The sequence below is a fragment of the Neophocaena asiaeorientalis genome, unplaced genomic scaffold, assembly GCF_003031525.2.
Source record: "Neophocaena asiaeorientalis asiaeorientalis breed wild unplaced genomic scaffold, Neophocaena_asiaeorientalis_V1.1 scaffold87, whole genome shotgun sequence".
Lineage (NCBI taxonomy): Eukaryota > Metazoa > Chordata > Mammalia > Artiodactyla > Phocoenidae > Neophocaena > Neophocaena asiaeorientalis.
This window is the reverse complement of record NW_020175432.1, coordinates 1,541,791-1,652,518: the sequence shown is the minus strand read 5'-3', so window position 1 is coordinate 1,652,518 and position 110,728 is coordinate 1,541,791. Positions and strand designations below refer to the sequence as shown.

Sequence of the window (110,728 nt, the reverse complement as noted above, 5' to 3'; positions counted from 1 at the left end):
ACCCCCCCCCGCCCCCCCCCAACTCAGCTCACAAGGAAAACCCGCAAGCCAACAGAAATGCAGGGAAGGAAGACATCAACAACATGGGTGTAGAGGATGCCTGAGGTTACAACAGGATAAACCACTCTGAAGGGGAGGCTTACCCCACTCCAGCCCCAACTCCAGCCATGCTGTCACCAGGTGGCAGCTCTCTGGGCCACTGCACTCAGCTGCCCGTGGGTGTACAAACCCAGAAAGAAGCTTGCCCATGCAAACAGAGGCCTCATGGTGGGGAGGGGGGTGGGCGTGAACCCAGCGCAAGATGAGGGAGCAGAAGCCGCTTCATTTCTCCGCTTTGCTGCACACCCCCGTGGCCCTCCCCCCGCCTGGAGTCTCTAACTGCTGCTCACATGTCGAAACGGGAATAGCTGACCCTGACCGAGCTCAGAGCACTGGATTCTGAGCTGCGCAGATGTACTTCGATGTGAGCGTGTCCAAATCCACGTAAAAAACCAGCCACGCTTTAGCCGAGACTGTGTGACGCCTGCCACCCTGCTCTGGGTGGTTTTTCAGAGCGTTAACAGATCTTTAGCAGCCCCAGAAAGTTAATCCAAGTGAAAGGGTCACCCTGATGTGTGTACACTCTTGGGACCACCAAGGAAGCACCTCCTGATGCCCTTAACTCAACCTTTGAGTATCCCAGCCCAAGAGCATAATCTCAGCACGGATGACAGGGGGAAACTGGAGATAAACGTCCATTGCTGCAGACCCTGCTGAGAAAACCATGGTACATACACCGTGCAGTCGCTAAAAACAATCGGTTGGGTCTAAGAATTGCTGAGTTTAAAAAAGAAAAAAAGAGAAGACCACAGCCCAGCCTGACAGCGTGATGCCATTCATGTGAAACTCAACAGCCACAATCAGATCCCGAGAGCAGACGATGAGCGAAGGGTGGGCTTCCAGGCCTCATCCCCCTGAACTCGCCCATCACCATGCAAAGCTCTCTTTTGAGAGCTTATCCTGGAGAGAGTGAGAGGTATCCGTTCTGGGCCTCAGTTTCCTCAGCTTAAAATGTACTGAGACACATCGAATGTGTTTAAATTCATGAGTTCATGTAACGCCAAAGAAACTGGTCCGTTTTTCAGGTCCTAATTGGCCTGATGAGACAGGAAAGCGACTCATCACCCTGACACTGTAATAAAGGGAGAAATCAAGCATCTATCTTGGGTCACCAAAAGGTGATAAATACTGTTGAGATGCTCTTCTGCAACCCGCAGTGAATGAATAAACAAAGGAATAAACCACAGAAAGAACTCAGAGGATACCACTGCCTCCTGACAGACAGAGGGATGTGGGGGAATGTGAAGGTGCATTTGGGAAAATGCACCCACGCCATGGGGATGCCAATACAGACACGGTAAGGAATAAACTTGCAGAGGGAACCTAGAGGTGAAGAGGGACGTACAAGACGTATTAGAAAACAAAACCCAGACCACGAGGTGAGACTGAGCCGTGTGTTTGGCGGTGTCCGCCTGGGTTGGCTGCACCGTAGTGTAGGGAGGTGGTCACTCCCAAGCCAAGGGAGGGAGCATGACTGAAATGGCAGGTGGAGGGGCTCCTGGAGGTTGGCAAAGGTCCATCTGTGACCCTGGGTGGTGGGCACAAGGGTGTCTGCCTAATAATGATTCACCAAGCCGTTCTTCTGTTAGGTGGTTTCCTGGATCTGTGTTTTATTTTACATTAAAAAAGAAAGTTTAAAAAACTTTTTTAATTCATAGAAAGGGAATCAGGTAGCTGCCCCCAGGGGCCGGCAGCCTCTGGGGTTGTCTTGGGGGCTAAACAGGACGCCGCACACGTCACGTATAATGCAAACTCACCATGTTCGAGATTTTTTTTTTTTTTTTTTTTTGCGGTACACGGGCCTCTCACTGTTGTGGCCTCTCCCGTTGCAGAGCACAGGCTCTGAATGCGCAGGCTCAGCGGCCATGGCTCACGGGCCCAGCCGCTCCGGGGCATGTGGGATCTTCCCGGACCGGGGCACAAACCCGCGTCCCCTGCATCGGCAGGCGGACTCTCAACCGCTGCGCCACCAGGGAAGCCCCCTCGAGATGCTATTTTAAGGGTCTTCAGGCAGAGCCCATTTGAAACTTTCTGAAACCCTGCGCAGGTGTATTTATGATCCCCCCTTTGACAGAATGGAAACTGAGGCTCAGACGGGCTAGGAAACTCGCTGGGCATGACAGGGCTGGTGAGTGGGAAGCACACTGGGAGCCAGCAGACTCCCCTTCCCACAGCACAGGTGCATGACCTGTGGATGCACAGTCACCTCCCAGGACAGCTCCGCCCCCTCAGAGGCTGCCGGGCCCTCGGGGGGCAGCTCACACAGGGCAGCAGGACGTGCTGGAAGCGGGTAATGGATCTGCTAACAGAGTTTCTCTCTGGGCAGCAGGGATGCTGTGTGGTCATTTCATTCTTCCCAGTAATTTCTGATTCTTAGAATTTTAAAAAGCATAATGAATCTCCAGGGAATTATGCTGGGTGAAAAAAGCTGATCCTCAATGGTTACACAGTGTGATTCCATTTACATAATACTTTTGCTATATAAGCTTTAGAGAAGGAACACAGGTATTAGGGGTTGTCAGGGGCTTGGGCTGTGGAAGGGACCTGGGTGTGGGTATCAAAGGCCAACGCAAGGATCTTTGTGGTTCTGAAGCTGCTCGGTACCTGGACAGTGGTGGTGGACACACCAACCTTCACAGGTGATACAGCTGTACACACACACACACACACACACACACAGACACACACACACACACACACACACACACACAGACACACACACACACACACACACACACACACAGACACACACACACACACACACACACACACACAGACACACACACACACACACACACACACACACAGACACACACACACACACACACACACACACACAGACACACACACACACTCACACACACACACACACACACAGGTAAAATGGGAAACCTGAAAAGATGGGTGGCTTGTGTGAATATCAACATACTGGCTATGACACTGACTAGAGATGTTACCACGAGGGAACGCTGCCCAGGACCTCTCTGTGTTCTTTCTTACAACTGCTGGTGAATCTATAATGATCTCTGTAACAACTTCAACTTAAAGACAAGATCGAAAAAAACACGTATACCGTTTTCCAAAAACAATAGCCAAAAGAAGGGTGAAAGGAGTTTACGGAAACAAAACCCAAGTGGGGAGCCCCGAGAAGTGTCGCTCACCCTAGAAATGGGCTGACCAGCTGGAGGAGCTCAGAGCCGGACACAAGCTCCTGGTTGAAGAGCGCGATGCAGCGGAGGAAGTTCTCGTAGACCTCCTGGCTCTTCAGCACCCTGCGCACCTGTGGGGAGAGCGAGTCAGGGGGCCCCTACCGGGCCCAACTCCCGCTCCTGAGCACACCTGGCTCTGCTACCACCAGGTGCACACAGAGTCACCAACACAGGCGTGTTCTAAAGGGGCCGGCTGTGGTCTGCAGCGGACTGCTCTCCGTGCAGTGATCTTTGGCTCAGACAGCAAGTGCCTAGAGCCATCTCACTGGCTCTGCCCACTGACTCTGGACAGAAGCCCCAGGACCATCCCAGCTTTAGAGATGCCACACAGCTTCTGAGTGGCAGACATGTGCCCCCAAACTTGGTGTGGGCTCTGAGCTCTGCCTTTCCCACCTGTTTCGCTACCTCCTGCGCGCTGCCCACCACTGGCCGCCTGTCGCCTGCTCCCAACCCTGCCTGCTCAGATCTGAGCTGGGCGAGGCCAGCCTGGACGGGGCATGGCCCAGAAGTCGTGGGTCCCACTGCTCACCTTGTCAAAGAAGGAGAACTCCTGCAGAGTCCCGTACTTCCCCACGGTGGCGATGGACAGGTCTTTGGTACCACGGAGTTTCATTTTCTTCTGTAGAGAGAAATTCCATGCCACGGATGCTGTGTGCCTCCCACAGGCAGCCCGTGTCCATCTTTATTAGAATCATAACATCACCAACACTGAGCTCTCCTGATGGGAACCGCCATCAGGTGCTGGATGAGGTCTGCCCAAGACCCCCGGTGGATGAACCTCTCAGGACCACCCACCTCAGCCTCCATGACCTAGTGAAGGGTTAAAGGTCACACAACCACTCTGCCCACAATCTGGGATCTAACTTTCAGCAGTTAGCTCTTTTGATGTCAGGAGGGATTGTCATAGAGTAAGAACAGCCAGGGAAACATGCCCCTAGATACCGTATCAGAAACCTCTTCCCCTCCCTGTTTCGTCCTGTGGGCCGTGATGGTGATGGGAAGGGGACCTGAACTTGGCCACTCTGCTGAGACATCGAGGACTCTACAGAACCATCTCCCACATGCCTGAAAAATGATGGGGATGTGTCAAGAGGACACAAGAGCCAGCCCAAAGGGCCCCACTGGCCAGATCTGGGACGGTTTAGGCATCAAGATAAACAGTGATAGTCACGGATTATAACCTGAGTCTATGAAGATACACATAATTAAGTAAATGGAGATAAAAAAAAGCTCTTCCTTACAGTAGAAAGCCAACTAGTAAATGCATAAAGAATGATGGAATTAGAAAATCACCATCACAGTTGATGAGAACAACAGGAGCTGGACCTCAGTGCCTCTCACCCCCTAGCAGGGCACCTTGTGCAGTAACCGACCTGCACAACTGTACACAAGGGCCCTGCCTGTGAAAGAGCTGCGATGGTGAAAAGGAGCAGACCGAGCGGTACATCCGGTTTCTGCGAGGAGGCGACACTCCTCACACAATCTTGTGAGCCGGGGGCACAGGTGACCGGCCACCTCACAGGTGAGTCAACTTCTCAAGGTCCAACAGCCAGTGAATTTCAAGCTGGACTAGAGCCTGGACTCAGCCTCATGCCCCAGGTCTCTGCCTATTGCTCCGCAAGTCATCTACAGAGAAGGCCAGGCTGCTGGGTGTCCACGCATGCACACACCTATGTGCACAGCTGACAGTTACCTTGGCTGGTGCAGACACGGGACGGAGGAGTGAGGGCCGAGAGCGCTTTTTGCTGTGTTCCAGATTCTTCTCGTGCTCGCTCTTTTGGACACTGTTCATTTCGCATGGCCCATTTCCTGTGAACTAAGGACACAAACACAGGAGGTGGTCAGTGCTGGAGAGGCACAGCCAGGCCCATCAGTGCTGGTTCTCAATGTAACCTAGTGCGTGGAACCACTGGCAGCTCAGCTCGTGGCCCCAGCAAGCACCGTCTGCCACGGGCCAGGGGCTCTGTCCCAGTGCGAGGTGACCCTGGCTCTCAAGATGCTCACGTTTACTGGAGGAAAGACCCGTGTACCCAGCTCACCACGGTCGCGCACTGTGAGGCTGGGAGAAGGCTCATGGAAGGCCTCGATGGGCGAGGGTCCTGACAGGTGAGGGAGGGCTCAGTGGGGAGACACTGAAGCTGGGCCTTGGCGTGTGGGGCTCACCCAGCAGACCACTGACAGGGTGTCTGCCTGTATGTTCGAGCGCACCACAGAAAGGAAAAGAATTTCAGGCTAGAGGACCAGCAACGTGCAAGGCCCTGGCAGCAAGAGGAAGAAGCTGACGGTGCCAGGTCACTGGGGCGGGGGAGGAGGGGTTCCAGTCAAGTTTGCAATCTTTCCTACGAATAAGAAAACGCATCTTGGGGATAATGTCATCACCCGGTGGGGTGCTCACTGCTAGTCCTCCCAGGCTCTACACCAAGCACTGATTAACAGGTCAGGGTACTGGCAATATTTATGAAGAATGGTTCTGGAAGGATCTATTCGGCATTCGCATCTGTATGAAAGTCAGAGCAGGCAGCGGGGAAGGTGAACAGACCATGGCTTTTCTTCAGGGCTGGGCTGGAGAGGCACACAGCAATCAGCCCCACTACGTTCACGTTGCCTGCACCCGCTCCCACCACAGGGCCTATATGCGGAGACACTACGTGAAGGGTGTGCTGTCAGCCCAAAGCGTGGGCTGGGTGAACAAGTCGTGGTGCATCCAAACCAAACAGAGGCAACTGTCGGCTATGAGTTAGCTCTGTGTCTCTGTGTCCACTGGTCACTGCTAGGGACAGGCATACGTGATACACTGTTATGACAAACAGAAAAAAACCCTAGGGGCAGAACAAATGGGACGCCACCTTTTTTAAAAAGGATAAACATTTGCACATTCACAGGAGATTTCTGGAAAGATACATACTATAAGACACTTGTAAGTACTTAACTCTGAGGAAACTGAGAACAGGAAAAAGGGAAGCTAACTTTTCATACTTGATGCTCTCGCGAATGCCTGACTTTTCTCATGGGCATGCACTATTTTTATATTCATAATTATAATAATAAAGACCTATTGTTTAACTACAGGCAAAACCTGTCCCTTAGAGGATTAAGCTTCTTTGGAGGGATTAGTTATCCGAAGACCCAAGGCTACTCCAAGAACCTAATGTGGAATAATTCTCAACTGGTATTTGCTGTAGATCCCAGAACAGGTGCAAACACCAATTCCTAAAGGAGGGGGACAGATGACGATATGACGCGCTAAGTATGACTTGGGCGGGGTTGGGAGGAAAGTGGGTAACCCACTGCTTGCCCGGCTAAGCTCACCCAGCTGGAAGGCAAGCTCAGTACCACCGATCTTCCCCTAACAGTTCAGGCAGTTCTTTGGTTTCAGTTAAATGTCCCAATGTGCAAATGCCTGAGGCAGAAGACCCCCAAAGACCATTCACATAGGGACTGGCTCGGCTTGCGTTTGTAAATAAAATTGGACTGGCACACAGCCATGCCCATTCGTCGACGTACGGGCCTGTGGCTGCTTTCCCGCTACCACGGCAGAGCTGAGTCTTTGCCACCCAGACTGTCTGGTCTGCAAAGCCTAAGATACTTACTGTCTGGCCCTCTATAGAAAAACTTTGCTAAGCCCTGATCTAGGCAAAGCAGTCGAGTTTAATTAGGACAATATCAAATTTCACCTTTGGTTTCTTTTTCCTGCAGTTTTAATAGAAATCTAAAAGTTAATGAAAAGATCATTCTATATGACAAATTATTTATGAGCGCTTTAGTAATTTTTAAAAGTTGATTAAATCTTTTAAAATGTACAAGACAGTTCTAATTACACAATATACACTTAAAAAAACACTGCTGAATTGATAACAAATGCCATTTAAAGAAACTCTGTGGGCAGGCGCTTTTCTGAGAGAAATGCTTATTTTTCTAGGGTGGGCTTTGTCAGTGTCCAACTTGGTAAATGCCAAGTTGTGTCCACCAGGGGGCACTGCAACCACAGCCCTCAGAGGACAAGAGGCTCTACTCGCCCCCAACCCTGACCCATCAAGATGATAACTCAGGAACCAAGGCCTGCAAAAAGTTCATGTGAGCTGTGCAGCAGCAAAAGCTGGCCAGGGACAGAGCCAGGCCTTTCTTCCCTGAGGCCATGAGGGTGGACTGCCCCTAGACCCTGAAGCATTGACAGCAATGACCCTGGGAAGGCCACCCAGGGATGCCACTGTGCACACATCTCTGCGGGGATGGGGTTCAGGGAAAAGCTGCCGACGCCAGGGTCAGAGCTGAGATTTGAGGCCAAGACCCAAGAGGATGAGACCCAAAAACTATCCACCAACTGTACAAGGGAGCAACACAGGGCTTTACAGCGGGTGACAGCATGTAGCTTGGGCTCCCAGGGACACAGAGGCCCAAGCACCCACAACCTTGGGCTAAGCCAACACAAGAAGGGTATGAAGCGGGAAGGAGGTGGTGAGAGCCCTCTGCTCCTCAGCCACGTGGCCCCCGGAGCCAGTGAGGAGGGTCTTTGACGAGCAGGAGCATACAGAGAAGGAAGATGGGAATGGTGCTAGGACTGCCAAGGACAGCTACTTGGGAACAGGGAGAAGAAAACCAAGTAGGGATTCTGAAGTTCAGAGAGATCCGCGGGGCAGATAATGGACTCAGAGGAGAAAGCTGGACTCGGGGATGGGGCCGTGAGGAGGCAGCTGGGCTGAGAGGCCCAGTGTGGAGGTGAGCTCCCTGCCCCCGGGGAGTCCAGACAAGGGCTTCCTTCAACCGCCCCCCGCCCCCCCGGTATCCCCCAAGAGCCTCCAGCAGGCCAGACAGCCGGCTGGTCCTGGAGATGCAGAGGGAGACCCTGGGAGGAGGGGATGAGACGACCAGACGGGATTCTAGGCCTACTGTCCCAGCACAACCGCAGCTGCTCTTTCTGGAACACTGAGCCCCAGCCAGGCCCCGTGAGAAGCACTTAAAGGACAACAAGCTCAGTCCCCACCCGAGCAGGAGGGCCGGTCAGTCCCGTGTGAGAGAGAAGGCAATGAGGCCTGGGAGGTGACACGGCCGGCTCAAGCCTGCCTGTAGCACCCAGAGCCCGAGGAGGCCCAGGCTGTGTGCTCACGGGGCTCTGTCCAGGCCCCCAGGACAGCCAAGGCTCCGGGCGGGTGGGCAGGACTGGTTACAGCTCCTGGACTTGTTTTCAGCCCAAAGGATGGGCACAGAGCTTCTCTGACTCTGAGTCAGGAAGTGCTTCTGGGTGGAACCTCCTCTTAGGGATGGTGCTCTGTGTCCCAGAGACAGTAACATGGGGACAAGCCCCGACACGCACACCGGAAGTCTGCCCAATCGACTAAGAGTCTTGAACAGCATTCAAACTCAGACCGCTATCACCCCCGAGCCCCTTCCTTCAAGACCCACTGCCCCCCAGCCCTGTGCCCCCACTGCATCTTCATTCAAGAAGCAGAAAGGCAGTGGTGACACAGGAAGGTGGGAAGGATGGACTCTTGTGTGCTCACACGCCAAGTTGTCGTCGAGGGCAAAGAGGAAGAATAAAAAGAGGAGAGAGAACACTCAACAACCTAGGAAGAGAAGGAGCTTCCTCAAGTCGAGGGTGCTTACGGAAAACCCACAGCTCACATCACACTCAATGGTGCAAGATGGAAAGCTTTTCCTCTAAGATCAGGAGCAAGGTGTGGATATTGACCCTCACCACTTCTACTCAGCACAGTACTAGAAGTTCCATCAGAGCAATTAGGCCAAAACAGGAAATAAAAGGCATCCAAAATGGAAAGGAAGAAAGAAAACTAGCTCTATTAGCAAACGCGAAGGAATTCACAAAAACTATCAAAGCTAATAAACTGGATACGGCAAAGCGGCAGGATACAAAATCAACACAAAAAAGCAGTGGTGTTTCTATACATGAGCAATGAATAATCCAAAAATGAAATTAAGGAAACAATTCCATTTACAACAACAAAAAGAACAAAATATTTGGAAATACATTTAACCAAGGGGGTGCAAGACTTACACAATGAAAAAAAACTTTGAAACACTGTTGAAGGAAACTAAAGACTTCAATAAATGGAAAAATGCTGTGTATTTGTGGATTAATCTTGTTAGGATGGCAATACTCCCCCAAACAGTTGAAAGATTCAATGCAATCATTTTCAAAATCCCAATGGCCTTTTTTGCTGGAGTGGAAAAGCCAATCTTTAAATTCATATGGAATTGCAAGGGGCCCTGACTAGCCAAAACAATCTTGAAAAAAAAAAAAAACAAAGTTGGGGGACTCACACTTCCTGATTTCAAACTTACTACAAAGCTACAGTAATCATGACAGTGTGGTGCTGGCCTAAGGGCAGACATGGAGATCAACGGATTAGAACTGAGTCCAGAAATAAACCCATAAAACTCTGGTCAATTGATTTTTGACAAGAGTGCCAAGACCATGCAACGATGGAAAGAGAACAGTTTCCTCAACAAACTGGATTGCCACGTGTAGAGTGGACCCCTACCTCACCATATACAAACATTAACTCAAAATGGATCACCAACCTGAATAGAAGAGCTAACACTGTACAAGGATTAAAAGAAAACTTTAGGTAAACCTTCATGACCTCAGAACTAGCAATGGATTCTGAGATTTGACACTGAAAACATGAGCAACAACAGAAAAAACAGGCAATTGGACTTGACCAAAATTTAAAACTGATGTGCACCAACACTAACAAGAACGCGAAAAGACAACCTACAGAATAGAGGAAAATATTTGATAAAGGACTAATGTCAAGAACATATAAAGAACTCTTACAACCCAGCAACGGAGACAAAGCAAAAAAGGTGCAAAGTACTTAAGTAGACATTTCTCCAAAGAAGATAAACAGATGGCCAATGAGCACATGAAATGCCCAATATCATTCGTCAGCAGGGAAATGCAAATCAAAACCACAATAAGATACCATTTCACACCAACTACAAAGGCTATACATTTTTTTTAAAAAGGAAAACCTCAAGCATTGGTGATGATGCGGAAAACTGAAACCCTGGTATATTGCTAGTGAGAACGTAAAATGGTCCAGCCACCGTGGAAAACAGTGTGGCAGTTCCTCAAAAGTTTAACACAGTTACCACATGAGTCAGCACCTCCACTCCTAGGCATAGACAGAAAATGACTGAAAGCAGGTGTTCAAACAAAAAATTGTACATGCATGTTCATAGCACGATTCACAATGACTGAAAGGTGGCAACAACCCAAGTGTCCACTGATGGATGAATGGATGAACAAAATGTGGTCCATCCACACAATGGAATTACTATTTAGCCATAGAAGGGATGAAGTTCTGATACATGCTACATCATGGATGAACCTTAAAATCATGATGCTGAGTGAAAGAAGCCAGACACCAACCCAAGGGCCACATGTTGCATGATTCCATCTATGTGAAATGTCCGAACAGGTAAATCCATAGAGACAGAAAGCAGATTGGTGGTTGCCAGAATCTAAGGAGTGGGGGATGGGGAGTGACTGCTAATGGGGACAGGTCTCCTTTTGGGGTGATGGGAATGTTCTGAAACTAGAGAGGGGTGATGGCTGCACAACATTTTAAATATTCTAAATACTACTGAAATGTACATTTTTAAATGGTGAGTTTTATGTTACGTGAATTTTCCTTCAATTTTTTTTTTTTTTAAAGCCATAAGTTCATAGGAAAAAAAAAAAAGAGGAAATGGAAAGGGCAGGTCAGCAGGCCTCACTCCACAGCAAAGGCAGAAAGGCTGACAGTGCAGTCTGCACCCCCAACCTCCCCATCGCAGGCCCCTCCTCCGCTATCAGCTCTCTGCACTCCCACCCCGAGTCACTGCCAAGCCTCCACCCAGTCCCTCCAGGGGGGTAGGCAGTGAGCCTGACCCCTCCCGCACCTTCCCACAAGGACCTGGTTACAGGCAGGTCTCCATGGGAAGACACTCTGCCTCCCAACGAGCCCTCATCACCTGGCTGCTGTCTGTCCAGAGAAGCCCTTTTGAGGATTTGCGCCAGCTCCCCGTGGAGGTGGAGCCTGCACTGGGGGCCTGTGCGCGTCTGCACTGGCTGTGGCTTCTGAGGGAACCCAGTGTGTCTGGGGAGTGGATAAACCTGGCCTGGCCTGGGGGCTGCACTGGCAGGGGGTTCTGGCTGATGAGAACGTGGCCCCAGACTGGCGTCGGTGGTCTGTACTCACCAGGGACCGCTTGGCTTCGGGCAGGAACTGTCCAAACTCGGAGAGCAGGTCCTCCTGGCCGCGGAAGAGGTTGGCCACCTCGGTGAACACCTCCTCTTCAGACATGCCTCGGAACGGACGGCCCTTCGTGCTCAGCTGCTCCTTCTGCCGATTTTCAGGGGAGGGAAAACGAGTCGTTAGCCAAGGAACCAGGAGGCACCCTAGGCTGTGACATTCAGGCATCCATCCCACAGTGGAGGAGACAGAGGGATGACTCACGAAAGAAAACTGGCTGGCAGAGCCTGTGACTGCTGCCACCAGGAGAAGGGGTCCAGCCCGCTGCCCTGCTGACACCTCCGGGTGTCCCCCAACCACTCCCCCGCTCCCCCACCCCCTGCTCTGGAGAACAGCCTGTGCGCGTGAGTCTTGACCCTGCCGCACGACGCGGCCTGAGCCCTGGCCATGGATGCGGCCTGTGCTGGGAGTGTGGAGGGGATGTGGGAGGGGACGGTCAGGGAAGGACCTGACCCCAGCCCTCAAGCACCCTTGAGCAGAGGCTGGGGAAGTGCAAGGTCAGTGGCGAACCCACGGTCCTCCCAAGGTCAAGGGGACTCATTCTGCTGGGCAGGGGACTGAGGAGCTAGCTCTGGGTCTGGAAGGGGCAGAGGGTGAAGAAGGAAGGGAAGGGACTTAGAGGTCAAAGGACCTGTTCCCCCAGAGTCACTAAGACTCTGGAAGGAAGACGGCTTGACCTGGAGCTTAAAGCAACAAGATGAGGACCAGACGGGACCCAGGTCAGCAGGGCAGAAAGCAGCGAACACAACTCAAGTCGGCCATTAGAAGTTAGTCCCTGTCAACTTTACACCCAGGAACGTGACAGAGCATGAGGCGCTGGTGTCGGGCCCTCCCAGAGCGCCCAGCAGCAGGGCTTCGACATCCCCCCTCCACAGCTGCGAAGGGGGAAGAGACAAGGAATGGGGAGCCCTTTGCACGCCCTCCCCTCTCGGCCCTATGTACCCTGAGCAAAGTTACTTCCCAATCCTGGCACACGGAGCACCCGTTTGCGGGGAGAAAAAACTGCCTCCACCCTCTCCTGACCAAAGTTACCGGGACACTTGAAGGCCAAAGAAAAAAACAGGCAAAGACCATTCAGCTCAGAGGATAAATACAAATCATCCCTATACAGATGAAACAGTGATCAGACTGAGTGATGTTTGAAGAAATACAATTTAAAACAGCGTCGCAGCATTTTTGCTCATCAGATTGCATAAGGACTGGTGATTTCTGATGAGGGTGTGGGGAACTGGGCGCTCTCATTACAAGGCGGAAAGGAAGACTGGTGCCACCGGCAGAGGGAAGCCTGGCGCCATCTATGATCACGTGCTGAGCGCACGCCCTATGACCTAGGGACGCACCTCCTGGGAATTTTCCTGCAGAGAGAGTCAGTTCTGCTCTAACACCTGTTTTGAACACAGATCTGTTTGGGACACGGACTAGGAAGTGATTTGAGCGTGGTATGGATTCTGCATTTGCTGAGGCAGGATTTTGTCCAGGAGCAACACGGGGTGAATGTGGAAAAGTGCACCCAGCTGAGCCAAGCCACCTGGTTAATACACGACCCCCGACATACACACGCCCCCAACATCGCTCCCTCAGCTGCTAGAGCCACTCTGCCTGACCCCCCTCTGGGGTGACAACCCATCCCATTTTAGGAAACCTGCCCCTGGTACCTCACAGTGACCCGCAGGCTGCAACCTTTCCACACCCATGTCTACACATGACACTCAGGTCTTTTCCAAGGTCAAGCGCCGGATGTGCCGCAATATTCACACATGCTTAGCCATTTAATGCGCGCACAATGGCGCTACCAGTTTCAAGCAGGTGCCTATCTTTTTTTAATGTGTTGCTGACACAGTTTTTGAGTCTCACGCTCTGATCCCGTTTTTCCATAAGACCTGTGGTTGGTGAGCATTTATTTGCAAAGCACGGTCATTTTGGGGGACATCAGGGCAGAACTGGCTGTGCTCATCCAGGCACACGACATATGTTCGAAGTTGTATAAAGGGAACAGCTGCCCATGGCTGCCCTGAGGCAAGCACCATGCTTGCATCAGTGACCTCGGTTAACCATATTTACCTGGGATCAGCACCCACAGCGCTGTAGCCATTTTATGGATTAGAACCCCGAGGTTCAGGGAGGTGAGGCAAAGGGCTCTGAGAGGGCAGGGGGCACAGCTAAGGTCTTACTTGAGGCCCATCAGAGATAAGAAACAGTAATGTATGGCCCTAGAGCTGCTGCTTTGGCCTCACAGTGTCTTTTAAAAATCCGCATCAATGTTCGAAAATCAGGAAGAACTCACACAGAAATTCAGATTTCCAGCTCCTTTTGAAGAAACAGGCAACCTGAGAGTCGCCAGGGGGCTTGTTCAAAAAGCAGATGCTGGGCAGGACCTGGGGTAGCAACTCTGAGGGGAGGCCCAGGCAGCTTGCATTTCCAACCAACTCCCTGTGGCTCTGACTGGAGAACACTGAGCCGTACTTCCTTCCTCACGCTTTCTCCAAATCAACCCGTGGCCCTTTGCTAGGACCTTGGATAAGTCACTTTCACTTCTCTACACGCCAACAAACGGCTCCCCCTCCCCCCCAATTCCCATGAACACAACAGATACCTGCCGGCCTTCCCTCTAACGATCCTTCCAGCCCCTGAGGTGTGGTGACACCACGGAATCTGTGAAGAGCCCATAAACCCCCATGATCACAACACCACCCCTCCACACAGACTGATGTTCACAGCTGTCACTTGCAACCACTCATCTGTGAGAAGCAGGAAGTTCTCGATGCCGTACAAGGACCGTGCAGACACTGGACGTGAGGCTGACAGGACCAAGCATGTCACTGGCACCACTGCCCACAAATGTTTAGAGTATTGAAACAGTTCCAGTGCGTTTACAGGGAGCAAATGCTATCAATCTGATCCTAAACATTTATGCTAAAAAGAATCCCACGTTTTAATTTCACTTATCAAGGTTGTGCAGAAGATTTCATTTTTAAAAGTGGGTTCTGCTGCTTAGAAAAATAAAAGGCATCGGAAACTCCATGTCTGGGTGAGGATGACATCCGAACACCTTGCATGACACAGATGTCCCTTGCCACCCGCCTGCCTGCACTTCCTGCTAAGTGCCCTGAAGCCAGCTGCCTGTTCTGGCCCCTGGGCCTTTGCACAGGCCATTCCCAGCACCGAGAGTCCACCTTTTGACTGACGGTTCTGACTGATTTGCCAAGATTCAACCTGAGTATCCTCTCTGTAACCCGCTATGGGGTCAGCAGCCCTCAACCCTGACACACCTGTCCTACACACAGTCCTTCTCGTCCACCCTAATCATTTCCAAGTTTCCTCCACGTCTAAACTGAACTCCTAAGCAACAGCAACCATTCATCCCTGTCGACCCAGCACCCGGCACAAAGCCCGGTTGTGATCAGCATAGATAAAGGGTAGTTTATTGTCTAAACAATAACTAAGCCATCTTATAAAAAGAAAACTATCTTCTTGGGTTCTTCTTTAATCCTCTAATGTGTGTTTCCTACTGAGGGTGCAGAGGTGCCTCAAGGGGCAAATTAAAATCAAACCTAAATAGAACTCCAACAGGTACACCCATGTTCACAGCGGCATTATTCACAATCGCCAGAATGTGGGAGCAACCCAAGTGGCTGCTGATGGATGAATGGATAAAGAAAATAAGGCGTAGCCATACAATGGAATATGACTCAGCCTTAAAAAGAAGGCCATTCTGACACATGCTTCGGTACAGATGGACCTTCAGGGCTTTACGCCAAGTGAAACAAGCCAGGCACAGAGGACAAATACTGTACAATTCCACTCCTAGGAGGTCCCTATCGGAGTCAGATTCATAGAGACAGAAAGTACTGACAGAAGGGTGGGCGCCAGGAGCTGGGGGAAATGAGGAAGGGGCAGTTAGTGTTTCACGGGGACAGAGTTTCAGGTGAGGAAGATGAAAAAGTTCTGGAAATGGACGACGGTGATGGCTGTGCAACAATGTGAATGTACCTAATGCCACTGAATGGGACACTTAAAGTTGGTTAAGTTTTGTATTTATATATATTTTACCACGGTAAAAAAAAAAAAAAAATTAATGCTAAAAAAAAAAAAGAGCTAATCAGAATTTTCCAGGATTTCATGAATTCAGATTAGAAAATCTGAATGTTTCCAATGCACCTGATACTGGATGATGCCACAAACACCCACAAAGAAGTGTGACCTACGGCTTCTTACCTGGTAAGTGTGCAGTATCTCCAGGAATGACCTGTAGATTTCTGGGTGATCTAGAAAGCGGGTCTTAATCTTGTTCACATAGCTGATGGCGTTGTTGAATTCCACGGAATCTGACTCCAAGGGCACCTGCGGTTTGTCCTCCTTATATAGCATCTGCTGCTTGACGTTCTCTGTACAGTCGCTGTGGTTGTGCGAATTCTCCTGACAACAGTACAACAGTGAGTTACCGTTGGGCCCGGCACCGGGAACAGATTGTGAGAAACGCCAGACTGAGCCACTGTGTGCAAGAACAGGCAAAACTTAGCACAGAGCCAAGTTTTTTACGTCGACGCAGAAAAAGGTTACTTCTGGGGGCCTGGAGAGAGAGAAGCAGGGAGGGGGCACCCAGAGACAGCCCCACCTCGGCGTTCTGAGTGCCTGAGCGTTCCTGGGAGAGTCTCACGAACTCACCTCTGCCTGATCCTTCCAACAGATTCAAAGAACATGAACCTGAGAGGCACACTCGATACACTTGGAGAAATTAGCATTCGGGAGAGATTTACAAAGAGTGGATTGTTTAATCCTTTTGGGAGCAGAGTAGAGTCTTCCCACACCTCTGGCCAGCCCGTTTCAGCAAGACTGTTTTCAGGTGTGAAAGCACCAGCTTTCACAGCAGGCATGAGACTGGGACCCTGCAGTGAGGGGGGCCCACTGTCCAGGTTGCCCAGGGCTGCGGGACTTTTGGTGCTAGGCCTGGGGTGAGTCACTTGAGAGAAGAGAGATGGGCCCTGAGCAGTCATCAAGCATGCTCTCCACTGATGTGCTTTTCTGTTAGTACCAATAAAAATAAACAACAGACATACACCTCTCTCCTGGGAAGGCGCAATCTTAATGCACAGTGGGACAGGACCACCCCGCAAAGGAGGTGATGTTTACGCTTCTAAACTGGAATTTTGTGTGTGGTCCTGAGGGCGGCCTCCCTCTGCCACTGACCACGGCTGGGCATCCTGCAGGTCCCCAACTGGGTCTCAGGCAGGCTGGGATCCTTCGGGTTCAGCTTTAGGTCTTTGCTAACACACCACCTTTCAGCGAGTCTTCCAGAACCATCCTGCACCAAAATAAAATGACCCTTATCTCCCAGCACTCTGAGCCCCTTTCTTGCTCTATTTTTCTCCACAGCACCTATCACCTTCCTACAGGAAACATATTTTACTTATTTTATTCTCTCTCCAGCCCTGATCAGAAGGCAAACTCCAGGAGGGCAGGGATTCTATTTTGGTCAATGCTATATCCTCAGTGCCTGGAACAGTGCTTGGAACAGAGTGGGCTTCATCCACTGTTGGGGATGACCAGATGGACCGATGAAGGATAAAATCCCCTGTGGCGCCCGGCACCGCCTCTGGCACCCACAGCTGACCCTAGACTCCAGGGGACGCCGGGCACACTGCTGCCCACTGCTGCAGAACTGCCATCACAACAGACACCTCTGCCAGGCACACCCGCAGGCACCTGAGTGGGTCTACTAGCGCGCTGGGGCTGCCACAACAAATACCACAGACTGGGCAGCGTCAGCAACAGATGTTTATTTCCCTACCTGCAGTGGAATATTACACAGCCTTAAAAAGGAAGGATGCTCTGGTATAACATGGATGAACCTCGAAAACATGCTGAGAGAAGGAAGCCCAGACACAAAAGGACATATAGTATATGATTCCATTTATATTAAGTATCCTGAACAGGAAACTCTAGAGAGACAGAAAGTGGATTAGTGGTTGCCAGGGGCTGGCTGGGTGGGGGCAGAATTGGGAAGTACCGTTTCTCTCTGGGGTCATAGAAATGTTCTGGGATTAGCAGCGGTGGCTGCATGGTATTGTGAATACACTAAAAGCCACTGAATCGGACACTTTAAAATGGTCATAATGATGAATTTTATGTTACATAAATATCACCACAATTTTAAAAAAAATTTTAAGTAATCTGAAAGATGTAAAAATGACCAGCCATACAAAAATAAGCTGGCTTTGTTCCCTGGGCCACAGTTTGCCAACCCTTGGTCTAAACTTTCTAGAACAATCCAGGCTTTTGTCTTCTCTGCCTGCTGTGGGTGGCCTCAACCAGGCACAGTTAGAAATGCCTCCTAGACACTGATAAGCACCCTACATGGCCGACCTGTCCATCTGCATGTCCATATACAGCCCCACCTAGATATCTAAGACGTGCCTCAGATGGACTTTCCAAACACAGAACAGGCCCCCTGGCCCACCCCACCGGTCATCCCAGCAGGCGCTGCCTTCACCCAGAGACTCAGGCATCCCGGAATCACCCCTGGTGATCTCACTGATTTTTCTCGCTTTCACTGACACCCACCCCTGGCCCACATCACCGTCCACTCCAACTGGTTCCCACGCCCCTCCCTAGCCTCCCAGATCCGCTCTTGCCCCCTCAGTCCACTTCTGGCACAGCAGCCAGAGAAGCCTTTCCAGAACTTTCCCCTGGCTTCCCACGCGCCTGGCTCTCTCTCCTACACTCTCTGCTTCGGGCTCTGACCGCATCAGCTTCCTGGCTGTCTCTCAGGCACACCCACTTGTTCCCACCTCAGGCCTCTATGTCCCCACCAGGAAGACTCCCCGGGGGGCCACAGGCATGGCTCCTGCTCCCCTCACTCAGCCTCTGCCCACGGCACCTCCCCAGGCCTGGCCCCTGCTGTCTGTCACCTGCAGCACTGAACTCCCTCCTGTATTTCACATCTGTCCATATGTGTCTCACGTGAGTCCCCACCTCGACCATGCAAGCACCCTGAGAGCCAGGACTCCGAACAAACCTCAGCGCCTGGCACAGAGGAGGTGGCCTACACCTGCTCCATGGGTGACTAAGACAAACACGAGAGGCAACCTCCCAGGAACTGACTGAACTTGCAATGACCCTTCCCAGAGGGAAGACGGCCGGCTTCCCTTTGAACGTAAAGGGGTCACTAAATTACAAGCTGCACCTCAAGGTTTATCTCTTTACTTATCATCCAAGCAGCCGTCGTCCCAGCCAAGCACAAGAAGGCCGGCCCCAAGAGGCAGGGTCCATCCTGCACAAGACCCAGCAGCCAAGATTCATCACTTTCCCACCGACATCCAGTGTCCCGTCCCTCTGACGTCCCGGAACGGGGACAGTCGTGAGCAAGACAGACATAGCCCTCCTGTCTAATCTGCAGGACTCAGTCTGCCAGGGAAGGCAAACCAACAAGAAACAGTGGATCTTTTATTTCTTAGCTTTGCTATGTTATTTTGAAGTATATAAAATGGGGTGCTGGGAAAATGACTTGGGGATGGGAGTGGAGGGCTCTCTGAGGAGGTGACGTTACAACAAAGGTCAATCAGATCCAAAAAGATGTTGATCCAGGAGGCTGCGGCTGCAGCAAGGGGACGTTCTTCCTGCCACGGTCCCCGGCCCCTCTCTGGCCACACTTCCCACATCATGGCACATGTCTATCTTCCCTTTAGTGTTCTCAACTGGGGCGATTCTGCCCCCCAGGGAACACGTGGCAATGTCTAGAGACATTTCAGGTTGTCATCCTGGGGGAGGGGGCGCTACTGGTATCAGGTGGGTGGAGGCCAGGGATGCTGCTCAACACCCTACTGAGCACAAAATGGCCCCCACAAGGAAGAATGATCTGGCCCCAGTGGCAACAGTGCCAAGGCTGAGAAACCCTGCTCAAAAGGCTCCCCACAGGCTAAGACTTATTTATCTTCCTCAGCATCTAAGAACTATCCCCTCCTTGTCTATAGTTGACAGGATACATGACGAGATGAAAAATGGAAACACACACACGGAGCTATACTTCAAAATAGTGAAGCTAGAAAAACCAATAAAAAAAAAAATCATCAGGGCACTGGCGAGTAGGGAGCCCTATAAAGTTCTCAGGCTACTGTGGATTCGAAAGGACTCTAGGAAGGTGAGAGGACATTGCGTTTGCGCCTGGCGTGAAGCAGGGCTGGAAACATGGCAGGTCCGTGGATGTGACTGAAACCACGTGGGCGGCACGTGTCCCGAGGGAACGAAGGGCACATACCTCTCCCCCTGAGGAAGGGGTCCTACATATGGCTGTTTCCAGGCTGCAGTGAGACCATAAAGCCCTGGTAGGCAGCTATCAAGGGAAAGTTCTCATCAAGCCCGTCTTCAAGTTAACAGACCTGCGGTCACAAAATCCCCTAGGGGCGCACAAGACTGGTCCCGTCTCCTTATCTCTCCAATAGTCCTCGAAGCTGTGTGTGGAGCAGCAGGGGCCTTCTGGCTACTTAAGGGAAGGTGAGGCTCATGTGGAGATCCAGCCCCAAGAGCAGTTACTCCAACAGGGCTTGAGAAGGCAAATTCCACACGTGTAGTGCAATCTAGGTCTTGGATTCCAGCTCTTTCTTAACGAGTGATGGTAATGACACCCAGTGTTTACGCAGCGCTTCAGATTCAGCAAAGTGCTCCTGCACACGCTCCTGCAAACGAGCTTGCTTTTCTCCCCTAGCCGTGACTGTTCTGAAGATTAATCTCCGCTAAGGCTTTTATCATCTGGAGGAAGGAGCGCTACCTCTGGCTCCTGGGGCTCCATTTGCAAACATGAAATGGAAGCTTTTGGAATTCAGTAGCCGAAGGCTTCCAAGTTCCTTAAAACTGAGGTGCACTCCTCGGCTTTAATGAGACAATGTTCTGATAGTGGAGGTTGCCTTGTGTAGAGAAAAGGCAGAATTTATGTGCAAGCCCCCCTCGGAGAGGGACCAGCCACTGCCACACTGCCTCTCACTGCTCTCTTTTCAAATCCTGACTCCCTAATTGATAGGAAACTACAATCTCCTTTATCATCAGAGGAGAAACCTACAAAATGCATCCAGAGTAGATTTTTGCCTTCCCTGCAAAAACCCCTGGGGCAAGATGGAGGAGGTTGAAAGAGCTCATTCACTTACACCAGCACTTCTCAATGCTGTGATTTTTGCTCCCAGGAGACACCTGGCTATGTCTAGAGACATTTTTGGCTGTCTTGACTGGGTGAGGGCTTAGCGGGTGGAGGCCAGGGATGAGGCTGAACACCCCACAATGCCCTGGACAGCACCCCCGCAGCAAAGGGTTATGCCCTAAATGGCAACAGAGCCGAGGAGAGAAAAAGACAACCGTTACCTTACAAAAGTAAAGCTCAAACAGGCTTTCTTTTTCTCAGGGGATCTGCTGAGCAAACACAAGAAGGGACTGCATAGATAGAAGAGGCAGCAACCTGTCACTCGAGAAAGAAGGGACCAAAGCCACAAGCCTGAGCTCAGTCAGTGATCCTGCTGGCAGGTGAATGAAGCACAGCAACAATAAACGTGTCTAGTCACACATGCATCTCCACCGCTTTATTTTGTGGGTGGCACCGAGGGTGATCAGAGGGACCACAGGCCCAACTACAAGCGTGGCCTGCCTAGTGCGCTCAGGGGGAGAGCCTCACACCAAGACCTCCGTGACTGTGGACGCAATTATTTTGACTGGACGTACAACTGTGTCAGGAGAATGCCTCCCTGACACACACAGACACATCCGCTCTTGATTTAAATCCGCCAAACGGATCAATTTGGGATGCAGAGGTTGCCTATGTAGGTGTTTCAATCTATTCTGATTTCTGCTAGAAGCATTTTAAGAAAAAGATCGGCTCTTCACCAGCTTTCCAGCTGTGAAATACACAAGCCACGCTGTCCGGCCTGCGTATCCGAGTACCACGGTGGGCTGTGCTAAGGCCAGATCACTCAAACCACTGCAGCGGCATACCTGGCTCGACAGAGGCGACTGTATGTTTAACTTGCCGTTCTTGGGAATGTCTATTCTGTACCCGAGAGGAAGGAAAGCGTTGAATCCAACAATCAGGTCAGGGTGTTCGTGGAAGAGCTGTGACACTCGTCGGATGACTCCAGGAGTATCGATGCTGGAACGAAGAATGAGAGTGGGCAGAAGCGTCTCGGGAAGCAAACTAGAAGCAGAATCGACTCCTCCCTTACCCGTGCCATGGCACGAGCTCCTCAACAGACAATGAAGCACCCTCAAATGTGACTGGCGTGATTCTGCCCACAGCGATCCACTGCCAAGGCAACCGGGCCTGGGCTCCCTGTGCCTTCCTGGCAAAACCCACAGAATACGTACACAGCACGGCTCCCGAAACACTGCAAGCTCATGTGCTAGGTTCTGAAAATGTCAGGACAGCCAGCTGCAAGTCCTGGGCTCCATACAGTGACAGAAGGTTAAAGCCCTCTAAATGGGAGACAGATTCATTTCATATGAATTAGGAGACTATGACACAGGAGTTGTTCCCAGCAAGTGACTATAATGTATAAATGTCAAAGGCCCTGCAAGTATGAAAGCTGCTAAGAATCTGAGGGGAGAGACAGGGTCTCCCTTAGGGCTTCAGTCAGGGCCAAGGTCTTAGCATCATGCTTGTGGAAGGAAACCAGGCGGGCCCTGTCGTATTTCCTCAGAGGGGGAAGCAGCACAGTGGGGATGTGACACTTTAGAATCTAAGTCAGGGGAACCGAGCTCTGGTCCTGTCCCTGCTCCTAAGGTGGATCTGGGCAAACCGCTGGCCCACTCTAAGCCTCAGTGAGCCCCTGTCAAACAAGCTCACTGTCTATCGGGAGGTCCCCGGTCTATCTCTAACCCTCCTGATTCTGTGCCTATGAATACAGCTAATGTGTTTTTTTTTTTTTTTTTTTCAGCTAATGTGTTTTAAAGGCCTTCTAAGTGCCAGGTTCCTTACTAAGCATTTTATGCACATTATTTCCAAGCAGGCCTGGCACTGGGGTGAGGCAAGTGAGGCACTCACCTTGGGGATAAGATTTAAGAGAGTGCGAAAATATTTGACAATCAAGATAAATAACATTTTCATGCAGTGCTTGAAAAAAAAATCTAAAATAATTTTTTAAAATCCCCAACGAACAAAATTCTTTTAAAAAAATCAACATTTTGAGTAAAGACAGGATCCGACTCTGTGCTTGCTCGACTGCCTCACTTGCCGCACCCCATCACTGCCCTCGTTCCAGGAATCCCCGCAACAGCTCCACAAGGGGGTACGTTTCCGTCTCGTTTTTTGGAAGAAGGAACTGAGGCTCCCAGAAGTTCGACAACCTGCATAAGGGGTCACCCTGTTGAGGGGCAGCCGGAGTTGGGGGCTCCCATCCCGCTCAGGGAGACTGAGGCCCAGAGTGGCCCTCCGGGACGGGTAGGGGCCCCGCTGGTACCTCTGGCTTTTGAACTCCTTCATGATCTCCAGGAAACCATTGTAAGTGGCAGGGTCGCTGCCGAAGCGGATCTTCACCTGGTCCAAGTAGGTGAGGGCGTCCTCCACCTGAGGGTCCATGTTGGAAGTCGGAGCCGCGGCCCGCCCCGCCCCCGCCCGAGGCCCGGCCGCGCATGCGCTGGCCCCGCCCTTGAGGGGCGTGACCTGATGACGCCAGGGAAGGCGGGGCTTCTTGAAGGTTCCCTGTAGGAGCTTACCCTTAAAACTGAAATGCTACTAAAACGCTTTACATACCACGTATGGGCAAACTAAGACCTGCTGCCTACTTTTGTCCGGCCCCACAAGCAAGCTCAGAATGGTTTTTACAATTTTAAAAGTTGGAAAATATCGGAGAAGGCTATTCCGTGACACGTGAAAATTCTATGAAATGCAAATTTCGGTGTCTGTAAAATAAAGTTTTGTTGGAACACAGGCACGCCCACTCGTTTACCGGTCATTTCCGGCTGTCTTTGCGCTACAAGAGCAGGGTGAATAGCTGCGACAGATGCTAAGATCTACACGCCTGATATATTTACTAAAAAAGTGTTCTGGACCCCTGCTTTATTGGGTTGATGTAACAACGGGATATGGGCACACAGCACCCTAATACAGGGCCCTGGGGTGAACTTTTGCTAAATTGCTCTTGACTCAGTCCTGATCCTGTTATCTTCACTTCTCTAGTCCTGATCCCATCACTTCCCCACTGGACCAGTTCGGGAGTCTCTTAACCAGTTTTTCCAGTCCCAGTGCTATCAAGAACTGCGATCATTCCACAGCTGCTTCCAAATCTCCAAGACCTTCCTATTTCTTGTGAATGAAATCTAAGCACCTACATGCAGCATTGAAGGTAATAAAAACCTGGCCCTTAGGAACCTGTTCCTGCAGAATTTTCCACCCAAGCAAGCTGCCCGCTCTCTGTGCAGAACCTCCTGTCAATGTCTGCCTAGCTTGGCTGCTTCCTGGCCCCGTACATCAGCACATATTATTTCCCTTGCCGAAAGCCCTGTTCTGTCTCTTCATTACACAGAAAGCACCCTACACATCCTGCAAATTACAACCCAAATGTCCTCTCTTTCAAGAAGCTACCCGACCTCTCCTCTGCCATCCACAGTCTCTTGCACATCATCTTTATTTGGTATCTCTTTTTATAGGTGAAGAGGTGCAGGAAAGCTGAGTTGGCTGCCCATTGGCAATGAGTGCACCATTTGCCAGGGGTCAGGAGTAGTATGGTGAACAAAACTGACAAGGCTTTTACCCTCACAGAGTCATCAGTCTTTCAAGAAGGATAGGAGGGCTTGCCTGGTGGCGCAGCGGTTGAGAGTCTGCCTGCCGATGCAGGGGACACGGGTTCGTGCCCCGGTCTGGGAAGATCCCACTTGCCGTGGAGTGGCTGGGCCCGTGAGCCATGGCCGCTGAGCCTGCGCGTCCGGAGCCTGTGCTCCGCAACGGGAAAGGCCACAACAGTGAGAGGCCCGTGTACCAAAAAAAAAAAAAAAAAAAAAAAAAAGTCCCTCCCAAATTCAAGAGAAGGGCCGACAGACTCCAGAATGTGGTGAGTGACCAGGTCCTGGAATAGCATGGGGGATAGGAAATATTGCCATGACCATTTTTGGAAAATACGTTCTGCCACCAGAGGGACTTAACCCAGACTAGCAGGGGATGAGAACAGCTTCCCAGAGGAAGCTTTCCATTCTAGCTGAGTTCTGAAGGGTATGTAGGTGTTCACCATGAAAGTCTGGGGGAATGGCTGTGCAGAGGCCCTGTGGTGGGGAAGAGTGTGGCACATTTGAAGAACTTAAAAAAAAAGGAAAAAAAAAAAAAAAGACCAGTGTTGTTGGACTGCAGATGAATGGGAGGAAGAAGGAGAGAAAGAGAGAGAGAGAGAGCAGAATAAGAATGGAAAGGACGGAGGAGGCAGGCTACTCATTCTTATGAGATGAGGTAAGGCTTTTGGTCTTGGTATTTAGTGCTGGTAGAAGCTGCGCATGGGTTCTGCACAAGGAACTGTTTGAGCAGCTTTGAAGTTGGAAGCAAGTACTCTGACTATTCTGCAGGGAAGTGATTGGAGGGGAGCCAGGGAGGGTGCAGGGAGGCTGTTTGATCATTTAGGCAGGCAAAGGATCATGGTGGTTTAGACCAGGATGGGAGCAGAGGAGGTAGAGAGAAGGGGGTGGAAGAGAGCGATATTTAGAAGGTAAAGCAGAGAGGAAGTGGCGCTGGGTGGATGTGGGGGTGGGGGGGAAGGAAGCATTGAGGATTCATAGCTCCCAGCCCACAAAGGGATTCTGCTCAGTTTCACTGCATTCCTGTCTGAACAGCAGCTAAGGCGGCCTGAACCGCATTTGGAAGCCACCAGAGTCTGGACAGCCCTTTCCACACCAATACCCCCTGGCAACGGTCCCTATCCTGAGAATCAACGACACATGTTGGCTTCTGATACGCCCTAGGGTCCTCACACAAGGCCCCCCTTCCACGAGGATCACTGAGTTTTCCATTCTTTTACTAGGTCTCACAGGGTCAAAGGAAGCCCTCACTAATTTGGAGAATGGACAGCCACAAGCCAATTCCACCTTGGGCGTGTGTGAGTTCTGAAGGATGCATGAATATGTGTGTGTTTGTGTGTGTGAGTGAGTGTGTTCAACATGTGGGCAATAGTACACATACATCTTTTCATTCTCATGTTTATAAAGCATAAAAAGTTGCTAAGCTAATTTTTTTCTTTACTATTCTCATCTACACAGATTAAATTGAAAACCTTACAGATAAACAACAGGACCTATTGTATAGCACAGGAAACTATAGTCAATATCTTGTAATAACCTATAATGGAAAAGAATCTGAAAAAGAATATATATATATATATATATATATATATATATATATGAATCACTTTGATGTACACCTGAAATTAACACAACATTGTAAATCAACTATACATCAATTTAAAAAGTTAAAATGGTTTGTATAAAAATAAAAAATAATTTAAAAATTTAAAAAATAAAAATTAGAAAAAGATTGAAAACCTTAGAGTTGACAGTTTAGCTAGAGAGTTTAGATAAATTTGGAACACAAATGTCCTTACCATTTGTCTAATTTAATGGCATTAAGGTAAGATTCTTAGGTGGGTCTTTTGTTGGGCAGTATTTTGGCAAAGTTAAGAAGATCAAAAAATCTTATTTTGAACTAACCTAAGTCTTCCCAGGTGACAAACATTAGGATCAAAACCTCTCAAGTCCAGAATCATGTGCTGTAGCAGAATTCGAAGGCTGCTGGAGATTCTCATGCCCTGGTGTGAGTGCCCTGCCCCGTCTCCCATCCTGGAGTGTGGGAGGGCCTGGGAATGTAATGGATGTCACGCTTACATTTAGGTTATGCTGCACAGCAAAGGTGAAGGGAATTTGCAGGTGTATTTAAGGTCCCAAATGAGTTGATTTTTAATTCATCAGAAGACAGATTATGCTAGGTGGGCCTGACATAACCAGGGGCACCCTTTAAAAGAGTCTGGAATTCAGAGCCTTGAAGCAGCAGAGAGGTGTGATCCTGTTGGCCTTGAAGGAGGCACCAGCCATGTCATGATCTGCCTTTGGAAAGAGGCAGCTTCTGGGAGCTGAGAGCCACAGTCCTACAGTTGCAAGGAACTCAGTTATGAAGGAGCATGGACCAGGGCTCTGAGCCTGACTGTGAGATCCTAGCCCCTCTGACACCTTGTGAACCCTGAACAGAGAGCCCAGCCACACTGTTCCCAGACTCCTGATCCACAGACACTGTGAGAATAAATGGCTGCTCTTTTCAGCTGCTAACTTTGAGGTGATTTGTTATGCAGCAATAGCTAACTAATACTCCTATGAAGTAGTCATGTCAAACCGATGAAGTAGTCTTGTCAAAACTGTTTACTATAGAAAAAAAAAAAAAAAAAAAAAATGTTTACCTTGTGATGATGAGGTGTCAATGTATGTTCTTCAAGTGTAACAAATGTATTGCTCTGGTGAGGGCTGTTGATAATGGGGGAAATTACACATGTGTAGGGGCAGGGGGTATATGAGAAATCTCTGTACCTTCCACTCAATTTTGCTGTGAACCTAAAACTGCTCCCCAAAATAGTCTCTTAAAAAACATGTTTACCCTAAATCTAATCAAGCTTTTTAAGACCAGGATTGGTAGATTGTAAATATTTTATATTTTAAAGAAAGAAATAAATAAAGGAATAAAGACACAAACGTAGAGAATGGACTTGAGGACACCGGGAGGAGAAGGGTAAGCTGGGACGAAACGAGAGAGTGGCATGGACATATATACACTACCAAATGTAAAATAGATAGCTAGTGGGAAGCAGCCACATAGCACAGGGAGATCAGCTCGGTGCTTTGTGACCACCTAGAGAGGTGGGATAGGGAGGGTGGGAGGGAGACGCAAGAGGGAGAAGATATGGGGATATATGTATATGTATAGCTGATTCACTGTGTTATAAAGCAGAAATTAACACATCCTTGTAAAGCAATTATACTCCAATAAAGATGTTAAAAAAATAAAAATTAAAAAAATAAAAAAAACAAAACTTTTTATATACACACACACAAAAATATATAATAAAAATAATATTATAAATGCTATATATAATACAAATATGTATGCTTATTATACAATATTTATATATACAATATTAATGTGTATAATATAGATAAATATAAAGGGCCAGATTATAAATATTTTTGGCTTTGAGGCGATACATTCTCTGTCACTGTAGCATGAAAGCAGCTGTAGGCAATATGCGAATGAACGGGCATGGCTGTGTTCCAATAAAACTTTATTTACAAAAATAGGCATGCAGGGACTTCCCTGGTGGTCCAGTGGTTAAGTCTCCATGCTTCCAATGCAGGGGGCCCAGGTTTGATCCCTGGTCGGGGAACTAGATCCCACTCGCATGCCGCAGCTAAGAGTCAGCATGCGGCAACTAAGAAGCCCACGTGCTGCAACTAAAAAAAAGATCCTGCGTGCCACAACTAAGACCCAGCACAGCCTAAATAAATAAATAAATATTTAAAAAAAAACACAAAAAACAGGCATGCAGGCTGTGGTTTGCTGACTCCTGCTCTAGAATATAAGAGGCTAAATAGATAAAACAGCCACATGCAATGTAATGTGTGAAGAAATCTTGATTGGGTCCTAGTTTGAAAGAAACAGCTAATTAGGAATGTTTTCAGGCTAATTAGGAAAAGTAGGAATGCCTATTAAAAGATATTAAATAGTGATTGTTAGTTTCGGTAGGTGAATGCAGCTATGTAGGAGAATGACCTTATTCCTTAAAGATGCCTCCTGACGTATTTAGGGACTGAAGTGACTTGATATCACCAGGGCCGGAATTAGGATGAGGACAGTGAGGAAAGTTTGTGCCAAGTACAGGATCAGATCCTATCTTTATTTAAAATGTTGGTACTTTGTTCATCATGCATTTTTATTCATTTTGATTAAAAAGTTATGGTAATACAATGTTTATTTTGGTTGAATTTCTTTGGTGCCTCTTAAACTTTGTGTCTGAGTGCCCCACTCTCCTCACCCTAGTCCCAGCTGTCACTTTGAACTGGTTTAGCAGGAGATTGGCAGCGATAGGGCAATAGAGGAATCTCGAGAGTAACTAAATGAGTGTTCACTATTCTCAGTATTGCAACTTTGCTGTGGGTTTGAGCATTTTCTTTTTTTTTTAAATAAATTTATTTATTTATGTTTGGCTGTGTTGGGTCTTCATTGCTGTGTGCGGGCTTTCTCTAGTTGGCGGCAAGTGGGGGCTACTCTTCAGTCCACTGAGCAGGCCTCTCATCGTGGTGGCTTGTCTCTGTTGCAGAGCACAGGCTCTAGGTGTGCGGACTTCAGTAGTTGCAGCACGTGGGCTCAGTAATTGTGGCTCAGGGGCTCTAGAGCGCAGGCTCAGTAGTTGTGGCGCACAGGTTTAGTTGCTCTGCAGCCTGTGGGATCTTCCCGGACCAGGGCTCAAACTCGTGTCCCTGCATTGGCAGGCGGATTCTTAACCACTGTCCCACCAGGGAAGTCCCGAGCGTTTTCAAGTTAAGTAAATAAATTTAAAAATCTCTAGACTTTTAAAGTTAAAATTTTTTAATTAACTGAAACCCCCCCAGACTCATAGGTACAGAAAACAGATTGGTGGTTGCCAGAGGTAGGGGGTGGGTGTGGGTGAAATGGGTGAAGTTGGGCGAAAGGTACATCTCCAGGGAGAGGAATTGGGGAATTAAGAGCTGTTTGGGTGACCATGTGTCTTGATTTCCCAGTGACTGAAGGGTTATCAGGACATGGGCCTTTCACTTTTAACTGGGATAGTCCCCTATAAACAGGGTCACCATGATCACCCTACTTCTTATTTTTACCTTATGTCCTTCTTATTCCTCTGATCTATTTGATTTGCTTACCATGAATATGTATTATTATTATTTACATAACTACCTAATAAAGAAACTGATTTCTCATCAAAAAAAAATTTATGATAAATAGTCCTGGAGACGTAATGTACAATATGGTGACTATAGTTAATAATACTGTATTGTATATTTGAAAGTTGCAGGAGAATACGTCTTACAAGTTCTTATCAAAAAAAGAATGAAATAATTCCATTTGCAGCAACATGGTTGGACATAGAGATTATCAAACTAAGTGAAGTAAGCCAGACAGAGAAAGACAAATATTATATGGTATTGCTGATATGTGGAATCTAAAAAAAACGATACAAATGAACTTATATACAAAAACAGAAATAGACCCACAGACATATAAAACAAACTTATGGGGGCTTCCCTGGTGGCGCAGTGGTTAAGAATCCGCCTGCCAATGCAGGGGACATGGGTTCGAGCCCTGGCCTGGGAAAGATCCCACATGCCGTGGACCAACTCAGCCCATGTGCTACAACTACCGAGCCTGCTCTCTGGAGCCCGCAAGCCACAGCTACTGAGCCCACACACCACTGTTGGGAGCCAAGAGGTTTTCGCCATTAGAAGATGGCCGACATCCTGCTTCTCTTCCTGCTTAATGAGATAAAAGCCCGCGCCTAAAACGAAAGCCCGCGCACGCAGCACCAATGATAATTTGCCAAGTACTTCCCTTATTCTGGATCCCGCCCCCCTTTCTCTGTACTGTATAAATACAGCTACTGCAGCAATAAAAGTTTGAGGCTTGATCAGGATTTTGTCTTGCCTCCATTCTTTCGCGTCTCCTGCCCCTTCTTCCCTTTTCAACCCCTACAGGTTCCTCCTCGGACTCACAAGGATTTGTCCTGCTGGTCGGGACTCCCGGGGACGCCCGGGGCCGTGCACACACCACAACTACAGAAGCCTGCATGCCTAGAGCCTGTGCTCTGCAACAAGAGAGGCCACTGCAATGAGAAGCCCACGCACCACAACGAAGAGTAGCCCCTACTCGCTGCATAACAATGAAGACCCAATGCAGCCAAAAAATAAAAATTAATTAATTAATTGAAAAAATAAGTAAATAAAACAAACTTACGGTTACCAAAGGGGAAAGGAGAGGGAGGGATAAATTAGGAGTTTGGGATTAACATGTACACACTACTATGTATAAAATAGATAACCAACAAGGACCTACTGTATAGCACAGGGAACTATACTCAATATTTTGTAATATTCTATAAGGGAAAAGAATCTGAAAAAGTGTGTGTGTGTGTGTGTGTGTGTGTATACATACATATGAATCACTTTGCAGTACACCTGAAATTAACATAGGTAATGTATAAGTATAGTTGCAAATCAACTACACTTCAATTAAAAGCAAAGTTCTTATCAGAAGAAAAAAATTGTAACTATGTGCAGTGATGGACATTAACTAGACTTACTGTGATCATTTCACAATATATACAAATATCAAATCATTATGTTGTACACCTGAGACTAATATAATGTTATATGTTACTTATACCTCACTTTTAAAAGGATTCTCTGGAATTTAATATAAATTAATTCCTGCTGCAACTAGAGGGGCTGTATATTCCAATTGCCTTGGGACAGTCCAGTTTATTGTAGTTGTCCTAGAGTACTTGTTAAGAGCATTCCTTTTCACTCTCTAGAGGTGTCCCAGTTTGGATAGTGTGTTAATATAGTCCTGTTCACACAATAACCACGCTCTCACTCTGGCTCCACCATGGCTGGGGGACTTCAAACAAGTGCTTGTCAAACATTCATAGCAGCCAAACGCCTTCTCAAATGAAAACTCACTACAAAAACCCCAATGTAAGCAACAATTGGGAGTAGCATTTTATTCGTAAAAATTTCTTTCCTATGTTCAAATTAGTGTTTACGTACAAAGCAGTTGATTCTCACTGAGGCTGTTGTGATGGACACACACATTTTAAGCCAGAAGTTGTAGCTGAAATCTTAGTCACATCCACTTTATTTCCACATTGGGTAAACCCCAGATTCACAGAAGACATGGTGGCAAAGAGTAGCTATTTTTTCAAGGGCTCCTTTCACAATCTAAGTTAAATGGATATGGCAGGAGAATCCTACGTTAGTTATGTCCAACACCTTAAAAAACTGCTACCCAACATGTATTTTAAAATTACAGTTATAAAATATTTTTTAATGGAATTTGATGCTAAGTAATGTTCGCAGAACTGTCAAAGCCCTCATTGGAACACTCGTTTGAGAAACAACTGAATGAGAGTCAGGTCACATGCAGCTCAAAAGCTTCTGTTTCTAAGGTTGTTTTTTCTGAAACTCTTATCTGGAATCCAATGGTGGGGGGAAGGAAGGAATAGCACCTTGAAGGTTTGGACTCTACTATCCATATAGCAAAAGGCCCAGAAGCAAGTGGGGCTTTTAGAAGGCTGCAGGCAAAGAAGAAAGAGCCATTTAAGTGGAGCGCAAACAGTTGGACTGTTGAACTTGCACAAGGCAGAAGTGGTCCAAAAGCACAGCAGGGAGATGTCGGTAACTTTTTCCATCTGCTTCCAAGAGCCTCCAGTTTTTAAGATTAAAAGTATCATTATTCTCAAAGTGCGGGAGCCAGGGAGTAGAGGTGGAAGAATGATAACAGGTTTACTGTTTTAATGCCAAGTTGGGTCATGAGTCAGCTCAGGAACTAGAGACATGGGCCAAATGTGCCTATAAGTGTAAATTTGAACCAATTGTCAACTTTAAAAAATGAGAACGTTTCTCACAAAAGTTTGGATTTCTGGCTTTACTTATGACAACAGGAAGCTCTGGCACCAGTAGGCTGCTTTCCCCATGGTGATTCTGGGGTAGAGTCAAGGTACTTGTGTCTACCCAAGACACAGCAGTGCCCTCCATATTCCCATTGTCACTATCACGCTCTGCTGGTCACCCAGGTGCACAGCAATTGTCTAGATTACTCGTTGGCCCCTGTGGGCATTTGAATGTGCCACCCATGGAATTGATATTTGTGCTTCTGAGTCTAAAATTAAAGTGAGGTGGTCCCAATAATAATTGGGACAGGAAGGCTCTGGGCTTTCGTTTCTCAGAGTTCTTGCACCTCGGGCTCATGATTTTGAGCAAATCACAGCTACCTCTGCTAGGCTGTTTTTTCATCTCTGAAATGCATGCAGAAACTCCTGCCCTCCCTAACGTATGGGCTGTGGTAAGGATCAGACTATAGCACCTGGTGCTTTATAATCTATAAAGCTCTGTGGTCCACATTTGTGTTTTAGTTGGTCTCACATCCATCCATCCCCCCTTGACCTGCTACAAGCCCCTAGTTTCCCTGGGGAATAGCCTCTCCCCTTCTCAGTCTACATGGTTAGGTGGTGTTGACTCCATCCTCAGCCTGGATGGGCATGGGGTCAGGCCCACCAATCAGCGTGTTGCATTCTTCCCAGAGATAGCTTTGTGTTCCGGGATGGGTGTATGAGCTAATTGGGGCTAATAGACTTAGAACCAGAACTTTGGTTCAAACTGTTGGAAAAGGGAAACTCTCTTTTCTACTGAACTTTGCTGTCATGTTGCTAACTTGGGGGTGTTGGGTCTGTAAATGAAGTTGACAAGGAGGAGAAAAAAAACTGAAAGGTGGTAGGAAGCAAGGTCTGGGTCACATAATCGGAGGCTTTGGGTCCAGATATACATCAACACATACAGTCTTTTTGCTTCAGGTTGAATGGGGCTAACTCACTGGAGACACAGGGGGTTTACACTAGCAGGCAGACTTGTGAGCATTTGTTTGATTTAGATTCGTTTCCCTGGGCACTCCCTGATCTTGAGTCCTGCTCCTGCAGCAGCAACCGGCTCTTCTCTCTGCCTGGATTTGACCATCTACACTGCTTTTTTGAAGTTCTTGAGAGAGTCCTGTTGTGAGATTCTTGATGAAGGGCACTGGAAACGTTCACAGATGAGATAGCCATGTGTGGTGGGGGCAATGAAGCCATTGGAGGTTGGGATGATTCTGTTCACCACGGCATGGACAAACTGGATGGCCAGCAGTGTGCCTGTCGGGGGAAGTGGAGGGGAGGGTACAACTGATAAAAATGTGGCCACAGAGATCCAATCTCACACATTGAGAGTTGGCTGCACGGGGTCAAATCTCTGCTATGCCCCTTACTAGCTTAGGCATGAAAGCCAGCCTCTCAGAGTCCCTCTTGCTTCATCTGCAATATGCGAACAATAACTGAGCCTACCTGCTGAGGGGAATTCTGAAGATTTGAAGATGTCATGCATGTCAGGTGCTAACTATCAGTTTCAGCCAGAGCGAATTCAGTAAATATTATTATTGGAGGAGGAATGGGAAGACATGTTGTGAACCTGCACAGGATGGGCTTTTAAGGCCACAATCCACAGACCTCACCTTCTGAGCCATCATCTTTTGGCCAGGCATCTTTGTTACTCTGTATTAGACTACAATGTATTAGATTATAATGTATTCAATTATAATGATGCAATCACAATGTTTTCAGTTATACTGTATTCGATTACAGTGTATTCAACTCTACCTGATATTCACTCAGCCACTTACTTGCTTTGTGACCTTGGGAAAGTTCCTTAATCACTCTGAACTTCAGCTCTTCATTTGTCAGATGGAGATAGCAATAGCTCCTAAACCCCTGCCAGTGTCATAAGGGTTCCTTTCTCTACAGCAGAATGTGACAGAAGTGACCATGGGGACCAGGCAGACCAGCTTGAAACCACAGCCCACCCCATCTCTCAGAGCCTCAAATTTTGTAAAGTGGTGATGCCTATTGAGAGAATTAAATGGCATGGTGACAGTACCCAGGACACAAGAAATGTTAACTCCTGTTACTATGTCCTTAGTGTAATATTGAACAGAGTGAGAGATGTGAGGTTTTCAAAGTGGTTGATCTTAAGATGCCCCAAACATTTACAGGGTCTAAGGAAAGAGAATGAATGAAGGTCAACATCCTATAAGATACAACATGTGAACATTGCAAATCTAGCTAATAAACTATTAAATGAAACATGTTCTATCCTTCTATGCTGATGGATGTACCTCCAGAACCACCTGGAAGATCAGGTTTGGGTTGAGGATTCTTGGGCTCCTCAGTTACATACCAGAATGTAATGGTGTGGGAGAGCCCAGCTGTCTGTGGCTTGCCCGCTTCTCTTCCCACATCCAGCTCCATCTTATATCCCTAGAGGTCTCAGACACATACGTGTGAACCCCCCAACCTAGCTCACACATCCAGACTCTATGCACACCACTCCAAGACCACCCTCCAAGTCTGGGGGTGTATACACAAGAGGCACAGCCTACTTTCAGAAAGATAGAGCTGGGGAAGAGGCCTGCACAGGCCCTAAAGAGGGCTCCTGGGCAGGTGGGGAGGGTGTTCTGGAGTTCTAGGTACCCAGAGCATGGGTCTAGAGGAGGAGGTAAGCTCCCATTGGGTCTGTCCCCTGAGCCTGCAGATACTTCTCTAAGCAGAGGGACCCAGCTAGGGGAGGCTGGAGTGGGGCCCTCTAATGGCCAGGATCCAGAACAGAGTCATTTCATTTCCAGATCTAAGCTCAGTCCTACCTGCAAAGCAAAATGACTCACCATCCAGCACACTCCAGACGATTAGGGAGCGATCTTTCAAGCCTGCGTAGACGTACTTGTCATCCTTGGAGAAGCAAGCACATTGGACTCCTCTACAGTAAGAACTCTGCTGAAAAAGTTAATGTGATCTTGATTTCAGACTGAAAGACACCTAGGAGTGCAGCCTCAAGGCACTCGTATGGGAAGCCAGACTTATAGGCACCTTTTGAGAGATGGATCAAGTTAAAACCTGGAAAGATGGGTAGCATCGATATTCCCAGGACCAAAACACGTCTTCAAAGAGATTGGATTGAGAGGATTAGTGACATTTTGCACTGGAGAATGGGAATTATAGGGTTTAATTTCTTAAATGACCTTGGTTATACAAGTATTAGCTCCAATTGTATTTAATTAAAAGCTATATGCTAAATGCAATTTGGGATCCTAGAACAGAAAAAGAGAATTCACTGAAAAACATATGATCCCAATAAAGTTGATAGCTAATGATATTTTTCCCATGTTACTTTCTTAGTTTTGACAAAGGTACCCTAGTTGCATAAGATGTTAATATCAGGGGAAGCTGGGTGAGGGGTAGGTAAATGGGAACATTTGCACTATCTTCACAACTTAATCTGTAAATCTAAAATCATTCCAGGGACTTTCCTGGTGGTCCAGTGGTTGGGATTTCACCTTCCAATGCAGGGGGTGTGGGTTCGATCCCTGCTTGGGGAGCTAAGGTCCTACATGCCTTGCAGCCAAGAAACCAAGACATGTAACAGAAGCAATGTTGTAACAAATTTGATAAAGACTTTAAAAAATGGTCCCCATAAAAAAAAAATCTCAGAAAAAAATCATTCCAAATTAAGTTTTATTTTTTTAAAAAAACCAAAAAGCTAGGTGTATTTAACTGCTGTGGTAACATTTCCCATCTCAACGAGGCAAAAGATTACTTACATCTGAGCCTTATAGTGGCTTCATAAAAATAAATGTCAAGTGGGATGAAGGCTTTTTAAGACAAAACTACACATATTCTGTTCTCTTAGTTACAAGATCGTCTCCCTTAGTTTATTAACAATTTTTATATCTTGCAACCTAAGGTATAATCTTTGTTCTCCATCTGAGAAACTGGAATAATAGCAACAACCTTACAAGATTGTTGTGAGGATTAAATTATAGAATGATATTTTAATATGTATATTTTGCATAATTACATAATGTGAATTTGTAAATATATAATACAGCTCTTAATCATATTGATACAAAAATTATAACCCCTTACGAGATGGACAGTGCAAACTGTCTTAGACATTTTGTACGAAAAGAAGTCACCAGTTTCCCTTTTCAGAGCCTTCACAGTTGCTGTTCCTTCTGCCTAGAATGCTGTTCCACAAGACTTATCTGACCTTCTTAAATAGCAGCCCTTGCCCATCTCTACCTCTCTTTATCTTGCCCTATTTTTCTTCAAAGCTCTTGCTGCACCCCAACCATCATGTATTTCCTGCTTTGTTTTTGTTTTTGTTTTGGCGGTACGCGGGCCTCCCACTGCTGTGGCCTCTCCCACTGCGGAGCACAGGCTCCGGACGCGCAGGCTCAGCGGCCATGGCTCACGGGCCCAGCTGCTCCGCGGCATGTGGGATCCTCCCAGACGGGGGCATGAACCCGTATCCCCTGCATCGGCAGGTGGACTCTCAACCACTGTGCCACCAGGGAAGCCCTGCTGCTTTGTTTTTATTTCACAGACATTTAGTGGTCAAGAGCTCTCTTAGGGACAGGGGCCACCTAAGTGAACAAAACACACAAAAATCCTGCCTTCCCAGAGCTCACAGTGTCTCCCCTACTAGAATGTGCCTCCAAGAGGTGGGACACTGTCTGCCCTGGTCACAGCTACTTCCTCGGCACTAGAAAGAGCCCGGCATAGGTTGTACAATCAAAACATTTGGGTGAAAGAAAGGCCAGTCAGGATTAGGGTGAGAAGAGTGAGGCAGGGCTGTGCCAGTGCAGGATTTGATCCTGTCTTTATTTTAAATATTGATATTTTGTTCTTTGTGGATTTTTGCATTTATTTTGATTTTTTTAAACACTGCACTAAAATATCTCTCTGGATGGCCAAGGATTTTGGCACCCCCTTAAACCATGTTCTAGAGGCGAGGACTTCTCACTTGACTCACCATAGCCCCGACCCTGGTTGGTGGCACCTGGCATGCACTTAATAAATGTGTCATCAGTTTTCTAATGCCAGAACCTAGCGTGTACGTGGTGGGGATGGGCTACTCACCGTGTAGCTCATCTCAAATTTCCACTTGCATGCCTGAAGGTCCCAGAGACACAGCAGGGCTTCCTCGGACCCACTGACTGCCAGCTGCTCTTTGTGGCTGACCTTCACACAGGTGACTTGGCTCCCGTGGGCCTCCAGAAGGAACACCTTGGAATTCTCACATTCATAAAGGAAGAGGTCTCTTTTGGTCATGCCATAGATCACGCGGTAGTCAGAACAGCGACGCTTGCTATGGTGTCAGGCAGCTGGCTATAGAAGCTGTAGGTTGGCCTGTCGATGACTGGTCAAGGGTCCCCGGGGCTGGTGTCCAGCACCAGGACAATGTTGTCATAGGCGATGGCCAGGTGTCCCTCGTCCTTACTAAGGGCCATGCAGTTGACGGCTTTCTGGGCTTCTGGAGGAGGGATGCACATCACATCCTGTCTGGAATTCAGTGGGAACACCAGGACGATCCCCAAAACGAGGCCGGTGAAAAGGAGATTGGCCTGCTCAGCGACCTCCAGACACCTGACCTCATTAGAGGTGTCCAGGTCATCTTGCTTCCCGCCTGCCATGGGAAGAAGACTGGATCAAGACCAGATCACAGGGGTGCTGGTTCCAAATTTTAAGGATTTTAAAAAATGCTTACATTACCCATCCTCTTCAACTTGGCTACTGCCAGTTTCCCTGCTTCCACTCTTGCCTGCCAATCATCCAAGCTTTAAAAAATGAAAATTGCAGCATCTCACTGCCTTGCCTAACACCCTCCGAAGACTTCTCACTCCCCTCAGAACAGGACAAATGTACATGCCTTTCCCTGGTGTTCATGGCCTCACGTGACCTCTCATCCCAAATGTTTCCTTTTACCAACTTCTGTAAGGGACAGGAGAGTAATATTTTTACCTTGTAGGCTGTATACTCTCTGCTGTAACCACTTAACCTTGCTGGTGTAGCCCCCAAAGCAGCCCAAAACACTATGTAAACAAATGGGTGTGTCTAGATTTGGCCCTTGGTCTGTAGTTTGCTGACTCCTGTCTCATCGCCCTCCACCCTGCTCTATTTCTTTGCATCTTGCTCTGCCCCATAACTAGCAGGCAAGCACCTCAAAATTTGTAACCTCATCTGTCTTGTTCACTGCTAACTCCCAGAGCTCAGCCGCGAGGCTAGTGCTAAACAAATGTCTGTCAAATCCAGACATGAACCTGAGAGCAAATTTCTTTTCTCGTATTATTTTATCATTAATGAGGAATTTCTACACCTCCACCCACCCAGTGGGGATTGAGCAGATACTATTGGTGACACGCCCAGACCCCCTTTACTGGTCAGTTCACCCAGATCCGAGGCCTCCTAGAGCCATTGATTGAAGGAAGCACCTCGTTTGGAAATGCCTGGGGGCTATGCCCACCACCCAGGATTGCACCAGGCCAAGGACAGCCTGATATGGGAGTGAAAAGGCTGGTCCCCTTGCTTCAAGATGGGACAACTCTGAAGTACAGTTCACAGTCCAGGGCTCCTCATGGGGTCAGGCTGAGCCCACCTCCATGCTCAGTCCTGCCCCTGCCCAGCTTCCTTTCTCCCTCCTGGGAGCTCCCCTCTATACACTACTTGTGCAAATATCCCCATCAGGAGCCCTACCTCCAGGGAAGCCTCAACTGAAACAGGAATTGACCACCAGATAATCGATTACTATATGCTGGAAATTTATAAAATCAGGTCCTGTTTTCTATTAGCCACTTTTAACCTAACTGGAGTGGGGTGTCGTGGACTGAATGTTTGTGTCCCATCCCAAAATTCATGTTGAAGTCCTAACCCAGAATGTGATGGTATTAGGAGGTGGGGCCTTTGAAAGGTGATTAGATCATGAGGGTGGAGCCCCCGTGAATGGGATTGGTGCTCTTATCAGAGGAGACATGAGAGCTTGCTTCTTTCTCTGCTCTCTGTCACGTGAGGATGCAATGAGAATGTGTCCGTCTGCGAACCAGGAAGTGGGCTCTCAACAGACACCAATCTGCCAGTGCCTTGATCTCAGACTTTCCAGCCTCTAGAACCATGAGAAATAAGTGTCTGCTGTTTAATCTGCCCCCCTCTCCATTGATGGTGTTTTGTTATAAGAGCCCAAACAGACCTAGACAGGGGCTTCAGTTCTTACCCACACAAATGACTGTGTTTATATCTTACAAACCTTCTGCCAGGTCTCAAATGGTGACTTTGGTTTTGTCCCCAATTTTAGGGAAGTAAACATAGCTTCCAATGTGTGACACTGCAGTGAGGCCAGTGCGGTCTAGAAATGAGGTAGACGTCCTTGGCTTCTGAGCATGGGTGAGATCCCAGACTTTAAAGATGAGGACCAACGGGAAGCAGATGCCACCAACGGCCCACCCCGAGTCAGCAGGCTCACGGGGGCCCCAACGCCTTCCAAGACGTCTAGCAGACTCCACTGCTCTGATAGACTCCACACCTGAGGATGGAAGCAGAGGGGCAGAGCTGACTTCTTATGCTGCCGTAGCTCAGAAACAGGCTTAAGTTCATCTGTCCACCTAAAGTAAACGTTTAGGCTCTAGCTCGAGGGCCTTCACATCTCCTCACCCCGTCAAACTTCCTTACATCTCACTAATCAGCTACCATAGCAGTTCTCAAAGTGTGTTCCAGGGAAACCCTGGAAGGTACCCCGCTGGGTGGTTCTGCAAAAGAGGGTTTTCAGGGAGTTCTGCAAAAGCAGAATTATTTTCACAATAATTTAAGAAGTCACTTGCCTTCTTCCACCCTCTTACTCTCATAAGCAAGCAGTGGAGTCTTCCAGAAGCTATGGGACATGTTTATCACAACAGATAGGAGAATGCAGAATCAAATATGACACTTCTTCTAGTAAGCCAGACAAGAAAGAGGCATGCCAAAATGTTGAAACGATGACACCCTTCTCACGACTTTTTTGTTGTTTTCAGAAAACATACGTTTTTTCATAAGAGTATTTATTATGTTGACATGTTATGTTAATGAATTAATGCAGAAGTATTTTTAGATTTTGTCATTTAAAAATTGTAATATGGGACTTCCCTGGTGGCGCAGTGGTTAAGAATCTGCCTGCCAATTCAGGGGACACAGGTTTGATCCTTGGTCCAGAAAGATCCCACATACCGGGAGCAACTAAGTCCATGTGCCACAACTACTGAGCCTGTGTAATGCAACTATTGAAGCCCGCATGCCTAGAGCCCATGTTCTGCAGCAAGAGAAGCCACCACAATGAGAAGCCCACGCACTGCAATGAAGAGTAACCCCCGCTCACCGCAACTAGAGAAAGCCTGCGCACAGCAACGAAGAACCAATGGAGCCAAAAATAAATAAATAAATAAATTTATAAAAATAAAAAAGTAAAATAAAAATTGTAATATGGCAATTATCAATAGATACTAAATGCAAGACAGGATTTGGAAAATGGCATTTGGGGGAAAACTAGTGAAATAGAATCAAAGCCTGTAGATGAGTTAATAATACTGTCCCAACGTGAATTTCTTGGTTTTGGTAATGGGATCAATGTGATATGAGATGTTAACATTGGGGGCAGCTGGATAAAGAGTAGATATCTATATCTATATCTATTCTATATATCTATATCTATATCTATCTATCTATATATATGCCCTCTGTGCTCTGTTTGCAACTCTTCTGTAAATCCTAAAACCATTCCAAAATAGATAATTTGTTAAAAAATATATGAATCATATTGATATAACCCACATAAATGAAAGCTCCTTGAGGATTCTCAATAATTTTTAAAAATCTAAAGAGGTCCTAAGACCAGAATGTTGGAAAATTATCACATGCTTTTCTCCCTAGCTTGGAGAACTTTGAGCTTAACAGGAATTTTCCTCCCCTCTACATATCCCTGCTCCACTCTGAAGGCCAAAATCTTCCCAGTATTTCAAGTGTAGTGGGAATGCTATAACCTTCATTGAATATTTTGGTAATTCCCCTCAGGTCGGTCTCTGGGTCCCAGGAGACACCCCCATATCTGGCCCAATGACCTGCTCTGTTTTGCCCACACTCGTTTTTACAGGTTTCTGTATTTTGAAGCCAAAAGATCCCTAAAGAATCATACTTTCTATTCCGGAGGTGGAGGTGAGGATGATGGGACATGCATCTCCCCCTTACCTGAATGAGTGCATCCTGGGACCCAGTGACAATCAGATTGTTTTCAGGACCAGAAATGGCCATCTCCACCATGTCTTCATGTTCAAGGTCGGTGACCATGAATCGATGAAACCCCTGTGAGTCTGCCGAGAATATCTGGATGGATCTTTCAAAACCTAAAACGGCAAAGACAGGGATTACATGTTTCACTCCTTGAGGAGCTTGAGAGTAATTCAATTCAATCAACAAAGATTGTTCTGGAGCACCTACTACGTGCAGGTGGAAAGAATACAGGGGTGAAAAAGATAGGCAAGGCCCCCATCCTCACAGAGCCTACAGTTGGGAGGATGGGGGCACAACAGTGATCAATAATCTCTCAGAGGGCTTCCCTGGTGGCGCAGTGGTTGAGAGTCCGCCTGCCGATGCAGGAGACACGGGTTCGTGCCCCGGTCCGGGAAGATCCCACATGCCGCAGAGCCTGCGCGTCCAGAGCCTGTGCTCCGCAACGGGAGAGGACTCAACAGTGAGAGGCCCGTAAAAAAAAAAAAAAAAAATAATCTCTCAGAAAACAGTGAAGTTATTTTTTAAAATTTGCTTTATTTATTTTTGGCTCCATTGGGTCTTCGTTGCTGCACAAGGGCCTTCTATAGTTTTAGTGAGCGAGGGCTACTATTCATTGCAGTGTGCGTGCAGGCTTCTCATTGCGGTGGCTTCTCTTGCTGTGGAGCATGGGCTCTAGGCACGTGGGCTTCAGTAGTTACGGCACACGGGCTCAAGTAGTTGTGGCTCACGGGCTCTAGAGAACAGGGTCAGTAGTTGTGGCACATGGGCTTAGTTGCTCCACGTCATGTAGGATCTTACTGGACAAGGGATCAAACCCGTGTCCCCTGCATTGGCAGGTGGATTCTTAATCACTGTGCCACCAGGGAAGCCCAGTAAATTTATTTATTATCACAAGACTATGAGTTTCCAGAGGGCAGGTTCTGCCTGTTTGGGTGGCTTCTGGTCTCCCAGAACCCACCACAAAGCTGGACACAGAGTAATATGTTTTGAAGATGGAAGGAAGCGTGGGAGGGCAGGAGGAAGGAAGGAAAATAAAATGATTACAGTTTGTGAAAAGGGCAATGAAGTCAGGGACTGGATGCCATGAGAAAAAAGGACATAGAAACACATAGAGTGGAGAAGGCAAAGTGAAGACGGAGGCAGAGACTGGAGGACGTGGCCACAAGCCAAAGAATCCTGGCAGAAGCTGGAAGAGGCAGGAAAGAAAAGAAAAAGGTACTTCTGGCACATGACCCGCCACCACCATCTTGAATCCAGGTGTTGGTGCTGATGTTTCACACTAGGAACTCCAGTCTTAAGTGTTGGGTGCAAGGACTCTGCATGCGGCACCCTCTGAGCAAGTAAAACTAGACCAAGCACAAAGAAAAGAAAAAGTGGCAGCACAACAGAGTGGTTCAGAAATGCTGATGGATGCTGGAGCCACATGGCTGGCTTGATATCACAGCTGGACATTACTTACAGGATGTGTGATGTTGGGCAGCTACTTGGCTCATCTAATCTTCAAGCAGCCCTATGTCTTCCTATCTTGCCAACTGAAAGCAGCCAATGAGGATGAAGCTGGGTGTTATCGAGTGCCTCTTCATGCTGGGCTTATACTAGGTGCATTATCTAGTTTAACCTTCTTGGCAACTCTGTAAGAATCCCAAGGTTTTTGCATAAGCAATCTTATTACCCACCAGTAGTGCGCAAAACTGTCAAAGTGAAGCAGAGAGGGACCTTCAAGATGGCAGAGGAGTAAGACGTGGAGATCACCTTCCTCCCCACAAATACATCAGAAATACATCTACAAGGGGAACAACTCCTACAGAACAGCTACTGAATGCTGGCAGAAGACCTCAGACTTCCCAAAAGCCATGTGACTGACAGGGTCTTGCTGCTCCGGCTGGGTGTCAGGCCTGTGCCACTGAGGTGGGAGAGCCGAGTTCAGGACATTGGTCCACCAGAGACCTCCCAGCTCCACGTAATATCAAACGGTGAAAGCTCTCTCAGAGATCTCCATCTCAATGCTAAGACCCAGCTCCACTCAACAACCAGCAAGCTACAGTGCTGGACACCTTATGCCAAACAACTAGCAAGACAGGAACACAACCCCACACGTTAGCAGAGAGGCTGCCTAAAATCATCATAAGGTCACAGACACTGCAAAACACACCACCGGACGCGGTCCCACCCACCAGAAAGACAAGATCCAGCCTCATCCACCAGAACACAGGCACCAGTCCCCTCCACCAGGAAGCCTACACAACCCACTGAACCAACCTTAACCGCTGGGGGCAGACACCAAAAACAACAGGAACTACAAACTTGTAGCCTGCGAAAAGGAGATCCAAACACAGTAAGTAAAGCAAAATGAGAAGTCAGAGAAACACACAGAAGATGAAGGAGCAAGGTAAATACCCACCAGACCAAACACATGAAGAGGAAACAGGCCGTGTACCTGAAAAAGAATTCAGAGTAATGACAGTAAAGATAATCCCAAATCTTGGAACTAGAATGGAGAAAATACAAGAAACGTTTAACAAGGACCTAGAAGAACTAAAGAGCAAACAAACAATGATGAACAACACAATAAATGAAATTTAAAATTCTCTAGAAGGAATCAGTAGCAGAATAACTGAGGCAGAAGAACGGATAAGTGAGCTGGAAGAAAAAATAGTGGAAATAACTACTGCAGAGCAGAATAAAGAATTAAAAGAATTGAGGACAGTCTCAGAGACCTCTGGGACAACATTAAACGCACCAACATTCGAATTATAAGGGTCCCAGAAGAAGAAGAGAAAAAGAAAGGGACTGAGAAAATATTTGAAGACATTATAGTTGAAAATTTCCCTAATATGGGAAAGGAAATAGTCAATCAAGTCCAGGAAGCACAGAGAGTCCCATACAGGATAAATCCAAGGAGAAACACGCCAAGACACATATTAATAAAACTATCAAAAATTGAATACAATGAAAAAATATTAAAAGCAGCAAGGGAAAAACAATAAATAACATACAAGGCAATCACCATAAAGTCAGCAGCTGATCTTTCAGCAGAAACTCTGCAAGCCAAGAGGGAATGCCAGGACATAATTAAAGTGATGAAAGCGAAAAACCTACAACCAAAATTACTCTACCCAGTAAGGATCTCATTCAGATTCAAAGGAGAGATTAAAACATTTACAGACAAGCAAAAGCTAAGAGAATTCAGCACCACAAAAACAGCTTTACAACAAATGCTAAAGGAACTTCTCTAGGCAGGAAACACAAGAGAAGGAAAAGACCTCCAATAACAAACCCCAAACAATTAAGAAAATGGTAATAGGAACATACATATCGATAATTACCTTAAATGTAAATGGATTAAATGCTCCTACCAAAAGACACAGACTGGATGAATGAATACAACAACAAGACCTGTATATATGCTGTCTACGAGAGACCCTCCTCAGACCTAGGGACACATACAGACTGAAAGTGTGGGGATGGAAAAGATATCCCATGCAAATGGAAATCAAAAGAAAGCTGGAGTAGCAATTCTCATATCAGACAAAATAGACTTTAAAATAAATACTATTACAAGAGACAAAGAAGGACACTACATAATGATCAAGGGATCGATCCAAGAAGAAGATATAACAATTTAGCTCAGAGATAAACCCATGCACATATGGTCACCTTATTTTTGATAAAGGAGGCAAGAATATACAATGAAGAAAAGACAGCCTCTTCAGTAAGTGGTGCTGGGAAAACTGGACAGCTACATGTAAAAGAATGAAATTAGAACACTCCCTAACACCATACACAAAAATAAACTCAAAATGGATTAAAGACCTAAATGTAACGCCAGACACTGTAAAACTCTTAGAGGAAGACTTAGGCAGAATGCTCTATGACATAAATCACAGCAAGATCCTTTTTGACCCACCTCCTAGAGAAATGGAAATAAAAACAAAAATAAACAAATGGGACCTAATGAAACTTAAAAGCTTTTGCACAGCAAAGGAAACCATAAACAAGATGAAAAGACAACCCTCAGAATGGGAGAAAATATTTGCAAATGTAGCAACTGGCAAAGGATTAATCTCTAAAATATACAAGCAGCTCGTGCAGCTCAGTATCAAAAGAACAAACAACCCAATCCAAAAACGGGCTGAAGACCTCAATAGACATTTCTCCGAAGAAGATATACAGATCGCTAACAAACACATGAAAGGATGCTCAACATCAGTAATCATTAGAGAAATGCAAATCAAAACTACAATGAGATATCACCTCACACCAGTCAGAATGGCCATCATCAAAAAATCTACAAACAATAAATGCTGGAGAGGGTGTGGAGAAAAGGGAACCCTCTTGCACTGTTGGTGGGAATGTAAATTGATACAGCCACTATGGAGAACAGTATGGAGGTTCCTTAAAAAACTACAAATAGAACTACCATATGACCCAGCAATCCCACTACTGGGCATATACCCTGAGAAAACCATAATTCAAAAAGAGTCATGTACCAAAATGTTCATTGCAGCTCTATTTACAATAGCCAGGACATGGAAGCAACCTAAGTGTCCATCAACAGATGAATGGATAAAGAAGATGTGGCACATATATACAATGGAATATTACTCAGCCATAAAAAGAAACGAAATTGAGCTATTTGTAATGAGGTGGATAGACCTAGAGTCTGTCATACAGAGTGAAGTAAGTCAGAAAGAGAAAAATAAATACTGTATGCTAACACATATATATGGAATCTAAAAAAAAATGGTTCTGAAGAACCTAGAGGCAGGACAGGAATAAAGACGCAGATGTAGAGAATGGGCTTGAGGACACAGGGAGGGGGAAAGTTAAGCTGGGATGAAGTAAGAGAGTGACATGGACATATATACACTACCACATGTAAAATAGATAGCTAGTGGGAAGCAGCCACATAGCACAGGGAGATCAGCTCAGTGCTCTGTGACCACCTAGAGGAGTGGGATGGGGGGGTGAGAGGGAGACTCAAGAGGAAGGAGATATGGAGATATATGTATATGTATAGCTGATTCACGCTTTTTTGTTTTTTTGGGTTTTTTTGCGGTACGCGGGCCTCTCACTGTTGTGGCCTCTCCCGTTGCGGAGCACAGGCTCCGGACGCGCAGGCTCAGCGGCCATGGCTCACGGGCCCAGCCGCTCCGCGGCATGTGGGATCCTCTCGGACTGGGGCACGAACCCGTGTCCCCTGCATCGGCAGGCGGACTGTCAACCACTGCGCCACCAGGGAAGCCCTGATTCACTTTGTTATAAAGCAGAAACTAACACAACATTGTAAAGCAATTATACTCCAATAAAGACGTTAAAAAAAAAAAAAAAAGTACTTCTCTGAAGACTCTGGAGGGAGCCAGTCCTGCCAATGCCTTGCTTTCGGGCTTCTGGCCCCTAGAACAGTGAGTGAAGAAATTCTTGTTGTTTTAAGCCACCAGGTTTGTATGGTAATTTGTGACAGTACATTTATTTTGAGGTTAGAGAGATGAGGAAGTGGCAGGCACTGGAATAATGGGACTAGCATGGGACAGCCAGGAGGTAGGAAAGGCCTGGTGTGTTTGAAGACCAGCATGGAGGCCAGTGCAGCTGTAGCAGAGTGAGAGGAAGGGGTGCCAGATTTAGCAAAACAACAACTGCAACAACAACAGGACACCCAGTTAAATTGGAATTTCAGAGGAACAGTGAAATTTTCATGAGTATATCCCACAATGTTATGTGGGATATACTTATACTAAAAACTTGATTTGTTGTTTACCTGAAATTTAACTGAGTGTTCTGTATTTTATCTGGCAACCCTACCCAAGGGGACTTGTCCTCTTGTGTTCCAAATACTGTGTGAGTGAACGTTTTGTTGAGAGGACCCCTAGCAGCACAGGGAGGTGGGTGAAGGCCAGATGATGCACGGCCTTCCAGGCCCCATACAGGAGAGAGTGCAGGCCCTGCTTCTGCTCAGCCAGTAAATGCACCATGGGACACACCGCAGCAGCTGGCAGAGAAACTCAGCTGTTTGTGTGTTTATTGTTTTTTTTGAGTGGGAAGGAAGCCGCCCCCTTACTTTATAAAAAGATCTCTGTGTTTGGAACACCACAGATGGCCTGCTAAGTCACGCATTTCCATTGGCACCGACAGCTCAGGTCTCGGTGTGGGTGCTGTGTTAGCATGATCTCATTCAAGTGGATACCCTGTGCTTTCCCAGGAGTTATTGCTGACAAGATAGGCAAGCCATCAATTCTTCCAGAGGTTCAGAAATAAAACATTGTCGGTAAATAAACAAACATTCAGCATCTTATTTGAGGCTGCAGAGTCAAGCCTGACTATGAATTCAAATCCCAGCCCCTCCACTTACAGCTGTGTGACCTCAAGCAAGTTACCTAACTTCTCTGTGCCTCAGTTTCCTCATCTATAAATGAGAATAATAAAAGTGCCTACCTCCCAGGGCTATTGGGGTATAAAGGAATTAACACATGTTAACTGTTTAGGATGGGTTCCAACACACTGTAAATACCCAAGTATTAACTACTGTTATTACAAGGTTAACTCTCTCACTGAGGAGTTATGGTATGAGGCTCTCTGCTGTGCACCTCACATGTGACATCTCAGTTTAGCCTCAAGACAATCCCTGGATCAAGTCAGGTCACTGAGGGTTGGGGGCTGAGTATGCCTTATGTCTCTCCATGCTCCCTGTGGAACTACTTTTATTGAATTGTGCTTGAATGATAGCCTCACATGGAAGGATGTTATGGATGAAACATGTGTGTGGGAAACTGAAGAAATGCACCAAAATATCTGCTCTCCAAGGATATTTGCATTATACTCTTATGCAGTAAAGGATGAGCTCAGCAGGCCTGCGTCGTCCACACCCTGCACATGAAAGGTTTGGTCCTAGTCTGGCTCCTGGAAGGTGACCTCTGAGCCCTTGGAATGTCCTGCCTAAAAGGAGTATCTTTGTTACCCTGAGGCCTTGGGCCACACTGCGTGGTCTATGCTCAGAGCGTGACGTATGGTGGGAGCTTTGGGACATGCAGTATCAGCTTGACCTCAGGGGTGGGGCTGGTGATTAAAGTTAGCTGTGCAAGGATCAGCCTTGTCTACATGACCATCTACCAGTAAAAAGCCTGGACGCCAAGGCTGGGGTGAGATTTCCCGGTTGGCAGTATGCCATGGATGGTGTCATACATCATTGCTGGGTAAGTAAGCACTGCTTGCAAGACTCCACTGGAGGAGGACAAGCTCGTGCTTGGTCTCTCCTGGACTCTGCCCCGTGTGCCTCTTCCTTTTGCTGATTTTAATCTGTACCCTTTTGCTGCAATAAACTGTAACTGTGAATGTAACAGCTCTTCTGAGTTCTGTGAGCCCTAAAAAATCATCAGACCTGAAGATGATCTTGGGGACCCCTGATTCTATTTATCAATGAAATCCTTGCCTGATCTTAGCTGACTTAAGATTGAGGTACATCTTGCAAGCAAAGGTTGGTTCCCAAAACTGTGGATGGAAAAACTGCTGAGGCTCCTTCTTCTCACTGGATGCTGGAAAGAGCCGCACTTGAAACTCAACTGTAGCAGGTTTCTAGGTCACTGAGGTCCTCAATGCCTTTGGTCTCAGTCTTGATTCTATTTTGTGCCACCATGCTCATTTTCTTTTGTCTTCTGTTCCTGTTTCCCATGCTTATTTTATACACACTTAAGTCACTTGAAATTCTTTTGGAAACAGGATGGAGGGTATACATCATTCAACCTGCCGTCAGTCAATCTTAGAGGATAAGCATTTATCTACTGGACCTCTGCACTCTCTGATACGGTTGGCACAAGTCACACGTGGCTATTAATGAGGCTGGTCTCAAGAGATGAGCCATAAGTATAAAATACATGCTAGATATCAAAAACTTCACACAAGAATTTTAAAAGTAATGTGAAATATACCATTAAAATCATACTGATTTCATGTTGGTTTTTGGGGTCTATTGTATTAAATAAGATACATCATTAACACAAATGTCACCTGTTTCTTTTTACCTTTTTAACTAAGGTCAGGAGAAAATTCACAGTATAAATGTGGCTCACATTCGTAGTCTGCATTACTGGACAGTGCTGGTCTGAAGTGTCTTTGGCCCCTGGAAATGGCTTTGTAAAAATCAGACTGATTTAAGGGCAGTGAAAGTAATCTGTATGATACTATAACGATGGATATACATCATTATACATTTGTCCAGACCCACAGAATATGCAACACTAAGAGTGAACCATAATGTTAGCTATGGAGTTTGAGTGAGGATGCTGTGTCAGTGTAGGTTCATCAGTTGTAACAAATTCACCACTCTGGTGGGCCATATTGAAAATGGGGGAGGCTGTGTGTGAGTGGGAGCACAGCCCCACACACGGGTATATGGAACTCTCTGTATCTTCTGTTTGGCTGTGAACCTAAAACTGCTCTAAAATTTTTTTCTTTAAAAAAAAATCGGGATGTGGAGCACCTGTTGGTCACCTCTACCAGGTAGCCTTCCCTGATTGCTTCAGACTAAGGAAAGGGAATCCTGTCACATGTTCCTATAGCCCCTGTTTCTTATCTTGACATAGCACCAACCAGTCTTTCTTGTGGCTGGGGTAGTGTGGGCTGAGGGTACCCTAACCTCTCACCCTACCTCCCTCTCTCCCTGTGATTCTCTGGCAGGAATAACCACTCCCATTTCCAAGATAATGGACCGGAAGCCCAGAAAGGTTCAGAGATTTATCCAGAACATGTGTTGGCAAACTACAACCCATGGGTGAAAATTGGCTGGTCCCCGATTTTTATATGTGATCTAATAGTTTTTAAGTTTTTTACATGCTTGAAAAAACTAAAATAAGATTACTATTTCATAACACATGAAAATGGTATGAAATTCAAATTTCGGCATCCATGAAAGTTTTATTGGCACATAGCCATACTCACTTGAAATATCGTCCATGGAGGCTTTCGAATTACAAGGGCAGGGTTGGATAATTGTGACAGAGACAGGCAATGATGCACAGGGACTATGAGGCTCTTTGCAGAAAAAGCAGAAAAAGTTTGCTGAGCCTCTTCCCCCTTTCCCCAAGCCCCTCTCCACTTCCAACCAAATCCGGAGTTGCCGCCTCAGGACTCCAAATGAGAGCTAAATGCTACCTGCAGCGAGAAGGGACTCATCTTCAGAGACCACCAGGAACCCCACGGCTTCTGGAAGCTTCTCCAGCAGGCTGTCTCCTTCGGAGGAAACCCGTGCAGAAGCAAGGATGCCCATCAAGCATTTCCACTGGGTTAAGCGTTCAGGGTCAAGAGCTTGCATTTGACGCAGGGCTCTGCCACTCACCAGCTCTGTGATCCTAAGCAAATTCCTTAGCCCCTGGCTGCCTCAGTTACCTCATCTGTTTAATGGGAGATGGTACCAGGACTGCCTCACAGAGCTATCGTGGTTAAGAAGTGCATAGGATGGTTCCCTCTGGCCCATAATCAGTCCTCCCAAAGTGGCAGCTACTATTATTACTGTTGACATTGTTGTCATAACCAACTCGGGGACCCAGAGAACATCCCAGCACTCTAGTTTTCTACCCCCAGAGGAGCTCTGAAGATCTCAAATAAGGTCGAAAGGTAGGTTGGAGCCAGGGGAGGGCAGCATCATTCTCCCCATTCCCGAGTTGCAGAAATGAACTGGTTTTGTTCAGATCTAAGAGGAAGGTTTGGGGTTTCTTTTTTTCCTTTCTTTCTTTTTTTTTTTTCTGCTTTTGTTTTTGTTTTAAGCAAGGGCTGGAGGAAGTCAATTTCTACATAGCTGTTGATGAAATAAAAATTATATTTTAATTTATAGTTTACAAAACTAATTTATATGTTAAGGCAGGACAAGAAAAAATTAAACATAAAATTCTCTCTCTGTGTTAGTTTGGGTATTCTCCTCCCCTAAGGTGCGGTGTGATTTGCATTACACGTTAACCAGAGCTCATCAAAGATGGGAGTGCCTGCTCAACAGTAAACATCAATTTTTTCCCCCTTTCTTCTGACACTAGCAATGTAACTTCTTAAAAGAATAGTGTTCCTCTATGACATAAATCACAGCAAGATCCTTTTTGACCCACCTCCTAGAGAAATGGAAATAAAAACAAAAATAAACAAATGGGACCTAATGAAACTTAAAAGCTTTTGCACAGCAAAGGAAACCATAAACAAGGTGAAAAGACAACCCTCAGAATGGGAGAAAATATTTGCAAATGAAGCAACTGACAAAGGATTAATCTCCAAAATTTATCGATGGAATATTACTCAGCCATAAAAAGAAACGAAATTGAGTTATTGGTAGTGAGGTGGATGGACCTAGAGTCTGTCATACAGAGTGAAGTATGTCAGAAAGAGAAAAACAAATACCGTATGCTAACACATATATATGGAATCTAAGGGAAAAAAATAAGGTCATGAAGAACCTGGGGCAAGACAGGAATAAAGACACAGACCTACTAGAGAATGAACTTGAGGATATGGGGAGGGGGAAGGGTAAGCTGTGACAAAGTGAGAGAGTGGCATGGACATATATACACTACCAAACGTAAAATAGATAGCTAGTGAGAAGCAGCTGCATAGCACAGGGAAATCAGCTCGGTGGATTGTGACCACCTAGAGGGGTGGGCTAGGGAGGGTAGGAGGGAGGGAGACGCAAGAGGGAAGAGATATGGGAACATACGTATATGTATAACTGATTCGCTTTGTTATACAGCAGAAACTAACACACCATTGTAAAGCAATTATACCCCAATAAAGATGTTAAAAAAAAAAAAAGAATAGTGTTCTTTCCCAGCTCTGTAGGGGGTCATGGTGACTCGCTGCTCGTTTTGTACTTGTTTATGGGGCCTCTATATCCTTGGTGAACTTTATGTAAAATACCAGCATGTCATTTTGATGTATGATCGTTTGTCTCAAAAATGTATATGACTGTGCCTTCGACTTCCAACAGGCAGCACAGTTCTCAGAGCTTTCTGAGAATCTGCTTCCTGGGTTATAATCCTCAGTTTAGCTCGAATAAAATTCCCTTTTTTCTTCTTCACTTGATGGTTAATTGAATTTTCGTCGACAGTGTTATTGCTGATTTTTTCAAAAACGTGATTCTTTTAAAACTTAAAAAAAATTATACTGTATAATTAAAAAAAAAAAAGAAATGGCCAGAGCTCCCCACGAGCATCTTTTCACCTTCCCCACCATTCTGCTTTCTCCCTGGAAGGCATCTTTGTCTATGTTTGCTGAGAATCCGTTTGTGTAGGTAAACATTTACACAAGCCTCCTTTCTCCACCATCCCTCGTAGATATTGTTCTGCAAGTTGCTTTTTTCACTTAATGTGTCTGGGGTAGCGGTTCTCAACTGGAGCAAGGGGTGATTTTGTCCCTCCCCGCTGAGAACACTGGGCAACGCCTTAGAGACATTTTTGGTTGTAAAGATAGGGCAGATGCTCTGCATCGAGTGGGCAATGGCTAGGGATGCTGCTGAATACCCTACAACGCATAGGACGGCCCCCAATGGCAAAGAAGGACCTGGCCCCAGCTGTCAATGGCACCCAGGTGTAGCATAGCGCTTAAGAGCATGGATCCTAGAGCCAGACTGTTTGAGTTCAAATCCTGTCTGTGACACTTCCTAGCTGTGTGACCTTAGGCAAATGACTTCATCTCTCTGTGCTTCAGTTTAACGCATCTGTAACATATAGATAATGGCAGCAGCTACATCTTAGCTGTGTTTTGAGGGTTAAATGAGATAATAGGTACAAAAGTCCCTGCAATAGCCCTTAGTACACAGTGAGCACTGTGTGAGAGTTTATTATTTCCACGAAAGTATCTCTAGGCCAGGGGTCGGCAAATTTTCCTGTAATGGGCCAGATAGTAAACACTTTAGACTTTGTGACCATGTGGTCTCAACTTTGCCACGAGAGCACAAATGCAGCCACAGACCGTTTGTAGACAAACGGTGTGGTTATGTACCAAGACAACATCATTTATGGACATTAAATTTGGCTTCTATGGAATTTTCACATGTCACAAGATATTCTTCTTTTAAAAATCATTTTTCAACCATTAAAATCAGAAAAACCATTCTCAGCTCATGGACTGAATAAAAACAGGCAGTGGGCCAGAGTTAGCTGACCACTGCTCAAGACTATCTAATTTTTTATAGTTATGTAATCTTCCATGGTATAACATTTCCTTAATTCACTTAACTATTTTCCCATAGATGGACATTTCAGATCATGTCAATGTTTTGCTATTACACGGAGGGATACTATCCTCAAGGCTGGTCTCATTTTTTTTTTTTTTTTGCGGTACGCGGGCCTCTCACTGTTGTGGCCTCTCCCGTTGCGGAGCACAGGCTCTGGACGCACAGGCTCAGCGGCCATGGCTCACGGGCCCAGCCGCTCCGGGGCATGTGGGATCTTCCCGGACCGGGGCATGAGACCGCGTCCCCTGTATCGGCAGGCGGACTCTCAACCACTGTGCCACCAGGGAAGCCCAAGGCTGGTCTCATTTTAAGTGAGGGGTATATACCTGAAGATCTCAGATAATACAAAACATGACAGATTTGAGAGGGATTTTCCCCTTCGATGGATGAAGGATGGTAGGTGTTTCTGTCCACCAGCTACAGTGCTGCTGCCACTCACACTAGTGTAAACACAGTCTTCAATTCACCTACCCCCACCCCTCGCTGCGAGATCATAAGATGCTAAATAAATTTTAAATGTGTTTGCATTTTCCCTATTTATGTGCATATTTATGTGCGTATTTCCTAAATGTGCACATAAAATGAGACTGAATACTTTTATAATATTATTTCGTATTTACCTAAGTCAAATTCACATGAAATGAGGCCACACTCTGTTTACATTTGTGTGCACATGGGCAAGTATTTAAGATGGGGATGTGACTTTTTAATCTTAGACTCTGCAAGATTTCTCTCCCAAGGGTTTCACCAATCTATACCCCCATGAAGAAGGCAAAGTGCCCAAGAAATGGATTTCCTTTTCACAAAAATACATACTTTTTATGTTCAAAATAAGAGCTCTATTACATGCACTTTGCTGAACCAGATAAATTTGGGGAGGTGTTTTTAAAACATTAACATTTAGATAGTAAAATAAAGCTCCCATTCCTGACAAAATCATCATTCCATGCATTAGTCAGTTTCAAAGTTTCACTGAATTGTAATCACTAAAGGCAGGTGGTAGTAGGCTCTCTGGTCTCAAGGTTGGAATTGCCCTATGCAGGCAGCACATGCAACATTAAGTTGTGCTCAGAAGAAATGCATGTGTTTATTTCAGAGCAGGATGGGGTCTATTTACATTTTTTTTTTTTTTTTTGTGGTACGCGGGCCTCTCACTGTTGTGGCCTCTCCCGTTGCGGAGCACAGGCTCTGGACGCACAGGCTCAGCGGCCATGGCTCACGGGCCCAGCTGCTCCGCGGTATGTGGGATCTTCCCGGACCGGGGCACGAACCCACGTCCCCTGCATCCGCAGGCGGACTCTCAACCACTGTGCCACCAGGGAAGCCCTATTTACATTTTTACCTTGTAGGTTTCATGTTATTTCAACCCCAGGCTCTTGGCTGACATATACATGATCTTCTTTCATAGCTTGCAGGTCTAGAGGCTCTAGCATCTTGAGTTCCACTTGGACTTGAATATTTCAGAGCCAGCTTGGATGAGGAGTGATGGCTGGGTACCACACAGGAACTTTGGTGCAAGACGACTGCTTTTCCCAAGACCAAATAATTCTAGAGTCTTTGAGTACCTACTTTTTCAAGCTCTGATTTTCCTAGGACACAGACAGCTTTGAGCTGAGCTTTCTCCTCTAGTTACCGTTTCTGGTGCTCTTCCTTTATTCATTGGACTTTCATCTGGTGTTATATCCCCACAGCCTGAAGAACTTATTTCCAGCATTTCTTTTTTTTTTTTTCCCCCAGCATTTCTTATAGTGCAGATTTGTTGGAGACAGGTTCTCTCAGCCTTTATTTGCCTAAAAATGTCTTTTATTTTGCTTTCAGTTTTGAAGGATAATTTCCCTGTAAATAGGAGTCTAGGTTGACAGGTTTTGGCTTTTTCTTTCAAATTACAGATGCCATTCCTTCCATTGTCTCTGTCCCCATTGTTTTCAATGAGAAATCATCTGTAGATCTTATCATGGACAACCATGGTATGTAATGGGTCTTTTTTCCTCTGGATGCTTTTAATATTTCTCTCTTTATCTTTGGTTTTTGGCAGTTTGATTATGATTGCTGAATTATGGCTTTCTTTCTTTTGACTGGTAGAGGGTGGAGAATTGAGACAGGGAAGGGAAGGCAGCCAATAAATGTGGCTCATCAAGCCAGTTACCAATGCAGGCAAACAGCTGAGTCCTGCTGGGGATGCTCTGAGAGAGAGTGTAGAGCATGCATCAGAGATGCCCCCACTGGGGGGCCAAGAGCTGGGTGGGGTTCTATGCACCACCTCTATTTCAGGTTGGCTGAGGACTGCTCCCAGGCGCATTAACACAGAAGCCAAGTGTGCTGGTGTGGGGGGAGAGGAGATAGAAAAAAACCTCAACCAGGTGCAGAGTCACAGGTGTGCAGCTGCAATGTAGGTGCCTGACAACAAGCTTTCTGATTGCTGAGGCAGCCATTTCAAAGGACATCCATCTTGAATAAACATGTTGGCAGCTACTAGCAAAACAACTAGATAAGGAACCAGGATGTCCACCCATGAAGGTTCCTCTTTCAGAAAGCCCTGGAGAACCTAGATAACTGACGACTTGGGTGACGCCCTTCCCCTTCCTGTGTCCTAATTCCTCCCCATATGTTTTAAATTTGCCAATAAAGAGTGAATCCACAAAATGCTAGACACCCCACCCTCAGACCCCAATAAAGGCAGAGCCCCAAGTCCATGTTTGCTCACTCCCTCTCTCAACTCTCTCTCTCCCCTCAACTTCACTGTGTGGCCCTTGGGCATGCTATTTACCTTCCTCAAAGTTCCCTGATGGTTTCTTGCTGAAGTGCATCCTGTGATCATAAGAAGAGCCACAAGAGCCAGTCCAGTCATAAATAGGGGCTCCGTGGGAGAAATGTGTGTAGAGCCCCCTATGAGTGATGTGTGCCCAGACAAGCACCATAGGCATTCCTAACTGAGGGCACTGCCATCAGTAGGCTTGGGACTGACAGAATAGTCTTCAGAACTGAGGGGATCGGGATGGGGCACCAAAGGTGAGTTATATAGGGAGAAATCTGAGTTAACTAGCACCATGTTTCCAATTCACTCCAGTGTTATCTTAGCATACCCACCCCACCCCTGCTGGTTGGAAGCCTGAACAAGTGCCCATCTGTCCATCTCTTGTTGTGGCCCTGGATGTAGGTGCCATGTTCCCTCTCCCCATTTTACAGATGAGAAAACTGAGGCTCAAAGAAGGGTTGAGTAGCCCAAGAATACAACTAGGTAAAGGCAGGAGTGGGATTTTCTTTTCTGTTTTTTTTTGTTTTTTTGTTTATTGAAATATAGTTGATTTACAATGTTATGTTAGTTTCTGGTGTACAGCAAAGTGACTGTTATATATATATTCTTTTCCATTTTTCATATACTTTTCCATTATGGTTTATTACAGGATACTGAATATAGTTCCCTGTGCTATACAGTAGGACCTTGTTGTTTATATATTTTATATGTAGTAGTTTGTATCTGCTAATCCCAAACTCCTAATTTAGCCCTCTCCCCACCTCCTTTCCCCTTTGCTAACTATAAGTTTGTTTTTTACATCTGAGAGTCTGTTTCTGTTTTGTAAATAATTCATTTGTATCATATTTTAGATTCCACATATAAGTGCTATCATATGGTATTTACCTTTCCCTTTCTTGGCTTACTTCACTTAGTATGATAATCTCTAGGTCCATCCATGTTGCTGCAAATGGCATTTTTTCAATTTTTTTTTTTTTTTTTTTTTTGCGGTACGCGGGCCTCTCTCACTGTTGTGGCCTCTCCCGTTGCGGAGCACAGGCTCCGGACGCGCAGCCTCAGCGGCCATGGCTCACGGGCCCAGCCGCTCCGCGGCACGTGGGATCTTCCCGGACCAGGGCACGAACCCGTGTCCCCTGCATCGGCAGGCGGACTCTCAACCGCTGCGCCACCAGGGAAGCCCTATTTCATTCTTTTTATGGCTGAGTAGTATTCCATTGTATATATATATATGCCATATCTTCTTTATCATTCATCTGTTGATGGACACTTAGGTTGCTTCCATGTCTTGGCTATTGTAAAGAGTGCTGTAATGAACCCTGAGGTGCATGTAGTTTTTTGAATTAGAGTTTTCTCTGGATTTATTATGCCCAGGAGTGGGATTGCTGGATCATATGGCAGCTCTAGTTTTAGTTTTTTAAGGAACCTCCGTTAGTGGCTGCACCAATTTTCATTCAGGACTAGGATTTTCAAACTCAAGTGTGTCTGACCCTAAAGTCCAAGTTCCTTGCTAGGCTGAAGGATATTACTGAGGACAATCAGTGAATGAAGGAGTAAAGGGATGCAACCGAGAGGCCTAATGAAAGGGCTGGGGATGTCCTCCACGATCGTGTTTGGTGCCTTGATTGCTCAGGGAGGCTACAAGGTATGAGGTCCAGAAATGTGGAGCTTTGGGATGATTCTTTAGAGGCCATATTCCTCCCGTCCTCAAACTCTCACTTCCTCAACAGGACATACAAGACCATCTGCGATCCATTTCCACGCCACCTCTCTTTTCCCTACAACACCAGGCATGTTCCTACTTTCCCACCATGATATCCCCTATTCTCCTCGTCTTCCCTTATTCATCTTGGAAATCCTTCTTCTTCTGAGGCTCCCCCCGCCCCGGAGGGAAGCCTTCCCAGACTGCCTCTTTCAGAAGTATTTGTTCCTTCCCCCAACCAAGAACACACTATTTCTACCTCTACTGAAAACAGACCCTGTTACTCTGTGTCACTATAAGTCATTGGCAAACCTGGCTCCCTCCCTAGATTGAGTTCCTTGAGGATGTGGCTGGACTCTTATACTTCTACAGCCCCTCCAATGCCTGGAAAGCTGCCCTTGTTCCTCCACCTACGACTTCTGTACAACTCACTCTTGGTGCCCCATCCATATCTCCTCAGCGTACTCCTCTATTCCTGAAGGCTGCTCACCACACACCTGCAACTCTGCACTGGGTTGTTTTTTCTGACCCTATCCTTCCACACACTTGGCCTCTGTGTTAATGTTCCTGGCAGCAGCCCTCACCTAACCACTGATGGAGCTGGTGGATAGAACCCCAGCTCCTGACCCCTCAGCAGGGACAGTTCTGATGCACATTCTATACTTCCTCCCAGATCATCTCCAGCAGGATTGAGCACCAACAATCCCCCACACTGGCCAGCCCCCAGGAGACACCAAGAGATGTTTCCTGGACTGCGCTGAACTGCAGATCCCTAGAATGAAGAAGCCCAGTGTCATTTATTAAAAGATCAAAGGTGAGATGGTTTCTCCCAACTTCTAGGCCATCTGAGCATTTTGGAGCTGAATTAATGTTGGCATCCTATCCGGTCAAGTTGCTTACCAAAGAGATGGAGCCCTTGCTGGACCCGGTCACCATCTTTCTTTGTTTCTGGACTGAGACCCCACAGGTAATTGTTTCTTCTTTGATGCTGGACAAATGTTGCTTCCTTTGCAGTGTTCCTGTGGCTGAACTCCACAGACTGACCACGTCACCCTGCGACACCATCAACAGCGTGGCCCTGGAAGCCAGCACTGCCGTGTACACCCAGGGGTCAGAGGCATCCCCCAGGATATGGAAAATCAGCTCTTCAGTTTCCAGATTCCAAGCATTGGTCTAAAGGAATGATGAAAAGAAAGAGCCATGTCAGAGGGAGACCTAGTCTGCAAGTTTTCCAGAGTCGAATGCAAGACCTCTTCTTTTTTTTTTTTGTCATTGCAATTAAAAATCTTTTTTATCTTTGTACAATTTTGTAAAGTTCCTTTCCTTTACAGTTATTACAAAATATTGGCTATATTAAGACCTATTTTTTTTTATAGTTCATGCATTTTAACGTCGACACTCTGTCAGTTTTTAAAAAAGGAGTGGGGAAGGGGGACGAATCCTGGATTGGATCTTGGAATGGCAAAAGGACATTCATGAAAAAATGGATAAAATCCAAATAAATTCTGGAACTGAGTTGATGGTAACTGTCAATATTAATGTCTTAGTTTTGACAAATGTACACTGGTTATATAAGATGTTGACTTTGGAGAAGGCTGGAACAAGGCCATACGGGAACTCTCTCTACTATCTTTATAGCTTTTCCGTAAATCTAAAATTGTTCTAAAATAAAAAGTTTTAAAAATAGAAGAACAGTCAGCTATGCCATGTGCCTATATGTTCATTCCAAGTAACTGCTGATTAATAATTAAAGAGGTTTCATTTTTAACCTTACCCCCAAAAGTACCTTTTTATCAGCAGTAGTCATTTAAATAGTAAACATTTCCCATTAATTTTATTTGTGGGATTTACACTAAAGAAATAAGGAGAGATACACACAAAGATACACGTACAAGGAAAGTTACCTCAGCTATTTGAAAGTGCAAAGAAATTGAAACAACCTACATGTCCAGTAATGAGGGATTAGCTAAATAAACTACAGCAGAGCCATGCAACGGAATCTTATGAAATCACTAATCATGCTGTTTTTGAAGAATGTTTAAGGTTATGGGCAAAAATAGCTTTATAAAACTGCTTAGGGACTTCCCTGGTGGCACAGTGTTTAAGAATCCACCTGCCAATGCAGGGGACATGGGTGCGATCCCTGGTCTGGGAAGATCCCACATGCCTCAGAGCAACTAAGCCCATGTGCCACAACTACTGAGCCTGCGCTCTAGAGCACACACGCCACAACTACTGAGCCCGCACCTAGAGCCTGTGCTCCACAGTAAGAGAAACCACCGCAGTGAGAAGCCTGCACACTGCAACGAAGAATAGCCCCCACTCTCCACTGCTAGAGAAAGCCCTCGCACAGCAATGAAGACCCAATGCAGCCAAAAATAAATAAATTTATTTATTTTAAAACACTGTGTATATGGTTTTATCCCCATTTTGTTTCATACACACATGCACACGTGCATACACACACGTGCACCACGTAAAGCAAAATCATGTAAATGTTAATAATGGTAATGTTTGTAATTATTTATTATATATTATTTCTTTACTGTATTTTCCAAACTTTTGCTGATAACAAAGCTGATTTCTATAATCAGTCTTGAAATCAACCCACACTTCTGTAATATTTAAGCCTACATTGTCCAATAAAACTATAATGCAAGCCACACATGACTTTATATTTTTTATTAGCCACCTTAAAAAAGGTAAAAAGAAACAAGTGATATCAATTTCAATGATATACTTTATTTAACCCGGTATATCCAAATGTTATCATTTCAACATGTAATCAATATAAAATTATTATTGAAATATTTTACTTTTCTTTATGATACTGAGTCTTTGAAATCCACTGTGTGTTTTATACTTACAGCACATCTCAATTTGGAATAGCCACATTTCAAATGCTCAATAACCACATCTAGCTGGTGGTTCTCCACTTTGGACAGCATAGTTTGTAAGCTACCAATATTACTTACATTAACAACCATCAATTACTAATAAAATAGAATAATTAATAGCTATTAATTGTTTGTTGCTTACAATGTGCCCAACACTATGAAGGGTGTTTTACATTCATTATCTCATGAGGTAGAGGAAGAATTGAGGCAGAGAGATGAGGTGATACAATCAAGATTACTCAGCTTGCAAAGAAGTCAACTGGGACTTAGATACAGATTTGGCCCATGCCTTTAATTGCTAAGCTTTAACCCATTATTCTGTTGTGTGTTTCTATTCATAAAATGATCAGATTATAGAGTTATGATTGACATGATGGAATAACACAGCAGAAAACATATTGTTTTCAGATGCATGTGGAACATTTACCAAGAAAGAGCATTTCAATAAATTTGAAAGGATTCACATAATGCAAATGGAATTATATTAGGAAAAAAATAAGAGAACACTATCTGGGAACCTCTCAAATATTTGGAAATGAATATCACACTGCTAAATAGCCCATAGATCAAAGAAGAAATCAAAAGGGAAATGCTAAAAATATTTTGAACTGAATGTAAATGATAATATAACATATCAAAGTTCATGGGATGTAGGTAAAGCAGTACTCAGAGGGAAATTTATAGCACTAAAAAAATGACTGCATTAAAAATGGTGAAAGGTCTTAACCCTTAGGATCAGAAAGATCTATCAAGATCATCTAATCCAACTATAAGTTTTGAAGCCCTTTATGGCACCCTCTCAAGTAGTTGTGTACCTCTGTTTACAGTCCCCCTGTCCCATATCAGGGAGACCCTCCTTATATAAACACCATATGCCATCTTTGACTGCTCTGGTCTCAGCTTTACTTTGCAAACGGGGCAAGTGTTTGTTACCTTTGAGTTAGATGCTGAATACACAACCTTCTTTGCTTCATCCACATGAAGGCTCAAGATCTGAGGTTCAGTGGGACCTTGTGAGCCTCCATCCCAAATGGTGAATTTCTCCTGGTCAGAGAGTAAGTTTCACAAGCACAGGGTGTGATCCTTCGAGGTAGAGATGACAAGCGATCCTTTGGCAAACACTTTCACACACCTCACCTCTCCTGCAGCAGGCCAGGGTGGAGGATAGTATATTAGCTGGGAACATTTTGACCTTCCAACTACCATAACCTCTGCTGGCTTAGAAATTCCCTGGTTTCCCAAAGGAAAGATGGATAGATTAGAACATATCCAAATTACAAATAATGGAATGTGGCAAAGCTAAACTGAGTGTAACAACTGGTTGGGATTAAATCAATTGCCCAAATGCTGAATCTGTATTAAATAGAGATCACTGAAATGTATAAAAGGTTATCATCATCCAGGGAGTATTTAAAATTAATAAACAAAAAGTAAACCAAAATAAAATTATAAGAGAAGATTTCATACTCCTGGAGAGATAGTTTTCTAAGGAGAACAAAATTTGGAAGACATAAAGGGGAAAAATTGACAAACTGGATTACATAAAAGTGTAAAATTTCAGGAGGATAAATTTGAAAGGCATATGACACATTAGGAGGAAATATTTGCAGTATATAACAGATAAATGGAGACCCTCTTTAATAAACAAAGAGTTCTTACAAATAAGCAACAGAAACGCAAACAACTTACAAATTGGACAAATCATATAACAAGAGATTTACAGAAATAGTACAAGTGGACAATAAACATTTGAAAATGATGTTCAATCTCACTAGTAGTCACAAAATGCAACATGAAATACCAATATCATTATTATCCATAGTATTGGCAAAAACTATGAATTAATTGCTGGAGTGCTGGCAAAGGTACAAGAAATCAGTTAATCTCATACCATGCTGATGGGAGTATAAGTTGATATAAATTTGCAGAAGGGTAATTTGGTGACATTTATTAAAAGTTAAAATGTGCAATATCTCGGTTTTGATAATATACTATAGTTATGTAAGACATTGCTAGCCTGGAAAGGTAGATAAAAGGTACACAGGAATTCTCTGTACTATTTCAGCAAATTTCTCTGAGTCTACAGTTATTTTTAGAATAAAAAGCTAAGAAAACGAGGGGAAAAGGAACAATGTGCATACAATTTGACTCAGAAATCCCACTTCCAGGAATGTGTCTTACAGAAATAATAGCATAAGTGTGTGAAGATGGAGAAGGACTTTAAATGCAACACTGTCTGTGTAAAAAGAAAACTGAGGGCTTCCCTGGTGGCGCAGTGGTTGAGCGTCAGCCTGCCGATGCAGAGGACGCGGGTTCGTGCCCCGGTCTGGGAAGATCCCACATGCCGTGGAGTGGCTAGGCCCGTGAGGCATGGCCGCTAAGCCTGCACGTCCGGAGCCTGTGCTCCGCAATGGGAGAAGCCACAACAGTGAGAGGCCCGCGTACCGCAAAAAAAAAAAAAAAGAAAGAAAGAAAAAGAAAACTGAAAACAACCTGTCTATGAAAAGGGAGTTGGTTAAGTAATATGGTACATCCATGTAAAGAATATTAGGCAGGCATTAAAAATAATAAAATGGATATATACATACACCTAATAATAATTATTATTACAACAGCCAATACTTAGTGTTTTCTGTGTGCCAAACATAGTTGTAAGTGGTTAACATGCATTAAACTCTTTTAATCTCATGACAGCTCGTGAGGTACTCTTGTTATCCCATTGTATAGATGGGGAAACTGAGCCACAGCTGAGTACAGTAACTTATCCAAAGCCACATGGTTAATAAGTAATGGAGGTAGGATCTCAGCTTGGAGTCCAGGCTCTCAATCACCACAAAACATCGTTACAACCTACTGCAACAAAAGCAAGTTGCAACCCAGTATATAAAACAGCATGATGTAATTTTTGACGAAAGCTCAAAGGACAGAGCTATGTCTGCATAAGCCTAGAGAAAAATTGCTAATGGCATATAACAGACTGTCTGCACTGATCACTTCCTGGGGGACACTGAAGGGTGAGGGGAGAGTAAAGGAAGGGAATTTTACTTTAGAATTCATATGCCAGCAGTATTAGGGGTGATTTTTATTTCTTAAAATTGTGGTATTTTTCAACCAAAATTTCTATAAATAGTAATGCTTTATAATATATCCCCATACATAGGATACTATATCACTACTAAAGTGAATTAGAGATGTATACATGATATGGAAAGAGGCAAAATATGTGATGTTAACTAAAAAAAAAAAAGACCATGGTTATATATAGTCATATAAGCTTGTGCAACCTGGTTATTGGAGATATATATATATATATATGCAGTTGTAAAGAGATGGTCAGTAACACACCATTTCCATCACATGGATATAACAGCCAAAAAGAGAGATAAGAGTAGAGTGTGGTAAAATATTTAGAAAGTGATGAGCTTTGAGTATTTATTACCTTGTTTTAATATAATCTATTTAATTGTATGTTTCTATAATTTAATGTTTAAGAATGACTGTGTTTGGACATAGAGAACAGACTTGTGGTTGCCAAGAGGGAGAGAGAAGTCGGGGAGGGATGGACTGGGAGTTTGGGGTTAGTAGATGCAAACTTACATACAGAATGGATAAACAACAAGGTCTTACTGTATAGCACAGGGAACTATATTCAATATACTGGGATAAACCATGATGGAAAAGAATACAAAAAAGAATGTATATAGGGCTTCCCTGGTGGCGCAGTGGATGAGAGTCCGCCTGTCGATGCAGGGGACACGGGTTCGTGCCCTGGTCCAGGAAGATCCCACATGCCGCGGAGCGGCTGGGCCCGTGAGCCATGGCCGCTGGGCCTGCGCGTCCGGAGCCTGTGCTCCACAACAGGAGAGGTCCGCGTACCGAAAAAAAATTTACTGTATAGCACAGGGAACTATATTCAATATACTGGGATAAACCATGATGGAAAAGAATACAAAAAAGAATGTATATAGGGCTTCCCTGGTGGCGCAGTGGATGAGAGTCCGCCTGTCGATGCAGGGGACACGGGTTCGTGCCCTGGTCCGGGAAGATCCCACATGCCGCGGAGCGGCTGGGCCCGTGAGCCATGGCCGCTGGGCCTGTGCGTCCGGAGCCTGTGCTCCACAACAGGAGAGGCCCACATACCGAAAAAAATAAATAAATAAAATAAAAATAAAAGAATGTATATATGTGTATAACTGAGTTACTTTGCTGTACAGCAGAAATTAACACAACATTGTAAATATACTATACAATAAAAAAAAAATTAAAAAAAAAGAATGGTTGTGTTTGACAATCACCTCACCAAATTCTTGAAAATTTCAGACAGCTCTCACAAGCCAGTACCAACCACCTCCAGCATGCTGTCACAGGATCGGAAACTTTCACTTCCCCTATTATGTAGGTCTAAAATATTTTCAGTTTTTTCAGTAAATTGATTATTGAGCTTTTCTGATTACAAATAATAAGAGTTTGAGGACTTTAAAAACTGAATCAAGGTCACCATTGGTAAATAGGCTCAGGTCTTGAAGAGATGGCTCTCACACACAGATACAGAGATTGAATAGACCTCTAGGAAAATAGTTATCCTGATGATGATAAAATAGAGGGAATCTTATTTGACAGATACTCTGTCAGTATCCACCCCACTCCAACCCCTCAGACAAAAAGAGTAAAATGAAAACATGTAATGCTGGGAGCTTTGGGGTTGGAGAGTGTTTTAATCTGTTACAATCTGTTTGGAAAGCAATAAGATAACACTTCTCAAAACCCATAAGAATGTTCATACCTTTCAATTCAAGAATACCACTCACTAGAAATACTCAGCAGAATGGAAAAATATTGGCAAGTGTAAAAACAGATTCATCCCAGTGTTATCCAAAGAGCAGATAGGGCTTCCCTGGTGGCACAGTGGTTGAGAGTCCGCCTGCCGATGCAGGGGACACGGGTTCGTGCCCCGGTCCGGGAAGATCCCACATGCCGCGGAGCGGCTGGGCCCGTGAGCCATGGCTGCTGAGCCTGCGCGTCCGGAGCCTGTGCTCCACAACGGGAGAGGCCACAACAGTGAGAGGCCAGCATACCGCAAAAAAAAAACAAAAACAAATAGCAGATAACTAGAAATAGCCTAAATAGCCCCCAAAAAATTTTAAATAGTTTAATAAATTCTGGAACACGATCTATCGAGAGAGATGAAATATTTTTGGTGCAGTTAAGTATTATAAAGATTCAGTGAATCACAGCAGCATTATTCATAACAGCCCCAAACTGGGAACAGTGTAAATGTCCTTCAAGTGATGAATGGATTAAAACCTCTGTTCGTTCCATGCAATGGAATACGGCTCAGCAATGCAAAGGAAAAACTAACCATACATGTAACAATACAGATGAACTCAAACAACATTACGTGGAGTGAAAGAAGTCCCATGCCAAAGACCACATGCTATACAATTTCATTTATATGAAATGTCCAGAAAATACAAACCTGTAGACTCAGAAAGCATATTGGTGGTTACCATGGGGCTGGGGGTGGGAGGAGGAATGGACTGCAAAGGGGGCAGGAGGGATCTCCTTGGGGTGATGGAAAGTGCTACAGCAGGATTACGGTGATGGTGGCACAATTTGATAAATTTACTACAAAATCATTGACTATATGTTTAAAACACATGTATTGTATGGTATGTAAATTATACCTCAATAAAGTTGTTTTTAAAAAGATTCCATGAAAACAAAAGAATGCTTATGGCGAAATGTTGAGGAAAAAATAATAAAACCATGTACATACTGAGATTGCAATCATGTAATATTTTAACATCTTTATTGAGATATAATTCACAAGCATAAAATTCACCTATTCATGTACAACAGTATAATTCACTGTTCTGAACGTTCCCAGAGTTGTGCAACCATCACCACAGGCTAGGTTTAGAGTATTTTCATAACCTCAAAAACTGTCACTCCCTCCTTTTTCTCTCCTTATCATTTAAACCATCTTAAATTGTATAATCAGTGATACTAGTACATTCACGATGTTGTGCAAACGTCACCTCTATCAGATTCCAGAACATTTTTGTCACCCAAAAAGGAAACCCCGTCCCCATTAGCAGTCTCTCTCCATCCCCCTTCCACCAGCCCCTGACAACCACTAAACTGCTTTCTGTCTCTCCAGATTTACCTGTTGCAGACATTTCATATAAATGAATCAAATACAATGTAGTCTTTTGTGAGTGGCTCCTTTCATTTGATACAATATCCTAAGCTCCAGCCTTACAGCTTCCTTGCTGCTCTATCAATGTTCCAACCTCATCTTCTCAGGGTCTTTGCACTGGTTGTTTCCCATACCTGGGATGCTCTACCCTCCTGCCCTTTGCACACTTATTCATAGCCTTTGTATCTTGGCTGAGTGTCCCTGCTCAGAGAAATCCTTTCCCTAACTGCCCTAAGTCAGTCACTTTGGTTATTGTAGCTCATGACACCCTGTTTTCCTCACTACACTTATTGCAATTTGTAACTACACTTTTGTCCAGCTTGCCTTCTCAAATACATGGATCTGACTCAGGGCCGGGATCAGGGTGAGGCAAGTAAGGCACTTACCTCGGGTGCAAAGTTTAAGGAGGTACCAAACTGCTGAGTTTTCCTTTTGCCTCTCTCTTCAGTATGGATTGACACAGCACTATTACTCATCCTGTCTTTAAGACAGGTTGATGTTTATTCATCGTGGATTGTTTTGCATTAATTTTTTGATTTTTAAAAGCATTTTAAAAAATTACATTTGCAGGACTTTCCGCAGTGGTTAAGAACCCATCCTGCAATGCAGGGGACGCCAGTTTGATCCCTGGTCAGGGAACTAAGGTCCCACATGCGGCGGGGCAACTAAAGCTCGCGCGCCACAACTAATGAGCCCACGTGCTCTGGAGCCTGTGCGCTACAACTAGAGAAAAGCCCATGCACTGCAAGGAAGAGCCCATGCGCCGAAACGAAAGGTCCCGCGTGCTGCAACTAAGACCTAATGCAGCCAATAAATAAATAAGTAAATAAATGCATTCGGGAATTTCCCAGCGGTCCAGTGGTTAAGACTCCATGCTTCCGCTGCAGGGGGCATGGGTTTGATCCCTGGCTGGGGAACTAAGATCCCGCATGCTGTGTGGCACGGCCAAAGCAAAATAAATAAATAAAAAATAAACACATTGCATTGAAATATTATCATGATGACCAAGTTTTTTTTTAACTTTGGGATGCTCCTAAATTTTACACCCAAGGAGTGTGCCTCACTCTCCTTACCCGAGTTTCGGCCCCGATCTGTCTCTCTTCAGCCTCAGATCAGGGCCTGGTACACAGTAAGCACTCACTAATTGTTGGAATGAACCAACCACAGCTGTGATGGTTTTGTAGAAATGAAAACGTTACTTAGGCTCTGAGAGACTGTGGTAGACAAATTGCATAAATGACCACAATCCTTTACCCTCCAAGGTCTATAGCTTGTGCAGTGTGACTTTGCTCCTCCCATCAAGAGATGAAGCCAATTTCCCTACCCATTGATTCTGGATTGTTCTTGGGACTTCCTTTGGCCAATAGAATGTGAAGGAGTGCCGGTTCCAAGGCCAGTTCCAGGCCTTCAGAGACCTTGTACACTTCTGCTTGCCCTCCTGAAACCCTGCCTCTGCCCAGGCTCACCAGCTGGAGGATGAGAGATCATGTGGAACAGAGCTGAGTTGTCTCAGCTAAGAATGTCCTGAACCAGCCAGCTCCCAGACGCCCCATAACTGATTACATATGCATGAGCAAGCCTGGCTGAGACCAGAAGAGCTGCCTGGCTGAGCCCAGCCTGAATTGCCCAGTCACAGAGGTGAGCTAAATAAACAGCTATTGTTTGAAGCTACTCTGTTTGGGGTGGGTTTTTTCTTTTTCATATTCTTTTCCATTATGGTTTATTACAGGATATTGAATATAGTTCCCTGTGCTATACAATAGGACCTTGTTGTTTATCCATCCCATATATAATAGTTTGCATCTACTGGTCCCAAACTCCCCATCCAACCCTCCCCTGCCCCCCTTCCCCTTGGCAACCACAAGTCTGTTCTCTATGTCTGTGAGTCTGTTTCTGTTTCGTAGATAAGTTCATTTGTGTCATATTTTATATTCCACATATAAATGATATCATATGGTATTTGTCTTTCTCTTTCTGCCTTACTTCACTTAGTATGATCATCTCTAGGGCCATCCATGTAGGTGCAAATGGCACCATGTCATTCTTTTTTATGGCTGAGTAATATTCCATTGTGTGTGTATGTGTGTGTGTGTATATATATATATATATATACACACCACATCTTCTTTGTCCATTCATCTGTCAATGAACGTGTAGGTTGTTGCCAAGTCTTGGCTATTTTCAATACTGCTGCTATGAACATAGGGGTGCATGTATCTTTTCAAATTACAGTTTTGTCCAGATATATGCCCAGGAGTAGGACTGCTGGATCACATGGCAACTTTAGTTTTAGTTTTTTGAGGAACCTCCATAGTATTCTCCACAGTGACTGCACCAATTTATATTCCTGTTTGGGGTGTTTTGTTATGTGGCTATAGCTAGCTGATGCAGGAACAAAGGCCAGGGTTTTAATACAGAGAAATGAATTGGTAGTGAAGGGGCCCCAGGGGACTGATTGATTGCTGTGGGACTCTAAGAGGAAGCTGATCATAAACCCCACTTCCTGAGCCTCACCTGTGTGTCCAGGTAGGATGTGGATCACCTGCTGTTCTTCCATATCCCACACAGCTACCATGCTCTCCTGGGTGCCAACCACCAGCAGCTTCTCTTCCAGGCTCTGTGCCATGGCAGTGATGCCTGCAGCCACACAGAAACAAGAGCTCATGTGTCTGAGTGCTCAGCCATGAGGTACTCTAATGGGCCCCTCACTTCACAGATAAGGAAACTGGGGCACAGACAGAGTCACACACCTAGAAGTGGCAGAGCCAGGATTTCAAAGCCAGCGCTGTCAGATGCCAGATGAAGACTCTGGGTTGAAATGTTTATGTTGATCTGAGGTAGGAAAATGTGTCTCTAGTGTCTCTAGTTCAGCGGTTCCTACCCAGGGGCGATTCTGCCCCCCAGGGCACACTGGGAAATGTCTAGAGACATTTTTGGTTGTTACAACTGGGGACCAGGATGCTACTGGCATCTGATGGGTGGAGGCAGGGACGCTGCTCAACATCCTGCAGTGCACATGATGGCCCCACCCCAGAGAAGGATCCAGCCGCAAATGTCAGTGATGCGTGGTTGAGTGCACAGTTGGAGAAGACTCAGGAATGGAATTATATTGGCTGAGGATGAGAACCCTGCTTTCGACTTCTCTTTGAGCTTGAGCTGTGTGGGAAAAGAAGGGCTGGTGCCCCGAAGAAAAAAATATTTGCCAATAGTTTGAGCAAACACAGCCCAAGGCTCTCTGCCGGGTGGATCTTGATTGGATCATCGCTGAAGACAAACAGGGACCAAGTTACACTGGAGAAAACAGCCCAAATATCAGGAGGCCAGAGTTTCTGAATGCCCTGATGCCTTTTCCTGCTCTGTGCCTCAGTTTCCTCATTTTTAAGGTGATGGGGGAGGTGCTGAAGTCAGAGCCAGTCAAGGTCTGAGAATCCAGAATTTTGTTTCTACCTCATCGGGACAGGGCATGAAGAGACGAGATTTTTTTTCTTTCTTTTTTTCCCTTTTTTTTGGGGGGGGGGCGGATCACTCACTCACTGTGTGACCCTGGAAATGTGAACTCAAACTTCTCATTTTAAAAATGAAGAAACTGAAGCCCAGAGTGCGTAGGAACTTTCTCAACTTCAACATGACTAGAGCTCGTACAAGTGGCACATTTCCCTACTGAGATGAGAAAAAGAAAAAATTCACTTTGAGCTGTAACTTCCTTTGCCTACGCTGTGGCAGACATCACTAATCAATCACTGCACTCTCTGTGATTTGTCCCCCCCAATTGCCATTCTATCATGCTTCCTTCAGTAATAAAACCCACAGCCCACAGGTTTTAGGTGAGTACGTGGTTACTCAAAGACCATTTTTCCCAAGCTCCCTTACAGTTGAAGATGGCCAAGTTCTTAGCAGCACGACAGGAGCAGAAGTGGTAAGCTCTGCTTCAAGGCCATGCCTTTGAAGGGAAGGGGCCTGCCATCTACTTCTCCTTCCCTCTTCCCACCGGCTGGAATGCCATTGTGATGGTAAGAGCTGGAGCAGCTATTTTGGGCCATTTAATGGAAACCTCACATTGAAAATGGCAGAGCAAAAAATTTGAAAGAGTTTGGGTCCCTGACCCCCTGGAGATACCATATTACCTTTTCTTATGCCTGGACTATTGTGTGTGAGAGAAATGAACTCCTGTTTTATTTAAGCCACTGCTACTTTGGCCTTTGTTACAGCATCAGAACTTGTATTGTAACCAATATACCATTAAACCAGATTCAGTCTCAGAATCCTTCTCAACACAGCATTCTAGTAGCTGTCCCTAAATCAATTCTTCCATGCATTGTCCTTAGCATCTCTTAGAATTTCTGATTTGGAAGCTCTGTGCCTTGGGAGTATAGCTTTCCCTACAAGGCTATGTGGCACAAAAATGGCCTGAGTCACAATAACTGGCATTTGAACCAAAGCTAACTGTATTCAATGATTAATGTGAGAGATTATGGGTGGGTAGATAAAGGGATGGATGAATGGAGGTGAACTGGTGGATAAGTGGACAGATAGATGGCTGGTTAGATGAGTGGGTGAGTGAATGTGTGGGTGTTAGATGGGTAACTGGATGAATTATTTGATAGATGGGTGGGTGAGTTGGCTGAGTATGTGAAGGGGTAAAGCGAGGGGATAGGAGATGGCAAACTGGGGGAAATGGAAGGTAAGTGGTGTGGATAGAAGGGTGGAAGGAAGGGTGACTATTGGAAATACGGACAACTGATGGGTGAATGGATGAATGGATGGTTGGATGGGAAGGAAGGAAGGAATAAAGGAGGGAGGAAGGATGGAAGGACATACAGATGGATAGATGGAAGGAAGGGTGGAAGGATGAATGGATGGAGGGATGGGTGGAGGGATGAACAGACAGATGGACAGCTGGTTGGAAGGAAGGAAGGAAGGAAGGAAGGAAGGATGGATGAAGAATGGATGGAGAGAACTAAATCCTCTTGTCCCTCTGACATTCTGGTGTCCCAGGGAGAACCTACAAGTTCCACCAGCCTCTCAGGGTCCAGTCAGGCACCAGTTCCTAGTTTCCAGACTTACTAGCATTAGGCTGTAAATCTCAGAAGCTATCTATAAGACGGGCACCGAACTCTTAGAGATGAAACCCCAGAGGCAGTTGGCATGCCCTCGATCTGGGCTCATTGGCAGTATTTACACTAGTAATCTACAGTCCCTGGTGGGCAGAGGGAGCCGAGTCAGCATGAGACCGCAGGGCCAGGTCCTGATGGCACCCTTGGGGCTTCCCAGCTGGCAGAGGTCCTGATGGCACCCTTGGGGCTTCCCAGCTGGCAGCCCAGAACACCTACAGTCCACTGCCCCCAGGCAGGCAGGGGCCTGGCGGGATTTTGGCTACGCTTGGGAGACGCACCTTTGTGACAGCCGGTGAGGGTTGCCTGGAGGGGTCCTCCCGGGGGCTGGAGGAATCCTCTGAGGGGCACCAGCACAGGGTGTGGGCACATCCGGAACCAGCTCTGCACCTGTTGGCACAGCTGTCCCACCAGTGCCGGATGTGAGGTGGCGAAGAAATGGAGGCTGGCCAGGAGTTCTGTATACAAGATGCTTCTCTCTGCAACAGAGGAGATGCTGGTTAAGGGGAGGGGCCCTGCTTCCCTGGGTGGAGCCCCTCTCCTGCCTCCTTTTCTGTGCTCCACACACACTTGCCCCTACTTCAAGTGCACCAGGTGGTTTCCCCCTCTCCTACCCTAGACCTTGGGTTTCCAGATAGCAGGGAGGATGCCTGTCTTGTTCATTGCTATGTTCTGAGTGTCAGGCACCCAATAAGTGTCTGTTAGAGAAATAATGATCACTTCTCCAGCACTTCATAGTTTCTGAGTGGGTTAGTGTCCTGTGGCTGCTATAACAAGACAATCTGGGGGGCTTCAGACAACAGAACTTCCTTCTCTCACAGTTCTGGAGGCCAGAAGTCCGAAATCGAGGTGTCGGCAGGGCTGTGCTCCCTCCAGAGGCTCTGGGGGGGGATGCTTCCTTGCCTCTTCCAGCTTCTGGGGGCTTCAGGTGTTCCTTGGCTTGTGACCACATCACCACAATCTCTTTTTAAATTTTTAATTGTTTATACAATTTTAAAAGGTTACACTCCACTTACAGTTATTACAAAATATTGATTATATTCCCCATGTTGTACAATACATCCTTGAAGCCTATCTTACACCCAGTAATTTGTACCTCCCATTCCCCCACCCCTATTTTGCCCCTCTACCATTCCCTCTCTCCACTGGTAACTACTAGTTTTTACTCTGTGTCTGTGAGTCTGCTTCTTTTTTGTTATATTCACTAGTATGTTGTATTTTTTTAGATTCCACGTACAATTGATATCATACAATATTTGTATTTCTCTAACTTATTTAGACTAATGCCCTCCAAGTCCATCCATGTTGCTGTAAATGGCAAAATTTCGTTCTTTTTTATGGCTGAGTAGTATTCCATTGTATACATATACCACATCTTCTTTATCCATTCATCTGTTGATGGACATTTAGGTGCTTCCATATTTTGGCAATTGTAAATAATGCTACTAGGAACATTGGGGCACATGTATCTTTTCGAATTAGTGTTTTTGTTTTGTTTTGTTTTACCCAGGAATGGAATTACTGGCTCATATGGTAGTTCTATTTTTTAGTTTTTTTGAGAAACTTCCATGCTGTTTTCCACAGTGGCTGCAGCAATTGACATTCCCACCAGCCGTATAGAAGTGCCTCATCCCAGTTTCTGCCTCCGTTTTCACATGGCCTTCTCATCTGTGCATCTCTGCATTTTCCCTTTTTCTGTTTCAAATCTCCCTCTGCTTCCTTCTTATTAAGACACTTGTGATTGAATTTTGGGCCCACCTAGATAATCCAGGATAAACTCTCTATCCCAAGAACCTTAATCACATTTTTTTTTTTGCCATATAAAGTAATAGTCATAGGTTCCATTAAGCAACTTACTCAAGGTCACACAGCCAGTAAGAGGCGGGAATCTGACCCCCAACGTTTGATTGCAATGCCAAGTGAAGACCAGGGACATTGAAGGTAGACAGTTCATTTTGTCCCTGTTGTTGGAGCACCCTAACTGTGGAGCCTGGGGCAACGGTGGCAATGCCCTGTGCCTGGGTTTGCTGGTGGGTGGAACGGGGCAGGGCCAGAATCAGGGGCAAGTGCCCCACTCACCACGGGTACAAAAGTTAAAGTGGTGCCAACAAACTCAACCATCAAGATAAGTACTATTTTAATGCAATATTTAAAAAAATCAAAACGGATGCGCCCGCCCCCTCATCCATGATGAACAAAATATCAGTCTTTTAAAATAAAAACAGGGACAGAAATGGCACCACACCAAGTCATCCTGGAGCCTGAGGCAATGGGAGAAACAGGGAATACCAACGGGCTTTCAGGAGCTGGCCGTACAGTACTGGAATGTGGTGAGAGCGCATGGTTGCTCAGCTGCGCCATCTGGTGGGGATATTCATTCCTACACCACCTCCTTGTTCTGGGCAGCCACAGGTTGTCAATCAAGAAACACTGCAAAGAACATACTGTGATTTGGGCTTTTAAATCTTCCCTTAAACTGGGCATGTAAGCCCAAGGCTGTTTTCCTGGGAAATCACTCCCTTCGAGGTTTAAAACTGCTGGCGAGCGTGAATGTAGGAGAAAGGTGTAACTGATCATGGGCACCAGTATCTCCCACTTGGGTGGGATCCTAGACACACTTTAGTTCTGTCCCACATTTTGCTGATGAGGGAAGCAGAGGACAGAAATGGCTTCTCCAAGGCCGTTCACGTCAAAACATTGGTGCTGTCACATGACCATACGGGATCCTCGGATGGCGCCATGGGGACAGGCTCAGCATGAATTGACTAGCAAAACTTTCCCAGCAGCCCTAGGTGGGAGGGTCGACCAACATCCCCATTTTGCAGATGGGAAAACTGAAGGCTGCAAGGTGGGAGTGAGGATGGGGGAGGGGTGGGGTAGTTAGGGGCTTGCAAGGTCACTCTGCCAGTAAGTAGCAGAGCCCAGATTTGAATCAGCATGATGGAACTCAAAATCCATACTCTTGGACTGGTCCATGTAGTAGGGATGACATTTGGCAGGGAGCAGAGGCAGACAGATGATGCAAATGAAAGCCAGCAGAAATAATAACTAAGAGTTAAGATAGATGGAAACAACATGCAATGATGAAATATGCAGGGGTGTGATGGCCAGGGGTGTCCAGCGTCAGTGGTGGCCAGACAGGCTTCTCGGACAAGCAACAGTTGTCAGGTCTGAGCAAGCCACGGAAGGGATACAGGAATTAAGCACCTTTATAAAACCCCTTGTAAAAGCCCTCAAATCAAAACCAGCTGGGATGGGAATTCCCTGGCAGTCCAGTGGTTAGGACTCCAAGGTTCAGTGCTGGGGCCCGGGGGTATCCCTGGTCGGGGAACTAAGATACCACAAGCCACGTGGTGTGGCAAAAAAAAAGAAAAAAAGAACCAGCTTGGAAATGTATGATAAAAAACCATCCTGGTCACTTCACACTCATTAGGATGGCTTTTTTTTTTTTTTTTTTTTATCAGAAAGTAACAAGTGTTGGAGAAGATGCAGAGAAACTAGAACTTTTATGCACTGTTGGTGGGAATGTGAAACGGTCCAGCCACTGTGGAAAATGGTCTGGCAGTTCCTCAAAAATTAAACACAGAACTATCAGATGATTGAGGAATTCGACACCTGGGTATATATCCAGAAGAATTGAAAGCAAGGTCTCGAAAAGATATTTGTACACCCATATCCACAACAGCATCATTCACAATTGCCAAAAGGTAAAGACAAACCAAGTGTCCACTGATGGATGAGTGGATAAGCAAAATGCGGTTCTTCCACACGGTGGAATGTTATTCAACCTTAAAAAGGAAAGATATTCTAACACATGCTACAACATGGGTGAACCTTGAGGACATTATGTTAAGTGAAATAAGCCAGACACAAAAAGGACAAATACTGCATGATTCCACTTATATGAGGTGCCTGGAGTGGTCAAATTCATAGAGACGGAGGTAGAAGGGTGGGTGCCAGGGGCTGGGGGAGTGGGGGATGGGGAGTGAGTGTTTAATGGGGACAGAGTTTCTGTTTGAAAAGATGAGCAAGTTCTGGAGATGGGTGGTGGTGATGGCTGCCCAACAGTGTGAGCGTACTTAATGCCACGGAACTGTACAATTAAAATGGTTAATTTTATGTTATGTGTATTTTGCCACAATTTAAAAAAACGCAAACAAACGAAACACCATCCTGGACAGAGTATCAACGGAGGATTCAGAGATTCTTAAAGTTCTAGGGCAGAGTGTGGGCCAAATCCAGCTGAACGGTTTGTCCTGAGAGCTAAGAATGGTTTTTGTAAAATACATTAATGTTTTCGGATCGATGTTTGTAATTAGTGGGATGACAGGAAATATCAACTTTGAACCCCAACTGAGCAAAATGTTATCCCCCCGAACAAGAGTTCCCCTCGTCTTTCTCGTGAGTAGAACTGACTTACAAAAAAGTTGTGCTCAGGACTTCCTTGGTGGCGCAGTGGTTAAGACTCTGCTCTCCCAATGAAGGGGGCCCAGGTTTGATCCCTGGTCAAGGAACTAGATCCCGCATGCATGCCACAACTAAGGAGCCTGCGTGCTGCAACTGAGACCCAGTGCAACCAAATAAATATTTTTAAAAAGTCATGCTCAATTATTATCATTCTATTTTGAATTTCATCAATAAAAAAATCTGTGGGAACATGTTTTATCTCTCGTTATATTAAGTGTCAACATAATTTCCTCGATTTTGCCTGAAATATCTCCTATGTGGCCCTTTCCAGAATAAGATGCTGGGGGAATTCCCTGGCATTCCAGTGGTTAGGACTCCACGCCCTTACTGCCGAGGGCCCAGGTTTGATCCCTGGTCGGGCAGCTAAGATCCCACAAGCCGCGCGGCACAGACAAAAAATAAATAAAAATAAATCAAAGTTAAAAAAAATAGAATAAGATGTTGGGCCATCCTGGTGAGGGGATGGGCTCTGTCTTAGTAGTTTTCACTTCTAAGCTCTCCCAGGTTCAGCTCAAAGTTCTAGAAGCTGGAGCTGGGAGAAACCTCTCAGCTATAGACAGGAAAGGTGTATGAACTAATGCAAATCCATCTGGCGGCTTGGTGAGGACAGTGGGTTTCTAGAAGTCAGCGCAAAGTGGATCACCCCTCCCCCCGACCCAGCTGGCTCAGCCCGACTCACCCATGCCTCGGAGCTGCACTGCCGGGCGGCACAGCTGGAGGGCTTCCCGGACCAGGCTGACCTCAGGACAGTCTACGTGAGGGGCGCACAGGTCAAAGTCATCCAACAGACCCTCAATGCCCCCCGAGATGCCCCGGCCGGAAATCCAGTTCATGCTGCCTGTGGGGAGAAGACGCTGTGCTGTGGGGAGCATGCGTCTCCTTCCAGCTCATCCTGGGAGGTGGGTTCTCACCTCCCCATTTCTCCCAAGGGCTCTCACTCTCAGCCACGCTGGCATTTGGGGCCAGGTCATACTCTGTGGTGGGGCGGTCATGTAGGGTGTATAGAGCAGTGTCCCTGGTCTCCATCCACTAGATGCCAGTAACTCCTCTGCAGTCGCAATAATCAAAAATATAAACATTGACAAGTGTCCCTTGGGAAGCAGAATCACCCCTGGTTGAGAATCATAGGAATGAATATGACGGATGAATGAATGGATGGATGGATGGAGAGATAGACAGGTAGATGATGGATAGATAGATAGGCAGACATAGATGGTAGATAAATAGAGATAGAGATAAAAGATTGATAGATAGATGGATGGATAGATATAAAGGTGATAGATATAGGTGGTAGATAGAGAGATAGAAATTATAGGTAGGTAAGAAGGTAGATAGGACACATTTAGATGGATGGATATAAAGATGATAGATACAGATGGTAGAGAGAGAGATATGACAGATGAGATTTTATATTTATGTATATATATATAGAGAGAGGAAGAGATGATAGATTATAGATAGATGTGGATAGGTAGGTGACTGACAGATAGATAGATAAAGGATAGATAGATAAACAGACAACTATATATGGTAGATAAATATGACAGATAGATAGAGGATGGATAGATAAACAGACAACTATACATGGTAGAAAAATAGAGATAGAGATGGTAGATGATAGATTGACAGATAGATAGACAGGGTCTCTCTCATTCTAAGGCAGTTTCTTGCCCTGTGTACTATCAACTAGCCCTAGATGCCAGCAGCATGCCTCCCCCATTCGTGACAACCAAAATATCTCCAGACATCACCTAGTGTCCCCTGGGGTTGGGGGGCAGGGGATGGTGGCGCAGAACCGCCCCTGATGAGAACCAGTGCCTTAAAGGAGCCAAGGATTTTGAACTTCCCCCTCCCCCCTTCCCCCTTGTCAGGCTCTGGAAGGCGGGAGCACCGCAGAGGGTTGGGGACCTGCTCAGCCCCCTCCGAGATGGGTCTGGTCCTTACCCAGCACCTCCTGCTTCAGCTCCTCGATGCGGTCTGAGTGGATCAGGTGGTAGGGTAACTCCTTCAGCTTCCACAGGTTTGCAACCGTGTCTGAGAACAACAGGGGCTGAGGGGCCACCTGCAGAGGAGGAGGGGGCTGGCAGCCAGGCCACTACAACACAAGCTCATTCATTCACTCCACAAACATGGGCCAGGCAAGGCACCAGGTGATGCTGGAGGGTGTGGGGGTGGGGACACAATTCCAGACAGAGATGGCCCACACCATCCTCCACCCACAGGCTGGGCTGGGACAGGAGGGGCTTGGGGCTCAGGGTCCAAGGGGCATTGAAACTGGGTCTCACAGGATAAATAGAAGCCTCTCTGGTGAAGTGTGTCAGAACCATTGGCATTTCATAGCGAGGGACTGCCATGTGCAAAGGCTGGGAGGTGGGAGAGAGAAGGACAAGAGTTTGGGAAGGGCTGAATTATAAGACAGAGTGGGGGATCATGGTGGAGACTGAGGCTAGGGAGGTTGTAGAGAGTAGATCACAAAGGTACTGAAGAGGTTGGACTGGAGACAGAGGGCACTGGGGAGCCATGGGAGGTGTTAGAGGAGAAGCATGATCAGATTGGATGGTCAGAAGCATCTGACCATGGAGGATGGACTGGAGCGGAGATCCTGAGGCTAGGAGACCAGGAAGGGCGTCAAACCACATCCCAAAGAGAGGATGTGGTTGAGCCTGCAAGGGGTTCTGGGTCCACGGGAGAGGATCTGTGAGGTACCGGAGAGGAGAAAGGGAAGCATTGAGAAAGAATCAGACCTGGCCCAGCCTCTGGCCTCCCCTGTCCAGGAGGAGAGACAAAGAAAAAAGAAAAATCAAACTATAACCACTACTTAAAAGTGTATTTTCTAGTTGAAATCACTGTGCTACAGTTACACAAGATGTTAACAACAGGGGAATTTAAAAGAAGTGTCCACACGAACTCTCTGAATACTCGTGGCAACTTGTCTGGAAATCTAAAATGATTTTGAAACTAAAAGTTTCTTTTGAAAAGTCTGAGTTCTGCCTCGGAGTGAAGAGAGCATGGAGTAAAGGACAAGTAATCAAGGGACTTCGCTGGCAGTCCAGTGGTTAGGACTCTGAGCTTCCACTGCAGGGGACATGGGTTTGATCCCTGGTCTGGGAAGATCCCACAAGCCTCGAGGCACAGCCAAAAAACAAAACAAAACAAGTAATCAAGAAGGAAGGAAATCACGGAAGATTTCCTGAAGGAAGAGGCATTTGAGCTGAGCCTTGAGGATGTTTGAGAGACCAAAAAAAAAAAAAAAAAAGGAGGTAGTGACTTGCAAGCTAAGGACCCCAAGTCTTAGAGCTCCCTGGAACAAAAGAAAGACTGGAAAGAAATGTGTGAATAGTGAGTGACCTGAGGGAGGGAGTATAGGAGCAGATCTTCCCAAAAGGGGGAATTGTGGACAGTTTTATTTTACTGTTTGATCCTCTCTGTGTTCTCCAACAATCACACACTACTGTCCTAAGTGGAAAACAAAATGTGTTATTTTTAAAATGAGCAATGCTTTGGGGGTACCAATAACTGGAAATTGGATTGTTCCAGGGAATTCACAAAGGAAAATTCACAAAGGAAATCCAGGAAATTCACAAAGGAAAACGTCAAAACCCACACCCCTCCCCGCACACACACACACACACACACACACAAACAAACAAAAAAACAGGGAGGAAACTGGTGTGTCTCAGGAGGAATCGAAGCGTAGGAAATTAAAATTTATCCTCTGGAAAGTTGGGCAGGAGGGTTGCATGGTCCTCATCTGTTGCTCGCCACCCTCCAAATAAGCTCAGTGGCAGAGGTGACATCTAACCCAACATGGGTAGAGAAGAGAAGGTGGTCAGGAGGGAGTTTGGGGTGGAAATGATGGACAGAAGGAGGCATGTGGTCCCTGCCTTGCAGGTGCAGCAGCTTGGAGGCTCCAAGTGGGAGGAGCAGGGGGCCCTGGGCACCTCACCTTGCGGCCCAGGTTCAGGGGTTGCGCCACAAGTGGCAGGATGATGAGTTTCTTGGTTCCCTGGCTCCAGGTCCCTGAGAATAAGTCGGCCAAGACTCCGTGACCCTTGGCTTTCTCGGGCCAGGACAGGTAGCGCTCTCGGACCACCTCGGCCAGCTGTCTGCAGAGAGGGGACACTGGGCAAGCTCAGAGGTGGCCACTGGCCTTCTAGGAGGCGGTTCCCCAATGCCAGTCCACCCTAAACCACCTTCCAGATGCTGGCTGGCTTAGCTGACCACTATTTATTACCTATTATTTATCTCTCAATCGGCCCATCTTACTTTTATTCCTTAAAGAAATTTACTTTAAAAAGGAACATTATATAACTGAATCACTTTGCTGTATACTTGAAACTAACACAAAATTGTAAATTAACTATACTTCAATTTAAAAAAAGGAACAGGGGGCTTCCCTGGTGGCACAGTGGTTGAGAGTCCGCCTGCCGATGCAGGGGACACGGGTTCGAGCCCTGGTCCGGGAAGATCCCACATGCCGTGGAGCAACTAAGCCCGTGCGCCACAACTACTGAGGCCGTGCACCACAAGTACTGAAGCCCACGTGCCTACAGCCTGTGCTCCGCAACAACAGAAGCCACGGCAATGAGAAGCCCGCGCACCGCAATGAAGAGTAGCCCCCCCGCTCGCCACAACTAGAGAAAGCCCTCACGCAGCAAGAAGACCCAATGCAGCCATAAATAAATAAATATATATTTTTTAAAGGTGGAAACCCAAATGTCCAAAAAAATAAAACAATAATAATAAAAAAAGGAACATTTGGGTTCCTCAATAAGTTAAACATAAAGTAAGTTACTGTATGACCCAGCAATTTCACTCCTGGTTACATACCCCAAAGAATGGAAAAACAGGTTTTCAAACAAAAACTTGTACATGCATGTTCACAGCAGCACTAGTCACAATCACGCAAACGTAGAAACAACCATGTGTCCATCAACGAATGAGTGGATAAATAAAATGTGGTCCATCCCTACAAGGGAATATTTTCAGCCATAAAAAGAATGAAGCACTGGCACATGCTATAACGTGGATAAACCATGAAAATATTATGCTGAGTGAGATAAGCCAGACACAAAAGACCACGATGTGTGTGATTCCATCCATACGAAATTTCCAGAACAGGCAAATCCATAGAGACAGAAAGCAGATTCTTGGTTGCCAGGGGCTGGGGGCGGGGGGATGGGGAGTGACTGCTCATGGGGACGGGGTTTCCTTTTAGGGTGGTAGGAATGTTCTGGAAGTAGTTAGAGGTGATGGTTGCACAACATGTGAATATGCTAAATGTCACTGAATTGTTCACTTTCAAATGATGAATGTTATGTTATGTGAATTTCTCCTCAATTTAAAAAAGCAGTTAGTTGTGGGAATTCCCTGGCAATCCAGTGGTTAGGACTCTGTGCTGTCACTGCCGAGGGCCCGGTTTGATCCCTGGTCAGGGAACTAAGATCCCACAAGCCGCGAGGTGTGGCCAAAATTAAGAATAATAATGATGATGATTATAAAAATAAAAAACAAGTTAGTTGTGTTAGAGCTGATGGTAAATGCTGTACTATGTGGACTTGGTTTCCTGGGAATGGGGAGTGAAGAAGGATCTGGAAGAAGGAGGAGCCTGGTCAGTGAGTCCTCGCTCTGGGGGTCCCATCTAGACAGTGTCACCAACCCTCTCGACCTACCTGTGGGCGATGGTCAGGAGTATGAAGCTATCCACGGGCCGCCTGGCCAAGCGGTTACCCAGATCTCGACTGAGCTTCACCCACATCAGGGGTGGGAAACGCAGCAGCTCTTTGCTGGGCAGGGTCCAGTCTTGGTACACAGCCTGCAGGACCTTGTCATCCAAGGACAGGACATCCTTCATCTCCGCCTCCGAGAGCCCATGCCTGCAGGGAGAAAGGATGGGCATTGGAACACACCTGTGTCTTCTGTACTTGGAGGACTCAGAAGCTGAGGAAGGGACAGCTCTATGGCATCCGGCCCATCACCAAAGTGTTCACCATGGGGATCATTATTTGGACGGTGCCCACGGCCAGCCGGTACCAACACCTGGTTACAGCTGTACCCATCAAGTAAGACGTTTCCTGATCTTTCCTTTTCTCACTCACCTACAGAACCCTGAACCAATCCCCTTCCTGACCTCAGAGGAGTCAGGCAGCACCGGGAGGGAGAGAGGAGGTAACTTAGGAAACTAATGCAGAAACCACCCCGATGTGTCCTTGCCTTAAAAAGGAGGTGGCTTTAAACAGGATAAACGTTGGACTGGAATGGACTTCGTAATACCTGTGAGCATTTGCCTGGAAAAACTACGGGACTTGCCGACAAATTTCCTCAGGGTTGGAGAACAATCAGAGTTCATTTCAGAGCAGATGAGAGAGGGAGGCTGGCTTCTGCTTACAGGGAGTACAAACACCTGTGTTTTCTTTAGCTAAGACAGCAAAAGAGATGATTTATTGTACACATGTTACATTCAGCCACAACTGAGAACAGAACCAGTCCAGACTGTCACAGGTCCAGGGCAAAGGAAGGGACCGTTTTGATACAAGCAAGGTGGGTCTCTCAAAGGTGGTCGAGGTGATCAGAATAGTCATAGATGTTCCAGATCCACTGAGACAAGTTCTAGACAGTAGGCAAGCAGTCCAACAATTTGTACCATCGTCCCTGTCCTCTGGCTTCCCTTGTTTCTGCTCCTGTGGCTTCCATGGGTGTACAAGTTTACTTGGACCTCTGCTTCACCTTTCTTCTTTTGCGCTTCAGCCCGAGCATTTGCTTCCTCCACTTTGCTCTCATGGCGCAGAGGTTTCCCAGAAGATGGCGCTAAGGCCAAGAGTTGTGTTTTTTTTTTAATTCCTTGATATTGATCAAAGTCTTCATTTTGATCAAAACACTTGCCATATTCTTTACACATATAGAATACCTGCTCACTTGGAATTTTCTGCTGTCCAGCGAGGTGGCGATTAACATCAGTATTCTCTGAGATCTCTTCCACTGAGACCATCTCATCTTTGACAATCACAGGTATGTCACTTGTGGTCGTCTCCACACTTTCTCCATTGGGGTAGCCAGGCCCTCTCCCTAACCTGCTTTTCTCCTCTTGACGGGTCTTTTCAAACCAAAATTCCTGGGAGCCACACCACTGGGGTTTACTTGGTAGCACCATGGCGTGGGCCTGTGTTTCCTCAAAAATTTCCTCCATCAGAATAGAATCTTCTGGGACTTCCCTGGTGGTCCAGTGGTTAAAACCCTGTGCTTCCAATGCAGGGAGCACAGGTTCGATCCCTGGTCAGGGAACTAAGATCCCCCATGCCTTGTGGTGCGGCCAAAAGAAAAAAAAAAAAAGAGTAGAATCTTCTTTCTCACTCTTCAATACACCCTCAATACAAACCAGGCTTGGGTCTTCTCTTTGTGGTTTCAGGCACAATGGTTTATCCACCAGATAAAAATGGGACATCCCAGCAGGCTTTCGACATGGATATCCCAGGGAAGCACAGCCCCATACTTCTCCGGCATCACATCACTGTACAGGGCCCTCTGGGCAGGGGCCAGGCCAGTCCATTCATTCTCAGGGAAGCAGACAGATGCAACCTGGAAGGCCACTGACATCAGTAAAGTACTGGCATGTTTGCTTAACCACTATTCACAGAGTGTCATCTCTGTGCTGTCCCCTGGAGGACAGAGAGCTAGAAGCCCATGAAGCTTATCTTCTAGTGCAGAGAGCCACATAGAAAATAACAGAAAAAAAACACAAAACACAAAGAGTTTGGGTAACACCAATTGCTAGGAAGAAGATAAGCCAAATCACATGAAGGTGAGTGGCAGGGGAGAGATGCTTCTTGGAGCAGGTGGATCTCTCTGAGAAGGTGTCACAAGAGCTGGGATTGTGCAGGAGGGAAGGAGCCAGTGTGGGAAAATCTGGGGCCAGGGTGCTCCAGGCAGGGGGATGGGAGGCAGCCAGATCCAACAGGCTTTGGTAAGGAGTTTGGATACTTTTCTAAAAGCATTGGGAAGTCATTGGAAGGGTTTAATCAGGACAGAAGAAATTCGGTCTCATTCATGATTTTAAAATCTCATTTCAGACTGGTGTTCCTACCAAAACTTGTACAAGAATGTTCACAGCAGCAGTAGTCACAATTGCCAAAAGGTGGAAATAATCCAAATGTCCATCAACAGATGAAAAGTAGAAAAATGTGGTTGCTATGGACTGAATATGTGTGTCTCCCCCAAATTCATGTGTTGAAGTCTTAATCCCCAAGGTGATGGTATTAGGAGGTGGGGCCTTTGGGAGGTGATTAGGTCATGAGGGTGGAGCCCCCACGAATGAGATTAGTGCCCTTATAAAAGAGACCCCAGAGAGCTTGTCCAATGGACCCACTGTCCATTCTGTCATATGAAGTTTCAGTGAAACGTGACGGTCTGTGAACCAGGAAGCAGGGTCTCACCAGACACCAAATCCGCTGGTGCCTTAATCTTAGACTTCCCAGCCTCCAGAACTGTGAGAAATAGATTGTTTATAAAGCCACCCAGTCTTATCGTATTTTTGTTAGAGCAGCCCACATGGACTAAGACAGGGGTGTATCCATACGATGGAATATTATTTGACCATAAAAAGGAACAAAATGCTGATACACACTACAATACAGATAAACCCTGAAGACATTCTGAGTGGAAGAAACTAGTCAAAAAAGACCACATATTGTATGATCTCATTTATATGAAATATCCAGATCAGGATCCATAAAGGCAGATCCATTCGTGGTTGCCAAGGGCTGAGGGAGGAGGGATGGGGAATGACAGCTAACAGGGACAGGGTCTCCTTTCAGTAATGATGGAAACGTTCTGGAACTAGATAGAGGTGACGGTTGCACCACATTGTGAATGTACTAATGTCACTGAATTGTAACACGGTAAAAATTTAAATTTACAGTATGTGAATTTTACCTCAATTAAATAATCTCACTCTGCTAAACGCAATGAGGGATACTGAATTGGCTCCAGGACCAGAAAAAAATGATATTGGTGGAAAAACTGGTGAAATCCAAATCAAGTCTGGAGTTGAGAGCACGGTCACGTATCAATGCTAATGTCCTGGCTGTGACAGCAATGCTGTGGTTATGTTGGATGTTAACGTGAGGGGAAGTAAGGGGCAGGATCTATGGGAACTCTGTTCAACCTTTTTATCTCCTCTGTAAATGTAAAATTATTTCCAAATAGCGGTTTACTAAAAAAAAAAGTCTCATTCTTGCCTCTCTGGGGAAGGGGCTTGTTGGGGGATAAACACAGTGACATGGAGACAAGTGAGGGCCTGGGACACTTGTTCAGGTGGAGACGGGGATGACCTAGGACAAGATAGGGACAGTAGGAATGGGAAAAAAATGGTTGGTTTAGGATGTTTTAGAGGCAGAGCCAAGAGGACTTTCTGATTATGGAGGGAAAAAGGATGTGGAAGGAGAGGAAACAGGCATGACTCCTGGTTATGCAGAAGGTGACCCCACTACTAAGAATGGGGGGACTTCCCTGGTGGCGCAGTGGTTAAGAATCCGCCTGCCGATGCAAGGTACACAGGTTCAATCCCTGGTCCTGGAAGAGCCCTCATGCCACGGAGCAACTAAGCCTGTGTGCCACAACTACTGAGCCCGCACCCTAGAGCCCGCGAGCCACAACTACTGAGCCCATGAGCCACAACTACTGAAGCCCATGCACCTAGAGCCCATGCTGCACAAGAAGAGAAGCCCGCGCACTGCAACGAAGAGTAGCCCTTTCTCGCCGCAACAAGAGAAAAGCCCGCATGCAGCAACGAATACCCAGTGCAGCCAAAAAGATAAATAAATAATCAATTAAAATTTAAAAATTAAAAAAAAGGAATGGGGAATCCTCTGTTGGAGCAGTTTTGGGGCAAGAGACTTTGCTAGTCATGAGGTACCACCATGTTTGTGACACCTGCCCCCTCTTAGCCCCTGGCAACCACTAGCCTACTTTTTGTGGATTTGACAATACTGGACATTTCACATAAGTGGGATCATATGTCATATCATCTGTGCTCAACACTGACAACCCCCTGCCTGGGGGCATGCCTCAACCTCGTCTGTCTAGGCTTCAATAGCAGGAGTCTACAATAGGGGGAAGGAGACTCCAAAAGGACGTAAGAGCAGGTGAAGATCTGTGAACAGTCCTGGGTCGGTGCCATTTTCTTGTTCTTCCTAAACCTGCTCAGCTCAATATTAGGACCTGTACCTCTTTGCACCTCCTCATCCAAGTTTGCAGCTGAGTCTCCAAACTCAGCTGGAGGGAGACAGAGCAGAAAGCTTTCCTCCATTTGTCAGATGGGGAAACTGAGGTTTGTGTATTCATGTCCCTGAATGGCCAGGGGAAGAGGAATTCAATTTCATCCCTGCTCTTGAAGATTCTGTGTCTCATCAAGTCTAGAGCTATGATGTCCAATGTAGTAGTCACCAGCCACACATGGGCGTTTAAAGTTAAAAATTAATAGAATTTAAAATCCAGTTTCTGGATTGCATAAGCTGCCTTTCAAGAGGTCAACTGCCACTGCAGCCTGTAGCTGCCACATTGGACAATGAGATACAGAGCATTGCCCGCATCACCAACATTCTATTGGACGGTGCTGGAAAGACTGGGCAATGTGCCCGCGGACAGCTGAACCATTAGGTTAAGAGCCCTCCTCCATCCCCAGAGACATCCCTTTGACAATGTGGACCCAAGACCTCATCTGCCCCCCACGTGAGACCTGCCTTGCCTGCACTGCAGACCAGATTCTGTGGGTGAGGTCACACAGCCCTGTGTTTGATCCTGGCTGAGGCATCTTGGCCAGTGATGTCCCTTTGCAAGTATGATCTTGTTATTCCTTCCAGAAGCCGCACAGAACAGACACTCTTCCAGCTACCCCTCTGTACAGAGGGCGCTCGGAAAGGCCACAATGCATGCCTAACACAGCATTTCTCAGCCTCTCACTGTTGACACTAAGGGTTGGATCATTCTTTGTTGTGGAGATTGCCCTGTACTTTGTAAGATGTTTAGCAGCATCCCTGGCCTCCACCCACTAGGTGTCACCAGCATGATAGATAGATAGATAGATAGATAGATAGATAGATAGATAGATAGATGAGAGATAGATAGATAGATGAGAGATAGATAGATAGATAGACAGATAGATAGATGATAGCTTATAGATAGGTGTACATAGATGCATGTATGGATGGACAGACGAATATGATAGATTATAGATAGATAGATATGATAGATTATAGATAGATGAAGTAGATAAATAGATGAATGGATGGATAGATAGGTATTATGGTAGCTGGATAGAGAGATAGCCAGACAGTATCTTTCATGCTAAGCCAGGGTTTCGCACCCCCAGCACTACTGACAACTGGAGCACCATGAGCCTCTGGTTGGGGGAGGGTCCTCTGAACTATAGGGTGTTGAGAAGCATCCCGGGTTTCCATCCACTAGATCCCAGTAGCACCCCATCCCCCAGTCGTGACAACCAAAATGTCTCCACTGTTAAGTGTCCACCAGGGGCAGGGGCACAGAATCTCCCTAGGTAAGAACCACTGGCCCAGAAGTACTCAGATCTGCTCTGAGAGCTAGGCTCTCAACCATCACTCTAGGTCAACTCTGTGTGTAAACATAACATATTTTCATGCAACAGGACATAGCAAAATCACCTCCCCTAGAGTCACCTTCCATAGACCACCTCCCTTACCAGGCACTAAAGGAGGGTGGTCCTCCACCCCAGGAGGCCCCCAGCTTTACTAACTGGACCAGACATGGGGCCAGGAATGCCAATTGATGTCTATCTCCCCAGATTTTCCAACCAGGACTCAAGAAGGAGCCAGTATGATGGCGCCAGTTCTCCAAAATGGGAGCCCATGATGCCAACAGCAGCTGTGGCAGGCAAGCTACACTTACAGAGGAGAAAGGAAGAGTCTAGAGCAGAAGCCAATGTGCAGAGAGGACCCAGAGGGAGAGGGGATGAGCAACTTCCCTGATTCTGTGGCTTTCTGGTTCCCATGACAACCCCACCTTCCATGTAGACTTCATCAGGTTGGCCTGATGGCCCACCCTTTTATTCTGGAACATTCCCTGGTCTGTCTCTGTGCTCTTGTAGAGTCCATGCTGTGGGCATCAATCACAAAATCTGGGGTACCACATGAAATCTGGGCTACCCCTCCCTGGAGTTGGCTATCGGGTAGCCCTGCATCCATTGAGTTTCTCCCATGGCCATGACATAAAGCCCTTATTTCTAATGTGATAGTGTGAGTGGATTTCTGTTCCTGGCAAATAAACAAACAAATAAAAAGCCCACTTACTGGGCTGGTTGCTGTCACCTTGATTTGTGGCAAAAGACAAAGGTCCAAAAGAGAAAACTGCCCCCCAAGCTGAGAAGAGGAAATGTGCATTGTCCAGCATTTCTAATGATGGGCATGAGCGTCTCCCGATGGCTGTTTGCATTAAGGTAAAGCTCTGTTGCTCGGTGTGCCTGCGAATTGGCCTCCGTCCCACCCTCGCATGGGATGCTGGGTGCCTGTGATGAACACACTCCTCTCTCCTGCTCATTATTTCTGACTCACCATCCACACCTGGCATCTCTGACCATCGTGACCCTGGTTTATCGGAGTTTGTTCAGCAACTGCGTTTAAACCTTCATTCCTTAAACTCTATAAACACATTGGAATTGGGTTTTCCTATTGCTTTTTGCTGATTCCCATGCTACAAAGCCTGGAATTAACTGTAGACCCATGCTTGTGGTCAATTCTTCGGAGAAGTTTGCTTTAAAAAGACTTTTCTGAGATATCCGCACACATTGCTTATTAATTACAAAGGGGTATGTTGCAAATTTGTGGTAGGAAAAAAATGCACAAGAAGGATCGAACACCATCCATGTTTAACCTGAATGTCGTCATGAGGAGACATCAGATCAACCCAGATGACAGTGTACCGACTCCCCTCCAGTGCACCCCCAGGTGCGTTCCTGGTAGCATCAACGTCGCCAGGGAGCCTGAGAGAAACACAAGATCCCAGGCTCCACCCCCAGACCTGCTGAATCAGTCTTTATTCAAAAACGAGACCTGAGATACATATACCCATTGAGGGTTAAGGAGTGCTGAGCTACAGAAGAGGTGGTCTGCACTCTTCAAGAGGACAAAGATAGAGAGTGGAACATTCCAGATCAAAGGAGGCCAAAGAAACTTGACAGCTAAATGCAACATGTTATCCTGGATTGGATCCTGGGATGGGGGCAAGGGGAGGGGACAGCTATGAAGGACATTTTTGAGACAATTGGTAAATTTTGACTATATACTGTGTATTAAATAATATTATTGCATTTATGATACATTTTCTGAGTTTTAAAATTGTCTTGTGGTGATGTGGGGTTCTGATTGCCCTTGTTCTTAGGATATATGTGATGTATTTAAGGGTGAGGGGGAATGATGCCTGTAATGGTTCAGGAAAAAATTTTGTTTGTGGGTGTGTGTGTGGATAGACAGAGACAGATAGATGAATGGATAGATAGATGATAGATAGATAGATAGAAAAATGGAAAGAAATAAAGAGAGAGAGGGAGGGGAGGGAGAGATGGAGGGAGGGATGTAGGAAGGAAGGAAAGGAGAGATAGGAAAGGGAGAGAGGGAAAAAGGAAAAGGGAGAGAGAGAAAGCTAATACGGCAAATTGGTGTTTGTGGGGGGAAGAAGTATGGCAGTATTTCTCAACGAGGACCTATCCTGCCTTCAAGGGGCACTTGGCAATGTCCTGAGACATTTTTGGTTGTCCCAGATGGGGGATACTACCAGCATCTAGTGGGTAGAGGCCAGGGATACCGTTCAACACCCTACACTGCACAGGATGGCCCTACACACTGCAAAGGATGACCTAGCCCCAAATGTCAATAGCACCAAGGCTGAAAAATTCTGCTCTATGGGAGTTCTCGGCGCTATTTTTGCACTATGGGAGTTCTTCCTCTAGTCTATAATTTGAAAGTATTTCTAAGTAAAACGTTTTCTGAAGAAATACTCTAGACAAATGCATAGCGACAGATTAGTGGTTGCCAGGGGCTGGGGGTCGGGGAAGGGGAGTTACTGCTGACGGGGACGGGGTCTCCTTGTGGGGTGAGGAATTGTTCTGGAGATGGATAGTGGTTGCCTAACACTGTGAATGTACTAAATGCTGCTGAACTATACGCTTTAAATGAGTGAAAACTAGGATACGAACTGGACTGGGTTGAATAGTGTTCCCCAAAATTTGTACCCACGGGGAACCTGTGAATGTGACCTTGTTTGAAACCAGTCTTTGGGGAAGTAGTCAAGTTAAGATGAGGTCGTACAGAGACAGGCTGGGACCTAGGACCTGGGACCCTTTGCTGCAGTGCTTGCACCTGGCCAAATGTCTCTTCCAGCAACAAAATACAAAGAAACTATAAGGGACTAAATAGAACTGCGCGCACGCACAGTTGGGAAAACTATGGAAAACAAGATACAAAAAGACCAAAAACCCAGTTGCCACTTTTGAAGAGTCGGGAGCGAAAGCAGGGTACTGAGCATGCCCCCTGCACACAACCCCACCAGAGGGGTGGGCAAACAAACTAAGCCGCCCCTCTGGCTCGACCCCTGGACCTGCCCCTACCCTCACCCCATGTACGGAACAAACTCACTCCCCCCTCAGGGAGTGAGCAAGCAGGGGAACCTGTTACCTGTTTTCCCTCCCCTCTGCCTTGCCCGAATTTCTTTTCTGGCCTCTTATCAATTTATGTTGATTAAAAAGGCCAAGAGGGCTTCCCTGGTGGCGCGGTGGTTGAGAGTCCGCCTGCCAATGCAGGGGACACGGGTTCGTGCCCCTGTCCAGGAAGATCCCACATGCCGCAGAGCGGCTGGGCCCGTGAGCCATGGCCGCTGAGCCTGCGCATCCGGAGCCTGTGCTCCGCAACGGGAGAGGCCACAGCAGTGAGAGGCCCGCGTACCGCAAAAAAAAGGCCAAGAACCTTAGTCGGTAACAATACTGGATGCAAGTGGGTCCTAATCCAATGAGTGATGTCTTTCCAAGAACAGGGAAATTCAGACAGAGAGACACACAGGGAGAAAACCACAATGTGGTCAGAGGTGGAGATTGGAGTGATGCGTCTACAAGCCAAGGAATGTTGAGGGTCGCCAGCAACACCAGAAACTAAGAAAAAGGCCTAGAACGGATTCTCCTTTAGGGGCTCCGGAGGCAGTGTGGTTCAGCTGACACCTTGATTTCAGACTCTGGCCTCCAGAACCATGAGAGAATAGATTTCCATTGTTCTAAGCCACCCAGTTTGTGATTTTGTTATGGCTGCCCTTGGAGAAGAATGCACGTGTTCTATCTCAATTCAGAAAAGAGTGAAAACAACAGAGACTCACCAGGAAGACACAATGTATAGCCCAGCACTCAGGGCACCAGCAGCTGCCCACGTGTCTGCTCCAGGCGGGCACACAGCTGGTGCATTGCCTCCTTAGCAGTGGAGGCCAGAGGGGCCGGCACGGTGAAGGAGGCCCATTTCCTGGCCTCCTCGAAGGCCAGCCTCAGCTGCCCCGGGTGCCCACACTCTGGGAGGCTGGCCCAGAGCAGGTCCCTCTGCATCAGGCTCAGCGTCCTCCTCGAGGCGGCCAGCAGGAGCTGAACCATCTCTTGCCCTTGGTTTCCAGAGAAGGGTTTCACCTCCCAGTAAGCACCTGGGGCCGTGAGCACCTGCCGCATAGTGTCTAAAACACCCTGCTGTCCTGAGCAGACTGAGAGGATGAGGTGGACCCTTGGGGCGCACTTGGGAGGCAGCCAGGGGACCCTCCGAGCACGGACAGAGGCTACCTCATTCACTGAATCCAGCAGGATCACAAGGGACTCAAAGTTTTGGCAGGAGACGGTGTGGAGGAGGGTGTGGAAAAACTGTACCACCCTGGTATGGGCCTCCAAGACCTGGGCAGGGGGCAGGGGTAGCCCATAGGCCAGGCACACCTGGAAGCAGATGCTCTGGAGCAGGCCTCGGGCATCGGAGCTCATCTGTGACGTCCCCAGAAACCGCGGAACGGTCACTGTCTTGTGGCCAAGCAGCCCTGGCATTTGCTCAGCCAGCTTGCACATCAGAGCGTCTTTCTGATGCCCGGGGGTCCGAAAAGCACCAGGGGTGGGTGGGAGTGGCCGTCGCTCTGCTGGAGCCGCTGCCCCAGCTGGGTTAGGAGCTCCTGGTGCCCACAGGTCTGGGGGGCCTCGGCACTGAGCCCCAGGTAGTGGCAGATCTCCTGATAGAGCCAAGCCAACTCCTGCCTGCCTGCCTCCAGTTTCTGGAGGCACTCGAGGACCTGACGGTTAGCTCTGGCCACAAACTGCTCCCCCAGTTCCTTTGGGTACCGTACATGAGCCTTGTTTGTGGGGGTCCACCAGGTCTCGGCTCCATGCCAGGTGGTGGGCCTTGAGAACTCCGGGCTGCATGTCAGCGATGTGCTCCTTGAGGCTGCTGAGAAGGTTCTGGGGTCTGTGTCCAGGCAGCCGGCTGCAAGCTGGTCCACTATCTTGAGGGCGCAGACCTCCAGGATGTGTTTGTTGAGGTCTTGGATATCTCTCAGGAAGACGGTCGCCCCCTGGTCCCAGTCTGTTGAGTTCAGCAGGTCCCGTTCTATTTCCCCCTCGATGGCTGCAAAAGTGGAGGAGATGGGAAGTGAGTGTGGTCATCAGTTGGCTCGAATGGGAGCACTTGGTAGACACATTCCGGGGATGGAAACATTGGTTCTCAAGCTTAGTGTGTTTCAGAGTCACCTGGCATAACCACAGACAACATGCAAACGAATGCACTCCAGTGTTTTCCAATAAAACTTTATTTACAAGAACAAGCAGTGGGCCAGGTTTTGTCCTTGGGCCATGGTTTGCTGAGCCCTGTCCCAGAGCATGCAGCAGCTGCCCTGAGGACCTGTATTTTCCAGAGCTGAGAGCTCACACTGACTTCTCCCTGGAGGCCATTGTTTTGAAATAGCAGTCAGACTGAGGAGTTATTTTTGAAGCCTCCCTGGGCTCAGCAGAGGATCCCAACTCTCTAGCTGAGCGAGTCAGGCCCTTGGAGACAGGACTTAGTCTCAGAGCCAAAGACAAGAACCACTCAAAAGTCCTCCTTGGACTGGCCTCACGTGACCCTCAGCCCCATGAGTGAAGGTCAGAGACGAAGGCAGCTAACAGTCCCCAAACAGGATCCTTCTTGGACACATTTTGGCATGAACTAATCCAATACCATCTGTTCTGCCACCAGCAGGCTGTGTGACCCTAGGCAAATCACTGCACCTCTCTGAGTCTCTGTTTCCTCCCTTGTAACATGGGTGTACTAGATCAACCCTGAAGGGGCTGTTGTGAGGATTTTCTGTGAAATAATGCTTGCGAAAAGCTGAGCACCTTATGCTGAAGGAACAAAACTAAACTCAAAAGTTTACAGTCTGTGATCTTATCTTCTATGATATGGTTGAAATAACAAAATAAATGAGATGGAGCTGGGTTAGTGGTTACCAGCGCTGTGGTTTGTGGGAAGCGGTGAGTGCTGCTCTAAAGGGACAGTGGGGGGAATCCTCGTGGTGAGGGAACAGCCCTGTGTATTGACCACAGTGGTTACTCGAAGCTACACAGGTGAGAAAATTGCAGAGAAGGAAATGGGCGAGACAAACATACACACACACAAATGGTGTCTGTACAAGTGTGCTCTCTCTGGATTGTGACAATGTCCACTTCCCGGTTGTGTAATAATATTGCTCTCTAGTTTTGCAAGATGTTACCTTTGGGGGAAAATGGGTAAAGGATACCTCTTCCTCCTTTTTGTTTTTTTTTCTTTTGGCAATTTCCTATGAATCTCTATTTCAAGATAAAAATTAAAAAAAAAAAAAAGTTGGGCGAGGTGCCTGGAAAATAATATGCTCTGAAGGTGCCGTCCATGACGTGCCCCTGAACTCCACAACTGTTTGTGCTTTCTGCTGATGTCAAGGAGTTTCTATTTGTTCTTTCAAGTGGGACTTCTTTTTTTTTTTTTTTTTTTTTTTTTGCGGTACGCGGGCCTCTCACTATTGTGGCCTCTCCCGCTGCGGAGCACAGGCTCCGGACGCTCAGGCTCAGCGGCCATGGCTCACGGGCCCAGCCACTCCGCGGCATGTGGGATCTTCCCGGACCGGGGCACGAACCCGTGTCCCCTGCATCGGCAGGCGGACTCTCAACCACTGTGCCACCAGGGAAGCCCCTCAAGTGGGACTTCTTAATGGGCAAGGTTTGACATGACTGCTTAGAGATCTCATTGTTGAATGAGATCATGGCCGGGACAAGACCCTTTAGATCCCTCTAATGACTCCATTAGGTAATATCTCTGACTAGTTCCATTTTACAGATGAGGAAAAGGAGAGTCCAAGCTGCCAAAAGTCAATACGGCTGGAAAGGGGCAGGGCTGAGATGTAAATCCTGGCCCATCCCATAGTTGACCCCAGACGCTAATTACAGTCCCCATGTCAGACATCTCTATGAGAGCAATTAGCTCACTTGGCTTTGTGTCACAGAGCAAGCAATAGCAACATGGTAAGTGCACAAGAAACAGTAGCCTTAACATTATTATCCATATAAAAGTGTATTCAAAATTGATATGTCAGGACTTCCCCGGTGGTACAGTGGTTAAGACTCTGTGCTTCCAGTGCAGGGGGCATGGGTTCGATCCCTGGTCGGGGAAGTTCCGCATGTCGTACAGTGGGGAAAAAAAAAAAAAAAAATTTGTATGTCATTACTAACCTTAACCAAAGGGTCAAGGTTAGGATCACCTGTGATGTCAAGTAGGCCTCAGGTACACCTGATGCGATGGGATGGGGAGGGAACTTTACCTCTGCAGTCTTCCTCCCCAAAATCTATAATCCCAATTTAATCATGAGAAAATACCAGCCAAGCTCAGATTGAGGGACATTCTACAAAAGACCTGGCCAGTACTCCTCAAAATCGGCAAGGTCATGAAAAACTGTTGCAGACCAGAGTAGCCTAAGGAGACAAAGGACTAAATACAATGTGGGATCCTGGGACAGAAAGACATTGATGGGAGAACTAAGGAAACCCAAATAAAGTCTGGAGTCTAGTTACTAGTCATGCACCAATATTAAATACCGATGTTCATTTCTGAGTTCTGGTAAATGTACCTCAGTCACGTAAGATGTTAGCATTGTGGGAAGCTGGGTGAAGAACCTTCGGGAACTCTACACTATCTTTGTAGCTTTATAATGTTGTAACTTTTTTGTTCATCTAAAATTATCCTGAAATAAAAATTTTAAAAATTGGTATGTCTTTACTAGAATGTATATATATAATAGATAATAATCATATATTTTAATAAAATTAAAATACTATTAATAAATATCACTGTATTCAATATATTTAACTAAATCAATATATTTAATATGTTGATAAAATGGATTATATATTTTATAATGTGGGTGGCAGGTGGACTCTCAACCACTGCGCCACCAGGGAAGCCCTAATATTTTTGATAATATAAATTCATATATTTGATAGTGTGGATAATAGAAATTCATATATTTAATAGTGTACGTAATATAAATACATATATTTCATAGTGTGGGTAATATAAATTCATATATTTAATAGTTTGGGTGATGTAAATTGACATACTAATAATCCATAAGCTGACATTACTAACTCATAAATAATAAGAAGAACCTATCTCTTGCTGACAGTCTATAGTAGGGCAATGGCTTGATCACAATGCATTTTTAGAAAAATCTTTCTGGTAGCCAGTGTGGAGGATGGAAAGGGCAGAGGACGAGGCCAGGGGTGAGAGGTAAGGGACCAGCTGGGAGCTGGGTGGTGGACTCAGACAGTCACAGGGGGGAATCCCTATTCTCCCACTTGGGCAAAAGAGACTCCTTCTTCCTCTGCCTCAGTTTTCACCTCAGAGGCAGGTACATGATGAAGGACGACATGATTTATCTAAGGATCTTAAACTGGAAGACTATCCTGGATTATCAAAGTGGGCCTGAAATGTAATCCCAAGAGTCCTTATCAAGAGACAGGCAGAGGAAGATCTGACACAAATAGAAAAGGAGAAGAAGATGCTGTGACAACAGAGGCAGAGACTGGGGGAGTGCAGCCACAAGCCAAGGAATACCTGGAGACCCCAGAAGCTGGAGAAGACAAGAAGATTCACCCTGAGAAAGCTAGGAAGGAGTGCGACCCTGCTGATACCTTGATTTCAGACTTCCGGCCTCCAGATTGTGAGAGAATAAGTTTCTGTCGTTTTAAGCTCCCTGCCCCCCACATTTGTGGTCATTTGTTATGACAGCCACAGGAAACACCTTGTTTACCTATTACTAGGTGCTGGCTTGTCCCAGCAATAGAGCTGTGACAAGAATGAAGGCCTCCCTTGGCTCTGCCCAAATCTCACACTCTGATGTGGCCCTGGGGGCAGGACTGTCCCCAGTAGCAGCCAGGGAGCAGGGCCAGATGAGGGGGGAGGTGAACATGGGTCTCCAAAGTGCCGGGTGGATCCTGTCTTTAGAATTTGATATTTTGTTCCTCATGGATTTGGGGGGTCAATTTTGATATTAAAAATAAACATTGCATTAAAATATTAATTATCTTGATAACTAAGATTTTGGAAGGATTTGCAAGGTCCCTGGGCCATTTGGGCCTGGGGGAAGCTCAGAGATCATCCTCCCTCCTGTCCCCCATCCCCCATGCCACCTGGAAGCTGCATTGTGCTTTTTTTTTTTTGAAAAACCAGAAATTGTATTTTATCATCACTCCTCTGCTTACAAAAACAAACAATAAAACGTCTATGAAGGATTTCCACGACACTTAACATAACCCTTAGCTTTGGCCCGTAAGGCCCCTGTGAATTGGTTCCCGCCTCCCTGTCTCTCCAAGTTTATCTTGTACCACTAATCCCCTTTTCCATTTTGCTTCTGTCACATTGACCTTTCTGTTTCTATGATAAATGTGCTCATTCTCACCTCAGTACGCGGGCCTCTCACTGTTGTGGCCTCTCCCGTTGCGGAGCACAGGCTCCGGACGCGCAGGCTCAGCGGCCATGGCTCACGGGCCCAGCCGCTCCGCGGCATGTGGGATCTTCCCGGACGGGGGCACGAACCTGTGTCCCCTGCATCGGCAGGCGGACTCCCAACCACTGCGCCACCAGGGAAGCCCTGCATTGTGCTTTTGATTGCCTGCAATTTGAGTTGCAAAATCGAATTCTTCCTGGAGTTCATTTTCTCCCCACCTCCTTTTTTTCTTTACAAAATTTTTTTCTTTTCTTTTTTCTTTGAAACACAACAAAATGATCAATCATCAGGCTCAATCATCAGCAGAATTAGAAGACTGGAAAAAAAATGTGTGAAGGAGATACGTAAGCCAGATGGTACAGCCTTTCAAACGTTAGGATGTATTTTAAAGCAATAATTAAAATTGGAAACTATACTCAACATTTTTTAATAACCTATAAGGGAAAAGAATCTGAAAAAGAATATATATGTATAACTGAATCACTTTGCTGTACACCTGAAACTAACACTACATTGTAAATCAACTATACTTCAATAAATAAATAAATAAAATAAAGTGGTTCAAACTTCCAGTTATAAGACAAATATGTCCTGGGGAGGTAATGTAGGTAACACTGCTGTAGAGTATATCTGAAAGTTGCTAAGAGACTAAATCCTAAACATTCTCATCACTAGGGAAGAACATTTTCCTTTTTCATATCTATACAAGCAGATGGGTGTTAACTGAACTTATTTAATAATCATTTCACAACACATATAAGTCAAGTCATTATGCTGTACACTTTCAGTGTTGCATGTCAATTATATCTCAATAAGATTGGGAAAAAAAGAAAAATTGATGCCAACATACAAAGAAAAGTATAGAACAAAAGAATGAAAACACAATGGTAACTGTATAGATAAAACTTGATACATAATAAAGAAAGTTTTTCGCATCTGCTGCCAGGTCTTAGTCTTTTTTTTTTTAAGGAGACAATCTCTAAGGCAGCACTAGAACTTCTGGAAGTGCTGGAAGTGTTCACATCCTTGCTGTCCAATATGCTGGCCACTTGACACAAGTGACAACTGAACCACCGTAATGTGGCTGGTGCAACCAAGGAGGTGAAAGTTTAATTCTACTTGACTTTAATTAATTTAAATTTAAATCACCACATGTGGTTCATGGCTACCGCATGGGGCAGTGCAGTTTTAAGGCCAAACAGGCCTCATCTATTTGTCTTTATTTCCCTAGAAAACCGTTTTCATATGGGGACTACCATCTCCTAATTCCTACATTCTTATCTCCAGGAGAGGTTTTTTTCTGGGAGCTGCTCAAAGCTTCTTTGTGATTAAGATGTATTGGGCAAAGCTACTTTCTTGACTTTTTTCGTCTTTACTTTCTAGGACAGGGGTAGGCAAATTTTTCCAACAAGGGCCAAATAGCCAATATTTTCAGCTTTGCAGGCCAGACGGTCTATGTGGCAACTACTGAACTCTGCCATTGAAGCTGGGAAGCAGCCTTGGGCGATATGTAAATGAATGGGTATGGCCGTGTGCCAATAAAGCCTTATTTATAAAAACAGGTAGGGGGCCGGATTTGCCCCATAGACTGTGGCTTGCTGACCCCTGCTCTAGGATTTATGAGCCAAAATGCCATAGCTCTTGGTGTATCTGAAACTTGGTGATGTAATAAATCAAAACCCTGGAATATCATTTGCTGGTCATAACCCAAACCATTAATTGTGAGCTGGGGGTTGTTCTGGTGTCAGAGGGAGTGTAGTTGGGGGCGAGAGAAGACCCTGATTGGTCTCACCTGGGGGGAAGTGTGCCCCTGAGGCAGGCTCCAGATAGGGCCACAGAGTCTGCTCCCAACACCATGGGGCACATTGGAGAAAAAAATTTTCGATACCCTGTAGATTTCCACTTTCTCTATGGTTTTCTAGGACCTCAACATTCCCCAGACAAAGTGAATGAGGTGAAAAACCCGGGGGAAGTTTCGGAGCAAATTCTAAGATCCCTTTGGGCTTCAACACTGCTCTCCAACTCATCTGCTGCTTCTACTTGACTGCTAATGTCTGGATCCCAGCTAGCTCTGCAGAAAAATGAGTGCTGTGATTGATTAGCAATGTCTGCCACAGGCAGCCTACGAAGATTGGGTATGATAGCAGAAATGCCACCCACTTCCCTCCACTGACGGGTTTGGATAAGAAGTAGGGGCCATATCCTGGTGGTAGAATGAGAAGTAAGAGCTAATCCATCCCTCCCAAGAGACTCACAACAAAAGCTGGCCCTATGGATGTTTTCTGACACCAGCCAAGCTCCTCCAAGCAGAGTTCCATGGTCATGTGGTTGGTGGCCTCGGTGTTCCGAATACCCCACCTCAGATCAACCACCTGGAAATAACAAGCATGGGTTTGTCAGGAAGGTGGTAGGATGGGTGATTTTTTAAAAATTACCTTTGATAAAGGTGTAAAATTTCTTCAATAATTAAAAAATTTTTTTAATTAATTAATTAATTAATTTATGTATTTATTGGTTGGTTGGTTGTGTTGGGTCTTTGTTGTTTCTCTAGTTGCAGAGAGTGGGGTCTACTCTTCATTGAGGTGTGTGGGCTTCTCACTGAGGTAGCTTCTCTTGTTGCGGGGCACAGGCTCTAGGCCTGCAGGCTTCAGTAGTTGCAGCACGCGGGCTCAGTAGTTGCAGCACGTAGATCTAGGGCATGTGGGCTTCAGTAGTTGTGGCGTGCGAGCTCAGTAGTTGTGGCACACGGGCTTAGTTGCTCTGAGGCATGTGGGATCTTCCCGGACCAGGGATCGAACCTGTGTCGCTTGCGTTGGCAGGCAGATTCTTAACCACTGTGCCACCAGGGAAGTCCCTCTTCAATAATTTTTGATAGCCTCTCCTCAAAGAGGGATATCTGGATCAAAAGAATTTGAATGACACCCATAATCCCAGTGTAATCATGAGAAAAATATCTGACAGACCCAGATTGGAGACATCCTGCAGGACACCTGGGCAGTTATCCCCAAGACTGCGATGGTCATGAGTACAAAGGAGAAGACCAAGGAGCTGTCCCAGCCACAGAAGAGTGGGAAGCTGTGACAACTAAACGTAACAGGGTTCCTTGGCCGGGGTCCTCAACCAGAGAGGGGACACGAATAGAAGACCTGGTGACAGTCAAGTAAAGTCCAGAGGTTGCTTAATGGTAACGTCCCGATGTCCATTTCTTAGTTATGACAAACATGCCCCGATAATAGATGTTTACAATATAGGGGAAGAAGTAGGTGTGGGGCATATGGGAACTCTGTACCATAGGCAACTTTCCTGCCAGTCTAAATTCTGAACTCAAAAATTTACTTAAAAACATTAAAAAAAAAGTTTAAAGAGCTTGGGCATTTTCAAACTGTTCCTTTTTAAACGAGGACATGTCCACACTTGTTCGCAGAGCTTTCTTTGCAAAGGAGGGTTTTCGTTTGGCCAGAATCGGATGTGGCGAAGTCTCCCTGGCAACCGCACGCTTGTGGTCCATTTTTGCCTGCTAGGCAGGAGCTGGCCAGGCAGAAGGGTTCAATTCAAGTAGTGAAGCTGACCCCACAGAAAGCTGGGTGAGGAGAGGGGGATGGGAATCAGAATGCTCCCTGCCTCCCTAAATTCCTTTGTCCAGAGAGAAAGACATAAAATTCCTAATAAACTACAGCATGGGGTGAAAGGAGTGCAGTACTGGATGTGGCTGGAGGAGGAAGGGGAGAAGGAAAAAGTGTCAGCCACCAGCTCTGGGCAAGAACCTTCATCTCTCTGGGTCACTGTCTCTCTGACTGCGTCTTGAGGATGTTTACTGTGTTAGCTACACAGCACCTGGTGGACATTAAAGGGATGAACACGGGATGTTTCATCGGTGCTCAGCACCTATGTTTTCCTTTTTAGTGTCTCTGCCATTGAACTATGTCTCATGATCAGTGGCGGGCAAAGTCAGATTCCCATCACAGCACTGCTTCTTTCTTAGTAGTATATAAATGCTGGTGGGGGCCGTTGGTGTGATGGATGACAGTCGTAAATGGCAAGGAGGCAGCATCACCTGAAGCTGAGACTCCAAAGACAGTTTGTTGGTTTCCGCTTGGAAACGTGCAGGCAGCAACATCCCCGCCCTGGGATCGGTGCACTCTATTTGGGGCCCGTGGTGACTGCCCAGCTGGTACACCATTAGTGTCCCAGGAAAAAGGCACGTCTTACCTGCCTGCCCACCCGGGATATCCCAATGCCCTCTTAGATGCCCCCGAAGCTGCCCCAGTGCAGGGAGAGCCCGGGAAGGCAGGACAAAACAACAACAAAAATGACATGCCCAAGGAGCAGGGTCGCAAGGCAGCCACTCCTAGTACTTTGTGCCACACCACCTGTGCTGACCACAGTGCCTGTGGCCACGACCCCTCCACTCTCCTTTTTTAAGAGGACTTTAAGCCTCCGTGGTGTAACGCTGGCACAGGGTCCTTCTAAGCAAAGAGCCCGTGTGACTGCCCGGGTGGCACACCCTCGTTCCCTGACGCTGCGGCAGTGAGGAACAGTGGGGCAATTACCTCGGACATCAGGCCGTGCTTCTGGCAGAAGGTCTGTACTACGGGGTAGGCGGTGCTCTGTAGGGCTTCCCTCTCTGCATCTGTATCTGCAAGGAGTGGCGTGGAGGATATGAATAGGAAGAACCCAGAACTCTTCCCTGCCCCACGGCTCTACTTTTAGCCTCATTTGCTCCCACCAAGGCTGGGACCCTTCACAGTGAACCAAAAGATACAAAAAACAGGAGGTAAACCAGAAAGACCAACTACGCCCAGGACTTTCCTGTTGTTACTGCTAAAAGTCCCACATCCCAGGAAACCTCCCAGTTCCAGCTAACCAGGATGGTTGGTCACCTCAGGTTAGAATTGCCAGATAAAATACAGGACACCCAGTTGATTTACATTTCAGATAAACGATGAAAAACTTGATAGCCTAAGTATAGCCCACTCCATAGATCCCAGAATTTGCATGTCTGATAAGCCCTGTTCAACTTGCACTTGGGATGAACACCAAATCATTTATCCGCATAAGTATGCCCCTCTCTGCACACTATTTGGGATATACTTACGCTTAAAAGATTATTGGTTGTTTATCTCAAATGCAAGTTGAACTGGGAGCCCTGGTTTTGTTGCTGGTGGTGGCGGTTTGGTTTTTTATTTTTCCTAGAACTCTGGCAGCCCTACCTATAGAGTAAACCTGGATTCTGAGACTTTTCCCACCACTTGACTTCACTGTGTGGCCTTGTGCCCAGTGTCAGGCTATCCTCGGTTTCCCCCTCTGTAAAATGGGGGTGATGCCTCTACTTTGCAGGGCTGCAAGCTCCCCAAAGTCAAGAACCTCTGCCTGTCTAGGTCACTGATAATTTCTCAGCCCTCAACCCAGGGGCTCAATAAATGTTGTTTTTGGTATAAATCAGGTGTTTTTGGTTTTGTTTTTGTTTTAATATCCGGAGAAGAGGTTATTAAACATTTACCAGCACACACCATGTAGTCTTTGCCTTCATGGAGCTTACGACCCGGTTGGAGGAGTCAGACATTAAATAAACACATAACTTGAATAACTACAGCTTATGGGTCCTGGGGCTTCATGGGTTCCAGGACCTGCTGGAGCCCAGTATGACTACAACACATGGGTGAAGTGAGAATCAAACCAGATATAGCTGAGGAGTGAACAGGGTCCCCTTCATGCAGAGCCTTGTAGCTACAGGAAGATTCAGGCACTTTTTAAGCCTAGAGTGTAGAATGTTCATCATTCATATTCGTTGCAATATCATTTGCTACTCAGAGTAACTGTGTCAAGTCAGGCTCTGAGCCTGGCTTATGGAAGAGGAAACAGAGGGTCAGGGAGGCTCTCCCTCACCAGTTCCTACGTGGGTCACTGTCCCGGTTGCTTTCACATCCAGGTGTCTTAGAGGACCCTGCGAGCCATGCCCATTGCCCTGGCATCCCCTGAGCCCTCAGCCCTGCCTGAGACCGTCGAGTTGATGAAGATGGCCACACTGCTGGATGGAAGTGCCGGGAGGGGGCCTGACTGACCCTGGAGAGGCCGCCGGCGGGTGCCCGGGCTGAGGGGCCTGACGTTCATGCTGCCCGCCCACCTGGACAGTCCTTCCCCAGGAAAGGACCTGGGCCTCAGAGACCTCACGCCAGTGGCCAGATGGCCTTCCTAGGAGGCCAGCCAGGCAGGGTCATCTGGAGCGGGGCTCCCATCTCACTCTCTCAGCTCCCCTCGGCTACCTGCAGGCTCTGTCACCTCCAGCACCCCCGGGGGGCTGAACCAGTGGCTCTCCACTGCTCTGCTTGGTCTGCGAGTGCTAATGGGGGGAATGTTGGACAGTGGCCTCCCAGCCAAGGCCCCTGGATGTTGACTCCTCCAGGCACGGGAGCCTTTTGCCCCTCAACCAATTGCTCCTCACCCCGGGAGCTCAGCGGTCACCATAGCAACTGTGGTTTCCTGGCGCTTGGTGTTGGGGCCCAGGGACCAGCCAGCCTCCCAAACACCTGGGTCTCTTGGGGCTCCATGAAAGTTGAGCCTGGGCCCAGGTGTGCAGATGGAGGCCGTGCGATGCTGGGAGACATGTCCAGTCCTGGCAGGACAGGCAAGAAGGACAAACTCAGTGGAACCCCCCCACCCCATCCTGTGCTCACCGATGAAGCACAGGTGCCAGGTGTACTATTTAAGCCAGCAGTTCTCAACTGGGGGCCATTCTGCCCCCCCCCCCGGGGACATTGCAATGTCTGGAGACATTTTTGGTTGTAACGACTGGGAGAAGGGGCGCTACTGGTATCTAGTGGGTGGAGCCCAGGGACGCTGCTCAACACCCCACGATGCACAGGATGGTGCCACCACGGAGAATTACCAGCCTGCAAATGTCAGCAGTGCTGAGAAACTGGGCAAGCAGCTTTAAATCAACTCTAGTTGGATCTCTTTGCCTGCAGGAAGTGTGCAGCCTGAGGAGCGCTCTCCTTGGTAAGAAGGGAGATTAGCAAGTCTCCAGGGGAGCAGTTAAGGACCTACCCATATGAAATTGAGATGTGTTCTTTGAAATAATCAAAAACACCACTTGAGCAACATGGATGGATCTTGAGGGCATTATGCTAAGTGAAGTAAGTCAGAGAAAGACAAATACTGTATGATCTCACTTATATGTGAAATCTAACAAAAGCCCAACTTAGATCAGAGAGTAGAACGGTGGTTGCCAGGGACAGTAGGGTGGGAGAAATGGGGAGATGTTAGCCAAAGGGTACAAACTTCCAGTTATAAGATGAATAAGTCCGGGAATCTAACGTATAGCATGGAGATTATAATGAATGATACTGTATTATACACTCAAAAGTTGCTAAGAGAGTTAAATGTTCCCACCGCAAAAACGAAATGGTAATTATGTGACATGATGGAGTCATGTTAGCTAATGCATGGTGGTAACCATCCCGCAATACGTAAGTACATCAAATCGACACGTGATATACCCTAAACTTACACAATGGTGTGTGTCAATTATATCTCAATAAAGCTGGGGGGAAAATAATCAAAAACATGATCAGGGAAAGACCTTCTCAGGATGTGAAAATGTTTATTGAAAATAAGCAGTTTTGAAAATTCTTTGGTGATCTTGGTCACGCCCACCCACCTCTCAATGTTAATAAACCACAGACAGGAGAAATGGATACCTTGGCATCCATGGCCTTGCTTGGAGTGCTGGCTCCTCCATCACCTTCTTGGAGGACTTAAGCAGACAGCCTCTCTCCTGGGACAGCAGCTCCATCTTCTGTGAAATGGGAGTGAGGACAACTCAGGGGTGGGCTAGGGTGAGGAGAGAGAGGCATTCACCTCAGGATCAACATGTAAGGAAGTACAACGTAACTGAAAATCAAAATGAATGCCAAAAGGTCTGTGATGAACAAAATGTGAACAAGGTATTTGGGAGAGAGGTATGTAACGTCCCCACTTTACATACGGGCACTCAATAAACAGTGTTATCAGTTCTACCTAAAAGGCTGAACTTTTTCATACCTTTTCCTTCTCTGCCTCAACTTCCCTTCCCTGCCTGTCCACCCAGCAAAGACTCTGCTGTTCAGGGATCACCAGAACCACCCTAGGTTTGGAGGATTCACTAGAAGGACTTGCAGAATTCACAAAAGCTGTTTTACTCACGGTGATGGTTTATTACAGTGAAAAGATACAGATTGGGACTTCCCTGGGGTTAAGACTCTGGACTTCCACTGCAGGGGGCGTAGGTTCAATCCCTGGTTGGGAAACTAAGACCCCCACGTGGTGCGGCCAAAAAATAAAGAAAAAGGATACAGATTAACAGTGGTTGCCTTTGGGCAGAGAGTTTAAAAGCCTTGATTGGAAGGGAAACTTACTTCTCATGATGTAAGCTTTTATACAACTTAAGGTTGATTTTAAATATTGCATTTTCCATTTTAAATGCTAGTAAATAACAGAAAGGACGCCATCCTGGTAGTCTTTCAGAGCTCCAAAATGCCTCTTCTAAATGAGAGAAAAACAGTTACACTTGATGTCTGTTTGATGTTGTCTTATTTTCATAAATGTTTTATCGCTAGAACCATGAGCTGAAAGGAGATTGTGAATGTAAGAATATTGGTTCTGTGAAAAAGATTAACAAGCAAGTTCTACTTGAGATTGGGTAGTTAATGAGGGCCTCTTTGAGAAAGTCACCAAAAAAAAAAAAAAAAAAAAAGATGCAGATGAAAACAGCCAAGGGAAGAGGAGATGCATAAGGCAGCATCCAGGAACAAAACAGTGTTGAGATTCCAATTGTCCCCTCCCAGTGGAGTCATGTGGGCAGCCTTTAATTTTCACAGCAACAGTGTGTGACAACATGCATGGTGTACTGCCAACCACAGAAACTTACCTTAGCCTTGTTGTCCAGGGTTTTCTCTGGTGTCGGTCACATAGACATGGCTGACCTCAGTTTCCAGCCCCTCCAGAGGTCCAGCTGATACTACTTGGCCCAAGTCCCCAACTATAAGTCACATTGTTAGCATAGATTATCTGGCATATCCCAAGGTCCCCAGGTAAACCAAGACACTTTTATCAGGCAGGACATTCCAAGGACTTAGAGATCACCTCCCAGGAGCTGGGCAAGGGCCAAATCTTTCACGTTCAGAGTGTGGACAGCCCAGGCCTGCTGAGTTAATTCTTTGCCGCACAGACTCAATAAATATTGTGACACTGAGTTGACTGTCACCATTTTTTGGTTTTGTTTTGTTTTTTTGTTTGTTTGTTTTTTGTTTTTTGCAGTACGTGGGCCTCTCACTGTTGTGACCTCTCCCGTTGCGGAGCACAGGCTCCGGATGCGCAGGCTCAGCGGCCATGGCTCATGGGCCCAGCCGCTCCGCGGCATGTGGGATCTTCCCGGACCGGGGCACGGACCCGTGTTCCCTGCATCGGCAGGCGGACTCTCAACCACTGCGCCACGAGGGAAGCCCTGACTGTCACCATTTTATGGATAAGGAAACCGAGGCTCAGAGTGAGAACTTTCACTAGCCTGGAAAGGCAGTCAGTGAGCGAGTGCTGGTCTGGGACCCTCTCCTCCAGGGAACTCCCAAGGCCAGCCTGGCCATCCAGCCACCTTCCCACAACCCACTGGACCCTCTGATTCAGGTGCACCCTGCTGACCTCACCCAGGCCCCAGCTCTGGACTCCAATGTTGGTTTAGGCTTTCTCTTAGCCCCTCCTCGCAAGTCTCCTGACCTTGAATTTGCATCCCCTAAATCTCTGTTCCTTCCCCCATTTCCCTGGGTCCCCAGTAGACCCCTTGGACCAGACCTCACTCCAGTGCATGGCCATGTTCTCTTGGTTACCACCTCCTGACTAGGAGGATTGGAAGGTTTTGACCTTGACACACATGTTAAGCTTTCTTTCTATTCCTCTAGCCCAGACTTTTCCAATCTCAGCACTGCTAACATTTGGGACCAGGTCATTCTTTGGAGTGGAGGCCATGTTGTGCATTGTAAGATACTGAGGAGCATCCTGGCCTTGGCTCACTGGATGCCAGTAGCAGACACCCCCCTACACACATACACACACGCATGCGTGCACGCACACACACACACACCAAGTTGTGACAAAAATCTCTGCAGACATTGCCAGTGTCTACCGGGGGCAGAATCTTGCCCGATTGAGAATCCCTGGTCTACACTGGCCAATTTATTTCAGTCTCAGTGCCTTTGCACGTGCCATACCTGAACTAACCATCCCGAGTCCTTTCATGTCGTTCACATTTTCAGCTTAAAAGTCACCTCCTGAGAGGCTCTCCCTGATCATCCCGTTACTCAATGACCTCCCAAGTCACTCTCTATTTTAATTCTCACAATACTCACCACCAGCTGAATTTTCTGCTTTGCTTGTTTACTGTTTGCCTCTCCTGTGAGAACATGCCTTCCATATCTGCCAAGGTCGGTGTGCCTGGCACATAGTAGGTGCTGAGTTAATAAGTGTCACATCGGCAGGCTCATCCACAATTATCCATCTTTCTCAACTCCCGTTTGTCACTGCAGACACCTAAGCAAGCCTGGATTCCCCAGGAAGGACAGAGGTTTTCCTTGGGGACTCCAGCCTCCCTCTGGCTCCTGCTGGTGGTGGAAGGGCCAATTTAGAATCTTCTGGGGAAGTAGGTTGGAGAAGTACGTTTTCTGGGTTTGGCGCTGCTGGGAAGGCGTGCCCCCAGCGATCCTAGTAACTTTTGTCTTAGGTACTTCACAGGTCTCTCCCGGCCAATTCTCCCAGCAACTGGGATAATGAAAGAAGTTGTTTGGCTCTCCAGCCCTGGTTTAGCTGGGCGCTTAGCCAGAATTGGTCGTTAACTCTTGTGTGCCGGGCTACTGAACTCATCCTAGCAGATGCCCTTTGTGGAGGGCAGTCTTCACAACAATCTCGAGAGGCGGACGTCATGATCCCGTGCCACCAATGAAGGAAATGAGGTCCAAAGAAACGAAGCCCCTTGCGCAGGCCACTTGGTCTCCCTGGGCTTAAGTTTTCTCAACCACCTCCTGGGTGGGTAAGAGAATGAAATACACTTAGAGAGAGTGTGAGGCTAGCACCATGCCTGGGTCATGCAAAGGATCCACGAAATGTTGGCTGTAATTAATTACTATTTTTTACTGATACTAGGTCCACCCAACTAGTAGCAGAGTCAGGAATCAAAGGCTCCGATGTCAGTGTTTCAACAAGTGTTAATGGACTCTAAGTCTCTAGAACAGAGTTTCTCAGCCTTGGCCCTGCTGACCTTCGGGGCCAGATCGCTCTGTTGGGGAGCCGTCCTGTGCCCTGTAGGATGTTCAGCAGCATCCCTGGCCTCCACCCACTAGACGTCCGTAGCCCCACCCCTCCCAGTCTCGACAACCAAAAACGTCCCCGACATGGTCAAGTATCCCCTGGGGGGCAGAGTCCCCACCTCCCCTGCCTGGTTGAGAACTGCACGCCGACCTCGGCAGACGTGGAAGGCATGTTCTCGCAGGAGAGACAAACAGTAAACAAGCAAAGCGGAGAATTCAGCTGGTGGTGAGTATTGTGAGAGAATTAAAATAGAGAGTGACTTGGGAGGTCATTGAGTAACAGGATGATCAGGGAGAGCCTCTCAGGAGGTGGCTTTTAAGCTGAAAATGTGAATGACATGGAAGGGCTCGGGGAGGATAGTTCAGGTATGGCACGTGCAACACGTGGATACAGTGTTACTATATTCATGTCACCATAGTCATATTATTTACTTTTTGAAATTATTTTTTGTCATTTTATAAAATTGTTTTAGTGGAGGATAGCTGATTTACAATGTTGTGTTGGTTTCTGCTGTACAGCAAAGTGAATCAGTTATACGTATATCTACATCCACTCTTTTTTAGATTCTTTTCCCATATAGGTCATTACAGAGTTTTGAGTAGAGTTCCCTGTGCTATACAGTAGGTCCTTATTAGTTATCTATTTTATATATAGTAGTGTGTAGATGTCAATCCCAATCTCCCAATTTATCCCTCCCCCAAACCTCTTCCCCCCCCCACCCCCGGTAACCATAAATTTGTTTTCTACATCTGCGCATAGTCATATTATTATATTTCGAGAGACTCTGAAGTTGCAGGTGCTAATACACATACTGTCTCCAATATTCCCAGGGACCTGGGGACTTCAGTTTGCTACCCTGGTTTCCTGATGAGGAAAATAAACTTCAGAGAAATTCAAGAATTTGCCCAAGTTCTCTTGGAAAGGAAATGACAGAGCTGAGAGGCAAACCCCATTTGTTGGCTACATTGGAATCTGTGGGTATTAAAGAATTCTTGACAAAGTTTTTAAAGCATGATAATGGTATTGTGGTTAGGTTTTTTTTTTTTTCCAAGTCTTTATCTTTTAGGGACTCAGAACAAAATATTTACAGAATGATAAGATTTATAGAATGACTGGGATTTGCTTTGAAATAATAATCTTAGAAGGTGAGGTGGATGGAGTGCGGTTGGCCGGGGGTAATGGTGGTCAGGGCTGGGGCTGAAGGCTCATTTTACCACTCTGCCTACTTTTGTGTTTCCAATTCTCTGTAGTAAAACTGTAAAATATTCTTACGTCTTGCTCTTAGGAAAGAGTCGTGATTATCATTATGTATTGAGTAGGGCCTGAGCCCTAGTCAGATTTCCAAACCTCCTCTGCCATCCCGTAAGCCTAATGTTATCATTCCCACCTTACAGAAGAAGAATCTTGGCTAGATGTTAATAACCTGAATCAAGCTCTTAGCCTGGAAGGTGGTTCCGGGAGTGAGCATGAGTGGGGAAGCAGCGCCCCCTGGAGGCCATAGCTGGGCCTGGCTCGTGAGCTTGAACCCCGTGCGGAGAAGGAGGGGGATGCAG

At 46.4% G+C, this 110,728-nt stretch overlaps 2 protein-coding genes across 5 annotated transcripts in view; both read right to left on the bottom strand.

Annotated features, from left to right (window-relative positions):
• Positions 1 to 23,105, bottom strand: part of SIN3B (SIN3 transcription regulator family member B) — a 36,381-nt gene extending 13,276 nt beyond the window's left edge. Inside the window, exons 1-9 of one of the 4 annotated variants that reach the window (XM_024767290.1) lie at positions 22,996 to 23,105; positions 22,776 to 22,882; positions 21,905 to 22,012; positions 21,536 to 21,689; positions 15,779 to 15,979; positions 11,510 to 11,653; positions 5,002 to 5,124; positions 3,838 to 3,927; positions 3,261 to 3,379 (exon numbers count right to left, since the gene is read on the bottom strand). In XM_024767290.1, the coding sequence (XP_024623058.1) occupies positions 3,261 to 3,379; positions 3,838 to 3,927; positions 5,002 to 5,124; positions 11,510 to 11,653; positions 15,779 to 15,979; positions 21,536 to 21,689; positions 21,905 to 21,936 (863 nt within the window). In that variant the 5' untranslated portion in view covers positions 21,937 to 22,012; positions 22,776 to 22,882; positions 22,996 to 23,105. Of the gene's footprint in view, positions 1 to 3,260; positions 3,380 to 3,837; positions 3,928 to 5,001; positions 5,125 to 11,509; positions 11,654 to 15,778; positions 15,980 to 21,535; positions 21,690 to 21,904; positions 22,883 to 22,995 lie in introns of all 4 variants that reach the window. The other 3 variants (XM_024767289.1, XM_024767292.1, XM_024767293.1) reach the window with 3 other exon arrangements.
• Positions 23,106 to 33,189: 10,084 nt separating this feature from the next.
• On the bottom strand, positions 33,190 to 102,474 carry NWD1 (NACHT and WD repeat domain containing 1). Its single transcript, XM_024767466.1, is given in 26 exon segments — positions 33,190 to 33,268; positions 33,270 to 33,486; positions 35,049 to 35,154; positions 37,303 to 37,517; positions 37,520 to 37,849; positions 39,464 to 39,622; positions 39,625 to 39,739; positions 41,431 to 41,585; positions 50,617 to 50,708; positions 59,033 to 59,304; positions 61,962 to 62,170; positions 69,742 to 69,864; positions 72,620 to 72,817; positions 77,485 to 77,643; positions 78,750 to 78,867; positions 80,752 to 80,911; positions 82,478 to 82,681; positions 82,739 to 82,745; positions 92,202 to 92,924; positions 92,927 to 93,200; positions 93,202 to 93,299; positions 93,302 to 93,460; positions 94,318 to 94,322; positions 100,074 to 100,216; positions 102,395 to 102,438; positions 102,441 to 102,474. Coding segments are annotated over 26 exon segments (4,398 nt in total).
• Between the last annotated feature and the right edge of the window lie 8,254 nt (positions 102,475 to 110,728).